This window comes from Solanum stenotomum, chromosome 8 (assembly GCF_019186545.1).
Source record: "Solanum stenotomum isolate F172 chromosome 8, ASM1918654v1, whole genome shotgun sequence".
Taxonomy (NCBI): domain Eukaryota; kingdom Viridiplantae; phylum Streptophyta; class Magnoliopsida; order Solanales; family Solanaceae; genus Solanum; species Solanum stenotomum.
In genome coordinates, this window is record NC_064289.1 from 2,218,057 (window position 1) to 2,359,425 (window position 141,369).

Here is a 141,369-nt window from a genome sequence, read left to right on the forward strand (position 1 = left end):
ATGCTTTAAATCAATATCTACGTACAATTATGATCATTGATCCTTGAGTAATCTATAAGGATTTATGAGAAAAATTATATCAAATAGGTATCTTTGAAAATCCAGTGATTGTTTTCTTGGAGTAGACATTTTGATTCCTTTTTCACCTTGTGTAACTAATTTATGTATTAATATTGAAGTCTAATTTGTTCTACTTCTTCATTCCACCTGAAATCTTGGTGGGTTTTTTTGTAACTTTATTAAGCGTCCGCCAAAGTAGATTTTCTTTTTTCATCGTCTCTTTTCAATAAGTTTGGTGAATTATTGTGTATAATTTAGTCTTTTTTGTCATCTTTCTCTTGTTATAGTTTTTGATTCCTTCATATACTTTGTTAAATTTCATTTCTTTTTATATTCTGTTATGTTTGGAGTAGAAAAATGATAGATTTTTTTGGTATGTGGACTTGGCTAAACTAATTTGTTCAATTTGATTTGATTTTTCTTGTTTAGTTTGGTTTGATCTTTTTCGATTCTTAGGCAAGGACCTATTAGTAATATAAGCAACACTTAATAAAGCTATATTATTGTTCGGACTCTTCAAAATATCAACAGACATATATTTGATACTTTGTGCATCGTGCATTGTACTAAGCTATACTTGTACTGAATTTTTGTTTTGTATTTGCATTTGCTTTGTTTCAGTTTGTTTAGTATCTAATCGTGATAATATATGAGGATTGTGGCGTGTGTAGTTTTCATAGAGTTGTACATATGCATTGTAGCACGGCCTAGCTGCGTTGTTTAAAAGTAATATATGTGTGTATCTACTGCATTGTGCTTATTGCCTATAGAAACTTCTAATTTATATGATTACAACCTCACATAACCATTCTATTTATACTATTTTTTGATAGGTGGATATGTAATTTATAAGAGGGATGAGCATGCATAAAGAAATAGTTACAAATTCTGCAACATTCTTTACATATTGTTATCTCTTCCTATGTAATCTCTTTATTGTTTTGTTGTCATATTTCATGCACTCTGACTAGAGTTAGTGTTTGGAGATGTGAGAGCAGGTTGGGTACGTATAGGGGCTAATGATCGATGATCATATGTACTGTATGGGAGTGATGGCTCTTACTACTGCTTACCTTCCTAGAGTTCATCATGACAAGTACGTATTTTTATTAGTTCCTATTTGTACTTTTAGCTTCTATGGTACTTGGTACATTTCTGTATTGTGTTTTCAGTAAACATTTCTACTTTTTATCTTATTTTATAGCTATGAAATTAAATAAGACTGATAAATGATATCTTCTAGTAACATCTTCTCATGGAAATTCACAAAAAAAAAATAGTTATCTTGAAATTGGATTAATTCTCCAATTATTTAGTTTTTTTTTTTTTTGGCTACTTCCGATTTTTGGACTCAATTTATATGTCATATTGATTAATTAACTTTTGCTTTCACTCTCTTTTTTTTTTTTGTTGCTCTGAATAAGCATCCCTTGCTACACAATTAATTGATAGTTTCTAAAATGATTTTAATTGATAGTTTCTACTTGTGAAAAAGAAGTCCTCGTTTCTTGAATGAAAGTTGTACATTCTTACTGATAATCATTAACAAGAGTTGTGTTATTCATTAAACTTGAGTTGAAGTTAGTTTTTGATGGATATTGCATGAATTAGTGGTGGTGTTTCAGGTAATAATAACCCTCTATCTTCTTCTTTTTGTTGAAATGATAAATGGTCAGTATAGATGTATTGTCCAGCTCTCTCTCTTTTATTCTTTGTAGTAGTGGTATAAGCTTGCATGTCAAAAGTAATTGATTGGATTAAATTGAGATCATCCTGCATATGATAGTTTTATCCAGGAAGAGATTTTTTTAATGCTATATCTTCTGGAATAAAATTTGTCACCAAAGAATACTCAACTTCTTTGTAATTAAAGGTATACCTAGATTTTTGAAGGCCATTTCTTCTAAGGAGAAATCCAATATATATACTTTGTTTCAGTGTAGGGAACACTCTACCAAAGAATACAAGTACTATGTATATGACCAAATGACCTTTCTGCTACAATTTTTGAACAACGTTACAATTCAACTAGTTCAAATGTAACCAATTATGCAAGTCTTACAAATGACAACTGGGTAAGTTTACTTCATAAATTAATTCACTTTTTATTAAAGTTCTCTACTAGGAGTAATTGTAAAATTTGATTTATATTTGTGTAATTTATAATTTACTTTATTAAATATTTATCTTTTATTTGCAGGATGATCATGCATAATTCAACAATGTTGTAGTACAAGGATTATTGGAAGAAGTTTTTTTTAAAAAAAATTACTAGTAGGATTAGAACATAATGACCATGCTTATATTATTTTTTCTACAAGGTATATGTTGATACGCTCAAATTACACCTCCCTAAAGAAGTATAAGCGATCGTTATGAAGTAAAGAACCCAATTTGGAGGTTGGGGTCGATTTCACGAGGATTATGGTTTAGACTTAACTTTAACCCACAATTATATTCATTTAGTCAACGTATTTTCGAAACAAGTAATTAAAGGGGGGGGGGGGGGGTTGTGAAACAAATTCTAGAAATTATGTGTATAATTAGTGAGCAAGATTTAAACTTTAGTTGTTATCAAGATGAGTGAGAAACTGGGGTGTACGTGTTCCCCATAAGCTCATAACGCGGTAATCCTAGTAATAGTAATTCTTTCCTTGTGTATTACATGCAAAGTGATAAGTTAGGTATCTCTAATTCCTTGGTTCAGCAACTAGAGAATTTCATCCCGCACCTTGGTCCGGCTACGTGTGTATAATTTACTAACCCTTATTTTTACCTCATATTAGACATCGCATCAATGTATGACATAGTTTTCACCCTCATACCAATTGACACTAGACTATTAAATAGTATCACACTAAATCTATGTTGATAATTCTTTTCTTATTAACTACCTCCTTGGTCCGGCAAGTAGCAACAATGTGAGTTTTAACGTTGGCCACCGTTAAAAAGACTTCTAAACGAAAGAATTATCAATGCATGCAACAACACTATTCGAGAATTACTCAGTTATTATTCATACGTTGTTAATTGCTCATGGTTCTCACAACCCTAGTTGTGGATTTAGTTACTCATAGTAGCAAGAACACAATTAATATTTTTAGATGAAGAAATCATGAACTTACGTAATGAGAAGAATAAACTCATAATCTCAACTTGAATTTCAAAGCCAAAATCTTCAAAACGAACTTAAGAAATCAAGAATTGCCAAAGTTGCAAGTTTCCTAGCCAAAAACTAGAACAAAAGTAATGAAGTCTAACCCCCAAAAATGAGGTTTACATGCCTTATATATAGAAAAACAAGTCTCAACTAAAAAGGAAATGAAATAAGGAAATAAAGTTTCTGGACGCAGTTGTAGTTGACGACACTGACCTACGGACCATGGACTTAAGGCAATTTTCCAACTCCAAAAATCAGCACTCTCAGCCAGAATCGACGGACCAGTAGGACGGACCGCGATTCAATCCACGGTCCGTGGTTTCATACTTAAGACTTTTGAAATCAAGTACTGGAACGCCTTTTTCTGATTGATTTGACGGACTTGCAGGACGACCCGTAGGTCAACCTACGGTCCGTAGTTTGAGGTCGTGATTCCACACTTGGTCAAGAATTTCCTGATTTTTTCTTCATGCTTTGCCTGTCAATCTACGATCACCATCTACGGAACGTGACTGGACCTACGGTCCGTGAGTCACTTCCGTAGATGCCCTTTTCTGCACAATTCTTCAGCTATGTCTCATGTCCGAACTTATTTCCTGCAAACATCATAAAAAAACACATTAATACCAATACAAAATGTCCCTAGACACACATAACTCTTAAGTGAAATGTATTAAAAATACCGTAAACTCACGGTATATCATAAGTAGAAGTATTTAGTTTTCTGATAGTAAATGTATAGTACATTAATATTATGTATTGACTTTTGCAAATTTTTATAATTTTAAATTAAAACATGTGTACATTTTTTAAAAAAAATAAAAAATTGTATTGTTTATGTAGCAATCACTCACAAATTGTTGCTAAAGATGTATTGAAAATATTTGATTTATTGCAATAAAATTATTGTTGCCAAATGTCTTCCTAACAGACTACTAACTATTATTTTGTCAAATGTTTGCAACAACTAATATTGTTGGTAAAAAGCTAATTAGTGGCAACATTAGATTTTGTTGCGGAAATATATATTAGCCACAACTCTACAAATGTAAGGCAACAATTTTTTTTGTTGCATTATTCAGTTTTTGGGAACAATATATTTTGTTGTTGCTAAAACTTTTCCCATCAGCGTATATTGCAACAATATGCAATAATTTTTTTTATTGTTACCGAAAGTACTTTTAGCAACAATATCCAATATATGGCAACCAAATTTTTTGTTGGAAAATGTCTTTTTTCTTGTAGTGATGGAGGCACTTCTGTCATAGAGATCTTAATATTTTTTGCCAGACAATTAAAAAGATTTCACCTACATAGCCGCAATTATTTATACATATATATTAATTATATTGACAGAGGCAGATCCACTTTTGAGATAGTGGGTGCACATGTATCTCTTAATTTTGATTTTATATATTCCTAAATAAAGATTATATAATTAAATCTGCACCTTAAAACACATAAACTAAGTTGGTGTAGTGGTTCAATACTGTTTATTGTGTTGCACAACTCGTACGTCTTGAAATTGATCCTGGGTATTGTATTTTCTTTTTGTCAATTTTTCTTTGCAAGAATCGAACTAGCATTCTCAAAGTGGAGTCAAGATCATCAAATAATAGACTGAATTATGTTACATTTTATTTCATTTATATTTATATATACATTTGCTTTTATACTTATTTGACAATATTTTTTGATGAAGTATCGATACTCCAACTAACCTGCATCAGCTTTAGGTAGTGCCCCTATCATTAATATATCCTTGGTTCGACTTTGATATATACCTATTACTATATAATAATTGTAATGATTAAAATTTACTGGGCACTTTGATAGGCTGTGGTATTGAAAGTGCTATCTATACTTTTAAAAGATGAAATTGACATTATTTTCTATTGAAGTATCGATACTCCAACTAACGTACATCAGCTTTAGGTAGTACCCCTATCGTTTACATATCCTTGGTTCGACTTTGATTATATACCTATTACTATATATAATTGTAGTGATTAAAATTTATTGGGCACTTTGATAGGCCGTTGTATTGAAAGTGCTATCTATACTTTTAAAATATGAAATTATATAAATAAGAGAGAATTTTTATGAAGAATATAATGATTTGTATTTTTCAGATAGCTTGCATAAGAAATTCAAATATCTCGCATAAAAAATTCGAAAGAGCAACCGTATTCAATTGTATTCATGTACGATTCATACCAAATCGGATAAATTGTCAAAGATGGTCATTGCATGCATATAATTTATTTATGAGGAAATTTTAGAAATAACAAACATAATAGACATACTAAGGCTCTATAGTTTTGATAATTGCATTTCATAGCTATAGTTATGTTTGTTATGGAGGCTGCAGTTTGTATATTTCTTCCCATTTGTATATCTGGCTTGCGACTATTCAAATAGGATAAGTATATACAATTATCGTATTTATACATTTAGGAATTTTTTCAGAATTCTATTTGTATATTTTGTTTGGCAATATACAAACATGGTAATTTATTATGATTTTTTCATGAATCGTATAAAAGTAGCTAGAGTAAGCATATACAAAATTCTGGATTTATACCATCAAGAACCAAATTATACAAATTCTGGATTTTTATACAAATTAGGCGAATAGCAAGAATTGGAAAAATTGTAGCCGCGAATTATAATTTTCTTAAACTGTAGCTATAGTACCTAATATGAGCTAAATATTTGTTATTCAGCATAATTTTCCCATTATTTATTTATTTATTTATTTATTCGCAACAATAATGGAAGACGATTATCGTATTTATACATTTAGGAATTTTTTCAGAATTCTATTTGTATATTTTGTTTGGCAATATACAAACATGGTAATTTATTATGATTTTTTCATGAATCGTATAAAAGTAGCTAGAGTAAGCATACACAAAATTCTGGATTTATACCATCAAGAACCAAATTATACAAATTTTGGATTTTTATACAAATTAGGCGAATAGCAAGAATTGGAAAAACTGTAGCCGCGAATTATAATTTTCTTAAACTGTAGCTATAGTACCTAATATGAGCTAAATATTTGTTATTCAGCATAATTTTCCCATTATTTATTTATTTATTCGCAACAATAATGGAAGACGATACTAATTTGAACTATGCAAATTATCTGTCTCGTTTGGGCCGGATGGCTACGTTCCTTTTCCGCCTTGTCATCATTTATGATATTTCTCATGCCAACCTTTTTATGTTCTTAAAAAAATTATATTGAAGTCAATATATAAGTATATACTTCAATTTAATTTGAATTGGCAAATAAATACTTTAATTTTGATAGTATATGTTTTGAGACCTCTTGAATTTGATTTTGGCTGATAATTAAACATTACAACTCATCTTTATTGTGTCTCTTTGACACCCGATGTTGATGTAACACATAAGTTTAGAAGGTATCTAGATAATCATTTTATGAGTTAAATGTGACGTACTTGCCAATTGAGATCAATTAGTTCGAGTGTCTATTTGATAAATAACATGTTTGTCTTGAATTTGTTGGAATTGGCAGTTCATCTATACGATGTTCTTAAAGCTAGTGACTCCAGTTGCAATTCGATTAAGCTTTTTGCTTGAGGAGATCTCTATAAATTTTATTTAGGTTACTCATATTAAAAACCTTTAACTGAAGTTTTACTCATTCGTTTTTGTGATGTTTTTTTCTTTTTAGTTAGTTTTTAAAAAAAATGTCACTTTATTATACTTAAAAACAATTTAACTTTTAAAATTTTCTTTTATTATTAATAAAATAATTTACAAGTATATATCTAAAAATTGTTTTATATTTTTTTTTCTCAAACAGTGTGTTAAATATAGTAATAAAAATGTCACATTAATGAGACGAAGAGAAGAAAGTAACATTCAACCACATTTCCCAAAGGAAACTTTTTATTATGTTTGATTAGAACAATGATATTTTTGTACAACAGAAAAGTGTACAACCTAAAAGCTCAGTTTGGATGGCTTTGCCGTACAATGATTTCTGACAATGTCTCATACTCCAATTACGTAAAATATATACAGTTTATTTATTTATTGAGAAAATGGTCTAAAACCCTTTCAATTTATACCCAAAATTTTAATTACACACTATAACTTTACGGGTGTTCTATTATCCCCCTGAACTTTATATTTTTCTATTTTCTACACACTTAAACGCTGACCTCAACACATAAACCAAATACATAGTGCAACGTGATTGCACGCGTCGGGTCCCCCGCCTCTTCAACTCCCAATTCCTGTTTTTTTCCCCCATTTACCTCCTAAAACATAGAAGACCCAAAAATCATCCTTTCAAGTTTTCATTTGCTATTTTTGATGAATTTCGAGAAAATTCAATATTCATATTAGAGACTTAAATAAGAAATTAGACCAGATTACAAACCCTAAATTCAAGAATTGAAGTAGAAATGAACATAAACAACTAAACCCTACCTATTTTTGAGAAAAAATCATGAATTTTTTATGCTAGGAACAAGGGTTAATGGTGGGGAAGAAGAAACAATGGTTTATTTAATGGTGGGGAAGATGACCATTGGAGAAAGAGAAAATTTTCGTCAAAATTTAAGGTGTACTCACCTTCTAACGCGCCTAGAGAAGGTGTTCTCACCTCCTATGACAGGTCAGCGTTTAAGTATGTAGAAAATAGAGAAATATGAAGTTCAGGGGCATAATAGGACACTCGTAGAGTTGGAGTATGTAGTTGAGATTTCGAGTATAGGTTGGAAGGGTTTTAGACCATTTTCTCTTATTTATTTGATGTCTGTATTTGCATTATCATTCGATTAAATATTTAGATTAACTTTTACCTATAACAAATTGTCTATAAAAGTTATATTACGTTTATGTTATATTAAAAAATAGAATTATTTAAATTATATTAAGATTTTCACAGAGTCGCTATAATAAGAAAATAATTAAAGATATAACTACAGATATATTCCACAAATTTGATTTTGTAATACTGACCTATCCCTTGTGATTTATGTTGTTATACTTACCTCTCTTATTTAAATAAATACTTTAGAATAAATTATCCTAAAGTTTGAACCAAAAAAATGAAACTTCACGATAGTGTTCTAAAGTTTGAATTGAAAAAATTGAACTTTAGGACGAAAAATCTTGAGGTTCCTGAAATTTGAGGAAGCGGGTTTTTAAGAAGAAGTGGATCTTTGCCGCTTAGAATGATGGTTTACTTTTAAATACTTCAAAAATGTGACTATATTTTAAACATCATCCCTAAGTGGCTACCTGATATCAGTTCTACCAATTGTAGAAATTCAGTGGGCTTCTTGCCTCCAATAGTAGCTAAAATGGGCCTTCTGAGCCCAATAACATGTTTCGGGAAAATTACGTGGTAAAGACAGTTTTTAAAATTTAACTACATAAATAATCTTTTTTTTTTAATATTACAGAAATAATTTAATTTAATTTATTTATTCTTAAGTATTTATCAGTTTTAAGAATAGAAGAGATAATTATCATACCTAATATTATTTAGCTTTCATCTCGCTTTTTTTTTTGTTATAAGCGTTGCCAACAATCACAAAATGTTCTTTAGTTTTTACAAATTTATAATTTAAATATTTTTCAGATATATATTTAAGAGTATAAAGTTTAAAGTTATTATTCATTTATTTTCATAAACTTTGTATCTAATCTAAGTGAGACCAACAAATTGAAACAAAAGGAGTAAAATTTAGCCAACTTGCTCCATTGAAATTTGAATGAATATAAAATTTAAGAAAGACGAGATTTGTTTATAACTTATGATAGTGTTAAAGAAGTGACATGTTCAAACGAGAAGTTTAAAGTTGAATAAGTATTAAATATTTTAAAATATTACTACTTCTTTAAAGCAAATTAAAAAGAAAAGAATATAATAGAGAGACATCGTAAAGAGAGTAAATCTACCACCTATCATTTCTTCATAATAGGGAAGGAATAAACTAGAAAAGAAATTGAATCAAAATTTAATTAGTACCTTGTACAAATTACAGTCAACTAAAGATACTGAGGGAACTGATTAATTTGTTTTAACCATTTTTTTTTAATTTTACTATCAAAATAAAGATACTTAACTAAATTTAAATTTTTGAAGACCAGTTTTGAGGCCTAGTGTTTTCAAATCATGTTGAACTTGTGCTCGAAAATCTGCGTAACTGAAGGGGTTGTACTTTGTGCTTTGAATGATAGTATCTTCAGCTGGGAACACAAAATAACCAATTGATATTCTCTCCTTGTGTTTATTCACCTTCACTCTATGCTTCACACTCATATATCTATCATCACTCATTGCCTGCAATTTCACCAAAACCCAAACACAACTTAATAAGAGTTCATGTTTTACACGCAAATAGCAGTAACATAGTCAGAATTTTTATTAAATGGTTCAAAATATAATGAAGAAGACACGTGAAAAAGTCAAGGAGATTCAACATCAATAACATATGGACAACCAAAAAGTAACGGAGGAAGTATAATTTTTTTTTAATGACCATGGAGAGTTCGGGCCAACTTTCGCACACCTTTGAGTTATAAGTTTTTTTTTGTGACCGTGGTGTCTGAATCAACTTTCCCGCATTTCGACTAATTTCACGGGATACTTATCACCTTCCACCAACAAAAAGTACTAGTTAACTCAAGAATCTCCTAATATTTTTTGTCTCTATTTAATTTTGAATTTGAAACCTCGGAATTTTGGGCAATAAGTTACATTTGCTATCAGCCAAAAAATGTACTAAATGGTCACTAGCTAATGTAAATTCTGACTCTTAAATCAATAAAAAATTGACAAGTTAGTGTGGTTGGTAAGACTCTCTTTTCTCAATAATTTTAAGAAAAATATTACTATATGATACAGAACACTCTACTATAGGTTAAATTGCCAGTTCACTAAATTGTACTATAATGAGAAAAGGATTTAATTAATGTTATCATAGTCCGTGAAACTCTCTTTGAAGGAAAATAATATGATAAAAAAAAAGATAAAGGTCTAAAAAATATTTCAACTTTGGTCGGATTTGCTGTTGCGATACTAAACTTTCATGAGGACCTATTACCTCCCTAGACTATTTAATACCGTATTTTAAACATATATATTTGCCCACATGGACATAAAAAACAATGCCAAATTATAAATAGTAATATGTCCATGTGGGCACATATATACCTTTAAATACACTATTAAATAGTTCAGGGGGTAAAAAATCCGACCAAATCAGACCCTTATCCAAAAAAAACTGTATAGTATATGTTAAATTGTCAGTCCACTAAATTAATCCATGATGAATACATTAATTAATGAGATCATGGTTTGTAATACTAAATCTCATCGTATTCTGACTTCCTTTTTAATTAATTTCCGGAATGTACTTTATGATTAAAAAAGACTATACAAGTTAAAACGCCAGTCTAATAAATTATACCCTATAAGATGAAAGTTTTCATTTTTTTATACAATATTTTATGATTAAAAAAAAAACTGCAACATAAAATTATAAAACCCAACCGCTCAACTATATAACCTAGTAATTAATGAGGTGAATCAAGAATTACGAAATCTCATATGTCTAAACCATGGTGGAAATAGAGAAATGGAACTATGATTTTTAAGTTATGGATTTATATATATCATAATTTTTTTTTGTTTACACTATTCTTAATATATTATTTATACATATCACATAATTTAAAAATAATAATAATACAAATACAGGTTAAAACCTAGACTATTAAGCTCTACCAAACCCCTCGCTAAGGTGGTGGCTCCATTCCGGTAGGTATTTATTCATACTTACGCTGGTGGGAGGTACCACATTAGTAGGTACCTCATGACTAAGTTTTTCAAACTCTCTAAAAATATTATAGCACTCATGTCGAATCTTTCAAAAATGTACTGATTTTGAAGAATCAAACACACACCTTATATATGACCTTTTTAAAGAATCCGAGCAATATAGACCTCAAACACTATACGTTTCTTAATAGAAAGACTAAAATGAAATGCATGAAAAATCTAGATTGTAATTAATTAACCAACTCTATTATAATATCTGCATAAACTTCAAATCCTAGATCAGCGATACGAAATGATGAAAGAAATTAGAAGGTACGTACCTGTAACATGTCACCAATATTGACAATAAGAGTATTAGGGAGAGGATTGACATCAATCCATTGATGATCTTTGTAAACTTGAAGTCCACCAACATCATCTTGGTGAATTATAGAAAGTACTGAGCTATCTGTGTGTGTGTCAATTCCCCACGTTCTTTCTGGCTCTAGGCATCTTGGGTAACGATATACCCTTAATAAACCAGTCTCTATGGACATATAATTAGACTCAAATGGTCCCAAAATCTTGAATATTTCTGTAGCCACCCTAGACAGCTCCTTCCCATATTCTTCTAGCAAGCATCTGTTAATGTAACAAATACTTTATTTTAATTAATAATTTATGTACTAATAAGTTTTATCAGGTCAAATTCATGATCTCTAACAATAGATAACTCAGTATATGGTATATTTTTCACTAATCTTGGTGGACATATATAGTTACCTAGTATCTATTGTTAATGGGAAATGGGAAGTGATAGGTATCCGTGAAATTAGTTGATGAGCTTGAAAATAAAACTACTCCTACTATTTTTTCCAATGAAATTTTCTACTGAAAAATGTTTAGTGGATATCCCTCAAATATTTTAATTGAACTAGTCAGAAAATAAAAATGTAGTGCTTAACACCCAAAAAATTGGAAGCAATCCAATATTTTGTGCAAATATATTTTTTAAAATGTGTTTTTTCATTAAATTGATTTGATGAAAAAATCATGTTTGTAGTACCCTCCCCTCCCCTACCTTTTAGTTGTCATGTTGCGTTTTTCAAAAGTCAATTTAATTAATTTACAAAATTAAATTAAATTATATTGATTTAATTTTTCAAACTAAAAAAATTACATATTTTAAAATTATATGAAAAGTACTATTAATATTCTTATCATTTAATTCAAAAAAAAAAAAATCATATCAAATAAAAAGGGACGAAGTAGCATATAGTTTCCGCCAAAGGTAATAAGAAGAGTAAAAAACAACCTTTTTGTTATTTTATTTTTACAAGATATAAATAAGACAGGGCACACGTTACCAAGCAATTACACGATATGTTTGTTGTTGCTTGTAACTTTTGAGTAATATATGGAGAGTGGCTCCGTGAAAAATGGCACTAAGGATAAGGTAAAGGTTTAAATATAACTCATTTTTAAATATAAAAAATTACTGTATTATTTTGTTACCAGAAATATTAGTGCGAGTATAACTTACAAGTAACTTTGAAAAGGGACAGGCCCACTAGGAAGACCATCTATATTCTATCATTGAAGAGAAAAATAAGGGAAAGTAGTTATAGTTTTAAAAATTATATAAAAATATTATAAGTTATAATACTTAATATTTTTAATATATTTTATAAAAATAATTTTAAAAAAAATAAAAATAAGTACGTACATCTTTTACCTATCCAAACGGTACACCCTCTTTGCGTTTGTGACTGCACACTCTATTTTAATTGGCTACCATCAAATATGTGACACAATGTAGGACAAACAAATCAAACAAGTTTAGAAGAATCATACGCTATTGTTATATACATGCATATATCACATCAAGTATGATGAAATCGGAGAGGAGAGAAAAGATCAGCTGTATATCAAAGATAAATCGAACAACAACAAGAATTATAATAAAGTGACATATACCTTTTTATTTTTAATTTGAATTTCTCTAAATACAAAACGATCTTATCTACCATTTTAATTCAGCATATGACAGTAAAAATAATTTCAGAACTTTGATGATAACTATATGATGGTAAAAATATCTATTTTTTAAGTAGAAAATGACAGGCAGAGCCTCATATAAAAAAATAAAGCACTAATTACGGAGTAGTCGGCCGAAAAAAAGATACGTCCAGAAAAAATGGACGTAACACTATAATTAATTAATTCATTCATTTTTGTCCACTATCAATATTTAAAATTTTGGTTGCGTCCATCACTGTCGTTATCTCAGTCTTTTTCTTCGAAAATTACTGATATCACTTTTTGCGATATTTTTATTGATGGCCCTTAAATTATATCAGAAAACACTTTAATAAAAACAAGGAAAAGGAGGTCGAATGTGAGGGAGGGTTACTCCCTCACATCACAAGCGGGGGCAAATATAACTTTTTTGCCTTTGAATTCATTTGAACTGTGTGCAAGAAAAAATAAAAAAATAAAAAAATTCATTTGAACCTATATAAATAAAAATATATATATATATAGAAAAATATTAAAATTTTAATAAATAAGAGTACTATATCAAAATTTATAATTTTATCATTATAATAAAAATTAACGTTATAATTTTTAAAAGTTGAACGCATTATGATATTTAAATGCTGAATCCACGTACGGTCACATGCACAACTTATTTGAGACCGAAAATGAAAATTTGGAGAGAAAAAAGGAGCTACTATAAGTTTCATAAACAAGGATAATACGTATAAAAAATCATTTTCAATATTTCAGCTTGTCTTTAGCTAAAATAGCTGCACCATTCTGTTGGCCGAATTCCGTAATTTTATCTTCAATTCTATAAGCAGCATATGTTTTTAAAAAAATCATACCATTGTCCATATGTGTAAATATTAAATCCAGTAATATGAATTATGATCCATAGTTTTAGTACCATCCCAAACTGGGACGGGCCGTCTATTATTAATTTCTTATATTAAATTTTTTATCAAATACTATATACAAATATTTGATTTTGAACTCGATTGTTTTTATATATTTTAAGTAAGAATCATAAACTTCAAATTCAGTTATACGGCCCATCATCATTGAAAAGTCTCACTGATTTAACTAACTGTCAACTAGATCAATAATGCAATATAGTACTCATGTAGGCTTTGATTTTTCTAGAAGTCAAATTTACCCAAAAAGAAAACAAGAAGCTGAAGATGAGAACCTGAAAGTTTCCAGCAATAAATCTTGATAGTGAATATTTGATAATTGAGCTAATGAAACATTGAATCCTTCCATCCATTGTAAGCTCTGATTATTATTTTCTTGTGCGCCTTTTTTTGGCGCTAGTGCGGCGCCAGAGGGTGATAGAGCAGGGGAGCCCCAAAAATAGGAAATGGGGCAAACAAAATTGCTGCTGCTGGTGCTATTAGCAAAAAAGGCCTTTTTAGTTTCATAGGGCAAAGAAAAGAGTTTTTTAGCATGTTCTTCAACTTGGTTCAATAAAGTAATTGGAATTCCATGGTTCACCAATCGAAATAATCCCCAATCTCTACAAGCTTCACTGATTAAATTTTGATCTTCGTTAACATCTTGATATTTTGTTGTCCTTATCGTTGGAGTTGTGCATTTGAAATAGTCAATAACGGGGATATGAGAGTCTAATAAAAGTGACTCTGTTTCATCAGAGTTGGATTCTTGAATTTGGGGGATGTTTGGTGGTGGTCGAAATAAAGGAGGGTAGGATTCAAAGTAATAAGATTGAGACATATTGTGTTTCTTGTTTAGCCAACTTAATTGCGTAGCATCAAACAGGTATTTATATCGGCGGATTTTGGAACTTAGGCCATGGTTTTATAGGCGGGGAGGAGTTACCGATACCCTTTGAATTTTAACAAATGGCGTCATATGAAACCGCTAATGAATACTAGCAATATTGACCGTATTAATAAAAAATCGAAAGAAAGTGTTTAAAATATCTCTTAACTAATTTTTAAAACACTTCTTTACCTGTTTCTTATCTAGATTTATTATTAAGAACTTTATGCTTTTACAGGAGATTTAAATAGTAATGTTGAGCGTGTATCATATATAAGAAAATATCTGCGTGAAAATTTAATAACATTTTTTATTTTAGGACAATGGATCAAAATGATCATCTTTTGCTGTACTTTAAGAACTATTTTAATAAGGTGATATACATGAAGATCAAAATACTTCAACCCCTATCCATCAAGGACCATTTTGGCCATTTTCTCGCCATTGCTAGGTAGACAAATAGGTAAATTCTCGACAAAAGTGGACAAGCCTGTCCCATTACATCTACACGTGGACATGGTCCCTAAAAAAAGAATTGTTGTCCTTTTATATAGGACAATTTCCATATAAAAATATCAGAGGTCGTAGAAACAGAATTATTAATTTTTTACAGTGTAGGGTTCTGTAACTTCCAACTTGGCGCTCTTAGGTAGCCGTTTAGAATTATACATATATTAATAATATCGGGATGAATTATGAATAAATTTATATATTATTTTATACATATCAGAATTAGTTATGAGTGAATTTTATGTATATACATATATTTAAGAGTTATTTCAATTCATTTTCTATCCTACATAAAATAAAATGTAGATTTCTCATAACTTATATATGTATTAGTTATGCAGGTTTCTAGATTGTCAATCAAACATCATATTAATTGTACACATGAATAACATATTTTCTATCTACACATCAAACATCGTATAAGTTATACAAAAACAAATATATGAATAACTTATTTCTGATCTAACTACCAAACAAACTCTTACTTCTCGAACTAGTATAAGTTCAAACCAAAGTTAAAGCTTCAAAAGTATTAAGATAAGTTCCTTCTCTTCTGAAGAAAGAGAATCCTTCAACTATTATTTTAAAAGCTCAAAATTTCAGTGAAAGTCACTTGACGATAAGAGGAGAAGCTCTGCCTCTACTTCAGTTAAAGGTTGCTCGTCGCTTCCCCTTTTCTCCCCCTAAAGCTCTTAACTCAAATCTCAATTTAAATGGCACAACTTCTTTTAGTTTGTGAGCTAAAACAAAATAGTACTTTTTTATAATTTAGAAACAATTTAATTAATTTTAAGATTAATTTCGAATTATATATATTTATAATTTATTTAAATTACAATTTTTTTAATTACTAGTAATTAAATTTATTATTAAATAAAAAGATATCATGTAAATTAAGACGATAGAAGTATCTGCCATTTTATCACAAGTGAATATGTATGTGAGGGAAATTGGAAGTAAGGTCTGTGTTTGTGTGTGTGTGTTTTTCGGTTTTAATAATTGAGAGTTTCTATGAGTTGTAATTATCAATCTACTCAGCTCTTCCTTTTTCAAGGACTCAGTATATAATGAAAGATTCTGATACGAACACTGAAGTCGACGTGTCCTCTAAATTTGTGCATTCATTTCATCCACATGGGTAAATCAAGTATATGTTCAATGGATTGAAGTAAAACTTTTTCACAGAACTTGTAGTGCTACTGCATCTTATGTGTAGTTCTTTTTTTTTTCATCTTTTGTTTGTACTTTTTGTGTACGTTCACTAGTGGATCTAGGATTTTTAGGTTGTGGGTGCTCTGAAATTAGCGAAATCAAAAATATAAATTTGTATGTGTCTCTAAGCTACGAGTAAATAGTAAAATTGAGACGGGCTCAAGTCATCACTCTACTATTTTTGTAAGAAGTGATTTTTAGCGATAGTGTATTATCGGTAATTAAGTTTTAGAGATAATTATTAATGAAAATTATATTTTAGCATTCTTTATTAATATCGTTAAAGCCTATAATGACATTAGATCTAATTATAATTAATTAATATTGATAAAGACTTTGACACTCTTAGTTAATATGCATATTTATTGTCGCTAAAAGTTGTTTTGTTATAGTTAGATCGTATAATATCGTCAAGGCGGAGCCAACAGTATGTCAGGGGTTTCATCCGAACCCTTTTCGACGGAAAATATTACTATTTATACATGGTTACAATTATCTTTTATGCATATACAGTAAATGTCGAACCCTCTTTGATTAGTTAGTATGTTTACTTTTTCAGATTTTAAACTCCCTTATTAAAAATTCTGACTCCGTCACTGAGTATCATCTATTTTAAATCACATTTGCACACTTTTCACCAAAAGATCTCACCTTTTTATGAATTTCTACAAGAACTTTATTAGCATATAGTATTACAAAAATAAGATTTTATGATTGATTTAAGAGTGTTAAAGTTCCTGCATTAGTTTGTCACCTACAGGGGCGGAGTCGACCTTAGAGCTACGAATTCAACAAATATGATTTCAAACGATGTATTTGTATTAATTTAAAAAAGCATATATGTATAAATAATTAATTTATAATCGAGTAGATAAATAACTCAAAACAAATAAAGTAAAAATTATAATTCCGACTAATCTAGTCCCCTATTCCAATCTCCAATGTGAAAAATGGAGATGAAGAGAACAAAAGGAGAGTAATTTTTTATGGGATAAGAACCGCAAATAGCTATATGATATAATTAAGTTCTAACTATTTGACTATAATTAGAATCTACTTTTAGCCTCTATTACCAAGAGGATCAATTTTTGGATAATTATTGGTCTGAATCATTTGATCGTCTAGTTTATAAAATAAATTATGTATTTTTTTTATTAAATATGCACTTATATACAATATATACACTAATGATGATATTTCATTCATATTGATAAACTAGTTGACTGAACGATTCTTTTATTTTTTTTCAAGCGAGTTGATGTAGTTGAATCCCAGATTCTTGGGGTACAATTGTCTAAGTGCAATTAACATGGATTCCAACTAGCTAGCTTAGTGGCCCAATGTTATACATATATGTGTGCTTGGGTTTACCCTACTTTTCATTGAACTTGTCAGAGAGAATCAACTTTTTGGACAATTTTCTCATCTTTAATGCTAAATGTCCTCCATTTATATAACAATTGGGACACAGTCCTATATATTATCAAATATATGTATGGATGCTCACAAGGGTTGCTTTAATTTGCTGGAAATAATAGCATTACAAGTCATCAAATTTATTCTTAATATAACAGATAAGGTTATCAAAACTCAGAAGATCAAAATCATTGCATTTCTTTCGACCTTACTTTGATTGTTATTTATTTTTTGAGTCGATAGTCTCTTGGAAACATCCTTTTCTCTCCAGAACTTATTTATAGAATTATACATATGTTACTATTATATTGTTTTGGTAACAAATTAGACCTGGCTTTGTCTAATTTGCTAACATTTGTATTAATCATATGCCCAAATGAATTAGAACTTTGAAGAAAAACAATGATTAAAGATTTTTATCATTTTGTCCATATTGAGTTGGTCTTGTATAGTTGGCCCACCAATGAATTATTCCTTGCGATATAGACAGGTTTTGTTGGGCTTGAGGTACGTTGTCGGTTTTGATGTTTAATGTTGTTAGAAAAAGTAATTTTGAAAAAAAAAATTGGAAATACTTTTTAAATGTTGGTCAAGTAAAAATTATAATTTTAATATTGGCAAAAGTAATACTATTCTCTAGAAATATCTTTCACATTATAAAAACTTTGTCAAACATACTATTAATTTCACTATTTAATTTTGCTTATGTTTGTACATCTCCTCCCACATAAAAGAAATTTATTCAATTACTTTGAAGGTTAAAATTAAGTTTAATCGATCAATAACAATAAATTTAAAAAATAACCTCCCAAAAATGAGCGATTTATTAGAATAATCTTATAAATTGATGGTCTTGCACAATTAACGTCCTTATTCCGCTTGTTGTATGAATTAAATTTCAAGTTTAATAAATTTTGATAATATTTTTCTATGAGATAAGTTGGGTTAAAAGTTTAAAATTACTTATTTCAAGGTTATTAAAGGTAAGCTGTTGATGATAAAGGGCCATAGGGTGCAAATAAATCCGACAAATGATATCCTTTTTAGAAAGGCCAAGTGGCCCAGCCCACTCAACTCACTTGGTGCGATTCAATTTTGGGTCGGCTAGTAATCCATCACTTTTATGGTCCCGTGTGCTGTAAGAAAAGAGAATTTTACCTAAATTCGATATTGTTAAGAGCTAATTATACTTATTTTTTAAAAAAAAAATTATGATTTTTTAAAAAATTTAATAGAATTTGAATACATCCCAAAACGTTCCCGATACATCACATCTGATTTTGAATACGTCGCGTCTCAATTTCGAATATATCACTCAATGTCGCGATACATCACGTAAAGCTAAGTATCTGAGAATAATAGAGAGTAGGATTTTTTGTGATTTTTTCAAATAGTTAGAAATTTTTAAAAATATGACAAAATAATTTGTGCATTAGAATATTTTTTTTAGCAAAGGCGAAGCTAAGTGAAATCCGATTTTTTTATATGAAGAAGTTAAAGATCAACTTTCAATCAGTGCATCGTTCAATTTTAAAATAAAATAAAATTATAAGTGTCTTCAAATAAAACTAAACACATTTTAAAATTCTATATATAGTACATATGTCTTTAGATAAAACTAAATATATTTTAAAAATTATTTATGGAATTTGTCGCAAGGCACTTGTCTATAGTCCAATTTGTATTTTAAATATGATTTATGAACTATCACATTATAATGGAAGCATACTTGAAGAATAGCAATGGCAAAAATTTTTATTACAAAAAAAAAAACATCAAATTAATGATCTTTTTTGTTAAGATATCTTTTCAAAAAATATTTCACTCATCAATCAAACATTACAAAACATTTTTTAAAAAAAATACACTTTGTAAAAATGACTCATAATTCCAAAAACAAGAGGAAAGACAATGTCCCATGAGACTTCTCTTTATGTTATTTGTTTTGAGATTTGAGAGTGTTATTTATTTTTATATGTTTAAGTCTTCACAAACGTATATATATATATATATATATATATAGTTATTTGATTTATATTTATATTGAAGAATAATAAATACCAAAGCACAAATTAGTTCAACTAATATAATCATAAAATAAGTTCATGGAAATGAGAGTCCTAAATACAATTACTAGCTACAACCTTAAATTAACTTTAGTAACATTAATTTGATCTAGTCTGTCTACTGTTGTGAAAACTTTTAATATGATGGTGCTCAATTAGTACTCTATTATTCTTATAGTAATATTTTGTATATTTTGCATGAACTACTTTTCCCATTTCTGACTTTTGATTATTATTTAGTTTGCACGTAATGCTCACATGTTCCAATAGCGACCAAAATTTAATTTTATTCATGGAGTATTAATCTATTTTCTTCCAGTCTGAATACATCAAAACAACTTTGAAGCTCTGTTTAATTTTTTTCCACTCTAAATTGAATAAAAAAAGTTTATGACTTAGTGTTGTAGTAGCTTGGAATTGAAGCAACGCCCATACTTATCACTTACAAAACAAAATTTATGCATGTTTTATCTCATTGTGTCTTGTACATTATATCGAATCTCACATCGATAAAACATGAAAGATATAAAGGATATATAGAAACACTAGTGGCATATTTTAAAATAATGCAGGCACAGGCTCAAAGCTGATATTATCATTAGTGGATTGGACGGTATATATGTATAATGAAAATCATATAGTTGATCCCAATTTATCTGAAATTGAATCGCAATAGTTGTTGTAGTATCATGATATCCCTAAACAATGCCTCTATATACATGCAAAATTTTAAGGAAAGAAAATTTTGTTATAAATATGTAGCTTTCTTTAAAATGAAGAGAAATTTAAATAGATGGTTTTATTTTGAGTAAAGGAAGCTACAACAAACTCGTTGACCCAAATTTGATGGATTAGATAATTAAAACACATTATGATTTCCAAACAAAGTCGTGGCCACGTAAAGCTCACCAGTTGCTAATTTATGTCAACTCTTCAACCTGACAGAGGCGGATGTAGCACATCTATATCAGATACTTCTGAACTCAGTATTTTTGATGTAACGCAAAAAATTATAAATATAAATAAACCAAAATTATATTAATAAATAGTATATATGAACTCCTAACTTTAAAGATACGATGGGTTCAATATTACTAAAAACCTTAAATAATAAACTCATAAAATTTAAATCATGAGTCCGTTCCTGTCTTCAACGGCCTTATAAATAAAGAAGGTTATTTGGGTTCTCATCATCTTGAGATGGCGGCTGGTTTTGGAATTCGACACTACTTGTGTATGATGTTTCTTCTTTCAATTATATTTTGTGTTTCAGCGCGAAATTTCATTTCAATCTCAGGTAATATATATATACACCCCTTCTTTAATTATGATATATTGAAAAAATAAACTTACTAGCTTCATTCCAAGCATATTGCATGTAATCGATTGTTAGAATCAATAGGTCTTGAAATAGTTAGTTGATTTTTTTAAAAAAATATATCATATCCATCTTATCAGACGGTCATGATTAAAAATTACTTGAACTTTTTCGCCTTAACTTTTTATTTCGGAGCATTTATTTGGGTCGTATTTTAAATGCCCGGCCCATGGCTAATCTATTGATGGTAGTTGGTACGATTATAAGAGTTTGTTATTTAGGTGTAGAAAAGAAATTGTTTAATATTAAATTATGATCTTAAACATGTCATAATTTTTGGACGCTTTCTTATATCATTTGCATGCAGATGATGAGATGACAATGTTACAAGTGCAGATGAAGAGGTCGCTGCTTTCAGTGCAGCTAGATGATTATGGTTCACCTTCTGCGAACCGCAATCACTATCCTGGCAAGCCCAGCAAGTCCAAAGGTGGCCGTGGCTAGTTCATGGCCTGAACTATAATATATAATATATATTTTATATTAGTTTATCTTAACTAGTACAAATATAATGCCCAAAATTTGTAATGCAAATGTTACTACTATATTATTTCATATTCTGTTACTCCTTATTTATAAATGTTATAATACGGATTTAACTATAATATTTTTAAGTGTTTATGGTACTTATGAGCCTATAAGATTAACAATAAAGTGTCCTATGAGTTATTGAATTGATATGTGAAGATATTTTTTATCACCATGGAAATATTTTCGATTATTAGAATTTAGGTGATAAGTCCATTTCAGGTGTCGGGCTTGGTATTTAATAATAGAATAGTAATCAAAAAACTAGTTTCTATCATGAAATTTTAAATTTTACTGGGGAAATTACATACAATATTTTCATAGAATTTTATTTATTGAATTTAAAATTCCAAGATAGTGATTATTTTCAAAAATATGACGGAACTGATGAGTGGGTGCAATTTTACGTATAATGGGCTTAAAGAAGCTTCATGTTTTGGGCCCACTTTAGAGGCCCAAATATGCCTGAAATAGACCCATGCCACTCGTATAATGGGCTCAAAGATTAGCTGGACATTAATCCAGCTGGCCTGTAATTTGTGGAGTAAAAATCAAAGCAGGTGTTCTAAAATTTATTTCCTTAATTAAATTACGAAATTAATGCAATTTCAGAAAATATTTTCCTTACTTTTTAACTCTTATGCGTAACTTCCTAGTTTGAAAGATGTATGAATAACAACAACACATTATGTGAAACTTCATAAATAGATATGACAAAATAGAGTGTACGCAGTCTTATTTCTACTTCGTGAGTGAAAAAGTTGTTTTTCGAAAAAATTATATACACCAAATAAACACGTTAATTTCCGAGTTCCATTTCAAATAATATGGGAGTTCTCACTTTAATTATGTTAGGGCTCAATTGGCTTAGTAGTCCTTAATGAATTTAGGGATTATTTTCATGTATACCCTATTATTTAGAGGAATACAATCTTGTTAAGTTAAAGGCACTTAAATATATTATGATACCACAGTAGTACAATATTGTTAAGTTAAGGCCAGAAAATCAAGTATCAGAGTAAATCTTATAGAATTAGGTCATTATCAAAGTCAATTCAAGATAAAAAAAAATTATACTCTTAATCAACTTAATCAAATATCGTATAAAGTTAACTTTTGAAATCTCATCTTATCCTATTAAATTTGCAATTACTTTTTCCATCTCTCAAATAAAATAAATTAGTTCGATATTGAGATAATTTAATCTGCGCACAAACACCCTTAGGGATCGTTTGATTGAGAATAAGTTATCGCAAAATTAGCTATCTCATCATGTATATAAGATCAATTTATTTCATCACAATAATATAAATAGTGAAATAAGTTATTCTAAACTTAACAACCAAACTAGACATCATAATTTTATTTCAAAACTATTTATCTGGTCCAAAGTCCATATTGCCGGCCATAATTTAGCAAGTAAACGTCAATCCATTATCCAATAGATAGGATCGGGCGGCTCTATTAAATTTCTATATCTTTTCCTACTTTTGACTTTTGAAGCCAATTGACTAATTACCAAATTGCAACTTGCTTTGAACTGTCTCCAAATATTGCATCACATATTCATTGCACCGCCTTTTCTTACCTTTTTCACAATCTCTGAATTGGCCTGCCCTATCTTTAGCATTTGGAATTTGGCATGATTTTGCACTACAAATTGTCACCTTTCTTCCTGTCCTTTTCTTATCTATTTATTCATCATTCAATATTGATTCAATTAATCCAAACTTATGTTATGTAGGTTTCATATAAAACGATTAATTCAAATTAGTATCGCGTATTGTGTATAAAACATTTCTTACTAGAAATTTGATTTTTTATTTCTGAGCCCTTGAAATAAGGAGATAAGCTAGTATATAAGTTATAGATTCGACTGAATAAGTACTTTCATCCAAAATTCATCGAATGTGTACAAATCATTAATTTAGAACTCAATAATATAAAATTACTATCCTGATTTGCCTCTGCTTGAAATGAGACCTTTGAGATTGATATTATTCGATGGTTCAATCTTATCTATAATAAATCATGGACGCTGACAATTATGCTTTCTGAATAATCAAATTTCATCTCATTGTACAACTCTTATTCAAACAAATTACAAACCATTCAACTATAAAAAAAAATGTAGGACAGTGTAATTTGATAACTTGGCTTTTGAATCAGAATAATTTCATTTGTATCATTATTCATTGCCATATTACGTAGTCTTTAGTGATGAGATTAAAGCAGACATTAATCAAAATTCTGAACTTAAAAATAAAAAATAAAAGATACAAATATTTGAAAGAGCAGAATTTTTCCACCCTGCCCAAAGAAAGACCTTTCTCTAGCCCCCTCTCTTTGCTTATCATTAAGGAAAATAATTCAAAAAATTGCAAAAGAACTTGTTAGATATTACTCCATGAAAGAATGCGCGCGAATCCAATCTTTTCAGTATCAATGCACAATCTGCTCCTGCTCCATGTATAGCTGGTCTATCCATGTTGGCATCGTCTCAGAACCTCGACTAGTATTCAGACGATACTGTTGATCTTCCATCATAGCCAATTGTCTCGAATCCGGGGACTGAACCCAAGAGACATCAGGCTCAATGGAATAGTCTGAAACTGAGGCTTCACTTGTAGTAGGAAACCTACTGCCACTACTCCGTAAACCAAAGGAAGCAGATTTTCTCAACTTATTGAGCTCTTCCTTCTGGATGCCCCAGTCCAATTTACCATCAGGTGACCCCCAACCTGAGAGGTTAGAAGGCACAGCGGATGCATTAGGAAGACGGCCTGCACCACTTCGATCAATGAAACTCTGGCTTCGCTTGGCAAATGCAGCTGCCCTTGAACTCAAAACTGCTGTTGCTGCAGCATTAGATGGATCAATTCCATATGAAGATGATGTCCTAAAAGACGGTGAAGATTGACCGGAAGAATAGCTTGTCATATGTTGCTGGCTCATATTCTGTCGCATCTGCATAGCTTTGGGAGATGGCAGCTGGGGTGATACAGCATCAAGTGATAGTCCTTGCAGCTGAGACAATATCTTGGCATCAAGGTTTGCTAAGATATCATCAAGATTAGAGGGGTTCAATCCACCATGCCTACTGAATTCACCGTTTCGATCATTTGAAGAAGCTGCAAAAGCAGCAGCTTTGGCTGAAGAACTATTCCACCTGGATGGCAAAGAAAGAGCAGATAACTCATCCATCAGCTGATCTTGCATCAGATAACCATTACCTATCTCCATGTCTCTGGCATTGATTGCGCTTTTTAACCGACTAATAGGCAGCTGCAGGGTTGGAGTTGCAGGGCTGGACTGGCAGGGCCACAAAGATCCACCCACAGAAGAAGCTCCTGCAGAAGGAGACATAGGTGGAGTTGAAGTAGGAGGTATCATAACTGATGGAGAGCCAAGGGCTAGTGGAGTAATTGATGTGATATCCAATGACGATGCGCCACTGGAATATGATCTAGGGGAAAGAACAGCAGACCCCGTGGAAGGATACAAGGGGCGAAGTTCTTCAGGTTTGTGGGCAAAGAAGCATACCCTCCTATTGCAATTTGTTTCATCCTTGCACATACGGGTCCGGTATTGTGCAGGGTGAAGCCAGCACTCAAAAATACCATGTGCATACTCACAAGAGTCTCCCCTTTGGCATGTCCCCCTGCGAAAGTCTGGACAAGGGACACAACTATAGTGGTATTTACTAGGGTCACGCCTTCTAGCGTTTTCACCAGGGTGAACAAAGGGGCACTCTGTCCAATCATGGGAGTATGCTCTTGAGCATGGTTTCACCTTAAATATGTACATTCTAAAGTCATCAGTCCCATATATCCCATTCTTTATGTCCGGAAGAGAGGGATCGACAGGATACTCTTTCTTCTCGATCCCAAATTTAGATACAGTTGGAGTCAACAACAGTTGTTCCTCTGCTTGTTCAGAAATGATCTGATCGATCACCTTGTCGCTGCTGCATCCTCCGAGCAAGTGCTCCAGTATCTTCCTCCTAGAGTTGAGGCAACAACTCTGACCAGAGATCAGGTCAACAGCTCGTTTCCCGTTTGCATCCACCAAATCCACATCAGCAGAAGCATCAAGCAAGAGCTTGACAACCTCAAGCAAAGCTGCAGAGCCACCAGAAATTGCACAGTGAAGCGCAGTAGCCCTATCCGAACCACAAGCTTGATTAACATCAACACAACCCTTCTCAAGCATATAATTCAGCACCTGTTTGCAGCCAAAAGTAGCAGCAACCATAAGAGGTGTCCTCTCCTCATATCCCATCCTCTTTACACCAACTCTCCTAACATACCATAATCCCACCTCATTGATGTCATGGCCTTCCTCTTCTACAGCCTTTTGGAAGTTTCTAATATCATCCGAGGCCGACAACTCGAGCAAAAGGGAGAAATCAGGGACAAGTTCTTTTTGCTTCTGAATTTTAGCTTCCATGGCTAATTCAGTAGAACAAACTTGACTCCTAGAACCACTACACATGAATAGGGTCTGTGCTTCTCTACAAAATTTAGTACAAGAGAAACATTTAGTACAAAATATTATCAAATTTCACCAATAAAAAGAAATCTGCAGCAAGCATAATCTTCCTACTTGACCAATGGAAATGAAATTTCAAAACCCCATATACTACTACTCAATAACTAATCAAAGCAATAAAAAATCCAAACAACCATAAATATGTTAATCTAACACATGAGCTGCTCTGAATACTAGTACAGAGGCATGCTTATCAGAAACCAGTTCCAATATTTGAGCAGTAAAGTCCAAATCATGCGAATTTACAGCTACTGCGATCAATAAAGTAAGCAATTTACAACCAAGAATCTCTCTTGAGATCCTAATCAGGGTATAATAAAAAAGAGATAATGGTAAAAAACACACAAAAACTGTCATTTTTTCGAGAGTTTCACATCTAACCATAAGTTGTTCTTTTTTCCTATCTGAATTATCAAGTTATAGGAATTAAAACGACTAGGCCAACTATCAAAAGTTCCCTTTTCCTTACCTGAACCTCACCATCTTCTCGACTAGGTGTATTTTAATACCATAGATAATGATAATTCAATTAGAAAAATGGACCAACTGATAACTGGAGCGTGAATACTAGTTGATCACAAACTCAATAAAAACGAAAAGAAGTCAAGTACTATTACAGACAGGGCCCAGGGGACGGACGAAAAATTAGTCTTCTAAACATGTATACATATTAATTTTTCTCAATTATTAACACTATCAGTCGAAATTTTGACTTTGCCACTACAAGGTTCCATAAGTAGTTAATACTAATATTTGTATACATAAGAAGAATGAAATAACGAGAAAACATACCTCAAGTCTTGCATAGAGAAATATATAAAGGAGGGTTTAGAACCCCAGATATTGTGGAGAGAAAAAGGAGCAACACACGAACAAGAAATGAGTTGCTCATGAGGCAACTAGAATTCCTCCTTTTAACTACAACAAAAACGTACGAACCGTCAAAGAGTGGGCCAGGTGGAGAGAGAGAGAACGCAAAAATTGAATGTAAAATTATTAAATAAAGAAATTTGGAAAAAAAATATTTTTTTGTTTTTAAGTGAATAAATAATTTTCAAAAATTGAAGTTGTGTTTGTCGATATATTAGAATTATTTTTTTGATTTTTTATAAGTAATTTGTGAAAACATTAAACACCTTTTTGTTATTTCTAAATTCTTTAAAATCAAGTTTAATTTTAGAATTTTTATGATCAAACTTATCTTGCGAAGTTCAGTGACCTCGTGATCTCACTTTTCCTTCAAATGAAATGAAAATGAAAATAGAGATGAAATGCAAATGCTAAATGAAATGCAAATTCAAAAAAGGTGGGCGTTGGGCTGATGGAAATTGGAAACTAGACTCCAACGTTGACTTCATTCTCACTTTTAAAAACTTTTACGGGTAGTTTGGTAGAGTGTATTAGCAAAAATAATGCATGTATTAACTTTATGTATTAGTTATATTTTGTTTGGTACACTTTTTCATACTATGTATAACTAATGCAAGCATTAGTTATACACTCTATTATGTATTATGGAATGTATTACTAATACCATGGATCTCTAAATATTAATAATACAAAAGAATTTTAACACTTGCATTAGATTAACTAATAACAAAACTACCTTCTAAGCCTTTATTGAAACATTTTTCAATACTTTTCCACGGTAAACTAATGCTATTCTCAAAACGTAAGCTTTGCAAATTGCAGTAAAAAGCATATAGATTATTGCATTTGTTAAGATTTTTGATACAGAGATTATCTTTTTTAATAAAATATTTTTGAAAAATTAAAAAATGTTGCAGCTCCCTGTGTATTTCAAAGTCAAAACACAATTGACAAAAGGGGTTATAAAGGGGCACAATACAATAGAGCAACTGCTTCTAATAATAACAATTATTATTATTATTAATATTATTATTATTATTGTTATTATTATTATTATTATTATTATTATTATTATTATTGCTCCTAGGGAACGAGTTGATCAAAAATGAATATTGAGAACTTGAAATAACTAGTTTGCTGGTGATTGACTTTGAGACAAGGTGAGGGTTAAACGATGAGGTATTCAAATGACTTAAATTATCAACGTTAAATGATTATCTTGAAGTGTAATTATGAGTTTCAATTTATTTTTATTACACTTTTGACATACTTCCAATCATAGAGTGTGATGAGTAAAATTATTACAAATAAGTTATTGGTTTTGTGACTCGAGTCCGTAATTTATAGATATCATAGAGAACTTTATCATTACTCAAGTGCTTCTCTGGATCCTTTCAATGTCAATATGTGGTGCACACACAAAAATAACAATAAAAGTTTGAGTTTTAAATAAACCTCTTTGCCAATTTTTCTCAAAAATATTTTAAAGTAGTACTAAAAACTATTTATTTTATTTTTTGGGGGAAAAGAAGAACTAATGACGTTTAGCAAAGAATTTTATTGTGATTGTTTTATTAAAGAACCATGTTGCAAAAGAAAGTGCACAAAATAAAAGAATGTGGGGGTATTTTTGTAAATAAATATTTTTTTAATAGACTTTATACAAGACTTGCTATTTCCAAAACATAAAATCAAACAATGTATAAGAAATAATGCAACCATAACACAAATATAAATATAATCGAACTCTAATATAGATAATGAACATGGAACAAAATTTGAAAAACTCAGTTCAATTTTCGATGACTCTAACCGGCCGGATAGGATTGTTAGTTTATTTAGGCGGTCCAGGAGGAAGACGTATGGAACCTTAGTTCCTTAAATAAGAGTATCTATTATCACAATTTAAAAAGAATAATTATCTTAATTTTATATAAGAAAGTCCGATGATATAGATGGGTGATGAAGCACTTTGGAAAAGTAGTACACAAGTCAATTTACGTGGAGGATATATATTGTGTTCGTTTGGCATGGTCCACACCTAGTCCCAATTTTGATATGCATGAACACAATTCCAAATTCGAAAGTTTAATCGAGAATTTTAATATGAAATTTTTAAGCTTTAAAAAATAATATTTACATATTTAAAATATTCATAAAAATATTAAAAATCATGATAATTATATTTAAAATATTTAAGAGTCCATTTAACTCTCTAAATTCAAAACCTAACATATTATTGAAACGGTGACAGGAGGGAGTATATATTCTGATGTACTCCCTCTGTTCACTTTTACTTATTTACTATTTTAAAAATATATTTTTATTTTTACTTATCATTTTTCATATAAAAAACAATTATTCTTAACATTCGCTTATTACTCAAATTATTTCACAAAATATCTAAGGCTTTTAAATTAATTAATATACTAAAATATTTATATTAATGATTACTTTTTAAAAATATATATAAAGTTGAAAGTGTACAAATAGTTGCCTCGAGTGGATCATTGTGACAAAGATGCGCACTGCGGAGACGTGGAAATTATCGACACAAACACACAATGACAAACAGATTGTCGACTTTGGAGCCTCCAATTATTTTTTCTTTCTCTAGAACCTCCCTTTATTTTTCAGTTTCGTACGACACTATTAGATTTTTTTTATTAAAAATTTATTTTCCTGAAATTTGGAGAGTAAAAGTTACATTATCATAAAAAAATCTTTATTAAAAATTGATGATAATGATAATAATAGTAAATAGGAAAAACTTGTCGTTTATGATACGAATTCGGTAGAATTATGTCGTTAACCTTGTATTTGTCTTAAAAAAATATTTTTATAATGTATAAATTACAAATTTAAAACCTAGTAATGTCCAGGGGTTAGAATAATCCATACACTTTTAATTTTGAATCCATCTATGTAATGTTAGCCAATAATATAGTTTCTTTTATGAATTTTTTGGCACGAAAAAATTGATAGTAAATTAATAATAGTGTTTGTTAGAGGTTTAGAGCACTAATCTACTTATAAAAGTTAAAGAGTTGAGACAATTGTAAATATATATAAACGACTTTAGCTCAAAAGTGAATGAAGTTATTATTATTTTTTGCTTTCGCCCGATGTCTAGAGTTCATATTGGAGCTCTAACTAAATTTGGATTGGGTATTATAGAGTTAACTCAAATTTGAAATCTCTTATTAAGGATGAAGCAGTTCCAGCACTGCACCATAGAAGTGAATGAAGTTATTTTTGTCCAATTTGAAAAGAAATGTTTTTTTCCTGAAGAATATTATATAGCGATCAAACATTAGAAAATGACTTATTTAGTGAAAAATTAGTTAAGCATTTCTTCCATTTTAATTGACGAGCACAATTAATTTGACTGTCTTGTCAATATCGCATTAATTAATCTAAAATATTAATCTCTGTATTCATCACTAATATTGTTTTAGATTTAAATGTTTGGAGAGAGTTTTTAGCTCAATCGTAAAGTTTGGTTCTACAGGTAATTAACTTTGCATCTTCCAATTAAGGAAAGTGACATTAGCACTAATTAAGCTCCTCCACAAAATCATAAGATATTTATGAACCTACTTTAAAAAGAAGGGCAATAATATTGTTCTCTATCTAAGTTTGGTCGATCTCTTTGTTCTATCGAGTACATATTCGATAAAAATCTAAGTTAAGTCCCTTTGATGCCTAACATATATAACGAGTAGCGAATATGCAAGATTTTTATCAACGGGTTCAACATATATTATATATAAAAAATTTCAATGAAGAAGCTTTTGATGAATTTGACTTTATCTTTATAAACCCTCATCATTATTTCCTTTAAAATAGAAGGGCTATTACATTATTATTTACTAAGATATTTCTTGAATATATATATATGTATCACCTGTATTTTTATTTCTTTTGGTGGAAAAAATCTAATTTTTTTTGTGGATTGTAGTTGAACAACTGAAGCTCAAACATTTTTTTTATAGGAAGAATCATTTTCTAACCTAACTGTGAGTATATCTTTAAATAAAAATTGACTTTGCTATTCTTTGTTTGCTATATTGGTGAACTACGAGGAACTGTAAGATCAGTGAGAGTTTTCTACATATAATAATATTTTTAGCACTATGATTGGACTATACTAAAATTCTAATATACAATTTGTGTGTATAGGAGATGGAAGTTGAACCCAATCAATAGAGTGCCTTGGAACTTTATTAGTATTACTGGGCTTTTCATGTTTAATCCAAACGAGTGGGAATACTTAGATTCAATTGGGCTTTTCTAATTTAACCGTTGGGCCATATTTTGTGAAAATTGAAAAACGTTGTTTTGATTTTCAAAGTGAAAAATAAAAATTGAAACTAGGATTGTGTCCGATCATGAATACAAATTGGATTTCAAGACAGAACTTGTTGCCAATTGAGAATGTTCACTGACTCTGCATTTAGTACCTTTTGGTCCATATGTTACAAGTGATTGATTGATGTTTTTAAAATCTAAAATTAGAGTATAGGGCCAACAATATTATCTATGAGCCACAATTCCATCTATAGTCTTTGCGTTTCCTTAACTATTTACACTAACTTTCAACTTAAACAGATTGGGATTAATTAATTAACGGAGTACTGAAGTCGAAACGCATGAGAAGTTTTACTGATCTGTAGACATCTCCTCTGCGATTATACAATGGAACACATCGAATCCCAGTCCTCAGCTCAGAAACAGGCAAACATGTTTGTCCTGCAAATTCATCTTCACCAGATGGATCATAATCTTTAACATCAATCCGAAGCAATGCTAGTTCTGGTACACGAATTGGAAATTCAAATTCTTCGTTCTCATTCCATATTGGTATCCATTGATCGTTCACTGTCTTTGTTTTGCGCATTTTATTAGTATCCGCAGGTACTCCTACCATTCCAACCTACATAAAAATTATCTCAATTTGTCAATGCAACTTTTGTTACCATGAAGACAAATGTTCTTTTGGACAAATTGTCAATGCAACTAGAAATGTTGTGCTATTGATTTATGCAAACAGTTTAACTTATATATACCGAGTTACTAACTATAAAAACTACTCAGAAAAATCAATCTATTTGATATACAACATACATGCTACATTATCACTACGTGTGGGTGAAAAAATTCTGCATACTGCTAGTGTAATCAGGAAAAATATCGCAATTGAAATAGCTTACCCTGACATAGAAGTCTGGAGGGGAGCAATAATCAAAGTGTCTAAAGTGGAAATCTGCACGCCAACCTTCTCCCATGTATATTTTTACCTGTTTATAATCAACATGGATATTACACATGAAATTAATTATAGTATATGTTATTCTTCAGCAGAAGTGCCAAAAAAGTGGTATTTGTGTGAATAAGTACTACAACAACATGAACACAATATAATCCCACAAGTGGAGTTGTCGGAGTCTGACAAGTAAAACTATATATTGAAGTTTATGAACCTTGAGAGTTTTTTTTATTGGTAAGGCCATGGAATTGAAAACTTCATCACATACTCCATCAGGACTTAGTAAAAAATCTGGTTTTTTCACATAGCCACAGCCTCCGTTGGCCCGAAAAAATCCTTGCATCATCCATAGAAACCTACCGTATCCCTGTTAGAATATAAGTCATATTTTATTAAGGTTCTTTTAACAATATAATCTTGACCCTACCAATTCAAAATTTCTTTATTTTTAATTTGGAGGAAATTGATATGGCAAGTGAGAGTACTTGACCTGCATGTTAAATGCAACCATCTGTGCTCCACGCAGCCATGCAATTAGAGGATCATAGTTTGATGAATCAACGCGTGCACCCTTTGGGTACACCCTTAGAATATTTCGTTGTGTAAATCTGAAGTATATATCAAAATATTATTCATGTATTATGCTTCAACGCAATGATCCCACATTTGTGCTCTGATGAAACAAGTAGTAGCAAAGAAAGAATAAATGGAGCTGAAGCTTTTATATTTACCGGATAAGTTGATGGCTATGTTCAGCTACAGCGTCTTCAAGGGCTAGTTCATTCATGCTACAACGTCCAACTTTATTAGAACTTCCATGGCTTCCAAAATTTTCCATACCACCTTTGTGCTTCGTGGCATGGATTGCAATCAAATCTCTATATTTGGGAACTTCGTCTTCATTTCCCTCCTCTAATTGTATTTGCTGCTGGTACTTTGTAGAATATAAGTATCATAAAGAGATTTCATTTACGTGTATATATTGGCAATGTAAATAATATTTATAATTTTATAACGGCAAGTGTACAGTAGTTAAGAACCAAAATTTGAACATGTTAAACTTTAAAATTCTGAATTCACCTGTAACTGTAATCATCTTTTGAAGAACTTGACAGCATAACTTATTTATACTGGTGATGTATAGAAGTTAAACTCGGAAAAAACTAACCTTGCAAAACAAGAGCAAGAAAATAATATAGGAAGATATTAAACCTGGATATGCTTGTTAAGTCCATTCTCTGAACGTCCTCTCTGAGTTGGTGAAATCTTAGAATTGTCTGATTCTTCAGGGCTATTTTTTGGTGGTGGTTTTGTCGAAATTAAGATTCTTTTCGTTAACTTGTTTGGTGAAGGGAACACGTCCATATCTGATTTTGGGATGAACAACATCGACCCAAATGTGCTCTTCACCATCTGCATTCTTAACAAGTGAGCAAAAATCTTAGTAGAAACTACTCCATCTGTCCCAATTTATGTGACAGTTAGAATTTCGAGAGTTAACCAAGTTTCTCTTAGACCTGAATCTTTTTATATCTTTTTAAATATGTTAAAGTTGTAAAGTAGTTTCAAAAGCTTCTATGTTTGAAGCTTAGAAGTTTGAATCCTGAAATTTTAACTGTCACATAATTAAATTGGGACAGAGGGAGTAATATATACGAACCTAATGTAGTAACTTAGGTAGATTGAAGGCATTTATAACATTGAACCAAGAAATGAAATTTTGCAAGTGAAATATATTTATAGAATTAAGTTAATTTTACCTGAGCTACTTTTTCTTGAAGGTATGGGTAAGGATGTAGGTGGTCTTCAAAAGTGAGTATAACAGGATATTCAGAAAATAAGAAGGCATCTTCCTTTATGGCTTTCAAACATTTGCCTAGTTTAACAGGTGTTGTTAGTGTCCTGCAGTTTTTAAATTCAAGAATAAAGTTACTCAATATATGTGTTGGTGGGAGATAACAGATATTCCGTGATTTTTTTTGATTAAATAGTTACCCTCCATGACAAACATCGATATCATCTTTTGTGATATTAGGCCAAAGGTCCAATTCAATCACTCTAACTCCTTTCTTTAGGGCCTTCTTAATTGGTTCAATACTGCAATCACTACTGAGCTGATTTCCAGTTAAATACGAGTTATGGCCTGTGTATATATAATAATGGGATAAGGGAGCATCCATATTTTGATGGACCTGAAGAATCCAATAAATAAATGGAGTTAAAGAGTTTCAAATCAAATGGATACTTAGTTATAACTAATGAAGCATTCCTCTGCTTTCAGCCAAAAGTGAAGACAAAAAATAAGAATCGATCATTCAAGTATTTCAAATTGAATGACAAAATAACAGGAAGCTAGATATATAGATTGGGCATATATCCATCTATATTGAATTGCTGATTCCGAAATGATTAAATCATTTTTGATTGGACAAAAGAAGAAACTGTATGGCGAGTTAACAAGGTTCGGTTCAATCCCAGTGTCATCCAGCAGAAACACAGAGTTTTCCATTATGAAATAGGAGAAAAAAGTACAGAAAAAATAAAATGCAGTAATCAATAGACTGATTTAAGATGTAGCAAAAGTTCAAATCTAATGAATATTTTTATTTACAAAAAAAATTTGAAATATTTAATTTTAATACCTTAGACTGATGAACAAAATTATTATCACCAAGAAGAAATTTAAAGAAAGCTTCAACAGTCAATCCCCTTCTATGAACATTGAGATGTTTGCTATTGAATATTTTTTGGGCTTTTTTTGTAACATTGATCACCTCATTCTGTTCTTTCTCCAGAAAACTAATTAAATTATTCATACTCATAATTTTATTCATTGAGTATGATTCAAATACTTCTTTAATATCTTCTGGAATTTCACCTCCCCTCACTTTGAATACTCTTGACCAGCAAAAGCAAACCTTGAAATGTTGCTTACCATTAGACATTATTATTTTTCTCAACTAGTGCAACAGCAATTCCAATTTTTTATCGTATCTAACTTTGTTTAATGTTCAATTTATATGTAGGAATATTAGAAAACGTTTGGTTTCCATATTCTGAGAATTGCTTAGGAATATAATGTCTCTGTTTCAGAAAGAATATATTATGCCTACACGAAAAGTGATGCTTGTAACTTTCAGGAACTTTAGTAAATTGAACAGGATGATCAAGTTACTTTTCTTGATTGGGATAGGTAAAGAAAATCCCAAGTGACGAAACCAGAGATTTTAACAATATTTTTTTAAAAAAAAAAGAAGTTCATTAGAATTCAAACTTATGACCTAAAACAAAACAAAACAAAAAAAAAATAATACTAATTAAAAAAAACTTTTGACCTAAAACAATTTTTAAGCTACCTTTACCGCTGCATTAAGATTGTAATTTATGTACAATAAAATTGAAAAAAAAAGCTATATACTTTGTTTTTACACTATTTCCACGATATAATCATTTGTCAAGGGTCAATAGAAGCATCCTTTCACCTTCACACAAGACAGGAATAAAGTTTGTATACCCCTATCATCCCCCACTAGGTGTGTTTTTGTTGTGGTTGTTGTAATCATTAGATGAAGGGAATTCGACAGAACTCCCATGGAAAATCTTACCCTGAAGACATTTCACCAAGCATTCCAATAGGTTGTAGTCACCTTATAACATGTGATTAACGTCCTGTACTGGACTGTAACTTATGGAGTTGGATGAATATAGATTGTAAACCTAAGTTTCCAAGTTAAATAAGTTAGTTTACTACTGCAATCACATGAACAATTCTTGATAACCTGATTCTGTTCGTGAATGTTAGCAATACTTTTTTCTTTCTTTCCAAGATCGTGAATCGTGATGCAAGTGACATTTCGAATTAACTCTCAAGTGACATGTCAACGATGAACATGGTGGTTGCCCCTTCCAGCATCTGTGTTACATTGTTGAATAACTTATTAAGTCATTCAGTAGTCTTCACAAAAAACAAAGGCCAAATATGTGTGTTACATTAAATTCACGTAGAAGTGAAGGTCTGAAATATATATTTCAATCAGATTAGATAACAAAATTCTTAAGGAGGAACACAAACATTGGTTCTTTGTTCCGTTCGATGACCTATGATATTATTAATCGTTTTATCCAGATAGTGCTTGGACTCTTGGTTTATTCATACCATAACAGATACCTTCATGCATCAACATTGGCTCTAGAAAAAGCTAAATATATCGAACTAGCACTAGTCTTTGTTTCATGAGAACTATAGATAACCAACCTGGAAATCCTATTGTTTCAATCTTGACTCCTTCTAGACAGTCTTTCACGTTGGGTTTTGTACTAGTTCTTACCTTTCTGTTTGCATCCTCTTGAAACTCGAGGCCTATGAGCCTATTCAACACACACTCTTCAGTGTTTGGAATCAGGTCAAATATGAAGGCTTTGTCTTCGGCTTTCAGAGTACTGAACTAACCTCTTCCTTGGATAGTTTCGGAATATAAAGCCCAACACTGGTTAAGTTGAAAACTAATTAAGCCTACTTGCATTGCCGTGCTAGTCTTTTCCTTTTGCTAGTACAATTTTATTTGGATGTCTCAAAGGGACAACATATGAAGGACAGGACACATATGGTTTATAGTACCCCTAGTATGTCCATGGAAGGACAGGACCAGTCCACTTTTCATGTCCCTTGCAAAATATAGCTCTTCAATTAAGAGAACCAGAATAGTAATCAAGGAGTCAGCAAGAAGTACGAGAGAACAGAACAATCCGTGCATGTCCAAAAGTCGAGGGTGAACATATAGCATATTTATTCAAGAAAATCCACAATTTTAAGGCTAAATGGCTCTCCTTGAGCATAGTTAGCTATGCTGCAAAGTCATTTTGAAACAAATTGAGTATTATGATGTAGCTTAAGGCCGGTCAACAACCTAGCCATGGATACAGCATAATCAGGATACACCAAATTCACAAACTGTGCGGACATTTTCACAGCAAAGAAACTTTTTTGGTGCAGAAATTGATTGTAGATCTGGTTAACAAGGCCGAACCCACTGCCAGAAATTGGCATAAACAAATACACTCGTACAAATATACTCGTATCCCTAGGTACATAAGCAATTTCTTTCACACAAATAGATCATCTAAAGCTAGTTATATATAAAACTGCCCCGACTCACTGAATCAAAATATAAACGCGGCATAAACCAACTTCTAATGGAATTTCCAAAGAAAGAAACAAGCTTTATCACGGCTATGATAATTGGAGTCGTCACGAGTTCACAACCTAGACTACCAATAGCAAACAATTTCCTCCTCTGGAGAATCAATTGCAAGAAGCTTTAATAAGTGAACAATGAAACAATACCAAGATGAACAGAACAAGGGTCCCTATAAAATTCACAGATAACTTTAACACACCAGGAATAGACCCAGGGTGCATTTGGAATCAGCACAGTGAATCTGCTTCTGCCAGTAGTAAATAATGAAAGGCAAGTCCCATCATATTGGTACAGACACTGCCTCAAAAAACTAAAATCAGGTGTATACCAACTATCAAATTAGTTGAAAGTTACACTATATGAACTTTCATCTCCTTACCAATCCATTTGACCCGATAACAAATTCATTGTAATACTGTAAACCACGAGGGAGGCCAGTGTGATAGAGCAAAATCTTGGGGTGGTGGGGGAAAATCAAACTTATATTATTAACATATGCATCCTCAGAAAATTCATGCATATACAAGCTAAACAGTAGAAAATTTTCTAGTGCTGAATATCCAAATGCATATAACTGAATCAATCTAATTATCCCATTCCAATAGTTCATAACAGCTGGCCAGAAAATCAAAACTAAAATATACGAACAAACATATCCCAGAGAGTATAACATACTCTCATCCAAGCACAAGATAAAGACTTTCTAAAACTTACAACCATCATCACTCGGAACGATTGGCATACCTCTCCACCTTTTCATCAAGATTAATTCCAACCATAGCCTCACCAAGCCCACAGCTAATTTCAGCCAGCAATTGTGGGTCGCTGTAATGAGTCACTGCTTGCACGATTGCGCGTCCCCTCTTTGCAGGGTCACCACTCTTGAAGATACCGGAACCCACGAACACGCCGTCACATCCCAACTGCATCATAAGCGCTGCGTCTGCTGGTGTCGCCACCCCACCTGCTGCAAAGTGAACCACAGGGAGCCTACCCAGTTGCTTTGTTTGCATCACCAGATCGTATGGTGCCTGAATCTTCTTAGCAAAAGTGAAAACCTCATCATCGTCCATGTTTCGCAGCACCCTGATATCACCCATAACGGAACGCACGTGACGAACAGCCTCGATGATGTTTCCGGTGCCGGCTTCCCCCTTGGTCCGAATCATGGCAGCACCCTCACGGATACGGCGAAGGGCCTCACCCAAATTACGGCAGCCACAGACAAAAGGGATACGGAAATTGTGCTTGTTGATGTGGTTCTCATCGTCAGCAAGGGTAAGCACCTCCGATTCATCAACGTAATCTACTCCGATAGCCTCAAGGATTTGAGCCTCCACAAAATGACCAATACGAGCCTTGGCCATAACAGGAATAGTCACAGCCTGTTTGATTTCTTTGATAAGCTGGGGATCCGACATACGTGCAACGCCGCCCTGAGCGCGTATATCAGCAGGGACACGCTCAAGAGCCATGACGGCACACGCGCCGGCCTCCTCGGCTATACGAGCCTGTTCAGCATTAACAACGTCCATGATAACACCGCCGCGCAGCATCTGAGCGAGACCCACTTTCACTGAAAAGGGGGATTGCTTGGTGGTCTCTGTGAGAGCACCATTTCCGTAAACTGTAACGACACCGCTTCCGGCCATAACTGAATTCTCTGTGTAGCAGAAAGACGAGAGAAAAGGAGAAATGAGAAGATAGGGAAGAAAAGGCGGTGGAGGAGAATTGGGATTTTGTTTCTAAGGATCTCTACTTTTTTATAGGAATATAATACTCCTCCGTCCTATTTTATGTAACACTTTTTATCATAAATTTTTCATAGAGTTTTTGAATATTTTTAATTATCAATTATTGTGACTTATAATACTTTTTATGTAATTTATAAATATATAAATTTCATTTTAAAAAAATTAAAAATTTCATGTGCAAATTCTCGATCAAACTTAAACTGTTTGATTCTCAAAAAATAAAAAATGACACATAAATTGAGACAAAGAAAGTAACTACTACTCTTATTAGTAAAAAATATATTTAATTCGTATAAAATCTGAATTATTTATACACCAAACAAAATCTTTGGAAAAGAAAAATGCACCAAAAAATCAATACATATTTCATTATCAGTCCACTTTATCCTTGTTTGTTTGTTTGTGATAAACATTTTTTATATGTAGGGCCAGTAGGAATTTATTTTACGTCATTAGGTCCCGTTACTTTTTTGTAATTAGTTAAGATTCATTGTGGGTGAACGAATATACATTATGAATATGTTAATGAATCGTTCAAATCCATAATTCTATTCAAATTTATTTATTTATTAATAATGAGTTATTTTTTTATTAATTTATCAATTAAAATTATAGTTCTTTTTAAAGAATTATTATCGGGTTATTAATTTTTAACGGTTTAATCGATAATTTAATAGTAAATTGATAAATTATATTTATATTATTCGATATATAAAGTTTGTGATGTTGTATCAAATTTTTGGTTATTTTACAATGTGTCAATGTTTCTTTTTAAGCAAGACACGATCTGTCAACGCATCTACATGCTTCAATTTTTTTTTGTGTGTGTATGTGTGTCAAATTTTAACGGTTAAATCGATAACAATTAATAAGCCAATATCTTAATATTTTATAACAGTTTAGTATGTATACAAATCAATAATCAATAAGTTAAATCGATAAAATTTAAAATCGAATCAATCAATATGCAGTCCTTGTGAAAACGATTAAAAAAACTTAAAATACTTGAAACAAATATAATAAAAGCGTAATACATCATCAACCAGAAAAACTTGTTAGCAAATGCAATTTTAACACTTGAAGAATGTGACTTGTTTCAATCAAGCATATCTAAATAGATTATAAAATATTCTTATTAAATATTTTAAATTAAATTTTGAAATTTTTTTCTACACATATTCTCAAATATCATAACATAGATATGAAGTTAATATTTCAAATGATCACTTAACTTTGAATTGTTCACTTAGAAAGTCACTTAACTTTAAGTTGATCACTTAGAAAGTCACCCAATCAATTTAAATAATTGAGGAAAGTGTGAATAATTAATGAAGATGATATATTTTGATTGGTTACTTTATATACATAAAAAACATTTGAGAACTGGTTTTAAAATAAAATTTTAAAATATTGAAAGTTTAAATATTTTTAAAAAAAAGTATAAATAAATTTTAAAATAATTGATGCATTAAGCCTAAAAAAATAAAACGTCAGAGAATCTGTACTTGAGCTACAAATCGTAGATCATCACGTAAAATAAATAAAATAATTTTAGGATTGTGGCGTTATCGTTCATTTGCTTTCAATAAACGAATAGAGAAAATGAGTAATTTAAATTAATTGGTTTCAGAAAAAATAAAATCTAAAAGGAAGTAGTCTGTGAAAAGGAAAATGGGGCTCACCAATTAAGGCGGCGAGAGGAAAGTGGTGGTGTTGAAGCTTGAAAGTGACTGATGCAGTAATTAGGCCAAACATATATACAACCCCCTCTAACTTATCCACATTTTTCATTTTGCCACTTTATCTTAGCTTTGTTCCATTTTAATTCTTAAACTTCATTTTTTATGTTCTATTTTAACACGAAATACTATTTTTATGATTTATTTATTTATATATATATTCTTCAACTTCTTATTTTAAATTGACACGTGTCATTTAATTTTAGTTAAAAAATTAAAAATTAACAAAAAATAATTCTTCTTAAAAAAATAATAATTTCTTTTTATGAGTGTTATGTATTTTTGTGTGAAAAATAACCGACGAAATTATGTTGGTTTTCTTTCTTTAAAATCACCGATAACCTAACAAAGTCAATCGAGTTTTAACATTGTTTAGTAGTGTTATTAGCAATGAACAAGAGTCTTTTTTTAGTAGTGTTATTAACGAAGTTAGTCGAGTCTTTTTGAAGATGAGTTTTTTTATTCGTATTGATTTATATTAAAAATTAAAAGTGAGTATATGCGTTAAATTTAGATAGCCTAGATGATAAGAAAAAATAAATAAGTAGTGTTATTCAATTTAATTGAATGTTTAAGAAATAAAATCAAAGAACTTTCGTCAATTTATTTTCACGCAAAAATACAGAGAAATATCAAAAAATAATATTATTGTTTGAAATTTTTTATGTTCGTGCGCGAATGTTTAATATTTTTAATTAACAGGCACACGTCTATTTTAAAAAAATAAGAAATTGCAATTGAAGAACATAAATAAAAACAAATCATAAAAATTAGTATAAGTGTTTAAATGGTACAGAAAAAATGAAGTTTAAGGGTTAAAATGGAACAAAGTTAAGTTGGAGTGCCAAAATGAAAAATGAGAACAAATTTGAAGGGTTGTATATATGTTTCGCCCATTAATTATTTAATACCATTAGAGAAATAATGGGGCCTCCTCACATCACTACTTTAGATTGCGTGAAGTTTTTGATTAAATTTAGATTCGCATGGAATATTTCACATAATTTTCTCTGTTTCAATTTATGTGACTTATTTTTTTTAGTCAATCTCAAAAAGAATGACACATTCTATATTAAGTAACAATTTAACTATAAAATATCAATTTTACCCTTAATGAAATAATTTACAGTCACACAAATTTCTATCATTAATTTTGAACCACAAGTTTTAAAAGTCTTCTTTTCTTTCTTAAACTCAATGTCAAATCAAACTACCTCATATAAAATAGGACAAAAGGAGTAATAAAAATGGTTTCATATTCAAATATATAAAGTGAAGGATTTTGAAATGTGTTGGATGATTCATGTAAGGATGTAAATTGCTTGAAATGCTTTATTTTGAATGAAAATTTATTAAAAACATTCTTTCTATTTTTACTAAGCATATATATAGATTTATGAAACTAAATTATATATATACACACACTCTATCTTCATAGATTTATGAAACTAAGAGGGAGTTTGAATTGACTTAAAAGTTAGTCAAACCTATTTTTAAGTCAGTTTTTTAACTTCTGAAAGTGTTTGACAAATATAAAAAATAACTTAAAATAAGTAAAAAATGACCTAAAATAAGTTGAGAAGTGTTTGACAAGGTCAAGAATGACTTAAAATAAGTCAAAAACCAAAACTACGTCTCCCCCTACTTTTTATTTTTTGACTTAAAAATTATTTCAATGACTTTTTATTTTTGACTTAAAGTTATTTTTTTTAAGTTAATTCAAACAGCTCTAAATTAGATATATTATTATTATTGTTATTGCATATCAAATGAACCACTTGAAAAAACAAAAGTTGGAAGACGTAAAAAACCGTGGGGTGACCATTTGCTTTCCTCGTGAGCCTGTGACATACTTTCTTCGGCGTAGATAATATACTTTAATATTCTTGGATTTTTGTTTGATATTTTTTTAGCATACTTTATAACCTTGGATTTTAGTTTGATATTTTTTTTAAATACTTTTACGAGTTAATATTTCTTCCCTTCGTTTAGTTTATTTTATTTTAATTCATGAAAAAACAGTGACAACTACTTATCTTTAAAAAAAATTCCCCAGTCCAATACCAACAGCAGGGAAACAAATAAAAAGAGCAGGAGTTCGTAACGTAAGCGGTGAGCGCAGAAGCTACTTTCCCGAAGTCTTCGCGGATTCCCAATAAAATCAATCCAATTTCTTTCTTCTTAAAAAAAATATTAAAAAATAAATAAAATTGTTATTAAATAAAAAAATATTTGTAATATTTATAGCTAATGATGGTAAAAATAATTTATAGTAGTGGATTATAATAATTCATATTAGTGTGGTGACAATTGTAAAATAGAAATGATTGTTGTAGCAGTGACTGATATGATGATAATGATTGATAGTGATGATTGAAGCGGTAAAATTGAAGATATGAATAATTGGCAATAATGATGATGTGTTAATGATAGTTGATGTTAGCGTGAGTTGTGATGGCTGAGTAGCTATTGACTGCAATGATGATAATAGCCAATAGTGGTAATGACTAATAGTACTTCTTGATAATAATGGTGGTTGTAAGTGATCGATAACAAAAGTAGTTGATGGTGCCGACAAGTGGTTGACGATAGTAATGGTTGTGATGTCAAAGATGATTAGTGACGGTGGTTGATGATTGTTGATAGAGTGGTGGTGAAAACTATTGACACAAAAATTATTCGTTTAAGAGTTAATAAAAGTATCCTTGTCATCTCCATCTTGTAAGTGCCTCTTCCACTAGTACTTTTTTTGTCTCATCTTTGATACACTTCACTTAACCTAGTCCCGAGCCTTCCTCTTTCTTGCTCTATAAAATTTGTACAACCTCTTATCTTCACCTTTGTCCCTTATTTTGACATAAAAAAGTTCGAAAAACTGTTGTTTTTCTTGTCATACTTGCTAACTTTGCCTTTTTTTCATTGTCTTATTCCTTTATGTATTAATTTACTTTTCCTCCACGTCTTTATTTTCCACTTGTCTTAAACTTCTCCATTTCACCACTAATCCTTTTAATGACTATTAAAGTTATTTTGCAAAACTCTTAGCACCCCACTAGTTGCTTTCCTAATGCAACTAACTAGTCCATCATGTTAGGACCGAAATAAGCAAGTGTAATGCGAAATCTAGTAAAACAAACCTTGAAAGACCACGAGTAAGAAGACAAACGAGAAACACACCAAAAGAGACAGATTTAACACGGTTCGGTCAATCGACCTACATCTACAAAGGAGATGAGCAATCTACTATAAATATGAGAGTACAAATATAGAGAGAAACAACCTCAATCAATACATTCGGAATACAAAGAGGTACACAAAATTCTCCTCCATAACCGCAGCTCTCAAAACCCTAGGACTACATTGTGAATGCTGATTAAGTTAGAAGAAACAAACCTATATTTATAGAGTCCTAAAACCTTTCCTACAAGAAAAGGACTACTCAAAATATTAAAACATATTTATGGTAAGAAATCAGGGCAAATAAACCCCCAACATATCTCCCCCTTGGCCTAAATTTCTGACAAAATAAATTTGTCCATCTTCTTCACATAATCTTTAGGATCTTGCATCTCTTCTCCATAATCTCCTCCATCAAATCTACGTCTCGACACAGAGAACCTCTCTGGAACAATTTCTCCAACAAAATCTTCATTACTGTAAAAAAGGTTGCTGCTAGAACTACACCTGGCAAGATGAACACCCATCTCTTTCTAATCTGGCTCATTGAACCATGACTCTGATACCACTTTTTAGGACAAAAAATAATTATGTGTAATGCAGAAGTTAGCAAAACAAACCTCGAAAGACCATGAGTAAGAAGACAAACAAGAAACACACCAAAAGAGACAGATTTAACATGGTTCGGTCAATCAACCTACGAGGAGATGAGCAATCCACTATAATTATGAGAGTACAAAATATAGAGAGAAATAATCTCAACCAATTCACTCGAAATACAAATAGGTTCACAAATTCTCCCCCATAACCGAAACTCTCAAAACCCTAAGCCTACATTGTGAATGCTGATTAAGTTAGAAGGAACATGTCTATATTTATAGAGTCCTAAAACCTTTCCTACAAGAAAAGGATTACTCAAAATATTAAAAACATTTTCCTAAAGAAAAACCTATTTATGATAAGAAATCAGGGTAAATAACTCCAATAAATCTCCCCCTTGACCTGAATTTCTGACAAAATAAATTTGTCCACCTTCTTCACATAATCTTTAGGATCTTGTGCATCCCACATGTTGTTCACATTTTCAATATTTCCTTAGCCCCACAGTCGTTAACCTTTCTCCCATTTCCCAAGCTCGAGAGTAACTATCATAATTTTGTAAGCAATGTTTTAAATGCTAAAAAATTTCCCCAGCAAATTAAACTGAATTAAAGATCTTTAGTTTATGAATTTTGAATCTAATTATTTTTTAAATTTGAATAAAATATTTATATGTCTAAATATAAATATTAAATTATTGAGTAAAAGTTTTCAGGTTCTACAAATTCATAAGTCGAAACTATTTTGTATGGATTGTGGTGGGTGGGTGGATTTCATTTTATTACTCATATAGTTCTAGTTTGTGTGACTATATTTTTTTAGTTTTATTTAAGAAAAGAAACTCCTTTTTCAAATTTAAATATAATTTAATGGTCAAAAGTCACATGAAATAAAATGGAGTGGAGTTGGTGGCTCTTTTTGGTGGTGGTGGGAGATGAAACGGCAATGCTAAATGGCCAGAAAATTTGGCCAGAAATTTAAAAAGTTTATAATATTTTTTTATTTTAAAATAAACTGATTTTTTTCCATTTTTAATTAAAATATATTAAAGTTAAAAAGGTAAAAATATTCAAAAAATATGTTATTTTATTTTTCTGATCAATTTTTTTGACCGAAAGGATTTTTCTGAGAGGAAATTGGTTAAGAACCTTGGGAAAAGGCCAATCATGAATTTGTCATGACTTGAAACTACCACAAACCTTTTTTCACCGCTTTTTAAATGTTTTTATTTCTCAATACTCATTTATTTATGACAATAGTGATAATTGGTTGTGACCCAACCTTCTCCATTTGCCACTAGTTTTCTGTATTATTACTTGGACAATTGGGAACGTCATTTTTTTCTCTCTCAAATTTGGCAAATATCGGTAACGCCTTGATGGCTAATTTCATGCCTTATTTTCTTTCCCATTTTCCTTATCCCACTATCATGAGTCTGCAATATTCCACGTTCATTCAATCTGTCACCTTAAAAAATCATTTTTTTATTCATTACAAATATTACTTTAATTATATAATTTTTATATAAGAATTCATAAATATATAACACATGAAATAAATATAAAACATAAAAAAACTTATAAGTCTAAATTTGTTTATTTAAATTATAACGGGTCAAACAATAATAACAAACTCAACAAATTTAATTTTGTTTATGTAAACTATAATGGGTCAATAACAAACTCAACATAATCAAATAAGTTTAATTTTGTTTATTCAAATAATGGTGGGTAAAAAACAAATAACAAACTCAGCGTACTCACAATAAATTTATTTTTTCAAAATTTAAGGGTCAATAACATTAATAACAAACTCAATGTACTCACAATAAATTTAATTTTGTTTATTTAAACTATAACGGGTCAACAAAAGCAAACAACAAACTCAACGTAATCACTATAAGTTTAATTTTGTTTATTTAAATTGTGACAAGTCAACAACGACAATAACAAACTCAACATAATCCAACAAATAAAATCTAAGATAAATTGTACACAAATTTTATCCCTATTTCTAAAAAGATAAAAAAATTATTTATGACATAACAAATTATACTATTAGATAATTTATCTCATCTCCTGAAATCTAAAAAAGGGAATAAATAGGAAAACACAAAATATGTTGAGAACATCACACTACTATGAGGGCATAAAAGTTTATCGGGTTTACATTAATCTAATAAATACAAAACATATGTTTCTATTTATATTTTTAGAGCTAAATCATAATTAATTAGACATATGTTAATCTTAATTTTTGACGTAACTATGATAGAATAATATGGTTTGATGTAAACAACAAATGCAATAGTGCAATTTTTTTTTTGTCACGAAACAACGTTTAATTTCGTCAGTGTACGAAGGTGAAGAAGAGCCCGCAATCGGCCTATATTCCGTGTTTAGATAATTTAATCACAGTTCACACTTGCCTTTTCTCTTGAATGATGATTTTTTTTTCCGAAACAGACCCCTTTTTATTATTGCATCAACGAAATACATAGTTTAAACATATCTTTTGCACCAACTTGAGAAAAACTTCTCCCAAAAAATTTCTTTCAACAAAGAGATAGAGTATCTAGCTAAGCCATCATCTATTTTGTTCACATTCAACATAATTGAACATGCTTGAAAGTTTCCAAATGTCTTCACACTTGCCTTTTCTCTTGAATGATGATTAATAAGCTTAAAACTTGCTATTTTTTCCTAATACAAATGCCTGATCTTTAAAATCCCCTAAATAAGCTTTGAGATCAAAGGGGAAGTATAATCTTCTAGTGATGTAAGTTCAGATATTCCTCGGCCCAGAAAATCGCAAACATCAACAATAATTACGCCTCAATCCCAAATGAGCATACAAAAATAAGATTATAGAAATTAGAATGTGTAATGAGGTAAAATCCCTTTCTTCTGCATTGGTTTATTCTCAAGTATGACAGAAAATTTCTTGTACAAACAGTGAAGGCAAACCAAATACTGTGTGTATTTCGTCTTCTACATTTTCTTGCTCGTTCCTATGCAACTCTGGTAGGCAGTTACGCTAATCTAGACTAAACACACACAACGGGTTCAACAGAGTCTAAATTCTGAATTCGTCACTGCTCATAGAATTTCTATCTGGGAAGTGAGCAAGGACTCTCATTTGAAGGGAACACAAGGGATTTTTTGAGGAATTGTTTTTGCTGGTCATCAGCAAAACAAAGAACAGAATCGATACATAGTTCAAGAGCGGAAGAGGGTGGAACAGGTACAAAATCCTGCAGCTTTGCATATTCTGAAATCAAGTGATACATGTAATCATAAATACGATCGATACTCAAACTCTCCATGAAGTCTTGTCCTGCTTTTCCAATCGCTTCAGCCTATTCAACAAAAATAATTCAAGTTAAAAAGTATAAAAACATTGCTAAATGAAAACAACAGTAAATTTAAGAGAGAATCTTAAATCAAACCTACTAGTATACACAACAACAACAACAACATAGCCAGTGAAATCCCACAAGTAGGGTCTAAGAAAGGTAGAATGTATGTAAACCTTATCCCTAGGCCCTATCTCGTGGAGGTAGAAAGACTATTTCTGAAGGACAAACTTACTAGTAAAACAACATAATGCTGGGGGTAAACATACCTCTAATGGATTTGCATTACCCCAATCAACTGCATCTTTTATAGAAGAGCATAAATCAAATGGAGGAAGTGGCCAGTAATTTTTCTTCGGAATCAGACCGCGACTAAAGAAATCCTGATACTGTGGGGTGATTATCAGGGGAAGAGAACCACATGCTAGAATATACTTCAAGCTCACTGACCATGCATATCCTTCTGCATAAATCTTGTACCTGCATTATTAAGAACACAATTTAACATAACGAGTGCAATTTTTTCTGTGTCAGAGAAAATTGGAACGATACAGAGAAAATTAATATGACCCCTACATAAGGATGGGAACTCAAGAGTGTTGCAAACCTCACCTATGATTACATTGTTTTGATAGTTTGGACTTCTCGAATCCGACCTTTGCTTCTTCTGTCCAATTCTATGTCCACAATTTTAAAGATAAAGGAACTCAAATTACCAAAAAGAAAGAACAAACAAAATTATGTACACAACTAGTAAACTAAAAAAAAGGAGATTCTGATCATTCAAATGAGTAAGTCATGAACCTGCCGCATAATTTGTGCTCTCCACATTTGAGTGTCGTTGCAATTAAGCAACTCTAAGCGAATAGGAGAAACTACGTCTGGGTTCCCTTTCCAGTAGGCTACCGGTATCTTGCTTGTCCAACTTCGAGAGTTTGAACCTTCTTTGATGCTTTTAAATTCTTCATTCCACGGTCTTATGTTTATTTCAGACCTGAAAATATAAACCAGCAAAGACGAAATGTGCATGATCAGCCAAAAAATGATACCCCAATCCTACACAATAAGATATATGTCTTACTTTCGAGGTAACTAATTCCACTTATTATGAACAATGGCTTCTAGTTCTACTGCAAATTTAGTGTATCAAACTTATACTCTTGGATGGATTTAAGTTCTATGACTATGAAAACATTTTTACGGAATAATATCACTTATAAGGTAATTGTAAGTAATGTCGATAAAAACATTACTAACATGCTATATACAGATTAACAAACTCAACCTGAACCAGTCAACCATATAACTTCTTATAACATTGTTACATTCTATACTCCTATCCTTCTATGACATTCTTCGCTTATTGAGAGTCAATTTGACTAATTTTTTAAGCAAAATTAGATTAGCTCAATATAAATATTCAAAATATATACAAAAAGTACTATAAGTTGTACTATTTCTTATCAGTGCCAATATGATGCAAGTTCACATAACTTGAATCTCGAGGAATACCAAATAGTAAACAACCTTAGTTTGCATTTGGATAAATTGAAGGAAAGTTCAGGTACTTACCAGCCCCAGAAAGACCAATCTGGAAAAGGTATATCGTAATGGTTCGGTGTGGTACAATATCGAAACAGAGGCAAAGGCATTGAAGAATACTCCGTTCGATTTATGATAGGCTTATCCATGCAATCAAACATTAAATCAACGTCTGGTACTTTTCCAGGATATTTCCTGAGTAGCTGCAATATTCCCCAAATTGTGAACATAGCTCTACTCTGCACACAAGCATAGTAAAAATCTACAAATAATTTTCCACCAACAATTACAACTCTAAATGCTGCATTCTTCTGAGCTTCCATTACATGGTTTATAGAAATCCTAGACTTGGCCCATGGCTCGAGATCATAACGTATGCTCTTGAAGAAATCAGGGCACTTGTTGGATTCAGATTGAGGTTTGGTGCTTCGAGGAATATTCGTGACATGACTATTGCTACTGCAAGTAAGATAAGAGCATTGTATGATCGTGGAAGCCTTTGAATAAGTGGATTCTTCATCGAAGGATTTAGCAGGAAATACATGCCACGGCGTTGGCTCTAAGTTGTGACCAACAATTGTTTTTGTCTGAGAAACTAAGTTGTCCACCTATCATCCAGAAAAATAACAAACCAAAATGAATCTAAGAATGTCATCTAAAGTAAAGAAACTATAGAATGTTCGGAACTAATTCAAAACACGAATAAAGTAAACATTCAGATAGTCAACCAAGCTACTAAATATTACTTGATCTTATTCTTTTAGCAGTGCCAATAACATAGAAAAATAAGATGAAGAAAAGATCTTTGGGGTTATAATAAACATGTTATTATTATAGTTATGTAAAAGAGAATATATTTGATAATGCCATGTGAATCTCTGAAAACATGCAAAAACATATCATATAGCTAATCCAATAAAGAAATTTTATATACATAAAAAAATATTAGAATCTCTTCAAAACAAATATGTATTTTAAATTAAAATAATGAGTTTGATATTACCTCGAAGAAGAGGAGAAGAGCAAGGAAGAGAAAAGCAAAGAAGACAACGTAACGAGGGAGAAAAGATGGCCGACGATTATGTCTTGAAAAAATTCCCATTGAATTGAATTAATTATGAATTGTGTTCCTCTCAAATCAATCTATTCGAGCCCTCGAAAGCAGTATAATTTCATGATCGTTGAATTGCATTGTCGATGATCATATTATTTTTTATAATCAGAAGATGAAATTTGACCTTTCGTGTATTACTTCTTGATCTGCTCTTTTCCCTTTCGTTCTCACTTCTCACACACCACAATTGTTTACTTATCCGCACTCCTCTCCTTTTCTCAATGGTTTGGATATATCAGGGTTGTTTCTACTTTAAAAAAAAAACAATATAAAAGAAGAAGAAGAAGTTACTCACTAACATATAATGAAACGAGATGTATTTGTGTACCTAATAGGATTTGAACTTCTAAATACAAATATAAAAGAGTTTTTCTTTTATTACTCCATTTAATAAATGGATAAATATGCCTTTAATATGGTTTTACTTGACATCTATACCCTCCAACTTTGGATATGCATAAATACACGGTTAAACTTGTATAAAAGTTGAATTAATAGATACACTCGTCTCACATGATATAACACACGTATGACATTAAGTAGGATACCGTGTAGGATGCAAACTGTCACATAAGGACAGGATGCCATGTAGAATACGAATTGCCATGTAGGATATAAGATGTCGAGTATAATGATTGTCTATGAATAAGTTTAAGTGCCTATTTGTGTATACCCCAATAGAAAGACATATATGTCAAATAAAGTAAAATTAAATGACATATTTATATAGTATGTCTTTTAACAAAACGACTGTCCACAAGCAATTCAAGATTTCTAACTTGATTTATTTGACTTTTTTTTTTTACGATGGATTCAAATATAATATTTGTTAACAGAATTTTGAATTTTTATTTAAAATAAAAAAAATGAAAGACCAATTCATATGAATGAAAAAATGTGCAATTTTATGGTTCCAAAATATATTAATCAACAGAAGTTCCAAAAAACTTGGAAAATAAATCCTTTATTGAAGTAGGTTTTCCACAGATGAGCTGGGCTTGACGCAGTATATATGTGGGCTTTATTTATCAAAACTTCCTCGTAATAAACTGGGCCCAGAATTATTCAAGAGCCCAATTGCATCATCTACAAACACGTCACCAGGTCAACGTGGCTTTCTTCCATTGGTTGCTGCCATAGATCTTCTGTTAACTCCGTACGTCCAATAAATTACTCTTCGACACTGAACATTTCATCGAGTCTTCAACTCTCTCACAACTTCGACAGCGATTCTCTCACCGGAGATACGAGCAAGTATGGCGGCGACGAGATTTCAACTGTACGTTTTTCTCCTCTGCAGTTTGGCCGTGATCGGAACCCTAGCTCTTGCTCAGGTAATCAATTTTGTGAATCATTTTCCTGTTGATAATCTTATCTCCAGCTTTACGCAGTTTAGGATTAGTTTTCCTTTTGTGATCCTCATCGTATGTACAAATTGAAAGATTATAAAGCACTGTTTCGGCTAGTTTAGGATCGATCTGCAATTAACTGATTAATTGAGTGTTATTCATGTTAGGAATAAGCAATTTCGGCGTGATCCAAACTGCTGTTGGATCGATTTGTATGAATCTTCATTTTGCGTTTAGATCGTAATCTTCTGTCGCTTGCTTGATAGACTGCAGTAACTGAAAGACAGCTGATTCAGTACGGAGACTGTTTCTGTATTGATTATTCTAGAGTCTATGGATCCTTTTTTGGAATATAATATGGTATAAATTAGTATAAGAAGTACTGGATCATACAGAGGAACAATAGATATCTTTGTTGCTAGTCTTCTACACATACACATGGCTGGGCTCCGGATGCAGTGCTGGATGCTTTTCCAAAAGTTTTACAACAGCTGTATTATGTTTTTGGACAATAAACATAGTATTATTTTACTTGCAGCTCTGTAAATGAGCTGACAGTATGAAACAAAGCTCGACTCCACTAGTTAAATTCTGATTGAACTCATTGATTTGGTGAACGAGCTGAGCACGAGCTCAATTACTAAATCAGCTGATCTCGCCCAGCTTGGTTCTGCTTGTGTACTGTTAAGAACAAACTTATTATGATTTTTAAATTTTGTTTTGTTTCTTTGCTTATAAGTTTTCTTGAAGCATGCTGCTCTGGCTCCACTATTGCTGATCTTTAGCCTCCATTATGTTTGATCTTTCCTCCGTTTGCTCCCATTATAGTAGACTTCTGTTGGCAGGAAGTCAGAAACACAACCTCAGTCCATTTCAGTAACTATCATTTCCCTCTTCTTTTCTGTTTACGTGGAGCAATTGGTGTTCAAGAGTTCAGAGAAAATGAACATTTCCTTTTTCTTCAGCTGAATCAATCTTCTTTTAAATTTTTTTGTTGGTTCTTTGAATAACTGGCAAACCTGTGAAACATGCACTAAGTGGAAGTTGTTGATTTCATCAGAATTTTTTTTCACTTGAATAAGCTCGTGTTTGAGAATTTGTAAAAATTCATGTTGTCAAGTCGAATGTAGCTTGAGCTATGCAAGAATTTTACAAGCCAAGTTCCGGCATACCTTCGAGCTCATGTGATAACAAGCTTAGCTTGAACATGCAAAGCTTGTTAACACCTTTACACGCAACTATTCGGTTAATGATTGCATCGGCTTAAACGTAGGTTGTAGATAGAGTACTAGATTAGATATAGGTTGCCAAACAGACTACTGATTTATAGGCTCCACAATGTCATAAGATATCAAGCTCTTCTCAAGTTTACTGCTGAAAACATTTTGTGACAATATTCATTTTCCTTTCAGTCTAAAATGCACTAATGACTTGAACATCTCAAAAGGTGATATACGTACTTTCTTTCCTGTATGTGGGGCCATCTATGTGTGTGCATCTTCATTTTACTTTTTATGTTTGTGATGGATAGAGTGAGAAGTTGTGCTACTATTAACTTGAAAGTATTCTCAGCAGGCCAAATCCCAGGAAAATCTGAAAGAAGTAACTCACAAAGTTTACTTTGATGTTGAGATAGATGGTAAACCTGCCGGTATGCTCCTTCCCTTCATTTCACTATATTTTTTTTCTTTATTTATATGGATGCTTGATTTAATGGAATGCTATTTTACCTGATAACAAATATTTGCAACTGAAGAAAGATGATTGCCAAACAATCTAAGATATGCAAATAAAATAAACCGTTATGTACTACAACACAGCTATGCAGATATTTATAGTTTCACTCTATCACTAGCAAATATCTATACATAAACAGTAAATTAAGTAAAATAAAAGAATAATATAGACATGTATTTTGGGTATGTTGTTGCAATATAAACAAGTATTCTTGATAAGTTGTTATTTGTTATTATATGAATATCATGTCCTCTTATATATGTCATTCACAACATTTAGGAATCCACCTTTTTCTCTTAAAAGTTGTAATCGTTGATAATTCTTCTGGGCAATGTTTTTGTGTAGATTCTCATTATCTACTTCGCTCCGTTGCATTATTTTCCTTGGATTAGTTTTCAAGTATTTACTTTCTTTCAGGTCGTGTTGTTATGGGTCTCTTTGGTAAAACAGTTCCTAAAACAGCAGGTATGGTTACATATATGAAGGAGAGCTTGTAGATTTTACCATTACTATTCTAGTTGTTCACTATCTTTCTATTCTCTTGCAGAGAACTTCAGAGCATTGTGCACAGGTGCTTCCACCAGACTTTCATATTTATTCTCATGCATTAGATGCTTTGGTCGATTCGCTGCTTAAGCTCACCTGTATTTATATTCTTTTCCTCCCTAGACTTGCTTAAGCAAGTAGTTTTTTTCTCTTAGCTGGCTGGTAATTCAAAAAGATTTTATTGGTCTATCTGAAGTATGGAGAATGGCTTAATAGTGACTGCATTTGCTTTGTTGCCTTCACATTCATGATCTTTTTTTTCTCTTTCTGTGGTAAATACATTGCAGGGGAAAAGGGAGTTGGAAAGAGTGGCAAGCCTCTTCATTTCAAGGGGAGCAAATTCCATCGAATAATCCCCAGCTTCATGATTCAAGGTGGTGATTTCACCCTTGGTGATGGGCGTGGAGGGGAATCTATTTATGGTGAAAAGTTTGCAGATGAAAATTTCAAGATCAAGCACACTGGACCTGGTAGGATTTTCTCCTTGTGTTGAAGTGACCCATTATTCTCCGTTTTCATGCATGCATGTAAACCTGTTTCTTACATAATTTCCAGGGCTATTGTCAATGGCAAATGCTGGTTCTGACACCAATGGTTCACAATTCTTCATCACAACTGTCACAACTACCTGGTAAGTCCAAGTCTCTTGAAAACCCATATTCACATAACTTTCACCATTCAAAAAAATATTCACTATTAAGAATCTGTAGCTTTATGTACCAGTGTTGTGTTATCTAATCTCGAATGTTTATTGATGTTTGTTTTGCATCATTTAACCCTAGCTGTTTGTGATTTACAACTTCTGATTAGATATAACCTTGTAGGCACTTCTGATTTTTGATTATTTGTAGGTTGGACGGTCGACATGTGGTCTTTGGAAAGGTGTTGTCTGGAATGGATGTCGTTTACAAGATGGAAGCTGAAGGAAGACAAAGTGGAACACCTAAAAGCACAGTTACCATTGCAGACAGCGGTGAACTTCCTCTGTAATAGGTTCTGATATGTGTTCTCCACAATAATCTAAGGTCGTTTTAGCTGCGAATTAAAGTGGACAGTGTTTCTAACTTTTTATCAACCCACGGTTTGTCGTGATATATTATTAGCACTGAAAGGGGAAATTGGGTGAAGGAATGAACAGGATACAGGCCGAGTGACAGTGGCTCACGTTCAATTTATGTCATCAATATGTAGTTAATGACTACTTTTCCTTATTAGTATCTATCAGCTCATGTTTTCTCATACCTTGCTTCCCCATTAGTAGAAATCAATGCACGTTCATTGTAGCCAAGGTTAAAAAACAGACCAGACATCGAAAGAATATTTGGATTGACATCCACAAGAGTATATTGATATCCCAAATTTCTGTCGTAAAATATTATATACTACTCTTTATGTTCTACGAGTCTAGCTACTCTGCTAATTTGTCACCCATAGTGTAATTACGCCTTTTTCACAGCAGCCATAAGCTAGCTTGTTCAATAGGTACTTGTTTTTCTTTTCTCAAAGAAAAGAAATGCTTCTAGTCATCTTATAACATTTTTATGCAAAATTTCTTTAATAATTACATCGTTTTAAAATATATTCATCCACAAAGTACTAGAAATGTAATATTTTGGGAAGAAATATCAACGGAAATAATATAGATTAGGGGCATTCGTCTTCCCAGTGGCGGGTGATATAACATTCATCTTCATTATTTTTCTTGGGGAAATTTTGATATTTGTACCATTTATTAGACCCACCTTCTTGGCTTGCCAGGCATTTTGAAATTACATCAACCATCCGAAAAGAATTTTATACTGCATTTAAAACCTTGTTTCTTTAAATTGAGCATATCATATGAAAATTGTATCTGTTACAAACACTTCTATCTCCAAACTCCAAACCGTCTCCCTCCTTGCGTTGTGCATAAATCACAAATAAAGTATCACAAGAAAAATACCAAGGACGAAAGCCGACAGAAGACAGAGGAGAAGATGAACAGAAACATAACATTAGATGATCAGAAATGCCTGAATACATCAAAGTCACTCAAATTTTTATTTTATTTATGAAACTACAATATTCAATCAAAACTACAACATGCAGTTCAAAGATACAATAATCAAACCAAAACAACGATATTCAAATAAAAACTACACTATTCAATTCAATACCACAATATATTTAAATAAAAAGCTAAAGTCCCACACCAGATACCATTCAAGAAACAAGATCCGAGTTGAAGCTATAATGAAGGAAGCATAGCTCCACACAAGACATTGTATATAACATACAGTTCATAATTGCGAAGAAGCCGCCGCTACATTAAGTGGTTTTCTCAGTTATCAGCCAGAGGTAATGGACAATCAATTATTGGTCCACTGATCATCTTAAACGCTGGATTACACTAAGGAACAACAATTCCACAGCCATCAGCACAAACAATTCAGTGAGATGAAACTGTCTATTTCAAATGCAGAAGCAACTCACAACAGTAATAGAATATACTGTGAGGACAAGATACAACATTTGAAGCACAAGATATGAGACAGTGTTTGTGGGGAAAACATAGATATGCCAGTGGATTCAAGTGAAGATCAAAATGCCACTCAAAAGCAAGATGCGAAGGACCTCTATCCTTACATTTAATGTCAACAATAAGTAAAATCACAAAAGGGCCTTGGCTGCGTTGTTCTTATCTGAAATATCCTAAAACTACTTTTCCAAACCAAATCCTTACCTCGAAAAGAGTGAGCATCATCACCTAAAATTTCCCAGGTGAAGTAAAGATGGTATATAATTTGCATGAATGAAACAAGCTTAAACATGCAGTAAATTAAAAAGCTTCAGCTTCACTGCAAACATATATTATAGATATATGAGAGATGTCTTCCTAACTTTATACGACTGATATAAGTACCAAATGGACTTGATAGTGAAAATCATAAATGGATGAAAGGAGCCACCTCCCTACTGAGGCACTACAGTGTAAAACAAGGCACGAGTTATACCATGTAATGAACTCTACAAGGTTGTACGCTCAGTGGAGCCAAGTACAACTATACCTACGACCAAAATACTGTACACAAGGCTTAATGAAGATCAAATTCACACCGTATCTCAATGATAATGAAGTAGCAAGGTTTCTGCTACGTTTTAAAGAAATATGTGTGTGTTTACTACTTTTATTTGGTATTTGCTTGGAAATATTGAAAATGTACAGCCTACACGCATACAAAAGCCTACACAAGTCCACTGTCTGGATGAATGAATAGTCACACTTAAATCATAAGTTGACAAAAAAAACTTTAGCAAAAATTAGAACCACTAAAGTGGCCAAAGCAAGAGATTCTTGGAAAAATTTGCATGACATATATTCCAAAAAAGTTGATTTGTATTTTTAATCATGAATGGATCCTCCAATGCAGCATGCAACACTGAGGAAATCTTATCACACAGGCACAATTGTCCTGTATACCAGTCATCTGTCAGACATGCCTAATGTAATTAGGATAACCTCATTGTACATAAATTCCTCAAAATGTTAAGTCCAGATGATCATCTTCAGAAGAAAATAGAGATAATGCAAAATCAATGGAATAATGAAGCAACTTTGACAATAATCAATGGCAGATAAAGGTTCATATTCAGAAGCAAATAAAGATCATAACTCAAAAGTAATTGAAACGTTAAGCACCTTTGACAATAACAACCGATGACAATAACAACTTTGACATAACTCAGCACAGTCATGCAAAACACAGAGAATAAACTGCTAGCACTCGCTCGAAGATCAAAATCCAAGAAGTACGAACTTTGATTAACTATTGCAGTTGAAATAAACATGTCAAGGCCTCTGATCAGCTAAGAGGATCATTTGACTGGAAGATAAAATTGAAAATGACACCAATGATGGGAGATTGAAGACGATAAAGCAGAGGAAATAACATGTTTAAACTGCATAAATACCTTAATCACCTTTCCATAAATAAGCTAAGAGGAACATTTGAAGCTTCAGGAGAATAAATCCCGAAAACAGAGGAAATACTATGCATAAATGACATAAATACCTCAAAACACAATCACGTTTGCGGGACATCACTCATCAGTGAATGCAGACAAAAGCAGCCTCGCAAATCAGCAATCAATCAACGAATCATTCCTTTACCAAACACAAAAAGATAGACAATAATCACATTCGTCAATTACCATCGATATCACAAGAATTCTTAATCTAAAACAGCACAGTATTTTATTCATCTTATTTCGTCCACAAACAACAAGCATCACAGTACTGATTCAACACAGAGAACTCTAATTTGTTGAGAATAAAGCATATGATGACTCGCATAAACTAGCTAGAGTATATACAGTAATAAAAACCTAAAGTTTATAATTAGGATAGAAGATGATATTACTAGATTTCGATTCACCAAACGAGTTGACTCAGGATTCGGCGGTGTCCACGTTATCATCGCGATTCTTAGATTCAAACAAAGCAAGTTCCCGTCGCCGATGAACGATGTTGCAGAAATCTACGGAGAGATCAGAGTACAGGCGAGAAACTTTGGAGATATTACTATTTATATCTCGAATAAGAGCGACGTTCTTCACCAGATTATCTCGAAGCTTCGATTGATGATTTTCGTTCACCTGTTGAATCAGAGCTCGGTTCTGATCCAGAACTGACTGTACCTCCCGGAAACACTTGGTAATCGTTTCCCAAGCCTCGGTGTCATACCCTTCCTCTTCTTCGCCGTCGACGTCATTTAAACCGTTGAATTCGCCGCCGTTCAACGGGTGGTGACTGAGATTAGAAAGCTCCTTTAGGGCTTGCAAGGTATCGTCCATGATCGGAACCACCCCGTTCAGGTATCGTCAACTAATAATTCCCCCGCTCTTTTTGTTTGTTTATTTGGGAGCGAAATGATATGTATCATCTTCGTAGTGTAATTCGAGTACCACGCTCGTGACTCGTGAGTGATTTATATCTTGACAAATGCACCTTTTGGTCCCACGATAATAAGAATTCCACACACCGTTTCGTCTTTTTATGATTGAGATACTCACTTTTTAGTCCGTGTAAAAAAGAATAACATATTTTTATATTAAGTAATAATTTAATTATAAAATATTTATTTTATTTTTAATAAAATGATTTATAGTCACACAAATTTCTATCATTTATTTTGGACAATAATTTTTTTTAAAAATTTCTTTCTTTTTTAAATTTCGTATCGAATCAAACTACCTCTTATCAAATTAGACGAAAGGGGTAAAAAAGAGGTGCGAGGATCTGTGAGGAGGTGGCTGAAGAAGAGTGAGACAAAAAAAGAGGTGCGAGGATGTGTCCGTGACGAGGTGGCTAAAGAGGAGAGACCAGTCAAGCGTTGTCATATTTCTAACGGAAAAAGCTCAAAAATACTCTTAAACTATCAGAAATAGCTTAGATTTACCCTTAAACTATATTCCGGCTCAAAACTACCCTTCTCGTCAAAGTATTGGATCACACTTACCCTTCTAGTTAACAAAAGTATGTTAAGTGCCACATGTACGCCACATAAGCACCAAACATTTTCCACTTCCATGTAAACTAATAAGATCCCTAATATCTAATTGTCCCCTCAATACGATTTCCCCCATTTCCCCTCATTTTCTCCTTAATTACACTGTTACTTAATGTAGTTAATATTAAAAAAATTATAGTGAAAGATGAATTTTTTCCTGCAGAAACTGCTGTGAAAGTACACAAATGATGCATATGATAAGTTGAAAGCCAGTTGAGTCTCTTTTGGAAAAGCAAGTGTTTCTCCTGGTGCTAAAGAAGCATCAGTTTCCAGAGTTGCCTTCGCAGTTTGGTACTCTTCAAGCTTACCAATTACATTATGAAATCGTTTCTTACCAATGAGGGGAAATGAGTGAAATCGTATTGAGGGAAAAATTAGATATTAGGGATCTTATTAGTCTACGTGGAAGTGGAAAATGTTTGGCGCTTATGTGGAGTCCATGTCGTCCATGTGGCACTTAACATACTTCTGTTAACTAGAAGTAGAGCTGTCAAAAGGGCCGGCCCAAGCCTCGAGGGCCAAGGAATTTGAAAGGCTAGGGCGGGCCGACCCTTCATTTGGAAGGGCCTGAAAATTCTCAACCCAACCCAACCCTAGAAGGGACGAGAGCTGGGGCGGGCTAGCCCTTCTTTTTTTCTTTTCAAACTTATAATTCTATAACATCAAGAAAATGAGAAATTTTTTAAATCAAATATGACAAACAATGATGTTGTTTCAATAACACTAGCAAAAAATCTAGTGTAATTAGCATGTATCTCGCATACCAGATACGCGAGCGAGATAAGAGAGTGACAAGCAAGATGTGAGTAAAGTGAGGGCGGGAGATTTGTTTATGTATCCTAAATACATGCAATTCTACTTGGATAGAGTGTATCTAGAACAAATTAACCTAATTTTGAATCCATATATTCTGAGATACATGTATCTGAACATACCAAATTCTGGTAAGATTCATAATATTATTACAACATAGTGTGTATTTAAGTAATTAGATTATATACTAGTGAGATTATTGTAAGTTACCCTTAAATAAAAAGTTTTGGCCATGGGCTGACCTTGGCCCAGCCCCAATCAAGTCTCAAGGGCCAAGGGCTTATAAGCCCTAGTTTTAAATGGACTTGAAAAATTCTATCCCAACCTTATCCCAATAACGGGTTGGGTTGGGTTGGCCCCATGGGCTAAGCCCATTTTGACGGCTCTAACTAGAAGGGTAAGTGTGACCCAATACTTTGATGGGAACGGATAGCTTGAGCTGAAATATAGTTTAAGGGTAAATTTGAGCTATTTCCGATAGTTTAGGAATATTTTTGAGCCTTTTCCGTACTTCTAATAATATAATTTAGGTATCATATAGTCATCTTTTCCTGGATATGTGTATATATATGTGTGTTTGCTATATTTGTTTTGTATATTTATTATTTATCGTCTCCTTTTCTTTCTTACCTTCTTGCATTTCATTCTTTCCGGACCCCATTATGTGAAAAGTTGAATTAAAGAGTTGTCCTAAAGAATGAGAATCATTTTTTACAAAAACAGACTAAAAACAAAGACAAACAAATTGAAAAGGAGGGAGTAATATTTGTTTTATCTTTCGCTTGAGCGTTATGGTTTCTTCATAGAGATCTTAGGAGTGTACTAATTCAGCAAATTCAAGTTCTTCCTCCATTTTTTGCTGAGAATCACAATTTATCTACTCTAAAAGAAAAACTAAATAATCTGCGCCTCATTTTGATAAAGCTAATTCTGCAATTACAAGAAAACTTAAAAACTAATGCCCAGTAGAGAGAATATCATGCTTGAACTCTCTTTATTCAGAACTACAACTCTAACCAAATATTCAAGAGCATGGAACAACCCCACACTCGTTATTCAAGGTTTACTAGCAACTGATTTAATCGGTTCTTCACAGACAGGGTTAAGTGGTAATCTCCGATGACCATTGCAGGCGGGCTGTTCCAATGCTCCGGGGGAACTATGCAAGTCCCATTTACATTCTTTGATAGGGTATGCTGGTACCACTTTGGCAGCACTGAGAGCTGCTAGGAATTCTTCATGATCTAATTGCTTCAATCTCTTTGGTTCGTCTTCATGTTTCTCATGGGACCCAAAATGTTGCAAACTTCTTTTTAGCACCTCATCCTTCACTTTCTGGAGAAAGATTAAGAACTAAATTAGCAAAAACTTGGCATTCAAAGAACAGGCGATATTCGCATAAGCATGAGAGCAACTCAAATAATAAAATCACAGTCAGTTGTGTTTACATGGTAATTGAACTTGCTTTGTGGAACTGCCTTTGTGAGAGGATCACCAACATGCTGATCTGTGGGGACTCTATCTATCTTTACATCATGACAATAGGTGTAAATTTCTAATTCTCTTCAACATACACATGTCATCACTATCATCATAAGAGGAGAAGAGGAAGCAGGCAAAGAAGAGAAGGTTCAATAAGACAAGCATCCCAATGTTTGTTACTCATTTCATTCTCTAGAAAGACTGCCATGTCAAGATGCTGATTTCTATGGACTTTAATAACTTAGTGATCCTATTTCATCTCTGGTAGACCCCATGTCAACATTAGAACTGCAGCTGTTTGCAAGTTTCTGCTTACTAGGCTCCGGACACAAAATCCCTATTAAAATAGCTTGATACAGAAAAAAGTATCTATGCATGATGGGGATAAGCTAACAGCATACCTGACTTATTATACTGCAGAATATAAATTCTATTTCTTTGACAGACTGTTATTAAGATAACATTAAGAGAACATCTTCTAATACTAGTGATAGGATAATGATTTTTCTCTTCAGAAGTTCATTCCAGTTCGACTTTTAACTCTCTGTGGTTTCTATGAACGAACTACTGAACTACAAATGGAGTGCAACAATATGTCTAAGAATTTGAGATCTATAGGTAGTCAATGACTAAGCAAATTGCGCTTCTGCTAACACCCACCAACAATACTGCATTTTCTTTCCCACTCTTATCTAAATTGATCCATGTAAGGACAACATCTAAAAATTCCATTAACTTTGTGTATAGAAATATCTTAAACTTCTCTTAAAAAGCAACAGAAGGCAAAGGAAATGGATATTAAGTTATCAACTAATAATTGGAACTCCTCTTTTTTAACAAAAGGCAAAAACTAAATGTAGTTACAATTATATATAACTATTAACAGTATAAGGAAGAAAACTTCATCAAAAATGGTATAAGGAAGAAAAGTATAAGATGGAAAAAAACATTAATAAAAGAAATTGCAACATTGAGTGACAGGTAAGAAGAAAAACATCATCTTCCTAATAACTTCCATCCCAAAGAGATCACGAAGTCTTATATGTTATTGACTCTCGTTCATTTTATTTATGAACAACAAAGAAGAGAAATGGAAGGTGTCTATCCAAATGGAAGATGTCCAATGGAGTCTGCTTTTAAATGTTACAGAGTCATAATATAGTAGTAGACTTCTCTGTGTTTAAAAGTAACTCAATTAATAACATCACTTGAACTATCTGCAAAATTCAAATTGCATATTCAGGCAGTGGGACAGAGATAGATTAACCACAATTTGACAGTTCAGTTACAAAACTCTCATTCTTCCTCACCCGGACTAAAAAAAAAATAGGCAAAAATCTTTAGCACAAACAACTATAAACTTTGATCATGATATTCCATAATAAACTTTTGCAGATTTGAAGTTACTTATTTGTATTTGAAGTTATGGCAGCACTTGAATATATTGTAGTAATCTGTGTTTTTTTATGAAATTCTTTGGTTGGTCTTTCAAAAAAAAAGAAGCTCATCTCTTCATATGCATTTTCTTCCAACAACTTATAGAATTAAAATTAGAAAGAAAACTAAACAATGCATGTATGTAATCTGCTAACTTACGTTTCACATAGTTCAACTAGTTTGATTGATCTGTCGTAAGAAGCTCATAAAAGCATTCAAGCATTACAAAATTAATAGTTCAGCACACTTAAAACATTGGCAAACAACAAATGACAATCATAATCAATGGGAGTATCTAAACAACCTGTACCATCCGCGAGTCGAACTTGGGAAGCCCAATTTGCCCTACAGTCAGTGATCCGAAAAAGTTTCCCAGCAATGCAGCATCTAGTACTGCCAATCCATCAACAAGCCCTGCAACTAAACCTCCAAGAAAGCTATCCCCAGCTCCTGTTGGATCAACTTGATAAGCTGGAAAAGGCGCAATGGACAATTCTTCATCTTTAGAATACACTGTACACCCATCTTTCCCTTTTGTCACTACCACACAACACCATTTCCTTGCTTCCTCCACATCCACAAATGGTGCCTCATCCGCGGATGCTTTCAAATACCCAATTCTATTCAACAAAGGCCAAAACCCGGTTTGATTCAAATGTACAAGATTCACTGTTCCATCAACCGGGTCAAATACCCGAATCAAAGCTTGGATATCAACAAACACCACCTTACACATCTCAATCATCCGCTCAAGGGTTTCAGGCAAAATCTCTCCACCAACACCTACAGCCAACCCAAAATCAAATTTTGAGTTCGGGAGATCCGAGGGAGTTACCGGGTCACATGCAGTGACCCGTTTTAAGATGCGATCTTGCCGTGTGCTTTCAGTTGAGAAATAGGCGTGGAAAACGGTGGTTTTGGAAGAGGACGAAGTGATCGGGCGGTGATTAACAGAGTACACAAAATCGGGACCCACTTTAGAAATGTAGTCGGAAGAAACAGACAAACCATCAAGCACGGCGGAGATGAACGACGCCGCTCCGCCCAGCGACTCCGCTATTACGACGTCGTCCTTGATCAGAACATCGTGACAGTAATTCCCCACAATTAAACACCGATGGGTTGTGGGTACTGATGAATCTTTCGCTTCCTTCACCATAATTTAAGCTTCTTTTATCAAAATCTTCTACTGAGCTCCGATAAAATCGAAAATGGTAGGGTTTCAACTGAATCAAATAATTTGAATACAGAGTTTTTGCATGGTTTCTCAGTTCTCACCAAAAGAGTGAAAAGGGTATTGAAGATTTGGCAAATACGGCGCAAAGACAAATGGCTGAAAGAGCTACGTGCATAAGCAATTCTGTGTATGCTTTACACATGTGTTTTTGTTGTTATATAAAAGGGAGATGGGAGTTAGGAGAAAGAGTTTTCGATGAAAAATGTAAATTAATTAAGCAAAATAGTGAAGGGGGAATATGTGCTTCTATTAAGTCATTGAAGTGCGGACCTTATTGGAAAAGGATTTGATTCTGTGTCGTGTTCAATTAAAAGTTTTGTCCAGATCAATTTACTGCAACTGGTAGATTCATCTTTAAATTCGACATTTGAATACATAATAAAGTATTTTACAACACATGTTTGGTTCAAATTTTAAAATTTTATTGTACGTATTTTCAAACGTATAGTAGGTAATAATTTAGTTACTTAAAATATAGGGAAAAGGGTCAAAAATACCCCTCAACTTTGATTTATTGTTTGACTATGTCCTCGCCGTTAAAATGAAGTTATTTTTACCCCTTCCGTTACTAATTTCACCAAATTTACCCCTCAATTGGATGGAAAACCCAAATCAATTAAAATTATCCAATTTCAATTAAATAACACAATTTTTTCTGTTTTTAATCTGAACCCGACCCATTTATACCAAATTAAAACCCCAAATCAAGCACCGGCAATCCCCATTTATTTTCTCCGTTTTCCGGCGAAACACCACCAAAAGAACCTCCAAACGACCACCTGAAACCACCACTCAAAACCCCCAAAAACCAAAAACGACATCAAGCAGAAAATTTAAGTAAAACATGCTAGAAAATTCCATTTTTCTTTTTCTCTATGAATGATTACAAATGATACATCGCATTAGCTAATTAATTCCTACAAGTTGAATGACCATTGAGTTATTAAAAAAAAAGGTGTCTATCTTTCACTCTGTATGTACTCTTTTCGTTCCAATATATATAAATAGATTTTTTTTAAAAAAATTAGCAGATTGTCAGAGTTAAGTAAACAATAGTTGTACTTGTACTATGAGGGGGAGAAAAAGAAGCATAGTGGAAGCTTTTGATGTGAATTAGTTTGTGGGGGAAAAAGGGGAAAAGAGTGTAATCAATAGTAGGGGAGGGGAGTGACTGAGTATGCTCTACCTCAGCCTTGATTCTCGCATGATTGTGTTGTTGGTTTGATTTGTTAGCTATGCTTCAGTTGTTTTCCGATGGGGTTTTGGTCGGGGTTTTGTTGGTTGGTTGTTTGGAGGTCAGAGAACTAGTGGTCTGGTGGTCATTTGCTGGTTGTTTTAGCTTGGGTGATGGAGGTCTGGGTTCTGGTGGGCTGAAGTGTGGTTTTACCACTGGATTTTGGCGTGGAGAGGGTGGTGTTTGAGAGCTGTTTCAGGTCGGTTTCAGGGCTGTTTGAATGATTCCAACGGTGGGTGGTTTTCTTAATGTTGCTCCAGCTTGGAACTGGCCGGAAATGGAGAAGAAAGATCTTGTTGTCGTCACTGGAAAGTAGAGGAAAATGGGTTTGTTGTTAATGTTTTCTGCTTGATGTCGTTTCTGGTTTTTGGGGGTTTTGAGTGGTGGTTTCAGGTGGTCGTTTGGAGGTTCTTTTGGTGGTGTTTCACTGGAAAACTGAGAAAATGAATGGGGATTGTCGGAGCTTGATTTGGGGTTTTAATTTGGTATAAATGGGTTGGGTTCGGATTAAAAAGAGAAAAAATTGGGTTATTTAATTGAAATTGAGTAATTTTAATTGATTTGGGTTTTCCATCCAATTGAGGGGTAAATTTAGTGAAATTAGTAACGGGAGGGGTAAAAATAACTTCATTTTAACGGCGAGGACATAGTCAAACAATAAACCAAAGTTGAGGGGTATTTTTGACCCTTTTCCCTAAAATATATCATATCATATGGTTATATGAAGAGATCTCAAGGCAAGTTCCAAATTGAGCCTAACACATAATTAAAACAAAGCAATGTTATTAATTGAAAAGGTTTAAATATACCCTTCAACTATTCGAAAAAATTTAAATATACCCTTCATTCATTTATAGGGCTAAAAATACCGCTCAATCCATTTTTTTGGCCTATTTTTACCCTTAAGCCTTAACAGATTTTTTAAAATTATTATTATTAGTATTGTTTATTATGTGGCGTATTCCTATTGGATAAAACAAAATCCCAACTCACCATATTTTTCCAACTTGTCCGACCCATTCTACATTCCCATGACCCAAATCCAACTAAACACAAATGACCCAAATTTAATACCCACCCTCTTTGTCTTTCTTTTTGGAGCAATTCTTTAAAGGAATCCATGAAGTAGAGGTAGACACATAACACCCAACTTTCCTCGTAGCCGTCGCCATTAATTTTTTATTTTTTAAATAAAGCAGGTATTTTTCGAAGAACAATTGAATTTTAGTATGATCATAACGAAATCAGAGAATTAAAGTTTAAATAGATTATGAATTAATTGAAGTATTCAACTAGATCGGATCAAATACGACAAATCAACTATGAATGAGACTGTATTGGGAGTAATATATTACTTAGAGGGATGATAATTATCCATATAAAGTTCAACAAGATGAAAAAAAAAACAAGGGAGAAATAATTTTTCAAAATTCTTCAATGAATTCGTTTTGGGAATGACGATGAATGATGAGGTAGCCTCTGCTTCATGGATGGTTTGAAAAATTGTTGCTCCAAGAGGAAGACGAAGAGGGTGAAAGATGCTGCTCCAAGAAGAAGATGAAGAGGGTGACCATATTAAATTTGGGATTACTTGTGTAATTGTGTTTAATGGAATTTGGGTCATGGAGTCGTGGATATGAATTGGGGCGGGTTGGAAAAAATTGGTGAATTGGGGATTTTATTTTATCCAATAGGAAGGCACCACGTAATAAGTAATACTAATAATAATAACTTTAAAAAGTCTGTTAAGTTTTAAGGGTAAAAATAGGCCAAAAAGGTGGATTGAGAGGTATTTTTAGCCTAATAGATAGATGGAGGGTATATTTAAACCTTTTCGAATAGTTAAGGGTATTTTTGACCCTTCTCCGTATTTTATATGACTGATTGTCTATGTAATGACACTTGAGAATAGAGAAACACATTATGTCCTAGTTTAATGGTCTAAACAAAATGTATTAATTGAATTATCTCTTCAACATTATGTGCTCAAATACTTAAATGAATTAAGTCATAGTTTAATGGTCTAAACAAAATTTTAAAATAAATTTGAGGAGTTATCAATGTATTAAGCTTAATATGTACCATCCAAGTGGACAACAGGATGACGTGCTCATTGTTTATTGACCCACGGATATAAAGATTAAAGTTCCCTCTCCTTCAGAAGAAATAAAAAAACCAATTGAATATTTTCATCTTCCTCATCTGATTTCGAAAACTATTTATACCAATTCAATAAATTCAAAATACTTGCCTGAACATACCTTGTTTTACTTAATCAAAATTAACATACATTATCAATTCACAAAAATAAATTAGTATAGCTCGGTAATGTAAATTGTTTCCTCTTATAACCTCCATTACTTTCAAATCTATTGTAGTTCACTTTAAAGAATATGATATCTTTATATTCTTCACTTTTTATTGAGTATAATTTTGATATCATTTTAAAATGTCGAATTTATAAAGAATCTTTGCCAGGAGAATCCCTAAGCACAACACATAAATGAAAGATGTCACATTCAATAGGGGAACAATCAGATATCGTGACAATTTTTATAACCTATAAGAACGACACACTATATGTAGAATAGAGATGTCGCATTAGCAATCATATTTAATCAACAACAAAGTGATTAATAAACCTTACCAGTAAACAAGATGGTTACCAAGAATTAATATTTCATAATACATTTAGGAATTCCAGTGGAGAGTTTATCATCTCATCATAACAATGCATATCTAGGTAGGTCCATAGTTACAATGGAACTTTCAAGATAATAGAACAATATCAAGTTGAACCAATTCCCCCCATGAAGGTCTTTGGATCAGGACAATTCCCAGAGAATTGTGCCTGTGAGAAATCAAAACCAGGATTCTGCAGAGACGAGATTCTTTGTTATCAAAAGGAAGTCGTCAAATAGTAATTTTTAAATCAGTTCTGGCCTCCAATTTGAAACAGTATGTAGAAGATGCAAAACAGCTCAAGGCAGATACAAGGGTAAATAGCAGTACTCCAAGATATTGACAAGACAAGTCTTTCCTTTAGGGACTGTCTACCCGAGTTCAAGCAATATGTCTGGAAGTATATCACTCATTTGCATCTACAAATTAGAAATGCAGAGAGAAATTAAAGGAAGCTAAGCTAGATATCAGGGACTTAGAGTCTCACTAAAGCTCCGTGCGGCACTTGACAACTTACTCACTAATCTTTCAAGATCTTGTAAGCCCTTTGAACTAGGATCGCTAAGAGAAGGCAAGAAAGACGTGGAAAGTTTTGGAAGAGGCTTTGTTATTGCTTGGGGAATGTCTTACAACTTGAGTGATGATTTACAAATGGGAGGCCCTCTATTTATACTACTTCCTAGGGCCTTTGTGAAAATAATATTTACAATACAAGTCCCTCTATATTTACACTTTAGTCCACATTCTAGAATTCTCTACACTTTCTAGGAAATTCTAAAGCCTTCTTGAAAATATCTAGGGGTTCTAGAGTTTTCTATAAGCCTCTCTACAACTCTAGATTCTTCTCGCCTATTCCGGTGCCGAATTTGAATAGTGAAGTGGCAGGACATGACATAGAGGTACTTAATTTAGTCCAAATAGATTATAGATAGATTGCTCATTAAGCTTGAAGCAATACAAATACAGATATACACATACAGAAAAGGCGGATGTGTGACACAACACGTCTTAAATAGTTAATGGAAACAAAACCAGACTGTTAGAGAGAGAATGACAAGAAGTAAACCTTAAAGCAATTGAACCTATGTGGGCTATGGCTTTTTGACACTAAAATTTCTGTAACAGCCAAAATTGATACGGAAATGCTAAAATTTAATCATGGAGTCTGGCTTATCAATACTCATACATACAATCCAAAGACCCAAAATATGAGAATGATGTCAATATGAACTGTGGAGTATCATTTTCCAAAAAATACAAAAAGTAACTCCACCTAAAAATGCAAAATAAGGGCCAAAACAACAAGACATTTAACAATTTAACAAAATAAAAAATGAAAAGGTACGTCTAATTCCTCAATTTCAATTACGGGGTGATATGTATACGACTAGAATCCAACTGTTAAATCTTAATGTTTAATTATTGCTAAATCCAAATCAAGCGGTTTAAGACACCAAGCTAATTTTCCAGTTCAAAACTTACAAAGGCTCCAGCAATTTCTCAATGACAATAAATTGAAAATGAAGCCAATTGACATTGGATTGAGTGCTATGCTAAAAAGTTCCAACTACTGGTAAAAATCTGAGAAGGTGAGTAGTGATGATATTTCTGAAGCTTAATGAGTGTATTCGTGCATTTAAGAAATCTAATTGGGAGGAGATTCATATAAAGCCTTCCAAATATTCAAAATCTCTCATACCCTGTTGTTTGACTGGCGACTAGGAGGTTTACTCCTAAGAAAAATGAAAGCAGCAATTGAACAAACAATCTGTCAATAGCCTGCAATCGTTGAGCTGGATCTGCTTTGGAATGCCAGTAAGAACTGCCACAGCAGTACAGCATATAGCAAACACGCCAGACTCACAGACTCCAATGTTTAGCGAGTCAGACTTTTAATTTTACACCGTATATGAAGAAGCAAGCATTTGTTGTTCATTAAAAACTTTCCTCTTATTACATCCATTAAAAAAGGTAATTTCATTGCTTTCAGGAATTTTAGAGCTCCTAGAAACTAATAACAATTTAACAACAGAAGATGAACACACGGGAAGTTATGAACCCAGTCCACATGGAAGCCACTTCGCGAAAAATCATCAGATATATTTAAGTCCAAGAAAACGGTCAATTAAAAAAGCAATCCACAAATTAAACATCAATGCATAGAAAGGGTCAACCAATTCATGAGTATGGCTAGCCAACCAAGAAGGGCACAATGAGTCAACCAACAAAAGAACAGTAAAAAAAGCAAGTAGCAATTTACTCTTCAATGATTCAACATGAATGAACAGCTTGGAAGTAGAAATCGGGTGAACACTTCAACAGAAGCAACCGCAGGTATTCCAAAATGATGGGAGAATGCAACATATGAAACATAGATTTTAGTAGAGCTTAATCATATTACCTCTTCTTGGAACCTTTGAAGCATGAGCCTTTTCTGTTCAAGATCACTGGCATATGGATCCAACTGCCCTTGGCCCACTATAGGAGAAGACCATGTCTGACCTTTATCCCTCTTCTGTAAGGTTACATGAAGTATATCATCCTCTGTCATTTACCATCTAAGTTAGAACAAATTTATCGGTATACTAGCTATTAGTAGCAATTTATCAATGATCGTTCAAACTAATCATATCTAAACCTCATAAGTTCCATAGAACTGAGAAACACTTCACAAAAATATACCCAACTGCAACTTACAACAGCTGATTCTTATAGCTAATAATTGAGCTGACTCGACTAGACTCCGTGTTCTGAACTAATAAAGTTCAAACCCTTTAACTTTGCTAAGAATTTCAGGGACATTTGACCACTAGTATTTTATATGCTCGAGACTACATGAGTTTCTTCACGCTGTTCCCTAAAAGAGAGACCACTGTACCAAGTGACAATCATCAAAAGCAGTGTGCCAGCAATTGATATCTGCTACCAACAACTACAAAGCAACAATCGCAAACTAGCAAGGTAAGCTATACAAATCCCGTGTATCCATTTTTCCAGTTCCATAGAGATTTTGTTACCAGAATTAAAGAAAATCTTACCCTTATTAACGAAAATAATAAATTACCTAGAGTCCAGAAGGAACAATCGGTCTTCACTGGGTTCATAAGATCATGCTGCAAAAAAAAGAAAAAAAAATTAAAGGTGAAAATACTAAATTATTAGCTTACATAAAACTAAAAGTTGAAGAACTTACATTAAGGTAAGGTGGGTTGCCTTTGATCCCAACTTCCAAATGCTTAGACTCAATCTTGCAATAAAAAAGCTTCTTCGGAACATTTTCTGGAAGAGTTATGTAAATGTTCAATTCTTCAAGCGTTTGGTCCCATTCGAACACCTTCTGGCCTGAAATTCAATTGTCAACTCCACAATCAACCTTATCATTTTTCATATGCACAAAATAGTTAGTAGTAGATGAGGAAAATGAAAAGGAATTAGAAATACCATTATGGACGAAGCTATGACGTTTCTCAGGGGCCAATTTTTCAGCCATTGATTTTAGGGTTCAGTTTCTGATTTGGGTAATTTTCTCTGATTTTTGTTCTTCCTTGGCGCGGAATTGTTCTTTGTTCCGGGTATCTGTCTTCCTTGCTGGTTCTCGTGGTCCCTGGTCTCGAATCTTCTCGACCCGGTCCAACCGGGTAAGGTATGTCTGGACTGTCTTAAGGTATGTTTGGTCAAACTTCTTGAAAGTAATTTTTCTTCAACTAGTATTTCAAGTACGGAAAGTTGCACATCTGATCGGTAGGTCCAAAATAATTATATTTTTTTTAGTTAAATATATATATATATATATATGAAAAAAATGTATATTAAAAAATAGGCATAATACATTATACATAAACATGTTATTTAATTTAGCCTATATTTATGTCTTCTAAATTTGATTGTGCACAAGCATATAGTCCAACTTTAAACAGTTTGGATGCTTCATTTATTGTGTCAATTATTCCTCATTGATTAAAAAGAGAAATATTATGTATTTATAGACTGACGGACTCTCCCACATACATAGTAGACCAATCCTTTGGGTTGTATTCTCCTAATCAATTTATAATAATTAGTATGAAGTAGGTCAATCAACTCGAATTTAAGTGTCACTAGAGATGTAGATAGAATTTTGAATTTAAGGGTTCTAAAGTTGCGAAACCCATAGACGAGGCAATAGCTCACGTCTGGATGTCGAGCATGGAAATGGCACGGATCAAAGAAGTTGCTTATTCAACTTACACCACTTTAGGATTGGAGTAGTAGTTACCTAAATATGACTATGTACAAAAGCGGATTTTAAAGTTTAAAGCAGTGAATCATTATCACTGCACTCGTATTAATTTAATTGTGACAATGAATATGAATTTAGTGTAAGGTTGATTAATGTATCAAGAAACATCTCACACAAAAAGATGGAAGGCAAAGGAGTTTATCCTATCCCCTGCAGAAATTCGAGTGACAATGAAAAGAAATTATCATTAACAAGTGAAGCATTGCATGTGTTTAATCCTGTCTAAGCAATACCCTGCACTAATCATGTGTAATATCCTGCACTAAGGCAAATAAAGTAAATTTTTCTCTACTACAAAGCAAAACCTCTTATCTAGATGAGTTCATAGTTTGAATACAAAGTGGAGCTTCATTCACCATGTAGGGCTTTTCAAGATCAGCAATCTACTCATGCCAAAAAAGAAATAACAATCTCATCATCTTTTTTGGAAGTTGAGAACTTTGACTGATAATGCAAAGACAGTGAAGAAGAGCAAGCAAAATCCAACAAGTATCAGAGCTGACCACCCAATCCATCCAGGTCCAAAACCTAGGCTGACCTCCAGATACTCTTTCACAGTGCCTTGAAATCCAGGTCCTGTCATTATTTCTTCTACATCGCCAAGTTGAGAGCTAATAATGCCCCGCAATGTCCATGCCACTGGGCTGATGTAGTAGAACCATATCCACCATCCAGGGATACTCTACATTGCATAAGATAGAGAAAGACAATGCAAATTATCATAAAAGGATCCAAAAAACTGATTATTTATCCTACTAGCTTTGCAGGAAACCATGCAATCTACTACACTTAAATACATTTGCAGAATCCGAAAAACATGCTCTTATGCAATAGTCCAGAATTTTAACTTAATGAGTCCAACTAATACTTTAGCACTGAACTCCTCGTGCTTCGGAAATTATGAGTTCAAAACTTAATATTTGTCGAAATTTTTGTGATTACTATGTTAAGTTGAACTCATACAAAAGGTCGCATCAGCTTATGCAATAAGCCACAGTTTAATTGACAAACAAAAACTGGTTCCAAGTTCTTTCCTGCTTTGATAATTACTGTATTTAACAGTTGAGCTAAACTTTCCTATTTCCATTCTTTTACAACAGTTCAAAAAAGGAAAGTATTACGTACTTCTCAAAATCATGATCACCTGTGCGTTAAAGATAATAAAACTAGGTGATTTTAGGACAGGAATTGTAAAATACGAGTAAATTGACCAAATAAACTTAGGTTGATTAAAATATATTATTTAAATTGGACCGTATATATAAAATTATTTGAAAGCTAATGTGGCTCTTCATCATCCAAAACCTCTCTTTTCTAAGAATGTACTCAAGAGAGTGAACCTAATATTATTTACATTTTTTGGTCTGCAAATGTGTGCATGTATATATCCAATAGTCCCCGACTTAATTCCTATAAGCAGACAAAAGAAATTGGAACAATAATTTTCTTAAGCACGCAAAACTGCTGTAATTTATGATGAGTGTATGCTGAGGAAAATAGTACTCACAGGTTTTGGAACAAGAAAGCCAGACATGAGGTTCCACAGCGAATAAAATGCAGATGAAATGACAGCAGCCAAATGTGGAGTTGGCGTAAGACCAACAGCCATCATACCGTAAAAGGTGAAATAGCTGAATGTCAGAAACATGAACACTAGATATAGGAGAAATTTTTCTGCAAAATACCAGCAAAACCACAAGTTAGATTATCTGACAACCAAGTATAAACAGCAAGGAGTTTAACTTAGTTGCTATGAGCACAGTTCATGAGGAAGAACATGGAATAATGTAATAACATATCGGAATTCAAAACGAGTAGCAACAGAAAGATGCATATTAAATACATGAATTGAAGTTAATGGTCCAAATGTCAGAGGAAAGATGTACATCTCAACTAATTTTCATTGATATAGAAAGGGCTGAGATTCCAATGGCTATTGGTTACATATGCATCTTTATTTCTTGGTTAACATGTTAATTAGTGTTACCAAGTTTCCTAGAGATAAACAGAATGTTCACTGGGTAAAACCAAACCTAAATTGCTTACCTCCATGCAAGAAGCACTACTGCATTTTCATGAATTATTTTAATAATTTCTCAACATAAACTGCAGTAATTACTAGAGAAGCAAATCCATGAATCAAAATAAACAGATATAAGCTGCAGACTGCAAAACGAAAAGGGAGATCACATTTTGCCCACTGCTTTTGGAACTCTAAATATTTAGGCATGCTTTGAATAGTGCAAAGCAGCATAGTGAATCAACTACTGCTTTACATAAAAAGAGAATATGAATGTATGGTAAGTTCCTATAAAACATCAGAAAATGATATATGCGATATTGGTCTTTGACATGTTACACAAATACACTTCCATAGAAAAGCAGATGTAATCCTTCAGGGTAATATTCAGCAGAACGGTTTCTAGAAAAAACAACCAGAATGGCAGATGAACCCATTACTTGAAGAACTAAGGATAGGCAAAAGCAAAGAAAATATGGAGTTGATCATGAAAATTAATTCCTTAGGTTCATACCAGCTGTCCTTTCAAAGTTGATCATCAAATATGAAATGATTCCAAATAGTAATGTCTGCATGAAGATGTATGGAATTTCGACTAACCCCTGTTTGCCAAAAAAGAAGAAGTTGGTATTAGTACACAATCTCATCATCTCTTCTAAAAGCAGTTCATATACCATCTTATTGAGTAGTTCAAGAAATACCAACATACTATTATTATATCTGTTGCAACTCGAAGCAATTAAGATGTACTTGATGTGAATGTACTAACCTGAGCTGCTGCATATGGTAGAGGAGAGTACATTCCAGCAGCCTTCTCCCTGTAGAAAACTGTTCTCTCAATGGCAACTATTGGCTGTACAGAAGAAGCATTATTGACCCCCAGGAACAAGCATGAAGAATAAAGTGCACCCATAACAACGAACAAATTTTGAGTGGAGTCCCTGTGGAATCATTTCAAGTGTACTGCCCCAGTTAATAATTTGAAAATTGATCATAAAATTGATACAATCAAGGCTCTAATATTTAATCCAAGTTTGGAAACTGAAACCTTAGAATGGTCCTTATTGCTAGTTTACTTGCTGGTTTTCTCTCACTATGTTATTTTGCATAGTTCTGCTCTTTCAATCTGGCAATCCAGCCATTTTGTCCATAGAAGTTACTTCTACATCATTAAATAAAAAAGAAAAAAGAGCAGCAATCTTGTACTGTTCTCATTTATCCTTCTTGAAGAATCCCCAGCAAAGAGTATGTAGGGGAAGTTGTTCTACAACTACATTGGAAATAACAAGCAACCAACTGTGCCTGCTTTATAAAGACTGAAAGAATTATCCAATAGTTTGCTCTAGATATTTCATAAGAGAAAAGTTACCTTTTTGAACCGACATCCCAAAATATAGAACCGAGAATCAGAGCACTCAACGTTGTAAAGAACAACCTAACAGCATTATAAGTCGGACTTCTCCAATACACAAGATTTTGCTTCCAGAGACAGATCCTAAACTGAGAAAATGCACCTTGACTGTATGTGCTGGTGAACTTTAGAGGTTCTGAGTTCTCAGGCGGGACGCTCAGTTGCTTAATTAAGGCCTCCACTCCCCTAATTTTAGAAAGAGATACAAGTTCTACAAATTGTCAATAAAGGAAAAATGAAGAGAGCAATAAATAGTATACTTCAGGTGATGAAGACATTTATTAAGATCACCTGAACTGCTCAGAATTTCTGTATATTACTGCAAAATCTTGTCCCATCCTTTCTTCAGCAGCTGGCGTACTTATCTCAAGCATCCAGGTTGCAGGATTGTAACCACTAGGAATTGGGGGTATCCCAGGAATACTCTACAAAATATATTCACAAGCACGTGCAGCATGAACAATAGCTTTTGAAAAGTGAGTAACCAAAATATAGGAACTATGCCTCATATAATTGAACTCTAATTGTGTTTTTTTTTTCAATAAGGAAAATGCAATCTTTTTCCTTATAAGTACAATCAGATTTCAACTGTATTAACAGATGAACAATCTATATACAGAGACCACAATGGAAATATCTTGTGTAATTAAATTAGTAGTAACTACTTCAAGATTAAAATCGACAGCGAAGCAGTGGAATGTGGAGAAATATTAGTGAGGCATCCCCACACCTCTGCACCAAGAAAAGGGCTAGAAGAATCTTCTTCTTAATTTTAAAGTTGTAACACACACTTTGTATCTCTTGAAAATCGAGCACAGTTGAATTAATTATACTAAGTGAATGGTGGAGGCACAAGCCCGTACCTGAAAGTAGTCAACCATAGTTTGTGACTTCTCCCCAAGCTTCCCCCCATATATCACTTGTCCTCCACGTTTCATAAGAAGAAGCTACATGTTGTAACATCACATGAGCGGATGCCCTGGCGGTCATGTAACTTATCTATTATAGAAATGCCTTGATAACATACCTCATCAAATGCTTCAAAAATTTCGATACTTGGCTGATGGATTGTGCAAACAACAGTTCTGCCAGTGTCTACAGTATTACGAACAGTTCGCATTACAATGGCTGCTGCTCGTGCATCAAGCCCAGATGTAGGCTCATCCATGAAAATTATCGAAGGATTTGCCACAAGTTCTACTGCAATTGTCAAGCGCTTTCTTTGTTCTGTTGATAAGCCAGAACTTCCAGGCAAGCCTACCAAAGCATTCTTTAGAGAGTCAAGTTCCACCAAATCCATTACCTCCTTAACAAACTCCTGCAGAATAAGGAAGTCAAATGAGTTTAGCATTTAATCCAAAAGATCAAACATATTGAAGTTCAGAAGATAAAAAAGTAAAACGGCAAGCCAGTTGCTACTACCTCTCTTTGTTCCTTATTCACTTCTTTGGGAAGACGCAGATAAGAAGAAAACCATAGGGATTCAAAAACTGTGACTTGAGGAGAATGTATGTCATTTTGTTCAACATATCCTGAAACTCTAGCAAAAGTTTCTTGTTGTTTCAGGTATCCTGATATCTTAATGTCACCCTCTATATATCCAGAAGTTTTCCTTCCAGCTAGGCAATCCATCAATGTGGTTTTTCCTGCTCCACTCGAACCAACCAATGCGGTAAGAACACCAGGAGAGAATACTCCACTAACACTCGACAGTAGTTGCAGCTTCTTTTCAGGTATTCCTTCTGAACTCATTTCCTGAAACAGTACATGTCTTCTGCTAGAAATGATACGATTCAACATGTACAGGTAAACAAATTTTCAGTATAGATACCTTTGGCATGTCAACAAAGTATTTGACATTATGGAAAGTCATTGCCAGTGGTTGGAATGGCAGTATCATCCCCTTTTTTTTAGTCATCCCCGGGTCAGGGTCCCCATTTGACTCAGAAGTCTTACTACCTCCTGCCAAACATATCATAAATGGGTAAGAAGTACACATTCCATTCATCCATGAGAAGAGGGGATAATTTACCATCTGTACCCACTGCTTCTGGTGAGACAACTGCCCCGGATTTTCTTATTGCTGAAAGAAAAAAAAGAGAAAAACAAAGTCTAGTAAATACTGGCAACTATGTGTTGGCAATTCTAAATCTATAATACAAGAGTTCAATATCACTTACGGTTGAGAATAGCCAAGGCTAGAGTCAGAATAGCGTTGAAAAACAAAATGTAGAGCAATAAAACACCTACTCCCAGCCAATACCAGCTATTGGTTGTTGGCAGGCTGTGCGATCGCAGAACGGCATTCCCAAGAGTTATGTTTCCAATGCTTATCTTCTACAAAATTTCAATTTAAATGATCCAACTGATTAAGCTTCTAGAATATATTATTGCTCATTCCATTTATTTGTTTTATCTATAACTAACACATCCAGCATTCCCACGGTATAGAGAGCACACCTCCGTCCATCGTGTGGCAGTAAATTCATTAACTGAAATAGCTCGTTGTCCATATGTCAATGGTGAAATCCAAAAGGCCCATTCCCACCATGGCTTGATCATTCCTGCAAGGATAGAGACTCCATTTCAATAAATGAATTCCTGCTACAAACTAAAGAAAAGTTCAACCTTACCTTTTGGCACGATAAAACCGCCCGATAAAAATGTGATCAGCAGTGCAGCTGATGCAAATGTATTTGAGACAACCAAAACTCGTGCAATAGAAGCTATTGATCGAAAGAGACCCATTCCCATCTGGTGTACTACAAAGAGTGTAAACATGTAGCGGAAAAACCTGGAACATTTAAAAGGGGATATAAGTAGAATAAACAATCTACTGTAGCCTTGTCTGTATGTTTGGTGAAAAAAAAAAACTCAACATGCCAATTATCCAAAAAAATATAAAAGAAGAAGAAGAAAACAGAAACCGAACATACCTCCCAGCACCAGGTGCGAAACCTACACTCCAGTACACAACAAAAGACCATACGACAGCTTCAATTACAGAGTAAGGTAAACGCAGGATCCAGCTACACAAGGACCATGACCATGCAGGATAAAACATATTATCTCTTTGCTTATAGAAGACTGGGAGGCGAAATATTAAGAGAGGCAGTTCTGAAAATCCGTTGAACATCATATGAATCAAGGCGAAAAACAAACAAGAAAGATACAAGTTGCCGTTCGTCAAATCCGTGGGATGTATCCGTGTTTTTAGAAACATTGTGCATGTTACAAATCCAACAAAAGCAACCTGTAAACACATGTATGAAAAGTCTGTGATACATCAAAATTAAAAGACTAACAACTCTATAGATATGCTGAATCTGAGAAGCTATGGATGGAGGGGCCGCTATGGAGTCTAAGAAATAACTTGATGAACTAATCAAAATCATTTGAAGAATTCGAAGTGGCACAAATGACATGTTCTTGGAAGCTTCCATTTATACATCCACTTCTATACTGGCCTGAAGGACCAAATGCATACTTGAATACGAGGTACAATTGAGACTTCAACTCTCTAACAGCTCAAATACACTGATAGTTTTCTCCCTCGCATTCTCAATCATAGAACTTCACGATGGACAGAGTTACAATATTAGCTACGGGTTTAGATGAAACCAATAGTTTTTGCTTAGAGAGTATACTCGTATCATAAAATCTATGAAATATGTATAAATATTAAATTGCAAAGCCAAAAATTAAAACAAGCTATTGGATAAACTTCAAATCTTGCTCCGCCTCTAATGCATTTGAATCTTCTTGAGAAATCCCTTGATCGAATTTAGATGGTCTTATTTGACCAGCTTGGAGATTTAAAAATAAAATTTAGATGTGTAAATGATGAGTAGGTGAAGCAGAAAGACCAATACTTTAAAAAAAAAAGGAACAAAAGTCTCAGTTTACATTATTTTTAATTTTGAAATTGAAGGCAGAAAATGAAAAAAATGTGAATCAGATTGGTATAAAGAATGTAAACTTACAGGCATACCTGAAACGTTCTGAAGATATAAAGAAAACTATGCCTAGTCATTAGAAGCCACTCTCTCTCGAAACAAGCTTTAAAGAGATCCCATCTGGGAATAGCAAACTTTGTTGTAGATAGAGCTGAGGGATGACCTTTGGATCTATCATATGGAGTAGAAAGGAAGGACTTTATATCCTGACCATATCTGGAGTTCCTAAACGCTTCGGCAATTGCATGAACAGGAACGAATTCATATGGTCTGGAATTATCAGCCCAGTATTGTGCCTGATCCTTTCTTGAGGTAACCTGCGAAGAGACCAGTTAAAGTACCAAATACACCTTGGGGCTAGAAAGCACCAAATGAAAAGTACCTCTTGAAGGAAATCTGCAACGCCCTTACGGGGTGGCAATCGAAAGCCTAATGATTCAAAGAATTCAATAACATCTGCTTGGGGACCATGGTACACGACATAACCTTCAGAGAGTAATACCAGATCATCAAACAATTCAAAAGTCTCAGGTGCAGGTTGAAGAAGAGCAATCATCAACGTTGCGTCCATTAAATGAACAAAATTTCTTAAGCACTTGACAATTTGGTACGTCGTGGAGCTATCAAGTCCAGTAGATATTTCATCCATGAAAAGTGTTTTCCTGGGTCCGACAATCATTTCTCCTGTGTATGGAAACCATTATTAGCAACTATTTATGTAGCCACATTTTTCTCCCTTCACTCGTCCAGAAAAAAGAGACTGGTGGGTGAATTCTGATATTTCAGGCTATCTCACTTAGTTCAAGCACCCCAACTATTATAAGGAAACATGCCAGCTCATAAACAAACAAAATTTATGCATAGGTTACTTTAATTTGCCTTACAATTAACACCAAAATTATGAATAATCTCTGGAGGTCAATATTTGCTCCATTACAACCAGAATTATTTAAGAGAGTGAGGATATACCTGTCGTAACTCGCTTCCTTTGTCCACCTGAAACTCCTCTTATCATGTCATTGCCAACAATTGTATCTGAACATACATCTAAACCAAGAACTTTCAAGACGTAATCTGTAGACACGCTGTGCTTCTTACCACCAACAGAAGATGCCTGACCAGTCATTGATTGCAACAAATACCAACATGATAATTACATAAAACATCATGAGATCCCATATAACATGGGTGAACTAGCCTGGCAGATAGAGAAACTCAAATCAAACCTTCATATATGCGTCTATTTCAGAGTTTGGACGTATACTTCTTTCCTTCTCTAAACGATCAAGGTCTTTCATATATTCTGCAAAAGAAATTAACAGGGCAGGTTTGGGAATGAAAGATGTTATGTCATAATAGATAAACCTTAATTGGTTCTGATTAAGCAGGCAAAATGGGATATATATCAATCACTAATTACATGAGAAGAAACATATTTGCCTTTGCTCTAAAATAGATTAGGAAGATAATATCTGGAAACTTAATGCTCTTAAGTCTTAACACACTGCTTATTTGTCCACAGAATACGCCCTGGGTGTGGCAAGGTATTAGCTAAGACTCCTACCTATAGTTCCCCACTAGACTAGGTTATGGAACTAGCCCAAAAACAGCAGAGGAATTCCAAAAGTACCTATATATTCAATTCCATTTTGCTTTGGTCTTATCTTATTTCTGTAAAACCTTCACAAAAAAAATGTTGCAGTAGTCCTTTTATTATTTTATCTATCTCATTGTCAAATGACAATGAAGAAAGGATAACATCTTGACTTCCAGAAATTAGGACATTTTGCTGTTCAGTTCTATATATTTCCTAAGCTTTTTGTTTAGGAAGTAATTTCCTGGGCATCTTTTCCCTTTGTGTTGTTTCTATTCAAGACATAAGGTTGTCAGATACAGTTCTCTCGATTTTGATTTCTTTTTTTTTAGTTGAGTTGGGGGAGCAGGGAAGGGCTTTGATTTTTTTGCTTATGCGAATGGGTTCTGCTTAGTTCATTTTTCTTCCTCAAAGCCAGCTAATAATAGTACATGTAAATGCAGAGAGAACATGATATAACATGGTTCAGCAAGCTTACTTGTGCAGCATAACACATCTGTTTACTAAGTGATACTCGCATTACAATTAAAATATGAAAGATTTCACGAAAGCTGTGACAGACATCTGCACAAGTAAAGAGGAAACCCATTCCTTGTAAAAGGAAAACTGGTCAACTACATGAAGTGGAAATGTTTAGACAAACCTCCAAATCCTTGACTTGCACCTTGGCATCTAGCAGCAAAATCTACAGTTTCTCTTACAGTTAACTCAGCAATATGATTATCTGTCTGACTTATGTAAGCTGAAGTTCTTTGCACACAAAATTCATCCAGCTTATGTCCATTATACGTGATAATCCCTCTTTTCTGTAACAAAGAGTTATGTAATTATATTTGGTATTGTTTTTTATTACTGTAGTTCAATGGAACACAATGTCTCCAGGAGATCCTCTTGAAAGAAGTAAACTGAAGTGAAGGTAATTAAATACATGGCGCATGTTAGAAAGGATAGGCAATGCAGTGAAATTATCAAAGAAAAGACATAACGTTAAATTAAGCTAACAAAATACTTAATATCTGATCATGATTCATATTTGCCTCTTTTTGCAATATTCCCAGAACTCCTACCTTTTAATGCCCTGGTTACACAGCATTTCAAGGACATATGTTATTAGGCTGATTAAACAAAAATTGGAGCCACTAATGTTCCCAAGATGATGATTTGAGATAATTATCTTGAATGTCAGATGTATAAATCAATAAAAGAGCTTATAGAATCATTGAATCTTTTTAGAAGAACTCCACGTCTATTAAGGAAGACAAGGATTATGAATCCAAAGGCAATACAAGAGAAAGGCTGGTACTCACCTTTAAGCTATTATCAAGCTTCCCTGAAAGAGCTAAAAGCAATGAAGTTTTACCAGAACCAGGAGGTCCAAGGAGCAGTGTCATCCTAGCAAGAGCAATAAAACAATGTTTCATTATATGCAACTGTTTGGCAATCTAATTACTACTAACTATAAGTTGCAGAGTATATTTGACTATGTTTAGGACTAAGCTGTTTTTACTTTCAGTAGGTGAAATATTTAATTTTTTTCTGTTAGATAGGTAGTATAAATTGTCAAAAGGTGCAGTATTGTACACATTAGTCTCCAACATTGATCAAGCCAGTAACCGCTTTCAAAGAAAACATGACCACTATTGATCCTATCCTAGTGAACTTGACACAGTGAGGGACCAGGTTTTGGCTAGTTCGATATTCCTACATTGGATGAATTATTTTCCCGCTTACTACATCTTACTGCTCCAAGCTAGTCATACACTGATCCCCTAACCAGCGGTCAATTCTTCTGTTCTAGCATCTTAAGATATTGATTCCATCAACCAGACACATAATATCCAGGCTGAATAACCTTCCAGACTTCCATTTTTAAAAAATGGGGGTAGGGGAAGGGGAAGGGGAAATGTGAAGCAACTAGGTGAATGTTTAGGTAGTCAACCAACTGAGTTACTACGATTCTCCCTTCCAGACTTCCGGCGCATATGTAGGTAATAGCAAATTTGAAATATGTTTGTTAAATATATAATTAAAAGCTACCAACATAACAGCAACACTTCTTTCATACACAAGTTAGTTATCAGAAGTAAGAAAAAAAAGAAACAAAGCTTACCTCCCAGGTTTTATAACACCACTCACGTTGTTCAAAATGGTAAGAGAGTTTCTCTTAGGACGGAATATCCTCAGTCCAGTCAATATACTCTGTAATTCATAAAAATACATTTAGAGAAACTATCATAAGCTATAGTCTAAGGTAGTAGAATAACATAGAGACTTGGTGTGGCCTAGTGGTCACTAAGGTGGTTGAAAACTCTGAGATCTCAGGTTCAAAATTCAGTAGCGATAAAACACACTAAGTGATTCTTCTTATCTGTCCTAGTCTTGGTGGACAAAATTACTAATACCTATTGGTCATGGAAGGTGGCAGGTATCCATGGAATTAGTCTGCAAAAGATGGCCCGGACACTACGGTTAAAAGAATAACATAAGAGAATTAGTTGCACGATTGAATGATTTACCTCGATGACATCACGGACTGAATTCACCAAAGTAGGCAAAGCTCTGGAGCCAACAGTCACATTTGCTGTGAGTGTTATATCCTCATATCGAACTTCAACTTTCGGAACCTCCAATCCCACACTTTTTCCAGAATGAAAATTTTAAGCCATTATTAATTAGATATAAATTTTAAAATTGCTAGTTATGAAAATTAGAAAAAAGAATAGTAAGAACGCTACTTTACATTTAATTCCTTAAGATTATGTCATCTACGAGTAGACTACAAGTTTATACTTTATAATCTACTACTTTACAATAATTTTGTGTCTACTGTATGAATCTCAATTCTCTATATAAATCTCAATTCGTGTCATTATTATTATATCAAATAAAAATGGAAAATCCATACAATGATGTTCCTCGCCATAAACAGAATATCTAATAACAACGGTGTAAATTAAATCTACTTTATTGGAAACATGCATAGTAATTAAAAAAATAATTTAAGGATTAGAATTGTTAATTAATCAAGACTAATCTAGAAAAAAGAAATTATTTTATTATTTATAATTTTATAGTTCTGCAGGTTCAATTTAATGTTCTAAATTTAATTCAAGTGCATTCAAGCAAAACTGTTATTTTACGTATATTTTGTTTCAAGTGATGATATAAATCTTCCTCTAAGTTAGATGCATAGACTATAAAATTGTACTAGTAATTTTCATGCTTTTTGTTTATGTGAATTGTGATCTAATAATTTTTAAGAGCATTGCAACTTCAAGACTAATAGTTACGTTAACTATCCTGATTTTATTGTCTATTTATTTATGAACAGTTTATAACTTTTATTTTGTACTATTATATATGTGATCAAACATTATTTGATTTTGTATTGGGTTAATTAGCCTAACTCAACTGTAAAATTAGGTCTTGGTAACAATTCACGCTCCAAAAACTAGCTCAAATAAAGGAGAATTGCATAAGTCAGAAATCACGCATTTCATTAATCGTGAGCCTTATAATTAGTTCTTTCATGCCCAATGTTGCATACCTGGTGCATGTGCATGTGCAATTTTTAGTTTAGAGCTCAACAATGGATGATATGAAACCTGAATTAAGTGTTGAATCTACCTCACATTTCAAAAAGTTAGCTCACCAAGTGGAAAATTATCAAAATCTTATAAAGACAACCCCCATCTCACATTTCGATTTTTAACAAACTCAGGTTGGCCCACGGCCTAATGCTCGATTCAACTTTGCCAACTAAAAGTGAGTTAGTTTCATAAAACTGGGACCTCACCAACACGAATCAAGCAGCAAAATTTGCAGAAATATTTCACTATCTATTTCAAAAAAAATCAAAGAAGAGAAATAAAGAATATGAAACACACATTGCGATTCCTGTATCTACAAAATTTCGGAAGAAAAATCCTTTTAAAATAATTGAACTCAAAATAAAAGAAATCTGAATTACATTAGATTCATGCAGAGATAAACTTAATTGTATACACATTCGCAACACCAATAGAGAGAGTGTATGGGTTGAAAATTACCTATCGAGGCGCTCTTTTACTCCGGCAAGCAACTTATAATTATCCTGTTCAGTAGTCGCCATTGCTCTATCGACGACAAGCTGTCGAGTGTTCCGATCAAGATTTCTCACATCGACGGTGTCATGACTCCTCCCTGCGCTAGATTCCTCCTCATTCCGCTTCACCAAAGCGAAATTCGTTCGCTTCCGCGTCGGCAATTTCTCTAACGCTGCCCACATCAACTCATGCTCGTCTTCCTCCACCGACTCCGCATTCGACCGGCGACCAAAACTCTCATTTTGTGCCTCCACATCTAAATCAAAAAACTCACTCCCGTTCGATGCCGCCATTTCAAACAAATTAATCAACTACAGTTTATAAACAATATCCTCCGATCACAGTCTCGATCGACCTCCGATCAAGCTGAATATGAGTGATCAAACCTATTCCTCTTACGACTAATTAAGTGTAATCGTATTGTTGTTATGCAGTTATGCATGTTCTCCCAGTGGGCAATGTGAAGCAGGAAGAGTTTTGGACGAATTTTGAAGTCCGATCCTTTTCCCTAGCATTTATTTCCTCTTTGTACTCTGACGAATACGAGTCTTTCTGTTAAAGCGGGACATTGTCACTCTTCACCTACATTTATGGGATTTCGAAGGAGTTCAGAATTACAAATATGTCCAATCGGCGAAGGAAGCATGACTTTCCTCCTGACGTCTGTATGGGTAGTTACCGGTTGTTTTAATTTTGACCTCTTCTTGCGATCACCAGTAGTATGACACGTGGCTATCTGCATTCGCGTTTTCTCAGTTACTACTTTTTAATTTTTTTCTAAAAAGTTAGGAGGCATGATAACCGATTCAGTTTTGCAGCATACTCCCTCCCTTTCTTTTCCCCCCATTTATGTGATATACTGTCTAATCATTTCATATAAAATTTGAAAAATAAGATTTCTAAAATACATACTGAACATTCGTATGGTTATGAATTAAAAAAATGTAGCATTTTTGGAGAAGGTACAAAAAAAATATCACATTAACTTAAATTTATATATTGGATGAGTAAAAAAAAAATATAATGTATAAGAAACAACAAAAATCAATGGTTTATGTTAAAGAATGACAAAAGTCCCATACGTATCGGTGGTTAATGAGATGGATAGACTCCTTATAAGGTTTGGGCAATCCTCCTCCCTTTGAGCTACCTTTTGGGGTGTGAGTTAGGCCCAAGACCTAATTTAATAGTTTACTATCAAAGAATGTGGCGTGGATGAGACTGTTTCTTCCTTAATCAGAGGTAGCACTTTCACTCGAATGGAGTCCTAGCTCCTGCAGTGTCTGTCTATCCAGTGTGAATCCGGAATAGTCGAGCTTCTATGTGNATTAACTTAAATTTATATATTGGATGAGTAAAAAAAAAATATAATGTATAAGAAACAACAAAAATCAATGGTTTATGTTAAAGAATGACAAAAGTCCCACATCGGTGGTTAATGAAATGGGTAGACTCCTTATAAGGTTTGGGCAATCCTTCTCTCTTTGAGCTAGCTTTTGGAGTGTGAGTTGGACAATCCTTCTCTCCTGCAGTGTCTGTCTATCCAGTGTGAATCCGGAATAGTCAAGCTTCTATGTGGATACAGGACACAAATTGGAAAATAAAAAGGTTTCAATGATTTTACTCAAATTAGATATACCTACATATGTATAACTACCTACCGAGTGAGGGTATATTTTTCAAAATGTAAATAGATTTTAGTCAAAATTCACACATGCAATTTTTGTATACATGTTTTTCAAGTTTTGATTATGTGAACGTGCATTGTATGTTAGTATTGTGGTAATTATTGGAAATTTTCATCCAGAAAGGAAGAATGGTTATAGAAAGGTAACTAATAATGTTACAATATTAATGATAGGTACGTGTATTGAATCGTGACGTGTTGTAAAAATATCAAAGGCAATAATAACAACTAAAAGAAATTTGCATATTAACCAACTTAATTACAATAAGTTTTGGTCCTTTAAATTAATTATGCATTACAGTGTTTGAATTTCACTGATTTCAATTTAATACTACATCAAATACAATATGCTCAGGCAGAAATTACATGATTCATAGAATCACTACATTTGAGATCAATCTTTGCATAAATTGTAATAATAATAACAATAGATTAATTAATGATTTAAGAATATAAAAAGAAAAGGTGCGTGTACCATGCATCACAAATGCGGTGTTTATTTAGAACTCTAATTCTAGACAAGAAATTAGTATACTACCAAAATAAAAAAGAGTAAATCACCAAATTAAATTTAAGGGAATTATTATACATTTAAGATCACTTCTCACAATCCATCTACACCCTAAGAGGTCGTTTGGTAGAGTGTATAAGAATAATGCTAAATAGAGTGTATTAGTAATGCTTGCATTAGTAATGCATGTATTAGTTATGCTTGCATAATTATACATAGATTATTTTAATCCATTGTCTGGTTTGATGCATTAAAAAAATTATTTACAAAGATACCCTCCACTTTCATGGTGGAAAAGATGTAAAAACAGTTTTGAGGGACAATTGAGTCTTTTATCATTTTAATGCACACATTAAAACTATTGCATTGCTAATACCTAGAAATCCATGGTATTAGCAATGCACCTTATACATAGGTTGAAAAAGAGTACCAAGCAAGGTACTAGTAATAAACAAGGCTAATACATGCATTATTTTTCCTGATACGCTCTACCAAACGACCCCTAAAGGTGTAGATTAAATGGAGGCATTGATGAAGATCGTGACAATATATTATTTGATGATAAGTCCTCCAAATTGCTACTCTCTTGCTAGATGGTCTACTTTATCCACCATCTTTACTAAACATAGATGGTCCAAAATAATTATTATTTTAAAAAATTTAGATATAAGTAATATATCTCTATTCATTTTTACTTGTTCATTATACTAAAAATATATATCTATTTTATTTGTCTAGTTTTTTTTCTCCAAATTTTTGGCTTTATTTGTCTAGGTTGAAAAAATCAAGAGACAATTTACCATTCTATACCTATATTTTATCCTTATTATTAAATACACCTCTAGTTCATAGTAAGTGAATTGCTGTGACTTTTTCATAGTTCAAAAGAAGGGGACTATTTAAAGTTCAAGAAAATTGTTGAAACAGTTTTGTTATTATTATTATATATATATGCCTTCATTTAACAAGGTTTTAACTACGTTACATTTTCTAAGAGACTTGTTTGGAAATAATCAAAATGATGATAGTAAACATAGCCTTTGATTTATATCCTTAAATATTTTCTTAAAGAGTGTGTCATACCCCCCAACAATTCATAACCCATAAGTTATGCCTACTTGGTTCCTGTAGAGCTTATGCGGATAAAAGCATAAGTTCAATTTCAAAATATTATGCATGAAGTTTATAATCTACAAGTTATATCCTTACAAGACATAGCTAATATGGAAGTGGCATAAGTTTAATTTCAAAACCTACGTATAACTTATTTCTACAAAAAAAAAAATTATCTGAAAAAAAAAAAAAAAAATGAAACTTATGACATGCAAATCACAATTAAGTATACTTTGACTCAAAAAATTTCATTAAATAAACAATACAAACAAAAATTAAAGATCACCCCAAATAAGGCAATTGTGCAAAAACTTGAAGTGATATTGGAGATGAATTCGAATTGGCCCAGCTGGCCTCCATTAACTCCAAAGTCTGGAGCCCAACTCTAAAACAGCCCCCGTCCAAGGATCCCTAATAAAAAAAAACTATTTCTATTTTATTATTATGTTGTGATGCATATGTATTTACATTTGGACCTTCTAGAATAAGCTTAAGATATTCATTTTTTTTCTTTTTCTTCACGAACACGAAATATCGACCCATTTTTTCTAGACTAAAAATTTGGAAAATAGAGACCTACTCCCTCTATTTCAAAAAGAATGACATACTTTTCTTTTTAATTTGTTTAAAAAAGAATGATCTCTTTTTTTTTTGGTAATATTTTAATTTCAGTTTTCCACGTGACATGTTTAAGACCACAAGATTAAAGGACAATTTAATACAATTAATATAACTTTAATTTAGGACCACAAGATTCAAAAGTCTTCTTTATTATCTTAAACTCCGTGTCAAGTCAAANATAGCTAATATGGAAGTGGCATAAGTTTAATTTCAAAACCTACGTATAACTTATTTCTACAAAAAAAAAAATTATCTGAAAAAAAAAAAAAAAAATGAAACTTATGACATGCAAATCACAATTAAGTATACTTTGACTCAAAAAATTTCATTAAATAAACAATACAAACAAAAATTAAAGATCACCCCAAATAAGGCAATTGTGCAAAAACTTGAAGTGATATTGGAGATGAATTCGAATTGGCCCAGCTGGCCTCCATTAACTCCAAAGTCTGGAGCCCAACTCTAAAACAGCCCCCGTCCAAGGATCCCTAATAAAAAAAATATATTTCTATTTTATTATTATGTCGTGATGCATATGTATTTACATTTGGACCTTCTAGAATAAGCTTAAGATATTCATTGTTTTTCTTTTTCTTCACGAACACGAAATATCGACCCATTTTTTCTATACTAAAAATTTGGAAAATAGAGACTTACTCCCTCTATTTAAAAAAGAATGACATATTTTTCTTTTTAATTTATTTAAAAAAGAATGACCTCTTTTTTTTTGTAATATTTTAATTTCAGTTTTCCACGTGACATGTTTAAGGCCACAAGATTAAATGACAATTTAATACAATTGACATAACTTTAATTTAGGACCACAAGATTCAAAAGTCTTCCTTATTATCTTAAACTCCGTGTCAAGTCAAACTAGATCACTCTTTCAGAAACGGAAGGGATATTTGATGTCGAGGATTTTTTATTTATTTTTTCATTTTCTCTTGATCTCCGGTTATATTTCTCATGCTTTTAATCGAACTAAGCCCCAAATCTTGTTTGCGGAAATCAGGATCTTATGAATTCTTATAATAATCTCAAGTGAATATACAATATATAATTAACTGAGTGCATGGTCAAATTATATAGAGACTTTAGGTAATTAATATGGAAAATTGTACATTATAACAAACTAGTAATTTAAAATAAATGTTATAGCTATAATTTCATTTAATTCCAATTCGCATTAAACTTCTTGTCATTGCCTCTCTTCCCTCTCTGGAATCTCGCTCGCTACTCTTAGTCATCTCTCTCTCGCCTCTCTCACTTTATACAAACACAAATGTATAATTTGTGTTTGTATAAAGCGAGAGAGACTACATATACAAATACAAATACAAATACATATCTCTCCGTCCTATACACCTATAATTATACAGATACAAATCTTACCCTGCTCAATTCTCTTTTGCCTTTCTCTCTCTTTTTCGCTTTATACAAACACACATTATACATTTATAATGTATAATTTGTGTTTGTATAAAGCGAGAGAGATTTGATATACAAATACAATATTTTAACTCGATTCAATTGTATACGAATTCAAATTTTATGCAGATATACAAACATAATCATTGATACATATACATAATAATTACATATATACAATTATCTAACCAATATACATATACAATTCACCTCTCTCCACTCAGACCCTCTCTCGCTTGCCTCTCTCTTCTCTCTTAATCTCGCTCGCCACTCTAGCCTAACACAAAGAACATATACATATACAAACACAATTTTCATAAACACAGACGCTTGATTTATAGAAATTGTCGCGATTTATATAAATCAAATGCTCCATAGCAAACATAGTTTGGCTATGGAGCGCAAATAGAAAAATTGTAGCTATAGAGCGTTAATATGATTTTTATATTTGCTATTCCTAAAATATACTCATATATATATATATAACTAGAAAATCTTTTTTTATATAACTAAAAAAAAAATATTGAATTCACGTGAACTCAAAAACAATAGTTCCACCTCTGTTGAAGAAGATGATGAATTTGGCTCATCCTGCTTCCCCAACTATTCAGTTAACTGGTGATGTGTGTTTATCCCTTGGAACATTTTTTATATTATCCCTTAATTAGAAGAGAACATTAAAAATCCCTTTCCAGCTCCTTTTTAAATATATATATAAAAAAAGTTGTTTTCCATAAATAAACATCAGATGCCCCTTTCATAAACAAGCACCAAAACATTTTAATTCCCTCCTGTTTCTCCCTATTCTAGTTATTGGCTTTTTCATTCTTTCTTTAATTAGTTCTCTTATTTGGTATATACCAATAATTGAGAGCCCATAATCCTATCGGATCCGACTTCTTTTCATTTGCTTCAAGTTTTTGCTTTAATGTGGAGTTAATATCTTTGAAGGTCATTGAACTATGAAAAATTATCTAATAAAATCATTGAATTTTATTTTATATTAATAAAACCAATCAACTTAAAATACTGCAGAGGTATAACTTAAAGGGTTTATAATACCTCTGCGGGGTGCATATGTTTACATTTTCTACTGAAAATTCAATTCGCCCTAAAGTATGTCATTGTTATGGATCAACCAGCCCAAGTATATGAGGCCCAAGTCAGTAGGGGAATTGAGAGTGGATCTAGCAGAATTAGGAAAAGCCATCGAATTAAACAGCCCAATAAAAAACTGCAAGACTATGTCTTAGGCTAAAGGCGAAAACAATCACGTGAGAAGCATAGAAGCGACAAAAAGTCTGTTATATGCTTTTTGTTGTGTTCTCGGATGATTATTTTCTTTCAATTTGCTTACATTGCAACATGTAAAGCATATAATAAGAAAATAAAAATACCTTCTATCTAATAATTAGTAACTAACTTATTATGCTTTCACATACTTCAATATAATATTAATATTAGAGCTATAATGAAATAATCACCCAGTGTCATGTGCCTAGGCAGAATATCTGGGTCAATGCTCTAGATCAGCACGACAAAGAAACGGAAATATCAGGTAAGCGAAAGTGTACACGTTACATTATGAATTTATGATTGAAAATTCACGAGCTTCATGCAAGCTTAATTTTTAAATCTATAATGCGCGCATCTAGGAATTTAACTACTACTTATATCTATTAAGAGGTGTGCTTGGTAAGATGCCTAGAATGCATTTTGAAATAGAGAAAAACGTATAACAAGCATGTTATCGCTGCGAGTCTCACTTTCCCCTAATTCCAATATTACACTTACCAACAGATCAAACCAATATAATTTTCGTACCAAGGTTCTTGCAACTACTACTAATAGTAGTTCAAACAGTTATAATGCTGCAGCTATGGAGCTTGGCCGAGGGCCGGCAGTGGCACTGCCGGAGGGCCTCAAGCTAGAATTAATGCCGAAGCACGTGGCGGTGATTATGGATGGTCACAGAAGGTGGGCAAGACAAAAAGGTTTGAGCGTAGAGCAAGGTCACCGCGCTGGTGGAGAGAAAATGCAAGTCCTCACTCGCCTTTGTAACCAGTGGGGAATCAAAGTTCTCACTCTCTTTGCCTTTTCTACTGAAAACTGGACTCGCCCTAAAGTAAGTCATTCTTTTACATTGTTACCCCCTTCTATTGTATTATTGTATAATTAGTTTAAATACAATATTTGTTTTGATTATTATTTAAATTTTATTGTAACATATCACTCAAATTCCTGATGTATGACATTAATATGTAATGATAATGAATGATACAGTCTATCCAAATATTCTATTCACTAAAACGATACTATACAATACATTTAACAACCATCCAAACAAAGGTGTAAAGTTTTACGATGAAAATCATCACCTTTTTTTATTTATCATGTAAAATCATTAAAAAGAAAAAACTACAAATGTGAGATAAGGCGTAGTTGAAGCATGAATTTCAGATAAACAAACTAAGTAGTATATCGTTATCTTTTTCAACAACGAATAATAATATTTCCATAATATTTTCTGATTTGTTGACCAATCTTATACATAAAATATTACACATAATTTATTTATTTCTAATACATTGATATATGTTATTATCAAAATACAAAATATTATAGCTGAAAATAAAATGACAAAAATAAATAAGCAAATCTTTAGGTTGAGGCGCAGATATCTCGCTCTCTTTAAGGAGATTCAAGCTCACTGCGGCATAATCTACATCGATCCAGCAGTATCACTCTTGACTTGTCCCCTCCAGGATACAACAATCCAACGTCGTACAACTCAAGCAACTCCGGATTAGTTGAAGGGTCCAAAGCTCCACAAAAAGAACACTTTCCTTCAACATATAATACTCTCTTTTGTATAGTAAATATAGTTGAAGACTTAAAATATTTTCTTTGTCTCAACTCTCTCTTTCACTACACTAACCTCAATATAAACTTCTCATCTTTTCTAACATTATTCTCTTCATCTCATCTTGAGATACTTCACAAAGGAAGAAATACCACTATTTATAGGTGAAGAAGACTTCCGTATAATCAATAGGAAAAATGAGGGGTAGTAATGTGGGTAGATAAATGTGATATATGTTACATGAGTTAGAAGAACCAATGGTCATATAAGTTACAAGAACCAATAGTCATATTCTACCACAATTTATACCCACTAACTTGTGCACTTAATGTTTTATTTTAATAATAAAATGCAGAGAAAATGACATAAATAGTCCTTAACTATAGTAGTAGATCTAAAATGGTTCCTTAACTATACACTTAACGGATTTAGTCCTTTAACTATTCAAAAACTTATCAGTTTTGGTCCTTAACTATACACTTACCGGTTTTAGTCCCTTAACTATAAACTTACCGATTTTAGTCCTTTAAGTATTCAAAAACTTATCAGGTTTGGTCTTTGTCCATTTTTGTAATACAAAAAACTTAGGTTTATATTGACGAAATCCATGCCTCGAGAAATTAAATCCTTTAGCAACTTTTTTGTTGTTTTTCTCTCTCTGCTTCTTTTTCTTCAAATTAACCTTATGTGAAGAACCTTAACCGCAACGATTTAAAATAAAATTCACGAGTAAAGAAAATATAAGTCATAATTTTATTCAACAGAGGATAAAAGAGGATAAATTGAAGCATATTATTGGTACTAATGACTTGAATATGCTAAACTTTATTATAGAAAGAAAAAAATTATCACCCGTTAAATCCAAAGTTTGTACTCCAACGACTTCCTTGAACAAAATTTATTTAATTTTTTAGAAATTGAAATTTATAAAATGGTATATTTTCAATTTTTTTCAATTTTTTTTAAATAGATCAATTTTATTATTCTATTCATTTTATTTTACGTAAAGAAATTTGAGTAAATTAAATAAAATCCGCATTGATTAGCATATTCAAGTCATTAACAACAATTATATGCTTAATTTTATTCTCCATTGAATAAAATTAAGACTTATATCTTCTTTTCTCGTTAATTTTATTTTGGATAGTTGACGTTATTGTTCTTTTCATAAGAGTAGTTTGAAGAAAAAAGGTCAGGGGATAGAGAAACAACTTTAAAAATGGGTTAAAGATTTAATTTCACGAAGATTTCGGTTAATATATTTCTCAGTTATTTGTATTAAAAAATGGACAAAGACCAAACCTGATAAGTTTTTGAATACTTAAAGGACTAAAATCGGTAAGTTTATAGTTAAAGGAATAAAATTGATAAGTGTATAGTTAAGGGACTAAAGCTGATAAGCTTTTGAATAGTTAAAAGACTAAATTTATTAATTATATAATTAAGGGACCATTTTAGACCTACTCTAATAATTAAGAGACTATTTATGTCATTTCTCATAAAATGCAACATACACCAACAATATATATACACCATAATCTCATGATAAAAACCATCAAGGTGAAAAAAGAAAAATGAGTTCTCTATTTTATCTGTTAACGAATCTAAATAATTGGGCGATGCAGGAGGAGGTTGACTTTCTCATGGAGTTGTGTTTAGATCTGGCAAGCTCACAAGAAAACTTGGATGAGTGTACAAGGTAAGCAAGCTCTTTTCAAAAATGTTTGCCTATATAATCATTAGTGTTTTCCCGTTACTATCCATCACCAGTACTCATTCTTGATTATTTACAATATATATAATCATGTGTGTGATAGGGAAAATATACGATTTTCATTTATTGGAGATAAATCAATCCTTTCCAAGTCTCTACGGGAAGCTCTTATTCTGAGGGAGGAGACGACGAAATCTAATTCGGGACTGCATGTTATGGTAGCGCTCAATTACAGTGGACGACAAGATATATTACAAGCAACCAAAAGCATTGCCAGTAAAGTAAATAATGGACATTTAACTGTAAAAGACATTGACAACAACATCTTTGAACAAGAACTGGAAACTCATCGCGCCGAATTTCCTGAACCAGATTTGTTAATTCGAACAAGTGGAGAGCAAAGAATTAGCAACTTCATGTTATGGCAATTAGCTTATACTGAACTCTATTTTGCAAAGAAATTATTCCCTGACATGGAAGAAGAAGATTTTATCGACGCTTTAAAGTCGTTTCAGCCAAGAGAAAGACGTTATGGTGGATCACAAAAAATCTAATATTCAATAGTTGAGAACTAATAATAGGTGAATTTCCTATTGTTAGGATTAATAATAAGTACTGGTTACAGTAGTAAGAAATTTGTATGACTCATCCTTGGGAAGTTATGTGGATTGATTTATGTACTTTTCAGGCATAATTAATATGTGTTACTAACATGACTTTGTCATCTTTGTCTCTTATTATGCCCTTTATTTTTTTGTAACAAACTATTTTTCTCTTGGTACTGTTTGCGATATCTCACTCTTGTTTCTGATACATCAAACAGCAAATACTAGTAATTAATATCATCGATAAATCAACATGATTTCTTTGATTCATTTTATTTGTTAAATTGAAATTTATACATTTCTAAATTGTAGTTTTCAAGAATAATTACTATCAAGGAGAAAACGAAAAAATATAATTAATTTTATTTGAACTTATAAAATAATAACAAATAATTTAAGATAGTTATTATTTTAAAATTGCAAAAATAAATTGAGGTAAGGGAGTATAGAATGGACCCCGCTTAGGGTGCAATATTTAGCCTCAAGGAAAAAAAATAGATAGAGCTGCACTAAGATTGAAATTTCATGAGATTCAAGTAAATTATTCCTTTCCTACCTCTCAATTTATGTGATACGTTTCGAGCAAACTATTTATTCTATTCACGAGATAGGTGCGCTATGATTGAAAATGGGTGAGCTACTTACATTTAATATATGAGTAAGGAATTTAACTTCTATATGAATAGTGGGGTGGTAGAAGCTTAAAATAAACTACGAATTTGGAAGAATTTAATTAATAAGTATATATCAGTAATTTTGATTAAATCATAAAAATCTAATTTAATTTGATAACTCAATATCCCATTTCAAATTTGAAACTTTAGAGTACTTTTCAATAGAGGAAATGACTTAAAACATTTTCTTTTAAAAATTAATTTTGTACGATAAAAATGAAATATGATTAGAGAATACTAAATCGCCAGTAAAATGTACGTGAATAATTTTTTCGTGCAACTAATTAGGGTAACTTATGNGAGAACATGTAGAAAGAGAGTTTTATTTTTGTTAAAAAACCTTTTTTTGATGGGAGAGAATATATAACTGATTTGAGTAAATCGTGGAAGGTAAAAGAATTGGAGGAAATCAGAAAATCTTCTTAAATCGTGGCTGACTTTTTCTGCTATTTTTTTTTAATATTAAATCCTATTTTTGAAAAAAAAACTATTGTCATATAAACGAAAAAAAAAATTATTGCTATATAGTAGTAATTAAGGTACTTAATTTGTATACTTAAGTTTTTTACCCTTAAATTTTTTCGTGCAACTACTTAGGGTAACTTATGACTTTTTCCATATATATTTGGGAAACTTACATAAACCCCACTATACAGTTTAGGAGCTAATTTCTTAGATACACTCTAGTTTGTAATATTAGATATCTTACCATATTTTTGTTTGTTCAGATACATTTAGATACATGTATTTCAGGATACATGAGGTCAAAGTTGTTCTAGATACATTGTATCCAAGTGAATTCGCATGTATCTGAGATACATAACAATTTCGCTCAGTCGCCAGATACATACATATGCATGTATCTAGTATGTATTTAGTGTGATTCACATATAGCTGGGATACATATGAATCTCGCTCTCCTACCTCCCATCTCCCTCGCCTCTCTTCCTATTTTAGTGTATCTGATAGCAAAAACAATTAGTGGTAAGATACATAATATTTTAAAAATATAGATAGTAATAGTAAATATATATGATGCTAGTAAAGTATGTGTTATTACGTAGTTTTTCCAAATATTTATACGCACATGTCCATTACCATCTAGTAGTAGTATAGGATTCCCCCACTAATTGCTGTACAATGCAATTAGCCACAAAAGGAAAAAATAGAGATTGCAAATTTGATCCATCCCTAAATTTATATTCTTTCTTTCTCTCTTTATAAACTTTGTGTGAAGTTAATTAAATTTGGGCGAACGAGAGAGTACTAATTCAAATCGGCGAGATTTGAAACCAGAACGCACACTACAACATGCTATCCCTGGGATTCTCACTTCCTCATCCTTCCAATAATAAACTAATTATTACCAACAAAAACCAATATAATTTTCGTACCAATTTAGCCAAGGTTTGTTCTAATAATGTTAATGCAGCTGGGGATCAATTAGTGACACTGCCTGAGCGCCTCAAACATGTTGCAGTGATCATGGATGGTCATAGAAGGTGGGCAAAAAACAAAGGCTTGACCGTAAAGCAAGGTCACCGCGCTGGCGGAGAGAAAATTCAAGTCCTCACCCGCCTTTGTAGCCAGTGGGGAGTCAAAGTTCTCACCATTTTTGCATTCTCTACAGAAAATTGGGTTCGCCTCAAAGTAAGTCATTGTATTCCTTCCGTCCCAATTTACATGACACAGTTTGAATTTCGAGAGTAAAATAGTATAATTTTGATTGTGATTCCGGGGAATCTCTAACTTTTGAAATAAAATTTACATATTTGAAAACTAGGTTAAAACTACTATAAGTCACCATAATTCATAATTCAAGATGTTTACATGAAAAAATCCGGTCAAATAAAGATTTATTTGAATTTCAAAATTTGAAATTAGGTGCACCATAAATTGGGGAATGAGGGAATAACTTTTATGACGATCTATCAAGCATGTTAAAATAAATCATCAAGAAAATAAATTAAATAAAGAACAACAATAACATATTCAGTGTAATTTTATAGGTGAGGATCTGAAAATGATATATTGTACGATGAACTTACCCCCACCTCAAAAAGATAATAAAAGTTATTTTTAAAGATCATCGATCCAAGTAACCTGTACAAAATCAACAACTATATATATATATATCAGAGAAAGTGACTTTCTTTTCTAACAATGAAATTAATTATACAAGAAATGAATCATATGTCTGATTATATTTAACTATATATAATTATAATTACATATGATTTATTAATTTAATTTCTAATACACCAATGTTTTGTTTTATTTGTTAACAACGCAACTGTAAACTTGAGTGCCGCAGGAGGAAGTTGACTTTCTTATGAAGTTGTTTTTAGAGCTGATAGGCTCACAAGAAAACTTGGATGAGTGGACAAGGTATTCTATGTATTATCTATATGTGATAAATAAAAATATCTTGTGTGATCAGCTATCCGACTATCTATATAAGAAGATCGTTAATTCCACCATTTTAATGCAAAATGGTTCCCGAAATTAACACCCCATGGTTTAGTAAAAAAAAAATGGTATTTGATATTCATTTTGAAATTCAACTTATTCGAATTAAATTATATTATGTGATAGGGATGGTAGACGAGTATCATTTATTGGGGATAAATCAATCCTTTCCAAGTCTTTACAGAAAGCTCTTGCGGTAATGGAGGAGAGAACAAAATGTAATTCTGGACTACATGTTATTATAGCAATCAATTACAGTGGACGACATGATATATTACAAGCAACCAAAAGCATTGCCAGTAAAGTGAAAAATGGACATTTAACTGTAAAAGACATTGATCAGAGCCTATTTGAACAAGAACTGGAAACTTATTGCGCTGAATTTCCTGAACCAGATTTGTTAATTAGAACAAGTGGAGAGAAAAGAGTTAGCAATTTCATGTTATGGCAATTAGCTTATACTGAATTCTATTTCGCGAATAAGTTATTTCCTGACATGGAAGAAGCTGATTTTATGGAGGCTTTAATGTCGTTTAAGTCGAGACAGAGACGTTATGGTGGACAAAAAATCTAGTAATATTTTCAACAACTTCCATTACTGAGAATTAAACCTAGCTCGACATATGAAGAATTATTGATTAGATCTCTTGAATTTCCTCTTGCTATTAGTACTAATAAATAGTTTTATGGTGGTCGATTGTATCTATACCAGCACTATATAAGCATGAAATATCGTCATGCTAGTTATGTGGTTTGTGCTGAGTTTTTTTTTTCTTTTCCCACCCGTCCCATTAAATTTGAATCGCGTACGGAAGGACAGGTGGCACTCCCAACAGGACTTCAAAGTCATATGCTTCCAAGATGTAAATCACATCACCATCATTCATCTTTTACATCACATTTGATTTTTGCTAGACTATAACATAGTAAATTAAATTATAAAATTGAGGCGAAAAATATAGTATATTAATTAACTATCAATAATAATATCATATATTAATTGAATTAGTATTAAATCGTAACTTGTCTTTTTAGCAAATCCTTAAATTGATTTTAGATGAGGGTCGTAAGTCAAATGTCAACTCATTAGTCATTACTCAACTCATTATTCAAAGATCCTTGGAAAATAAAAAGATTTGACAAACAAATAAGAAACTCTTTGGTCTTCTCCATTCTCTTAAAGGGAGAGCCGTTTACCTATTATATTTGTCGAACACTTAAAGTCATTGGCCATACTTTTACTCAAGGGATGGTATCCTGTTTGATTGGTAAATCTAGGACCTTTTTATTATTATTATTATAGTTGTGGTATTCAGATCAACTTATAAGCATTAATTTCACAAGATATGCTACCTTCCATCAACACAAGTATCGAGTAAGATTTGCTAAGAAAGTGTCCTTTCCCTTCACATGATCTTCTTTTTTAGTACAAGTTATATGCACTAATTGAGTCAAAATAACTACACAACCATGTCACTTGTAAAATAATTCATGTAAATATCACAATATATATATATATATTTTGATAACCCGATAAAAATAATATCTAATCTGATATAATAGGTTAAATTACACTGAAAATGGTTGTAAAAAATTTGTACACTACCATTGTGTATAACTTTAAGCCCTTTTTCTCAAACACTTTGGTACCCCACATAAGGAATAATGAACTCATTATAATTAGCAGAATCAAATGTCACTCAGTATTATCCCCTTCTCCACAAATCACCTAACCTTCTCAATCCCCAAATGGAGCTTCAAACTACTTTTGTTCATTCAAGCTCTCTTTTTTTTCTGTCATTCCATGCTATTCTCTTCATGTTCCTATACTTATCTTTTCCAGAGTGTGCTTCAGCAGGCATACTTGGGAATCAAACAGACAAACTTGCATTACTTGATCTTAAGTCTCAAATAACTGAAGATCCACAAGGACTCATGGATTCTTGGAATGCCACTCTCAATGTCTGCCAATGGCCTGGTGTTACATGTGGCCATAAACATCAAAGGGTCATTTCTTTAGATCTCAAAGACCATAGATTGGCTGGCACTATCACCTAGCATTGGCAATCTTTCATTTCTTCGAATTCTTGACATCTCGGATAACTCCTTTCACGGTGTAATCCCTCCAGAGCTTGGCCAATTGATCAGACTTCAAACCATGAACTTAAGCTTCAACTTCTTGAGAGGTGAAATCCCGTTTACCCTGTCTCGTTGCGTTAACGTTGTTAACCTTATTCTAGACCATAATATCCTTGAAGGACACATTCCTACTGAACTTGGTTCATTGACAAAGCTGGAAATGTTGTACCTCAAGAACAACAATCTCACAGGAAATGTTCCGAATTCTGTTGGAAATCTTACATCTCTAAGAGAGCTTTACATTTCCTACAATGACTTGGAAGGTGAATTACCGGAAACAATGGCCAATATGAGAAGCTTGATTGAGTTAGGTGTTTCAGTGAACTCTCTGTCCGGAGAATTTCCCCCTGCACTCTACAATCTTTCATCTCTTACACTTTTAAGCTTGTCATTTAACAAGTTCAGAGGCAGACTTAGACCAGATATTGGCCTTGCCTTCCCAAATCTTCAGAGACTGTATTTGGCCAACAATTACTTCACTGGTTCAATACCAGCTTCATTGTCCAATTGTTCAGATCTTCTTCGGCTTGATATTCCTCTAAACAATTTCACAGGAAATATACCGTTGAGTTTTGGAAACCTCAAGAATCTCTTATGGCTAAATGTTCTCGATAACCAGCTTGGAATTGGTGCACCTGATGATCTAAATTTCATAAATTCTTTAACCAATTGCAAAATGCTTGAGTTCCTGGACATTGCAAACAACAAATTTGGAGGTATGTTGCCTTACTCTATAACTAATCTCTCAACAACTTTGACAAAGCTACTGATTGGATACAACAGGATAAGTGGAACCATACCTAGAGAGATCTCCAACCTTGTCAACTTGGATATGCTTAGCATCCAAGGAACTCTTATCAATGGTAGCATTCCTGATTCTATTGGAATGTTATCAAACTTGAAAAATCTGCACATGGAATCGAATCAGTTGACAGGAAATATCCCCTCTTCCTTAGGAAACATTAGAGGATTGCTGTACATTTATTTGCAAGATAATAACTTGGAGGGAACCATACCTTCAAGTTTAGGAAATTGTACATCTCTCCAAACCTTAGACATCGCTCAGAATAAACTCAGCGGTAGTATACCCAAACAAGTCATTGCACTCTCCTCCCTTTCGGTACTCCTTAATATGTCTTACAACTCTTTGAGTGGTCCCTTGCCTGTTGAAATAGGTAACCTGACCAATCTTGCTGCACTTGACATATCGAACAACAAACTGTCTGGTGAAATTCCACACTCACTGGAGAGTTGTTCATCCCTTGAAATACTCTACCTGCAAGGAAACATCTTTGAAGGAACGATTCCTCCTCTGGATGATCTGAAAAACATTCAGTATCTTGATCTTTCACGTAATAACTTGTCAGGCAACATTCCTAGGAGTATCACCAAGCATGTTTCATTACAGAACCTCAATTTGTCGTTTAACCACCTTGACGGAGAGGTGCCAGTTCAAGGTGTTTTTTCTGATGCAAGTAGAATTCAAGTGATGGGAAATATGAATCTTTGTGGGGGAATTGAAGAGCTGCATTTGCATCCATGTCTCAAGCATGCAAATAAAAGACCCCAGAAGCACATTGCCCTCATTTTGGTGCTGGCACTGGGTACTAGTGCTGCATGTTTAACTTTGTTGCTGCTAGTTTCGTATTGCTGCGTGAAAAAGAGGAAGCATAGGCCTAGCACAGCATCTTCATTCAGGAAAGGATACACTCAAGTTTCCTATGAAGATCTCTTAAATGCAACTGGTGGGTTCTCTTCAAATAACTTGATAGGATCAGGAAGTTTTGGCTCCGTTTACAGAGGAAATCTTTCTCCAGAAGGAACAATTGCAATAAAGGTACTAAAACTTGAAAAAAAGGGTGCTTCGAAAAGCTTTTTAGCTGAATGTGAAGCCTTGAGGAACATAAGGCACCAGAACCTGGTGAAGATCTCAACTGTTTGCTCAAGTGTTGATTTTGATGGCAATGATTTCAAAGCTCTCATTTATCCATTTATGGAAAATGGGAGCTTAGACGAGTGGTTGCACCCAAAGGAGGGACAGATGCTGCAGAAGAGATTGAGTATCTTACACAGATTAAACATCACAATAGATGTGGCTTCAGCATTGCACTATCTTCACAGTCAATGCCATACATCTATAGTTCACTGTGATCTTAAGCCAAGCAATGTTCTACTGGACAATGATCTGACTGCTCTTGTTAGCGACTTTGGTTTGGCAAAGTTCCTGTCTGACTCAGGTCAAAATGCCGATGTAAATCAATTCAGCACAACTGGGATTAAAGGCACAGTAGGTTATGCTGCTCCAGGTAAATATTATAGTGGGGATCTTAGTCTAAATATTGTCTGAACTCTGAAATCCATTTTTTTCTCCATAAGACCATAACATATTAACAATTTAAGCAATTACATACTTCCTTGAGAGACTCCGGATGCTCCTTGTCCTAAGCCCCAGGCTTCCGTTACCTTTGCAGATCACTACCTCATGATTTTGCGCTATTGATTCTTATAACCAGAGGCAGAGGCAGCTTTAGTTTAATGGATTCAACCAAATCTAGTATTTTCGACACTGAATATGGATATATAAGTTAAAAAAACTACTTAAATTTCAATAAATATCATATTTTGAACCCATAATTTCAGAAGTACAATGAGTTCAGTTCTAAGAATCTTAGACGTTGAACCCATCAAATTTAAATCCTGGATGCCTCTACTCTCAGATATAATTCCTGACTAGTCAGTTTTTATAAGGACCTTAATAAGAGGTTTCAGCTTTCTGGGGCATTTTACATAACATTCTCTATTGGAAAATCGATACAAGTGATCTGTGTTGCTTAGGCATTTTTGACAAATGTTTAGGATCCCTAATATTACTATGAAACACCTTCTCTGATACATCAAATTTTTCAGAATATGGCATGGGTGGTCAGGTATCATGTCAAGGAGATGTCTATAGCTTTGGGATTCTTCTATTAGAGATTTTCACTGGACGAAGACCAACCAGTGAACTATTTGAGGACAATGAAACTCTTCACAGTTTTGTTAAGCAGGCATTGCCCGGTCAAGTGATGGATGTTGTGGATCAATCTGCTTTGTACGAGACAGAACCAGGGGATCTTATGGATATACTCAGCTGCAGAAGTGACTTCTCGGATGAATTTGTTGAATGCTTAGTTTCTATTCTTACTGCTGGAGTTTCTTGTTCAGAGGAAACTCCACAAGCCAGAATAAGCATGGGTCAAGTTATTTTAGATCTCATTTCCATCAGAAACAAATTGAGCAGAATTTTAGTTCATTCAGAGAAAGTGATCTCAAGAAAAGGTGAATCATAATGTAGTTAGGGTTTGTAACTGGACTTATCTGACCACATCTTCCACATGAATAGAGATCTGTCCAGGGTAAAGACACAATTCACCTATGCTAATAAGCTTTGCCTTCATTGGTACTTTTCTTTTCTTGTTTCTCTTTGCGTCAACATGAATGTCATGTTACTCAGAAAAGTTAACAATTGCCCATGCTAACGTTTCTTTTGTAATAAGTGAAATAAATAAATAAGTTTGATGGCTTACTATTACAGTTCCTATCTTGGTGTCTCTAGTCTACATCATGTTTCATCTACATGCTAATTAACAACATGTCTGCAATCATCAGCACATCCTACCTGATTTATTAGTTCCATAGGGAGGCAAAATATAAAAAGTAACATCCTCTCTCTATAGCACTATGAAATGAATTTTAACACTCACCAGTAGTCCTTACATGAGCAATTCCCCTCTTTAAAATGATGGAAGCGGTAACGATCCCTCAATATTATTTCTCGATTATACAACTTAGATAGAAGCTTAGCAACAGCGTGGCAGTCTGCACAAACACGTAAATTCTTCACAATACGAATTGGTTGAGATGGAGCCACACTGATAAGTCCAAATGCCATGGCTAGCTTTTCACTGTGAAGATTTAGCGCCTGCTCCTGCATATCTTCTTCTTCAACAAGTTGCAGTATCTGGGACTTGTTGGAAACATAGCCTACATGCTTCAGTCTAGCTGCAATCTCATCCAATTTTGCATAGATTTTCTGCGACTGAGGGTGAGAATTATCTCCCACTAGAAACTCATGAACAATACTGTGGACTTCAATTGAGCTACAACCTGGTTCTTTCTTCAATCCACATTCTCTCATACGCTTCCTTAACAGGGAAACCTCGTCCCATTTCCCTGATTTCGCATAAATATTGGATAAAAGCACATACGCACCATGATTTTCAGGTTCCAACTCAACTAAACGGTTACAAGCTTGTTCAGCTAGTTCAAGATTGCCGTGTAATTTACATGCCCCAAGCAGAGCACCCCAAACTGATGGACCAGGGGTTACTGGCATATTATTTATCAGTTCTTCAGCTTCTTCCAGTTCACCTGCACGGCCAAGTATATCAACTAAGCAAGCGTAATGTTTTACCCCTGGCACAATCCCATAAATGTTCTCCATTTGGTTAAAGATTGCCCGCCCCTCCTCCACCAACCCTGAGTGGCTGCAAGCACATAATACGTTTATGAGTGTAACGGAATTAGGCTTGACCTTGTGTTTTTGCATTTTCAAGAACAAACTTATTGCTTCCTTGCCACGCCCATGCATTGCTAAGCCAGCAACCATAGCACTCCATACAAACACATCTCTAATGTTGACAGAATCGAACATCTCAAGTGCTTTTTCCACATCCCCACACTTGGAATACATGTCGATCAATGCAGTAGTGAGGTGACAATTCAACTTTATTCCTTGCTTCTTTATATACACATGGATCCACCCACCTAAATCAATTGCACCCAACTGAGCACACGCAGATAGCGCACATACAAGTGTCACCTCATCAGGTTCTGCCTTCTTGATGAGCTGCAACTCATTGAAAACAGACAAAGCCTCCTTCGGCTTACCACTTTGCTCATAAGCTGAGATAAGAGCATTCCATGCAGCAATATCTTGGCTAGGCATAGTATTCAGAATACTTCTTGCTGCATTAAAATTTCCTGCCCTTGCATACCCAACAAGCATAGTTGTCCAAGAAACAATATCCTTCTCCCCCATCTTGTGAAACAATCTCTCAGCATCCTCAATGCTCCCACATTTCATATACATATCAAGAATCGCATTATCTAAAATTAAGCTCTCCCTAATCCCATTCCTCTTGATAAACGCGTGCACCCATCTACCAAACTCCAAATCCAACTTCTTACCACAAGCAGACAAAACTGCCATCATTGTCACATCGTTAGGCCTCACATTCTCCTCCCCCATCCTATGAAACATCTTCAACGCCTCATCTGCATAACCCCCTTCAGCAAAACCCAATATCATTGTATTCCAAGAAACAACATCCCTTGTCTGCATATTCTCAAAAACCAAGTATGCCTCGTCCAAACATCCACAATCAGCATAAAAATGAATCAAAGAATTAAGAACAAAGACATCAAGACCAACTTCCCTCCCTTTAACTACCATCCCATGAAGTCCTCTCCCGAATCGTAAAGCTTTCATCTTGGCAGATGTTTTGAACACAAATGGGTAAGTAAATTTACTGGGAAACTCACGACCCTCACAAAGCATATTAACAAACATCAAGATACTTTGAATTGGGTCCTGGCTAGAAGAATAGGCACGAATAAGCGCATTCCAAGAGAAAAGATTTGGTTGAGGAATTTCATCAAACACTTTGTGGGCATAATCAAGACTTGAGAAATGCGATAGAGAAGAAGCTTCTATGAGTTTGCTAGCTGAAAATGGGTCGGAAAAAAGGCCAATACGGAGCATGTAAGCATGAATTTGTTTGAGCTGCTTGACGCTCTGGCATTTATCGATGAGTAAAACTAGCGGGTGATTTTCGAAATACCGGTCGTTGATGACAGTTTTGGAAATCGGGTTCGGTTTTGGAAAGTGTTGGTGACGTGGAAGGGGAAGAACCTGGGTGTATGGAGTAGCCATAATCTCCTTGTCAATGCTGAAATCTAATACAGTAAAGAGTATATACTCTCCTTTAAATTTGTTTGAGTTATCACTGATATAAAGTTTAATTGTCGTATCAAATTAAAAATATTCTTTAATTTTGTAGATATATTATATGAAAAGTTAAAATTAAAGAATAGTCGATTAAGAAAAATATACTTATTTTTTAAAATTGATTAAAAGGAAAAATAGCATAAACAAATTGAAACGAAAAGGTACATAAAAATAAAGATATTAACGCAAAGCCACTTTTATTTTCTTCACTTGCAAATAATTCTCTAATATTTATAAGTGTTTTTATGCCACTTTTATTTTCTTCACTTGCAAATAATTCTCTAATATTTATAAGTGTTTTTATTAAAACTTCATCGGTTTACTTTTATTTATCACATGTTCTTCTCAAGAATCAAATTGTATAAATTTTGATCAAGATGTTTTATTACATTATAGTATTAATATGAAAAAAATTGCAACTTATAGTATTTTTCGTATAATTTTTAAAAAATTGTCAAATTAACTCTTATTCCATAAAACGAAATGTGACAAGTAAAAGAAAAGGAAACAAACCAATAATTGGGAGCGCTTCCCTCCAAATGGAAACCTACACAGCGTAAATCCGAAATAGCATCGGCTCGCACCCCGGATGAAACTAAAAAAAAAAAAAACAACTGGGAGGCTGCTTTGAAGTTCGAATTTGTCACTTGCATAGCCTAATTAATCCTTTTTACACACTCTTTCAAAATTGTTTGGAAAAAAATAAGGGAGAGGTACATATTCTAATTCTACTTTCATCTAAAAATCATCGACGTCGACAATTTGAAGATATTATTTTACAAAGCTCCTGCTTTAGTGTTGTGGTTGCGGAAAACTTGTTTGTGGAGAAGTTCTTATTTTCTTTTGTCTTTAACATATGTATTTATCCATTTATCAAATTCTCTCTAAAATCGCTGTGTTCTTTTATGTAACTCATTTGCCATAGAGAAAACTCTCTGAAAGACGGAAGTTAAATTGAAAATTCTAGAAAAAAATAAAAGGAATGGAAAAAAATAGCAACTATGTACTATGTCATCAATCAAAATGAAAGACAAGCCTGGAAAAATTGAAAGAAATGAATAAAACACACGGAAAAAAAGAAGAGGACGAAGTAGAAGAAGGGAGAGGGATAACTACAACCAATTTGGCCGTGTACTGTCTCCCTCCGTTGTTAATCAATCAACGAACTGACATGCAAATACACAGAAGGAAATAATCTCGGAGGGTGAATACTGAATACCTACTGATGTTTTAAACCTCGTCAACTTGGTTGTTTAAGACAGGTAAGAATTCCCTGACCGGGCAGCAGCATTTCAAAGGCTCTTAAAGCTACCAAGTGTTTATATCGAAATCAAGAATTCACAGGGGGGATACCATTTTCAGATAGCAACTTCTGCTTGAGCTAGCTGGTAATTGACCCAAATCTTGTAGATGTACCAGACTGCAGTTGAAGCCCTGGACTGCTCAAATACTAACAAGGCCAGAAGCAAAATGCTGAAGAGTTGATGTACATTTTCTACCTATGGCTCTCACTTTGGTTATCTTTTGCTGCATTGAGCTAGGAAGGTGAAGAATAAAAAAACACATCACACCTATAGGCAATATATTAACCAGTGATCAGTTCAGGTCATTTTGAATTCATATACTAAGGTATTACACTCAGTCAAGATGAAGCATTTGTTTGAAAGTTGAGGTACAAACACTGGCACTACGGAGGTTTCCAAAGTATCTTGGCTGATTGCCAGGCTGTAAAGACTGTCTCAAACTGCTATCTTCTCAAGGTATGAACTGCTTGCTCAACTACAAAATTTGAGAGCAAGGATTTCATGCCAACAGCTAGGACAGTTGGTTGCACCTAAACGAGGGTCAAATCAATCAATCTTTGTGCCACAATCCCAAACTTGTTGAGATCGGCAACATGAATCCTGTATACATCTTCTATATCCTCCTCTTAAAGAAAGTAAACAACTAGAATCACATTACCATGTAGACTTTGCTTTTCAGTGGATGATCATAGAACACTTGGGCACTCATTTAGATAAAAAAAAAATGGAAGAAAATCAAGTGCCAACTTGAAGAGTACTACTAGCACAAGTCAGCAGCCGACATAGGCAGTGGCCTGCTACTCATTCCCAATCGAGTTTTCTATAGTCATTAGTTAGCTCCTTTTTTATTTTTGTACGATGGTTAGGAATAAGTGTGGGGTCATTCCGACCCTCTTTGGTTGAAGAATTGTGCACTAAGTAATAAATGCTTTATGTGGTCTAGGTAATAGGTTGATCAAAAGGAAACAATGTTGCCTCCTCTTCCGCTGGCCCCTTTTGCCAAGTCAAAGAATGAGGGAAGAGTTGGTACAAGAAATTCAAATTAACGAGGTTCTTGCATGAAAGGGATGTTGATGAGGCCGCTCTCCAAAGAAACTCCCCCCTCATCCACCAAACAATACATTCTATGTGGTGGTCTCAGGTGGTTCCAGCAAATATTGATCTTGTCTTGGAATTGTATGCCAACTCACAGTCCAGGGTATTACCATCATGGTGACAGTGAGGGACACTTCTCTTGGGGTGAACAAGACATCCTTGTGTTCACTCCTTGGTTGCTACGTAAGTGACTTCGTTTTGCAAGAACCCCTCAGGATCAGAATCAGACAAAGATTTGAGTCAGTTCAGCTCTACTGATATTAAGGGAACCACAAGACAAGCAGAGTCAGTTCAGCTCTACTGATATTTAGGGAACCAAAGGACATGCAGCTCCAGGTACACAACTTCTCAAGGAAAAAATAATGTAAGAAAAAGAGCTCAATGGTTTCTCCTTCGTTTAGATCTTACCCTCCAAATTCAATAATTCATTCTATTGCATGAAATCAAACTGATAATTTTCCAAATCTCCGGAGTATGAATAGGTCTGAGGCACCGAAACAATGGGATGTTTAAGGCACATATCATTTTACTGGGTTTGTTTATAGGAAAGAGACCAGCTGTTGAACCATTTCAAGACGGTCTGATACTCGAGATGGCATTACATGATCAGTTGATGCAGATCTGGGATGCATACAAGCTACTTGACTAAATCTAGGGACAGAATTTTCTGGTCCAAATGGAATAGACTTCATTAGAACTGAAAGTCTATCCCGTTTGGACCAGAAAATTCCGTCCCTGAAAGTTGTGCCATACATGGAAGACTTTCCCTAGTAGCTTTTGGGCGGGTTAATTGACCCACCCATTTGACACCTCTACTAAAAGCCTTCCATGTATGGTACAACTTTCAGGTATAAAATGAATATTCCAATTTCCATACATAAAGTTAGGAATACTGACTATATGAGAAAGTTTCTTGGAACTACAAGAAGTTATAACGGTTTTCCCTACTGGTGAAGATTGAAGAGAGAACAGAGCCTGAAATAAATTATTTAGAACTTCTGCTTCAAGAAAAAGTAACTGACATATCTCTTTGCTCGCGCTTTCTTATCATCTTTTTCTTCCTTTTAAGTGCAGTGGTCTATAAATTGCCCTTCTCCAGTGACAGATATAGTTTATGTAGACCACCTTTATACACTTCAAAAGGATAACTTAGAAATAGAAGCCAGCCAATAGACATGAAGGTCCTATTCATTTACAAGTGCAATTAGCTCCCTAACAGATAAATCAAAGGGTCACACTCACAAAGTAAATAGAGTACTATTCAAACTCTTATCTCTGCCAAAAGGAAAAGTTAGACTCATCAATTCTGCACAGTTAACACACCGGAGCACTTCATCTCATAGGTTCTCCCTACAAATGAAATGAAAATGTTTCCCAAAAGCACTTGATCGAATTGCGCACAAGGAACCCTATGAATCAAAATCAATCAACTACACCTCAATCTCAAACATTGTTGTGATCGGCTCTATAAATCCTCTATGTCTATTACAGCTCTATTCAAATTCATTATATCCAAATTACAATTGAGAATAAATATCTATTAAGTTAAATATCAAGTGATTAAACCAAACTTTTTCATTGAACATACACTCATACAACTATATGAAAGCTTCATATGAACCAGAAGTTACAACAGAGTTTGCAGAATACAACATGAAAAGAGAAACAGAACAAGAGTACAAATAGTTATAGGACATGCACCTCACATATAACTACGGCCTGCTATCATAATCAACAACTTCAGAATCGGTAACAGACCGCGAGTGCTGAACAATGGATCGGCCAATTGAATTAATCCATTCCTCTTTCTCCTTCTCAGTATCGGCGATGAAAAACATAGTATCACGCCTTGTGGAGAGCTCAAAGGCGAAAGGCTTATTGATTACATCCTCAGCTCCTTTAACAGTGAGGCATTCAGCAACGGAGACAACTCCACGCGGAACGGCGGCGGATGTGACGGACGAAGGGTCTTTGAACCAGAGAAGCTTGCCTTGTTTAAGAATGAACCATCGACGGCGCCAGGTCTTGATATACTCTCCTTGCTTCGTCAGCCATCCGTCTCGCTCAGGGTTTAACCAAAATTCGATTTCCTCGTAGTCTGAGGGGTTAGGGTTTGCGCCGGTCACTGATCGGAATAGACTCTCCATTTTAGATGGCTCTTCGGCTTCGAATTGGGCGGAATTCTGTGATTTGTATCTTTATTTATCGCAGGCCAAGAGACGGATTAGAGATCGTAGTGCTTCGCTGTCACTGCTAATGGATTTTTTTCCTCATTTATATGTCGAATCTTTTTCCTTTTTTTTTGTTTCGGAGCCCATATTGGAGCTCCAATTAAATTTGAATCGCGCACTGCAGGATCCATTCGGGATGGCACTCCCAACAGAATTTTCTCCATATCCAGGGCTATTGTAATGCAATTAGTTCGAATTTATGTAAGGCATTTCAAATTCAAACGTAATTAATATTTTAAAATATATTTTAATCATATTGATATAAGATACATTACACTTACATAAATATTTTTATATGGTTTTTAGAGGTATAAATTTTAGTTTTAAAATATTAAATTTATTTTAATTTAACTTAATATTTATAAATTAATTAAATTGACTCAAAAATAAAAAAAAAATGTCATATAATTTAAGATGAAGAGACAGAGTACTTATTATTTTGATATATATATATACTAGACATCGGAGCCCGTGCTAGCACGGGCCCAATATGTATCATTTTTTGTTTCAATTTATGTGACAAAGATAAAATTAAAGAGTTAATCAAATTTTAATATTAATTTAAAATAGTGTAAATTTTTAATTATTGTTAACTATGGTAAAAAAAAAAATTTATGTCTTTTAACATTCTAAATTGCTAATTATTGTTATATGATTTGTAATATCTTTTACACAATTTTGAAATAATAAAGGCTATTTCTTCTTTCTCAATTTATGTGGTACTAATAAAATTTTGAGATTCAATCAATTTTTTTTGTCTTTAAAATATTCTATTGTTAATTACTGTAAATTATTGTACTTTCTAAGTAATTTTCAAATAATATATATTATTTCATTTGTCCAATTTATGTGTCACCGATAAAATTTGAAGAGTTAATCAGATCTTTTACATATTTTTATATCTTTTGAATATTTAAGTAAATAATTATTGTGATTTATAATATTTTATACAATTATTTTAAAAAAATTAAACAACAAACAAAACGAATTCATCATAGGAAAATTACCAAAGCATCCTTGAATACATCAATAATGGGTCCCACTTTTTGTTTAAAAAAATATGCATATTGGGAGGATATTTTTGTCCAAAGTGGAAATAGAATAAGTATAAAGCATTAAAGTCTTTTAAAATTTTAAATTGTTAATTCTTATTGTATGATTTGTAATACTTTTACGCCATTTTCAAATAATAGAGGTCATTTCTTCTTTCTCAATTTATGTAGTACTAAAAAAAATTTGAGATTCAATCAATTTTTTTTGTCTTTGAAATATTTCTAGCTGTTAATTACTGTAATTTATAGTACTTTCTAAGAAATTTTCAAATAATATATATTATTTCATTTGTCCCAATTTATGTGTCACCGGTAAAATTTGAAGAGTCAATCAGATCTTTTATATATTTTTATATCTTTTAAATATTTAAGTAATTAATTATCGTGATTCATAATATTTTATACAATTATTTAGTATAGTAAAATAAATTTAAAAGAAACAAACAAAACGAATTCATCATAGGAAATTACCAAAGCATCCTTCAATACATCAATAATGGGTCCGACTTTTTGTTTTTAAGAAATTGCACATTCGAAGGATATTTTTGTCCAAAGTGGAAATATTGTGTAAAAAATGTGTATTTATTGTGATTTTGAATGTTTTGTGGGGTAATAAAATACACGCAAAATTAAGGTGTCTTTTTGAAAATCTAGGACAACTTCAAGTATCACTTAATGTTTTTTCTCAAAATCTAATTTACTTTTGTAAACTATGTGTCAGATCAAAATCAGATTAACAAATTCAAAAGGAATGAGTAATAAATAGCTCATACAATGACATATTTATTATTTAACTAAATAATAAATATGTAACTAAAAATCTTGTTAGCTTTTGGTTGAAAGCTAACAAGATAGTTACAATATATATGTTATAAATATAGTGAATTAATATCTTTCCAAAATTGCTAGCATTAGTTCCATTTTGTCGGGGTCTCAAAATGATCAATACTTTTCTTTTTAATTTTTTTCAAAAAACATTACAGTATAATATTAAATGGTTGATATGATCTTTGTGATGATCTCACTATAAAATACCTAACACTTTTGTATTTTAGATAAATTAAACTTATTACTCCTTTGATGTGTCCTCTTTATTATTTAGAGAGTTCAATAATATTTTTGTATTATATAATTTTTTAACACTTTCAAAATATTTTGAATCAATAAAATTATAATCATTATATATAAAAGAGAACTTTAGGCCCGGTCTACATGACGTCATCACAAATCAGGATTCTCTTTTTAATCTATTTATTTTTAAAATTAGTCTTCTCCTTTTATGAAAAGTTGTGACTTTATGTAAAGTTGTGACTTTTATTAAAAGTTGCGGTTTTTATGAAAAATTGTGACTTTTATGAACAGTTGCGACTTTTATTAAAAATTGCGACTTTTATGAAAAGTTGTGACTTAAATGAAAGGTTGTGACCTTTTCAAAAGGTTACAACTTTTCCAAATAGTTGTGACCTTTTCGATAAGGCACAATAAACATTTGTTCACGCTACTCTTTGTTGTCTATAAATAGTGGGATTTTTTCTCATTTTAAAACAACAAAAATTTTGAACTTCTTCTTCTTCTTCTGCACAATTAAATATTCGTGTACTTTGCTCCTGTTGAGTGGTTCTCTAACACAACTGTTTTTGTATCAATAGACTGGTGAATAAAATCGTTCTATCCTGAGAGAATCTATTCCTTTAAACATCGGGTACTAGAGGGGAGTAATTTCCATAAAGGGACATTGTGCATTCAGTGGACTCTATTTTTTCCTTTCTGTTTCATTCTATTGTTACAGATACTGGTATATTTTTTTACAGTCATTAATTTATGCTTATGTTATTAAGGATAAATGATAAAATGTNNTGACCTTTTCAAAAGGTTACAACTTTTCCAAATAGTTGTGACCTTTTCGATAAGGCACAATAAACATTTGTTCACACTACTCTTTGTTGTCTATAAATAGTGGGATTTCCTCTCATTTTAAAACAACAAAAATTTTGAACTTCTTCTTCTTCTTCTGCACAATTAAATATTCGTGTACTTTGCTCCTGTTGAGTGGCTCGCTAACACAACTGTTTTTGTATCAATACACTGGTGAATAAAATCGTTCTATCCTGAGATAATCTATTCCTTTAAACATCGGGTACTAGAGGGGAGTAATTTCCATAAAGGGACATTGTGCATTCAGTGGGCTCGATTTTTTCCTTTCTGTTTCATTCTATTGTTACAGATACTGGTATATTTTTTTTACAGTCATTAATTTATGCTTATGTTATTAAGGATAAATGATAAAATGTTATAATTTTCATTTTTCTTTACATTATTAATGTTCGTTACTACGTAATCTTGTACTCCCTCTGTCCCTAATTACTTGTCCACTTTTAAATTGACACACCTATTAAGAAAGCAATTATTGACATAGTGAGTTTACCATTTTACCCCTATTAATTATGAAGTGGATGAATTAAAAACTTAAGATTTTCAAGAAGTTCTACCTTTTTCAAAGTAGTTAATTGAGGGTTTAATAGGTAAAAATATTTTGTCTTTTCTTGATTTGTCAAAATGTACAAGTAATTAGGGACAACTAAAAAAGGAAAAGTGGATAAGGAATTAAGGACAGAGGGAGTATGTAAGATGATATAGTGTTTTAGTTTTAATGATTGGTGGGTTTTAAGTATTGTTTTATAAATTCCGTGAATCTGCAAATTTAATATCACGGAATTTATAAAACAATACTAATTTATAATATTTTATGAACTTGTAAATCTGCAAATTTTATTTTAAGCAAATAAAAATCTCTACATCCAAATATTAATAATTAGATCCTCGTGTTTTAAATTCAGCCACATAAATTAATGCCACATTTTTAGAAGAATTGATAATGGAAATATAATTATCAAGTATTATTTTTTTTCTCTTAGAACATATTGGGTTCTATTTTCACTTCTTAAATTTTTATATAATATGATAGAAAAAGGAACCATTAGGCCGCATAGGCTTATTGGAGAAAGCATATGGGCAGGTAATCAAATTTTAAATAGAGGATCAATTTACATTTCAGTTAACAAATTAACAGGTAGAAGATCAATTACTTTCTGGTGCGCACAGGTAAAACCCGCTTTAGTATAATAGCCAACAAATCATAGGAGAGGTAAATCGCACTAGGCAAATCTTGTGCGACGAGCTAAATAGAGAAAACATGTGAAGGGTTTCAAACCTGAGATCCCTTGCTCAACCAACTCAGCTACTCTCGTGGGTTAGAGTAGAGCATCAATTAACGCGAACAGAATATAAGCATAGGAAGACAACCAAGTGGTACATTTTTTTATTTTCTTTACAGAGTAAAAAGGCTTATACAATTGATGTACATTTGTAGACAGAGTCTACCTTACTGGACTTCCCATTTCAGTGATAGATTGCTCAAATATGTCCCGATTGTATTTTAACTTTCTCTTTTTGCTCTTTTGTTCTGTGATCAATTACTTGAGTTTCTTTGTAATTTCAGCAGTATATTTACCCTGATGGAAGGCTTGTTGAAGTTCCAGTTCTGTGGGCTGACGAGAACCGTCTGCAGCATAAGTTCCAGCTCCATAGGAAGATCCACCTTTTACCTCATCCATCTCAAACATTCCTTTACCAAAAGTATATCCAAGAGGAACAAATATCATGCCATGATGTGCCAATTGAGTTACAGCTGTTAGTCTGCAATCAACAAGACTTCGTGTCAATGAAAGAACCGTAACAAAAAACACTTGATAAAAAGAGAGGATATGAATATACGAAACAATAGTGACAACAAATAGTATTCTTCAAATGATATAACAATCCATGAGAAACTTCATGTATCTGTTTACGTTGCGTTCGGGTTTATCAGCCCAAATGCTGGATTTGGACCTTGAGTCTTACAATGATAGAAGGATATTTGCATAATTCATCCCAAAATAAGAAAAGAGTAAAAGGAAAGAAAACTATTGCATGTTCTTTTCAGGAGCGTTGATCAATCTGGAAATATACATTTGAATCAAAAATCACTCTCGAGACTATAATAACAAGATCTTAAACGCGACTTATTCAGTTTCATGAAGTATGTCTCCTGCTCGGGAAACGTGAGAAATTGATTTCTTATGTTCTTATATGTGGCCTTGGTTTTTATGCAATATCAAGATCAAAATGAATAAGGGGATGGTAATGCAAACTGTGTTTTTGGGAGTAGAAGGATAGTTGACAGTACAACTATATTTCTTGTAAGATCAAAAAGTTTTTGATGTGTCAAAGCGAGCCCTTTAAGTATTGTAAGAACTTCGGAAATTGGAAATTATTTGATGAAATAAAAGCAAAGCCATGAACTTCCCCCACTATGGCTGGTTAACACAATTCTAGGCTTCAAATCCACTTGCCACTAGAAAAAAAATTCAAATTACTTCTATGGATCTCGTCAAGCGCTAATCCTCATACTGTTTGTACAGTTACTGATGAAAGATCTCTAACTTCATACGTATACCGAGTTGAAGCACTTAGGTAACTAGAAATTCTTCAGTCCCTTATACTACAGTCTACAGTCCAAGTCTTGCAGGATAGTTAGTCCTAAAAACTCAATACAATACAAGTCAAGAACTCTATATTGATGGTCAATTTATACAGGTGAAAGCAACAACAGCACAGAGTAAACAAAGCAGAGAACGGATAATGAAGTACTCACGCACTAAGCTCTTGGCCACCTCCATGAAAACCAGTACTCCAAAAGATTCCAGCAGGTTTACCAGCTAACGCTTGAGTTGCCCACATCTCATCGGAGGCATCAAAAAAGGCTTTGAATTGGGCAGCCATCACACCAAAACGAGAAGGGAAACCAAAGATGAAACCATCAGCTTCCAAGAGCTGCTCAGGTGTGATCTCAGGCACATCATCAGGCTTTTTAGGAGCCTTCATCTTCTCCAATATCTTCTCAGGAAGTGTCTCCGGAACCTACATGTCTACGGATCAAATTCATGGAACTAGTAATAAATAGAATTTAACCTTTATCAACTTGATTAAAAGCCGATTATAGCATGCCGCAGAGCCAAGAATTCTAACAAAGAAATTCCATAAAATGCAAGACCTTGGCACACCTATAATTCAAACTCGCCACCTTAAGTAATTTTTGAACCACCTGTTAAACTCTACTAAAACCTCATCCTCCCTAAATGAAATTCAAGACTTCCTATATAAACACAAAAAAAAAAAAAAAAAAAAATGTTTTTGTCCTGCTTGCACATATTAAAATTGAACCGCCTACATCAACAATGAATTATTATTTTTTACACCATCAGTATATATAACTTAAATTCAAGTAAAAATTGAAACCCATAAAGCTAAAGCAGAAACTTCTATGCTCATAAGGTCCGCCCCTCCCGCCTCGGCAGGGAGCGCTATCCCCCAAAAAAAAGGTGATGTGCAGCGTGAATTTAAATTAATCGGACTTCAATACGGAAATCGAAGCCCGGAGCGATTACCTGCCAAAGTGTTGCTTCGACGCCCTTAACTGAATTGACTCCGCGTTGTATTTCTCGTGCCATAGTCTCCACATGGCCATAAAGTGAGTAATACCTACCATTCAAATTATGAAAAACAAAAGATTGATTAACACAGAGAAGACAGATGCTATTGCAAATTCATTCAGTTGAATAAGGAGGCGATCACTTACACTACGTAGACCTTAGTTGTTGCCATAGTTTGATGATCAAATTAAACCCTCAATTGGAAATTTCCCCAAAAATAATTGGCTTAGAAATTAACAACAGCTTCTTCCGATCTCCCAAATTACTCATACACTTCAACACGCAAGTGATTTAGTTCACTAGTATATGAACTTCTATTAAAGGAGGTATTCGAAAGTTTCCGCCACGTGGCAAGACGTTATCATTTTGTTTGGTTGTTGCTAGGTGACCGTGACCCTAGTTGTGTCCGTATTTAATTAGAATTGAAAATTTTATTTTTTCTGCTCGCGCTTTCAAAGATACAAATTTATATATTCTAGCATACGTGTTTTAAAACATGATCATATGTGTATTCTAACATAAACTTATACGTTATCTATTATTCATTTAAATATTACGTCTCTGATATGCAATAAGGTTTTTACGTAATTTGTAAGTTATCAAGAAGGTAAGCTGTATCCATCTTTAGTTTTGGTTTTGCCCGCAATGACCTGGCAATTTGTCTTTTTGCAAATTGCATAGGACTTATAAATATGGAGGTATTATTTTATTAAAAAATTAATATTAATTATGCGAGTAAATATTAATATACGTGTTAAATGATAAAAACAAAAACTAACACTATAAATAATGCACTTATTCATGATGCAATGCATATACAAGTATGAATTATAAATAATGCACTTATTCATGATGCAATGCATATACAAGCATGAACTAATGTATCTTTTCTTACGTACAAAACTTATACACGTTGGTGCACAAATTATTAATAAGCTATCTGATTTGAAACAGAGGAAGGGTAGTACTTCAAATTAAAATAGGAAGTGTAATTTCTAATATATAGAAGAGACAATTTTTCGACTTTCAACATGGCTATTTTTTGTCATATTTAGGAAAATCTAAGGGCAATTTGGTTCAACTTTTAATACTTTTCTAATGAATAGTATTGTACTTCACTTTTTTGTAGTTATACTTTTAAAATTTGGGACATAAAAACCCTTTCACATTTTACTTTTCAGCCGCAAAAAAATTTGCCTACTTTCCATGCATGTGGGCCATTCTTTTTCTCCACTTTCTTCAATTAATTAATGCATATAATATAGGTCCCAAGTCTTATTTCCCTTCCTTTATTTATACCTCATAACTTCTTTCATTTTATTTTTTATGGTAAAATCATTTTTAAAAATAATAATTACTTTATTTATTTATCAAATACAGAAAAATTATGTCTTTTTTTTAGTTTGTTATATATCGAAAAATTGTATAAATATAAATAATACTATAAATCATAATAATTAACAACTTAAATATTTAAAAGTTATATAAAAAAATTTAATTGACTCTCGAAATTCTATTGGTATCAATTTATAAATCACAATAATTAACAATTTAAAAATTATAAAATGCATATAAAAAATCACTTGACTCTAAAAAAATCTTATCAGTGCTACATAAATTGGGACAGGAGAAGTAACATATATAATCTGAAAATTACGTTAAATATTTAAAAGACATATAAAAAATGATTAATTTTTGAAATTCTATATATGCCACATAAATTGAAACAAAGAGAATAATATATATTATTTTTAAAATTATATAAAAAGTACTAACAACTTAAAATCATATAAAAATTTGGCTAACTTTTCAAGTTCTATGGCACTCCCTTCGTCCCATATTAATTGACTATTATTCTAAAAATAGTTGTCTCATATTAGTTGATCATCTTACTAAATCAACAAAACATTATTTAAAATTTTCCTATATCACCCTTGCCGTTAATTCCTTTTGAAAGTATCACATTTTGTTTGTAAAATTCTCACAAAGTTTTTTAAGGGTTGAATTAGTAAAGCTATTTTTTTATTTATAATTTCTTCAGTACAGTGCAAAATGAAAAGTAATTAATTAATATGAGACGAACGGATATTGGGCCCCATGCTGGCACGAAATAGTATATCTAGTACTTTAAAGGTACGAAAGAGGTTGTTCGTCGAAAAATTACATTATGTAAATATAATAAAATATGTTTTAATTATATGTAAATCAAAAAATATAATTTTAATAAAAGAGAAATAAATGTAGTAGTAGTCATAAAAGGAGTTCAAAAGGTTACTTTAAAATACAAGTTTGAATCCTAATTATATATCGCATTTTATTATATTAGAAGGCAGAAGCCATAATTCTCTAATGTATAAGTCAAACAAATTATGATTATTGAATACTGACTTATATATTATACAAATTGAAATCGAACTTAAAACTATTGAACCATATCTGGCCAATTCAATATGATTAGAATAAGCAAAGCATTTCGAAAAATCGAAAACTAAAATTATTGAATGGAAATTTTCAAAAATTGTATTATATCATAGCATAAAAGAACACCCTAATTATAATAAGAAAATATGAAACTAGTCAAAATTAGTAACTTGTTAATGAAAAACAATTATAGTTTAAAAATATTATAAAAAAGATCAATATGTTATGTTCCTAACAAATTAAAGGTACCCTAAAATACATTCTAGTTTTGCTCCCCTCAAACTCACTTTCTTAATTAAATGAAAAAACAAAAGAATAACTCCACTTTCTTTCTCTACTAGATTTTGTTGCACGTGCTATGCACGAGCCCAATAACATAAATGGTATGTTTTGGGGCTAATAACGAAGTTTTTGAAGCGATTGTTTGCGTGGATAAAGAAATAAGTTTTTTTTATCACAAACTTGTACTTTCTTTGACGTTATTCAAGGCACAATAAGACTACCCACATACAACATTTTAAAACAATTTTATGTTGTCAATTATCACGATTTAATTTCAAGAATCAGTCAATTTTTTTTCTGTTTTTTTAATAAATATTTTAAGTTGTCAATTATCATAATTTATTGTATTTTATACATAATTTTTAACGATAGATTAATTTCAAGAATCAATCGAATTTTTTTAAATGTATTTATTTTTGAAATATTTTATGTTGTCAATTATCATGATTTATAGTATTTTTACGATAGATAGATTAACTTCAAGAATCAATGGAATTTTTTGTATCTTTTTCAAAACATATTNTTATCAGTGCTACATAAATTGGGACAGGAGAAGTAACATATATAATCTGAAAATTACGTTAAATATTTAAAAGACATATAAAAAATGATTAATTTTTGAAATTCTATATATGCCACATAAATTGAAACAAAGAGAATAATATATATTATTTTTAAAATTATATAAAAAGTACTAACAACTTAAAATCATATAAAAATTTGGCTAACTTTTCAAGTTCTATGGCACTCCCTTCGTCCCATATTAATTGACTATTATTCTAAAAATAGTTGTCTCATATTAGTTGATCATCTTACTAAATCAACAAAACATTATTTAAAATTTTCCTATATCACCCTTGCCGTTAATTCCTTTTGAAAGTATCACATTTTGTTTGTAAAATTCTCACAAAGTTTTTTAAGGGTTGAATTAGTAAAGCTATTTTTTTATTTATAATTTCTTCAGTACAGTGCAAAATGAAAAGTAATTAATTAATATGAGACGAACGGATATTGGGCCCCATGCTGGCACGAAATAGTATATCTAGTACTTTAAAGGTACGAAAGAGGTTGTTCGTCGAAAAATTACATTATGTAAATATAATAAAATGTTTTTTAATTATATGTAAATCAAAAAATATAATTTTAATAAAAGAGAAATAAATGTAGTAGTAGTCATAAAAGGAGTTCAAAAAGTTACTTTAAAATACAAGTTTGAATCCTAATTATATATCGCATTTTATTATATCAGAAGGCAGAAGCCATAATTCTCTAATGTATGTATAAGTCAAACAAATTATGATTATTGAATACTGACTTATATATTGTACAAATTGAAATCGAACTTAAAACTATTGAACCATATCTGGCTAATTCAATATGATTAGAATAAGCTAAGTATTTCGAAAAATCAAAAACTAAAATTATTGAATGGAAATTTTAAAAAATTGTATTATATCATAGCATAAAAGAACACCCTAATTATAATAAGAAAAAATATGAAACTACTCAAAATTAGCAACTTGTTAATGAAAAACAGTTATAGTTTAAAAATATTATAAAAAAATCAATATGTTATGTTCCTAATAAATTAAAGGTACCCTAAAATCAGGGGCGGACCCACATAGAGAGGTTCGGGTGCTTGAGCATCCATTCATCCCGACGAAAACTTTATATATGCATATAGAAAATACTGGATAATTGATATAAAAAACTTGTTAGCACCCATTATACAAAAGGCCTCACTGTTGCGTTGGTTCTGGAGGTGAATTTAAAGATCACTGACCCCCTCCACCGAGGGTTCGAGTCCTGGTAACGTCTATATTTTGGTTGAAAAAAGCAAACTGGAATTTCTTCTTTCATAGTTTTTTTGTTGTTCTTTTTATATATACTTTTACGGTTGACTTTTTGCTTATATTCTTTTAAATTGTTTTTCAACTTTTTTTATTTTTTGTATTTCATCTACTAACTAAACTAAAAACATTAGTAAGCTTCTGAAAAGATTTTTTTTTTTGGCTTGAGCACCCACAACCATTAAATCCTGGATCCGCCACTGCCTAAAATACATTCTAGTTTTGCTCCCCTCAAACTCACTTTCTTAATTAAAAGAAAAAACAAAAGAATAACTCCACTTTCTTTCTCTATTCATTCCTTTTCTTTTAGCAAATTTTGGCGAGTTCGGAGCTAAAAAATAACTTTTTTTCCTTCAAAAACATAAATGGTATATCAAATTTTTTTTAACCTAAACGACAAAATCACTACTGAGGGAGTGATATCTTTTAATTCCATTCATGCGGTTAAATACTTCAATTGAAGATTTTTAGAAGATAAATGATTTAGAAGATTTTTATTTTAATTGAAGTTTTTAACGGCGTGAACAGAGTTAAAAAATATCACTTCCTCAGTAGCGATTTTGTTGTTTTGATTTAAAAAAATTGATATACCACTTATGTTTTTTGAAGAAAATAAATTGTCCTTTTAACTCCGGACTCAAATTTTGGCATACTCATTCGAGTGAGAAAGTGGATTTGAGGGGAGCAAAAATAAGATGTATAGTAGAGTATCTTTAATTTACTATGAACATAACATTTAGATTTTTTTTCCTAAAAAGAATTATGTTGCCATTAGTACTAGAATTAAATAGATATAGATAATACAACAATTACGAGAATAACAAATAAACAGATAAGTAACTTTGAATCTTTTTCGGTGAGAAACAACAGCCAGCTGAAAATGCACATGAATAGGACAAACTAGTACTGGTAACTTTTATTTACGACTGCACAAGAAATTCACTATATAAACTCAAAATTAAATTAATAAACCACAAAGAAAATCTCTTCTTTTTTTTCAGTGGCTTTTGGTTGCATGTTCCACGAAATTCAATATTTTAATATAAAATATAAATTAATTAAATTTTAATAAATATTAAATTTTCAATTTATAATTTCTGACCTTTTGAACAAAATAATTCAAATGAATAAAATGTAAGTCCCATTTCAAATAAAAGAAACTGGAAACAAATTAGCTAGAGTGAAGGAAAACCCATTTGATATAAGTCATAGAAGGCTTCACGTCACCTGAAATTTTTCCTGATCCTTGTCTTTCTCGCTATTCGTCCATGAATGACGATCAAAAGTTGTTAGAAATTAATTTTCACCCAACATTATTTTTACAATATCGATATATTTTGACCTATTATATTAGATAAAATATCTAAACAATACTTTGTTAGGTGTACTTAATTAAAGGTTCTAAAGATCCTGAATTCAAGCCATACAAATAGAATCACTTTTAATTGTGAAAATTTTACTTCCACAGTACGTCCTAACCGGAAATTTGGATTGGTTAATGAAAGAGTGAAAACAAATAAAATAATGGCTTGTCATGAACTAATTACTCGTGATAAAAAATAATTTTTTAGGTGACTTGAAATTGCCTAATCTAATAAAGAAATTATACTAATTACTGAAATCAAAATATAAATTTTAAGACTTTTAGTTCCCCATTTAGGAATTTTTCTAATTGTTTCTGTGAACGTATATCCATTTACGTACAAGCACCAGTCTCCCTGCACCTGCGAAGCTGACGTCCTTTTTCCATATATATTGAGCTTTAGGGTTCCCATTTTTCACTCTTCTCTCACCATTTTTCTTAGCTCTCATTTTCTTCGCAAAAACCAAAAGCAATGGCGGTGAAGGTAACAAAAGCTGAGAAGAAGGTTAGCTATGACAAGAAGCTATGCAAGCTTCTCGATACGTATCAACAGATCCTGATTGTGGGAGCAGATAATGTGGGTTCAAATCAGCTACAGATGATTCGAAAGGGATTACGTGGTGACTCCATCGTTTTGATGGGAAAAAACACGATGATGAAGAGATCTATCAGGATCCATGCAGAGAAGACCGGAAATAATGCGTTTCTCGCTCTCATTGAATGCCTTGTGGTTTGTTTTTACATTTCTTCTTCATTATACTATTATATTGCTGCTCATATTTCTTCATTTTTTATCATATTACTATATCATAGCATTACTGATTTGTTAGGTTATATTTCTGCGTCTTCGCTGTTTTGTTTTTGTTTCGTATAATATGTATTCTAACTTTTTCATCTTCAAAAAAAATCGGAAATGTATGTTCAAAATCACACTAGAAGCTTTCATTATTTCCTCATTGTTTTTGAGCTCCACTATTTTTTTTTTCCGGATAAAGGAGGAGTTCTTATTTTTTGAGGTCTTTATATTTTGTTTTGTTGAATGATTGGAACAAAAGGAATCGGAAGTTTTAGCTATTTTTTGTTAAATAATGTTCTTATATGTAGTTATGTACTGTAATCTTATTAAACAAAAATATTACTGGAAAATGGAAATGGATGTTCAAAGTCACGATAGAAATTTATTAAAATGTACTATTTCTTTCCTTCTTCTTTTGTTTGAGTTTTGAGATTCAGATCTGGTTAATGATTCTGGGATATCCTTATATGTCAGAATGGTGATCCATTTTTTCTCCCATTCCTTTTTCAATCACTGTTACTGTATTTTGGTTGCTTGGGACGAAAGAAATAGGTACTATTTTTTTCCGTAAGAGGGAAGGGGTGAAGGACTGTAGCTGGAATTTGGCAAGTTTAATTTATTGTTGGTGTACTATTAACAGCATTGTCTGTGACTTGTTATATTTGAACAAAAAATGAGTCTAAACAGATAGAGAATTTATATTATTAATTCAACTAGCTTATTTGGGATTGATGTGTAGTTGATTTAATTAGTCAACAATGGCATTTGCCTTAACCCCATTTGTAATATTGTAACAGGGTAATGTGGGACTAATCTTCACCAAAGGAGATTTGAAAGAAGTCAGTGATGAAGTTTCCAAGTACAAGGTAAAATATGTTCATGTCTTACTTTTTTGTTCTCCGTTTTTCTTCCTTTACGTATCTATATGATTATATTCGTGGTTTGCTGGTAAAAAACTCTGTGTATCATCAGTGGATGTGTAAAAGAGATTAATACTAAATCAACTTGTCCCTGAAATGAACTTCTGGAACAAGAACCTATTATTTGCATTCAAGGACTAGCTAGCCTTTTGCTTTGTTTACCATTTAATAATGTGCAGATCAATCATCTGATCTGAGTGTACCAATCCTCACCTGTTGTTTTTGAGTTTATGATGTGAAGTATGAGAATATTAACTTTAACATTTAATGAAAAAGGTTGGAGCACCTGCTCGCGTTGGCCTAGTTGCTCCAATTGATGTGGTTGTTCCTCCTGGAAACACTGGACTTGATCCTTCCCAGACCAGTTTCTTTCAGGTTCAGTTCTTTCAAGATATGCTTCTTAAGCTGCTAATGCTTTTGTTTATTATATATGATCTTACTTCCCGGTGTATTTTAGGTACTAAATATCCCAACAAAAATCAACAAAGGCACAGTTGAGATCATCACCCCTGTGGAGATTATTAAGAAGGGAGAGAAAGTGGGTTCATCTGAGTCTGCCCTTCTGTCTAAGTTGCTCATTAAGCCATTCTCTTATGGCCTGATAGTCCAGTCTGTCTACGACAATGGCTCAGTTTTCAGTCCTGAGGTTCTTGAACTCACAGATAATGATCTTGTCGCTAGGTTTGCTGCTGGACTGACAAATGTTGTTGGTCTCTCCATGACTCTCGATTATCCTACTCTTGCTGCTATTCCACACATGTTCATCAACTCGTACAAGAATGTTCTGTCATTTGCCATTGCAACAGAGTACTCATTCCCACAGGCTGAAAAAGTGAAAGAGTACTTGAAGGTTTGCACAAACTATGAATTCGGAAAGACCTTTAATTAATATAAACCTGCTCTTCTTGACATTATCTTAACAAAATTCTTAAACTTGCAGAACCCAAGCAAGTTTGCTGTTGCTGCTCCAGTTGCAGCTGCTCCTTCTGCTAAAGCTAAAGCAGCTCCTGCTAAGGAGGAAAAGAAAGAAGAACCGGAAGAGGATGAGGATGACTTTGTTGGTGGATTGTTTGATTGAATTGTTTAATCATCAACCTGTTTGCTTGTTACCTATCAGGTCCTAAGATTTGGTACTAGTTATGATGAATGCTATTTTTGGTGTCTCTTTTAGGATACTTTTGAACAATTTCCATTTGGTTTGCTTTCGTTCAGATGTTTTGTGCACTGAAGATATTAGTTCATTTTGTTTCAGTGGAGTTCTAACTTTAAATTTGAGCTATCCTTTAAGTATTTTGCTCCTCTTACTAGCTTTGATTATTGTATTTGCATATCTCTATGATTATTTGCATTGCTTTATAAGTGGAGAATCAGTGTGAAATATTGCTTTTCAGGTTCATAGGAATCATAACGAGAATCAATTTTTTCTGATATGCAATATTTTCATCATGCAGAAGGACCAATGAATACTTTATATTTGCTTGGGTGATAGCAATGTTCAGTTAATTTTTTATAGTGATTTGTTTAGATACTTAAGGCTCTATAAATCTCCTTTTCCCTTCTTTTGTGACAACTCAGAAGATGAACCACTTCCTTCACAAAATATCACCGCAGCTCCCCTATTTACAGGCGGCACGTTCATAAGCAGAGTTTAGTATGGAACCTAGGGTACAAAGGGTATTGAGACTTCTAAAGATAAAAGAAACTAGGGATAAAGTTATTCACTTTTCACCTTATTTGATTTCTTTCACTAAAGAACAGAAAAATAATGTAATATGTTGAAGTTTTTTTTATTTCCATTGATTCTTGAAGATGAGAATCAGCATCTGATAATAATACGATAAAGTTTACAGGTCAAAATTTGTTTCCAGAAATTCTTGAAATTGAAAGACATTCAATGTTGTATTACCGTATACATCCACAACCCTCTTAGTTGATAGTCTCTTCCTATAATGTACTGTATTTTTCTCTTTGAGAACTAAAAGTATGACAAGGGAGCCACATGGAAATTCCAACATTTAATGGAGAACCCATATGTTCCTGTTCCATTCATCCGTAAGTCATATATAGCCACTTTGACCAAGTTTGATTTCTGTTTTCACACACAACAAACGAGTTAACATATATCCCGTTCCAACAGCATCAATCGAAATACAAGGGAAAAAGCGTACCTTCATGTTTGGACCATAAACTGGCAATTTATTTGAGCAACGGAATAAATAATAGAGAAACACAATATTGTTTAAGTCAATCATCAAGATTGTTGAAGACAATTTCGAAAGAAGCGTATTCCCTGATCCAAAATCAGTGTCAAATATTAGTACAATCACTACATGATCCTTGAAAATTATACAACTATGATTAGCAGGTGTCTCCAAGAAACCAGATAAGAAAAAAGAGCAAAGACATAAATTTGTACCTGCAATGCAAAGGTGATGTCTGCTTCATCTACCTTTAGAGTTACCCTACTTAATTTTTCTTCCCTAGCCTTCCCCAGTTTTAGGATCCCCTGCATTTTTATGTACACCTTGAGTTATGCTTCTTCTCAGTCTTTAATAAAGCACTCATGATTGAAAAAGAGAAAAGTAGACCGAAATGGAGCAACATGTAAGTTTATTTAACACTTTACCTGGTCTCCTAGCACTCTACACATGCTTGATAGCTCCATGATTCCTGCTGGTGGTATTAAAGTTGATTTACAGATATCAAGGTAAGAGATGTTCAGCTGCAATGGATTACAAATTGTTTCAAATCTCGTTTCTCCTTATGCGTACTTAGATCTCACCATTATAGTTACAAATAGAAATTACCTCGCCTATAGTGGCATCCTTCTTCTTCCCCCTGAATAGCTTGACAGCAGAGCAAAGAATAATCTGCAGTGCAGTATACTAAGCATTACTCACCACCACCATGATATTTTTAAATGCCATACAACATTAATGTAGAAGAACATCATAAAGAAGTGGCACCACCATTGAGCGCATTCAATTCTACTTTTGATTCTAGCTCTTGCATTCAATTCTGCCATCACAAATATTTGGATACTTAAAGGTGTTTCAATTCTTTCATCAATGTCTGGATACTTCAACTATAATCCAATAGCTTCCCTTTTTCGTTAATTGGTTTTTATATTCTCCTTTTCTTTCTTCTTTGGTGGAGGGTCAAGAATTCTCTTATAACTAGAAACTTACTAGGAAATGAAACCAAATGAACAGTAGATATCTTCTTATGTCAAGTAACTTGGGAACATTTACCTGTTGATGTTGTGGAAGTGATTGTATAGTATCCACCACTGGCGATCTATATGCCTTTGATAAAGCAATAGCCACATGATCAACCCTAACCTGTTAAGGGGTTCCAACTTTTGAGAAAACACAACATGCTATGTAAAGCGAAAAAGCAAATGAGGATACACAATTCATGAAATTACAGCTAAGACCTTACTGGAGATTAAGGGACCAAGAAAATATAAAAGATACAGATTGCTGAACAAGGTGTTCATTGAAAAGGAAAAATTTAGTAATTGGTGACAGCCTCTTTATCTCTACAAGGTTGGGGTAAGGTCTGTGTTCCACCATCCCCAAACCCCACCTGTATGTTGGTGAAAAATTCAGTAATAAGCAGCTGAGACTAGTACTGACCCTTACTAGGAGATTCATAAGGGAGAATATAAAACGGTAGGTTTGCAAGCTGGAATAATGCTGGTATGTTTTTATCATATACGAACAATGAGGTCGAGTATTATAGTTGTTTATAATTCTCAAATACTTATACACCATATTTTACTTCGGCTCCATTAGTGTAGAATTTGATATCTCAAGGGAGCAAACAAGCACAAATGTGAAGCAACAGAAGTTCAACACTAACTTTATTCTGCTGTTCTGTTACCCTTTTCAATCCATACTTTCAAATTCTAGATTTGATTAATATCTACAGAATTTAATAATATGGAATCAGAGGAAAAGAAGCAATGAGAAGAAACCTATGCAGATGCTGAAGTTGGGATCACACTATGACTTGGCCATAGAAATCAGAGGTACCCTCTCAACTGTAGATCCTCCAGAATGACTAGTTTACAAACTCAAAAACATTAACGAGTGAAAATGACATCAATACTCACAACATTGCTCTCGTGTATAAGTGCTTTATCACAAGCACAATCCCTCTGTTGATCAGAAACTCCTCCATGTAATGATGGTAAATCAAGGCTGTTGATAGAATCTCTTATGTCAGATTCTAACATCTCAATTGCACTCCTGAAACAATGATGAAGGAAAAAATTTACTTATAATCAAGGGAAAGCTATACAACTAGCTCTTGAAAAATCCATGATCTAGGATTAATACTCTCAAGTGCTCAATGGAGAACTTAAGCATCACTTCTGCTAAAAATACTTCAGCGAATTAGCAAGAAAAATTAATCTCCTTATGCCTTTCTTTTTTTCACCAGTAACTCACACTACCAGTCATAAACTCCATGACTAAATGCCAGCCCCTCAAATTAAATTAAAAAGCTGTTAGGCCATTACAAAGTTGCAGGAATATTCACAAACCTGCATATCCATAGAGCCTTCCTCATATCTCCAGATGCAGAAGCAACTTTCTGCCATTTTAGAAGCACTTATATTAGGAAACAGTGGATTGTGAAATAAATAAATCTTGGATCAGAAGTCTGAAGTAGCAATGGGCAAATGTGTAGTCTTACTGCATATATAGAAAGGGCAGAAATAAAACCAAGAAAAATGCAGATGTTAATGTACCTACCCGTGCACATAGTTCCAATGCTTGAGGCTGGAAGACTGTGTAAGGAAATGCCTGTTCAGCAGTAAAATTATTAGTCACTCTATTAACCATAAGAAATGATTTGCACCGGGTTTAGGGTTTAGGGTTTAGGGTCATGCTTTATGCAGATAACATAAAAGAGGCTGCAAATATCATCAGCAGTCTTCACATTTTCAATTAAACTTATAGACAAAAAGGAAGCAGATAAGTTACTGTAGTAGTATGCAAGTTAAGTGGAGCAATTTCTGATGGCTTCTAGGTTCTGACATTAGAATCAATTGATTCGACAACAAAGCGTCAGTAACATATCATTGGAAGCACTTGAGTTCAAACTTTAGATACGTATGAGTTATGACACCAGTCATTGAACTTGTCCTCATATCCTGAGCCCATACCCACTCACGATACAGAGATAACTTGCATTAAATTAATATATCCATTTGGTAGAACTATCACATTTTTCTCACAGGAAGAAGAAGAGAGTATTAGCCATGGAGTTACCTTTAATCTTTGCTGAAGAATGGAGATGATCTGGTCCTTAGAATAGGCACGAAATGTTACCACTGCTGGCTTGCCTGAAAAGCAATGTATAAGTCAGATCAAATACTATTCTACATACAATAAGTAATCTAGCATAAGCAGCATTAAGAGGTGAATTGGCAAATAGGTGCTTTGTACCAAATAACCTTGTTTTATGAAACTACAGAAAATCAAAGAACTCATAACCAAAGCTAGTTGACATTCTCTGTCCAATTGCTTGTGTTGCCACATATTTGGACAACTCTTTGGTGCAGTCATTAAGCAGGGTTCAACAATTTTAAAAATATCTTTTGTGGTAACATTATGAAGCTTGGTGCGAAAAAATTATTAACAGCTTAAATACTTAGATCCACAAGCTAAGACCTGTTTAACCTCTCTGCCTAAACTAGATGAAGTCAAAGAAGATAGAATATGATTTAGATAGAAACAATCTTACAGAAAGGGAAATACTCACAATTCAAGGATTGTAGTTTTGGAAGAAATTTATCTGCTAGGTCTATTGCATTAGCAACTCCTGTCAAAGCGGAGTCCCAATTAGGAGCAATCATTAGCAGAATAATAGCTTCTTTTGACAATATCAAAACTAGTCATATTAGAAAAACATAAAATGATTAGACCAAGAAAGTTTGACGTTTGCAGTCCAAGAGCTCCAGTACCTATCAGAATCAATCTGGAGAACGGGAGCGTTGTTAGCATGAACAGCTCATGAAGCACAGCTCTGTCTTTTGTGATCAAGTAATCCAACTCATCAGCAACTATTAACCTGTTCAACGCATTACATTATTAAGCAGAGAAATAGTTTGATTAAAAAACCTAACAGGCACTATCAATGCTTCTTCGAGTTACCATTTTAGGCATCAAGGGTTTCACTTGAAATACCATGGAATCTTGAAAGGAAAAAAGGGAGGCCCAATTGTAAAAATTATTAAAACATCTAGAAGAAAACTCACAACATCTTTGTGACTGCTGACTGCTGCTTCTCAGAAAACATTTTCTGAAGATACTGCAATGGTGATGTGCAACTATTTATCTTTCTCCGTAGTTTAATTTTGTCAAGTATCTGCGATTGTTACCAAAGCATAAGCATGCAGAAATTACTTATTTAGTAGCTGAATCAGTATAATAGCAATGTACCTTGCCAAAAATGTCAGATGTGTTTGACAGAGAACTGCAGTTGAGTGATAATGTGTCTGGAGCCTGAAAACCAGACTGCAATGGACCAAAAAAAAGGGATGATTAAAATTTTTAGAGTAGTTGGATATACATCTTTGGAAGATTTTTGATGAAGAAAATCTTTTGAAAACCCTTTAACCACTTGCAGAACTCTCATATGAAGATGCTCTCTATGAAGCTATTTAATATCACTATATCAGTAAGTAAATACTAAAACAATTCTTGCACTTGATGAAGAATCAAACTCAAATTGAAGCATTGATATAGCTCTTAAACTTCCCCTGAGCCCTTTATCATGAGGACTTTAATAGCATGACCAAAAGAAACAGGATTGAGTCTGGACAACTCCAGTCATGTCTCTTTGCATGTTACAGCATGAAAATTTATCCTTGAAGAACCTCAGATAATCAAACAAGTAGAAGATACAGAAAAAGTAAAAATTTCACCAACAAATATATCGCTAATCTGACAGATGAACTCCTATAATTCAACAACAACCTACCCCGTGTAGTTCGACAAAGTGGGGCCTAGAGTATACGCAGACCTTACCCCAACCTCAAAAGTAGAGAGGTAGTTTCCAATAGACCCTTGGCTCAAGGAAAAGCAGACCAAAAACAGAAGTAACGGAAGTACAAGAACTAGTATAATTCATTCAAAAATATTTAAGATAACATTATCACAATAAAGAACATACTAAGAGTCTCAAAAATGCATTACTTGCATATTATATGGTCAAATGAAATCCATTCCAAGCTTAAATCTCAGGAATTAGAATAAATTACCTCTTCCTTGTAAAATTATTTCAAGTGTTCTGTAGCGACTACAATAGCAAACTTTTATTTGAAGCCCCAATTCCTTTCATTTAACATATCTCAATCCTAGTGAAGCACGGTAATTTGTTAAAGTTAGTAGTAAGTAATTCACTACAACATAAAGTGTTAGTTAGTAATTTGACAGCATCTTTTACATGGTTTAGGCCAATAGCACTACAAACTTTAGAATACTGCAAATGGAAATATAGTTCATGAAGTGGATGGATGAACTTGTTTGACTAAGGAAATACAGTTCATTAAAGTATTCACATCATTCCTTAAAAAGCATTAATCTCAAACTAACAAATCAAGTTTCGAAACACACCAAGCAACAAGCTATACCTCTTCTGCCCAATTAACCAGGACCTTGTTAACCTTCTCCATTGATAGAGACTTTCCAGTCCCTGGGCAGCCGCAGATATACAAACTTCCAGCCTTCTCTTGTTCCACTGCTTGCTTACAGAACTCCAGAATTCTATTGTTCTCAACTTCTCGACACACCAGATTTGATGGAGCCCTAGACACATGCAATGCCTCTTTCACTCCATTTAACTGCTCCATATCTACAGATAGAGACGGCATAGAGCACATCTTGAAATTAAAAAATGGCATGACACTAGATATAATGTGAAGATCCTATCAGTTTAACAAAATTAAAACAGATTATAACGAAATAAGAACAACTATAACAACTAAATCCCAGAGTAGTCGAGATATGCTATATGAATAAATATGTCCATTCTGCTCCAATTGGACTATGATAGTTTATTCAAACAACACATTTGTCAATTTCAATGCTAGAGATTCTCGACATTATCAAACGAATACACAGATCTCTAGAGACAAATTAATAGAACTCCGGGCAAACACTGACCTATTTAGTAAACAGACTCGAGTTGAGGAATTAATTAAACCAAATAATCAAACTAACCTCTTGGATTCCACATAGGCTTCTCTAGAAAACTTTCCGATAATCTCCTTTTCACAGGTGATTTGCTCAGATTTACTGCTTTAGCTCCTCGATTTGCCTGAATTCCACAAAAAACAGAAGATCAAATAACACGAATCAGCTAAACATATAATGAAATCATAACATAGTCGGAGAAGTTGAATTACATTTGGAGTACTCATAGGGCTGTCATTGACACATCGGCGCGGCGATTTCCATTTGCTCGGAGAGCTTTTCAAGGGCGACGGAGTTAAATCCGAAGTTACTCTACTGTCTTCAGTAGTGGAACTGGATCTGAGTTTGCGTTTTTGAGGAGTGGAGTCAATCTCACCGTTGATGGCGATTGGATCGGCGACTTTACTCCCACCGGAGACACGTGTTGAACGACGGTCGACGATTGTCGGCATTTTGAACTTCCGATGAGATGAATAGTGCTTGCAGTGTTCGACTGAAGTGAACGTCTCTGTAGATTAAAAATAATTATTTGCTATTTATATAGGATATATATTGTGTGCTCGGATTCAATTCGTTTCGCGCGAAAGAGGAAACTGCACTAGTGCATTTCCCGCCGTTTCGTAGTGGTTTTTGAAGTGATGAGTTTCTATTGGTGGCCTTTGCAATTGCAATCAATCGGCCCATTAAATAAATCACGGCCCAAATATAAGAAACTAAACAAACCTATATGATGGGCTTTTGCATGGATTTCTCCTATTTCGCTGTGATCTTTAATTTTTATCTTCAAATATTATAGTCTTTAATTTTGTTTTTGTTACCCATTTAATGAAATTTTGTGAATCAAAGTATCTTTATTTATGACCTAATTCGTTCAGTAAAGGTTTAGAGAACTTTTGTCTTAATCGGAATAAGTTTGGTAGGAATTAATTTATGTGGCATAAGTTGCATACTGATTCTATGACCAAATTCGCTAGGCATAAGTTTAGAGAGTTTTTGCCTCTTACGACATTTGCTTTGTATGAATTAAGTTATACCTCTAATGACACAATGTGTGAGTTTTGAAACTAAACTTTTACCTCTAACGACATAAGCTTTGTATGCATTAAGCTATACCTCTGGAGGCATAAGGTGTTAGTATTGAAACTAAATTTTTGCCTCTTCCGATACAAGTTCTGTAAGAATTAAGTTATGTGATATAACTTGCGTGGTTTTGAAACTGAACTTTTGCCTCTTACAACATGAATTTTGTAAGAATTGAGTTATGCAATATGGCGTAACTAATTATACTGAAAGCGAAACTTATTTGTTGTTGACCCAATATCCTGTCATAACGTCAATCGCGCGCCTAACTATGTGGAATCCACCTTCTCTGATGTTCGGCTAAGGCCCAAGGGTAATTCAATTACTTTTCAAACTTTGGACCAAAAAAAAGTCTATACTTTTCTAACTAAATTTATGTTTAGTCTTCAACATATAAATATCTTAGAGTGTGTTTCAACTAACATCGTGGTTTAGTAAAATTATCAAATTAAAAGAATATTATTCAAAATACAGCAAATATTGTTATAAACGTCCTTTCAACAGCCAAAGAGACCACGTGACATATCCTCCCAAGAAAATTCAATGTATAGGACCAAAATCCAAAACAGTCTTAGTTAATACTTGCATAATATTTGCATTATTCTTTTTCACTTAGATAAATGATGTATGCAATTTCTGGCGAAATATGTAAATACGTTTTATATCTAACTTCAATTAATAGCCAAAGTCCATACTACTTGCAACTTGCAAGTATATTCTTTCTTCTCTTATATATACATCATACATGCATACAGTTAAAAGATGGACAAGATTTAGACATTTTCTAATTAAACTTATATGGTTTCATGGTGGGCTCTATTAGAATGAAAGATTTAAGGTGTGTTTGGTACATATTTGGATTAATTTCTTGTTTTCAATAAATGACATTTTATATTAATCGTCTCCCCCCCACCCCCCGCACCCCAAATGTCCTCATCATCATCCCTCCACCCCCACTCCAAACCTCACGCCGACCACTCATTCCATCTAGTGGCGTACGTAGCAACATAGCTCACGGTCGAACACCCTTCATAAAAAAAATATATTATGTATATAGAAAATTGTACGAAATATATAGGTCAAAAAATTGAACACCCTCAATGATTTTTTTAGTTTCGCCACTGCCATCCACTCACACCCCCTTGACCACAAACTCACCCCACCACGGCACCACCTAACCCCCCNCCCCCCCCCCCCAACCATCTCCATTTTTACTTTAAAAATTATATAAATTTATTTATTAGATACTAGAAAATAAATAAGAAAATTACTTATTTTACCAGAGAATATTTTCTTTCATATCAAACATGGACTAAATACCCGACTAGGAGAGGTGTGAAATGATCATAAAGAGGGATGGGGTATGATATTTTCACATGCATGCATGGAATTTAAAGAAAATATTAGAGTTGGGATTTATATGTTTGTATGGACATGAATGGATCTTTAGAGATGATCAAAACAACTCATATGGGATTGCGTAAAATCCATGCAAATTACTTTCACCAATAATCAAATTGTAGAATTGACGTTCACCGCCCTCATAACGACTACTTCGTCCATTATATATCAATGTGACTTGTTTCATTTTTTGAAAACTGACTTTTCAAAGTTCCTTAAGATATTTTCATTTCTTACCCTTAACCAATCAAATGTCTAGAAAAGTTGAAACCTACTTCATGGTCTTAATTATATGGAGTATTAAACAAGGATTGGTTCTAAAGAATCGAAAGTGAAAACAAATTGTCTGCTTGTAGCTAAGCTTATCGCCGATGAAGACTTGTAACTTCATCCTTTGAGATGTATTATTGAAGATTTCAGATATCTGTTGGAGGTTAACCAAACCATTATTGCACATATAGCTTAATATAAAAAAAAATCTCCTAATGAATTCGAGTTATATAGCTTATGAAAAGTTTTAGATGCTCGCTTATTTTATCTAATTTCCACTATACTAAAAAGGGAAAAGAGTCGTAATATAGGTAAAAACTTACATATTATATTATATATATATATATATATATATATATATATCAAAACATATATATGGATTTATTCATCGATAAACATTCAAAAGAACTTATCCATTATTTTGGCAAAACTTCCAATTAACTTTGTTAATTACGTGCAGTTACATGCCATTGCACCCTGACTTTCGACAGTGAGAGTAACCAAACTATGTACAACTCTTTTTTTAGAAGGTAATATTTGTCGTGGACTTGACCGATTCATTAACTTTGATTCAAATTTTATATTTATTTTTTAAAATTTCATAAGAATTAGAATCTTAAACCCCTAAACTTCAAATCATGATTCCAATTCTACCAACATATTGCATAAAGTTTATATAGTTTTTTGTTTAAAATGAAAAAAAATATATTCTGCTTTGGTAGAAAATATAAATGAATTGAATCCATCAACAATTACTCTTAATACTTAAGTTAGTTAAATCAACATTAGGAAAAACAAAAGATAATCTATATTTGATATTAATAATTTATTGTTTAAAAAGGTATTTATCTCGGAAAACTATCTTATTATAGGCATATGTACATCTATATCATATTTACTAATTTTATTTATACAAATAATTACGTATCTTACCACTAATTAAGAGTTTCCTATCATATATTGAGGAAGATGGGAGGGAGATAGTCGTGTATCTCAGATACATGCGAATTAGATTAGATACAAGTAGATACATGCATTACATGTATCTGATGTGATTTACATGTATCTGGGTTACCAAATAGATAGGAGACTGGTGAGTGAAATGGAAGGGAGACAAGCGAGATTTGTCTATATATCTCATATACGCGTGAATTTACTTGAATATATCTAGAACAAATTACACATAATTTTAACCTTATATATCTTGAAATACATGTATCAAGACATGTCTGAATAAAAAATAATAATCTGATTTGTGATGAATTAACTTGGGCGTAACTCAAATTCATGAAAATCAATTTTGCCCAAATTCATTAAACTTTCGACAGATGGGATGGATCATGTGTTTGGGTCAATTTTGTCACCCCTGACACAAACCAAACTAGGGATAACTTTTTTCTACTATATATATGCGCACATGCTCTGTGTACATTCATTATAGCATATGTCAGTTAATATTGTTTGTTGGGCAAATTAAGAAGTAGCTAGTATACAAGAGCTTAAATCTTATAGCATAAGTTCAAAAAAAGAAATCTGGCAATAATAAGAAGCTAGTGAATTGAGATTCCATTATAATATTCTAAGGGGTACCTCTTCATATGGAGGTGAGAGAATGTTAAATTAGTGCGTGAACTTTTTTTATTTGGTTTTTCATTCGGCCTATTAATTAAGAGCAACTTTCACATATAGCAAACACAAAGTTCATATTTGTATGCTATAGCAAAATTTACATAATTGCGCTCCATAGCAAACATAAATATGTATATTTCGTTATACATATACAAAAGAAAGTAGTTGTATAATCTGCTTTGGTATACATATACAAAAAGATCAATTGTATAAAGTGAGAGAGGCGAGTGAGCGAGCGAAATCTGGAAGAGTGGTGAGCGAGATCTGGGAGAGGAGAGAGAGGGGAACAAAAATATATGTATATATACAATTTTCACGCATTTTATACATTTACGTTTCTGTATAAAGTGAGAGAGGCGAATGAGAGAGCGGGATCTGGGAGAGTGGCGAGCGAGATCTAGGAGAGGGGAGCGAGGGGAACGAAAATATATGTATATATACAATTTTCTCTCGCTTTATACAAACACAAACGCATTTTATACAATTTATGTTTTTTGTATAAAGTGAGAGAGGTGAGTGAGAGAGCGAAATCTGGGAGAGGGGAGAGAGGGGAACAAAAATATATGTATATATACAATTTTCTCTCGCTTTATACAAACTCAAACGCACTTTATACACTTGCGTTTGTATAAAAAACGAGAGAGGCGAGGAGAGAATGAGAGTGGCGAGCGAGATTCACCAAGAGAGAAGTGAAATAACAACAGTTTGCTATGAGGTACAATTAAATCAAACTATATTTATAGCATTTAATTTGAATTAATAGTTTGCTATTATATACAATTTTCCCATTAATTAATTGTATTAGGGTTTAATTTAATTTGAATTCACGCATCGTAAAGCTTATTTTTTAGTCGCCTATCTGAATAATAATTTTTTTCATTTTCATGAACTCAAACTCAAAATCTCTAATTAAAAATGAAGAAATCTTAACCAATTCACCACAACATAATCCACAACAGTACACATGTTGATCACTTTGGAGTACTTATATATTATCACTAAATCATTGATCACATGTTATTAAAACTTAAGCGATTAGAGAAACTACACTTTCAATGACGTATTTATTATGCTCTTAACATATCCCTTCATGTATTATAATTAATTTTAATTTTTTCACTAGCCAAATACGTAGAGAGTGAAACTCAAAACACTTATTAATTGCTTTGATATTAAGATAAAGTGTGTCTGTGTGACCATAATATATCAAGATTCAAGGACGTTATACACATATCAATTTTTTGTTTACTCAAATATTATTTAGCCTCCATACTATATTGTCCCCATTTCATGCTAGTTGACTAGTCTGGACGGACGTGTGGAGGGTGTCTTATAAATATCGCACAATATTAGTGGTACATGTGTCGATTTGACTTCCTCACCTCATAAGTTGAATTTTACGATTGATAAATTAGGTCTAATTTTTTTTTTAATATTACTACAGTATTTGTTTATTAGTATTGTTTGTTTGGCAAATTAATATACAATTCTGGTTTATATATATATATAATAATAA

General features: G+C 32.8%; 19 protein-coding genes and 1 non-coding gene across 22 annotated transcripts; 7 read left to right on the forward strand and 13 right to left on the reverse strand.

The window, feature by feature from the left end:
• Positions 1–9,237: 9,237 nt before the first annotated feature.
• LOC125873356 (gibberellin 2-beta-dioxygenase 8) lies at positions 9,238–14,946 on the reverse strand. The gene is made up of 3 exons (XM_049554268.1): positions 14,266–14,946; positions 11,375–11,675; positions 9,238–9,554 (listed from the first exon to the last, which is right to left on the reverse strand). Exons 1-3 carry the CDS (start codon positions 14,808–14,810, stop codon positions 9,333–9,335), a joined length of 1,068 nt encoding a protein of 355 aa, XP_049410225.1. The 5' UTR covers positions 14,811–14,946; the 3' UTR covers positions 9,238–9,332.
• Positions 14,947–21,262: 6,316 nt separating this feature from the next.
• Positions 21,263–21,955, forward strand: LOC125874873 (protein PSY1). Its single transcript, XM_049555913.1, has 2 exons — positions 21,263–21,359; positions 21,748–21,955. The coding sequence occupies exons 1-2, from the start codon at positions 21,263–21,265 to the stop codon at positions 21,882–21,884; spliced, it is 234 nt and encodes a 77-aa protein (XP_049411870.1). The 3' UTR covers positions 21,885–21,955.
• Positions 21,956–24,013: 2,058 nt separating this feature from the next.
• Positions 24,014–27,456, reverse strand: LOC125872203 (zinc finger CCCH domain-containing protein 66). Its single transcript, XM_049552907.1, has 2 exons — positions 27,312–27,456; positions 24,014–26,481 (listed from the first exon to the last, which is right to left on the reverse strand). The coding sequence occupies exons 1-2, from the start codon at positions 27,323–27,325 to the stop codon at positions 24,411–24,413; spliced, it is 2,085 nt and encodes a 694-aa protein (XP_049408864.1). The 5' UTR covers positions 27,326–27,456; the 3' UTR covers positions 24,014–24,410.
• Positions 27,457–31,820: 4,364 nt separating this feature from the next.
• On the reverse strand, positions 31,821–35,676 carry LOC125873159 (phosphoinositide phospholipase C 2-like). Of its 3 annotated transcripts, none has more exons than XM_049554043.1 (9): positions 35,301–35,676; positions 34,654–34,850; positions 34,419–34,560; positions 33,871–34,071; positions 33,390–33,583; positions 33,149–33,266; positions 32,873–33,025; positions 32,603–32,689; positions 31,821–32,325 (listed from the first exon to the last, which is right to left on the reverse strand). In XM_049554043.1, exons 1-9 carry the CDS (start codon positions 35,601–35,603, stop codon positions 32,008–32,010), a joined length of 1,713 nt encoding a protein of 570 aa, XP_049410000.1. In that variant the 5' UTR covers positions 35,604–35,676; the 3' UTR covers positions 31,821–32,007. The 3 variants fall into 3 exon arrangements, with proteins under 3 accessions (XP_049410000.1, XP_049409999.1, XP_049409997.1); XM_049554042.1 differs by having other exon boundaries at positions 33,390–33,586; XM_049554040.1 differs by having other exon boundaries at positions 33,390–33,592.
• A 2,708-nt stretch (positions 35,677–38,384) lies between these two features.
• On the reverse strand, positions 38,385–39,631 carry LOC125872376 (probable pyridoxal 5'-phosphate synthase subunit PDX1). The gene has a single exon (XM_049553089.1). It carries the CDS (start codon positions 39,506–39,508, stop codon positions 38,579–38,581), a length of 930 nt encoding a protein of 309 aa, XP_049409046.1. The 5' UTR covers positions 39,509–39,631; the 3' UTR covers positions 38,385–38,578.
• Positions 39,632–47,999: 8,368 nt separating this feature from the next.
• On the reverse strand, positions 48,000–51,380 carry LOC125873395 (uncharacterized). Its single transcript, XM_049554330.1, has 6 exons — positions 51,027–51,380; positions 50,054–50,631; positions 49,286–49,475; positions 49,094–49,158; positions 48,751–48,961; positions 48,000–48,484 (listed from the first exon to the last, which is right to left on the reverse strand). Exons 1-6 carry the CDS (start codon positions 51,123–51,125, stop codon positions 48,236–48,238), a joined length of 1,392 nt encoding a protein of 463 aa, XP_049410287.1. The 5' UTR covers positions 51,126–51,380; the 3' UTR covers positions 48,000–48,235.
• LOC125875347 (U6 spliceosomal RNA) lies at positions 48,997–49,097 on the forward strand. Its single transcript, XR_007447410.1, has one exon. It is a non-coding gene; the product is annotated as a U6 spliceosomal RNA (small nuclear RNA).
• Positions 51,381–52,304: 924 nt separating the features above from the next.
• LOC125872696 (peptidyl-prolyl cis-trans isomerase CYP19-4) lies at positions 52,305–55,962 on the forward strand. Its single transcript, XM_049553456.1, has 7 exons — positions 52,305–52,471; positions 54,062–54,137; positions 54,641–54,688; positions 54,771–54,794; positions 55,057–55,239; positions 55,325–55,400; positions 55,621–55,962. The coding sequence occupies exons 1-7, from the start codon at positions 52,394–52,396 to the stop codon at positions 55,757–55,759; spliced, it is 624 nt and encodes a 207-aa protein (XP_049409413.1). The 5' UTR covers positions 52,305–52,393; the 3' UTR covers positions 55,760–55,962.
• Positions 55,963–58,980: 3,018 nt separating this feature from the next.
• On the reverse strand, positions 58,981–59,704 carry LOC125874903 (protein EARLY FLOWERING 4-like). The gene has a single exon (XM_049555953.1). It carries the CDS (start codon positions 59,600–59,602, stop codon positions 59,198–59,200), a length of 405 nt encoding a protein of 134 aa, XP_049411910.1. The 5' UTR covers positions 59,603–59,704; the 3' UTR covers positions 58,981–59,197.
• Positions 59,705–62,017: 2,313 nt separating this feature from the next.
• LOC125874487 (inositol 3-kinase) lies at positions 62,018–65,491 on the reverse strand. Its single transcript, XM_049555381.1, has 2 exons — positions 64,355–65,491; positions 62,018–62,466 (listed from the first exon to the last, which is right to left on the reverse strand). Exons 1-2 carry the CDS (start codon positions 65,207–65,209, stop codon positions 62,188–62,190), a joined length of 1,134 nt encoding a protein of 377 aa, XP_049411338.1. The 5' UTR covers positions 65,210–65,491; the 3' UTR covers positions 62,018–62,187.
• A 3,630-nt stretch (positions 65,492–69,121) lies between these two features.
• On the reverse strand, positions 69,122–72,847 carry LOC125874907 (uncharacterized). The gene is made up of 5 exons (XM_049555958.1): positions 72,645–72,847; positions 72,397–72,545; positions 72,268–72,316; positions 71,605–71,747; positions 69,122–69,396 (listed from the first exon to the last, which is right to left on the reverse strand). The coding sequence occupies exons 1-5, from the start codon at positions 72,691–72,693 to the stop codon at positions 69,310–69,312; spliced, it is 477 nt and encodes a 158-aa protein (XP_049411915.1). The 5' UTR covers positions 72,694–72,847; the 3' UTR covers positions 69,122–69,309.
• A 1,001-nt stretch (positions 72,848–73,848) lies between these two features.
• LOC125874489 (ABC transporter G family member 31-like) lies at positions 73,849–86,848 on the reverse strand. The gene is made up of 24 exons (XM_049555383.1): positions 86,513–86,848; positions 84,980–85,100; positions 84,574–84,662; positions 83,771–83,855; positions 83,107–83,269; positions 82,096–82,172; positions 81,839–81,983; positions 81,252–81,553; positions 80,905–81,186; positions 79,850–80,166; positions 79,547–79,707; positions 79,374–79,477; positions 79,094–79,250; positions 78,946–78,996; positions 78,745–78,875; positions 78,336–78,668; positions 77,941–78,231; positions 77,777–77,860; positions 77,205–77,338; positions 76,872–77,099; positions 76,272–76,443; positions 76,017–76,104; positions 74,990–75,156; positions 73,849–74,164 (listed from the first exon to the last, which is right to left on the reverse strand). Exons 1-24 carry the CDS (start codon positions 86,839–86,841, stop codon positions 73,898–73,900), a joined length of 4,278 nt encoding a protein of 1,425 aa, XP_049411340.1. The 5' UTR covers positions 86,842–86,848; the 3' UTR covers positions 73,849–73,897.
• A 6,804-nt stretch (positions 86,849–93,652) lies between these two features.
• On the forward strand, positions 93,653–97,039 carry LOC125872299 (cis-prenyltransferase 7, chloroplastic-like). The gene is made up of 3 exons (XM_049553010.1): positions 93,653–94,033; positions 96,397–96,470; positions 96,589–97,039. Exons 1-3 carry the CDS (start codon positions 93,653–93,655, stop codon positions 97,037–97,039), a joined length of 906 nt encoding a protein of 301 aa, XP_049408967.1.
• A 1,924-nt stretch (positions 97,040–98,963) lies between these two features.
• On the forward strand, positions 98,964–100,830 carry LOC125874025 (cis-prenyltransferase 7, chloroplastic). The gene is made up of 3 exons (XM_049554832.1): positions 98,964–99,414; positions 100,079–100,152; positions 100,360–100,830. Exons 1-3 carry the CDS (start codon positions 99,076–99,078, stop codon positions 100,805–100,807), a joined length of 861 nt encoding a protein of 286 aa, XP_049410789.1. The 5' UTR covers positions 98,964–99,075; the 3' UTR covers positions 100,808–100,830.
• A 1,152-nt stretch (positions 100,831–101,982) lies between these two features.
• LOC125872300 (putative receptor-like protein kinase At3g47110) lies at positions 101,983–105,746 on the forward strand. Its single transcript, XM_049553011.1, has 3 exons — positions 101,983–102,195; positions 102,254–104,678; positions 105,280–105,746. Exons 1-3 carry the CDS (start codon positions 101,983–101,985, stop codon positions 105,699–105,701), a joined length of 3,060 nt encoding a protein of 1,019 aa, XP_049408968.1. The 3' UTR covers positions 105,702–105,746.
• Positions 105,747–105,915: 169 nt separating this feature from the next.
• LOC125874096 (pentatricopeptide repeat-containing protein At2g29760, chloroplastic) lies at positions 105,916–108,375 on the reverse strand. Its single transcript, XM_049554909.1, has one exon. The coding sequence runs from the start codon at positions 108,344–108,346 to the stop codon at positions 106,112–106,114; it is 2,235 nt and encodes a 744-aa protein (XP_049410866.1). The 5' UTR covers positions 108,347–108,375; the 3' UTR covers positions 105,916–106,111.
• Positions 108,376–112,372: 3,997 nt separating this feature from the next.
• LOC125874637 (pleckstrin homology domain-containing protein 1-like) lies at positions 112,373–113,065 on the reverse strand. Its single transcript, XM_049555609.1, has one exon. The coding sequence runs from the start codon at positions 112,965–112,967 to the stop codon at positions 112,533–112,535; it is 435 nt and encodes a 144-aa protein (XP_049411566.1). The 5' UTR covers positions 112,968–113,065; the 3' UTR covers positions 112,373–112,532.
• A 4,323-nt stretch (positions 113,066–117,388) lies between these two features.
• Positions 117,389–119,987, reverse strand: LOC125874993 (probable NAD(P)H dehydrogenase (quinone) FQR1-like 3). The gene is made up of 4 exons (XM_049556042.1): positions 119,781–119,987; positions 119,590–119,683; positions 118,797–119,062; positions 117,389–117,799 (listed from the first exon to the last, which is right to left on the reverse strand). The coding sequence occupies exons 1-4, from the start codon at positions 119,804–119,806 to the stop codon at positions 117,577–117,579; spliced, it is 609 nt and encodes a 202-aa protein (XP_049411999.1). The 5' UTR covers positions 119,807–119,987; the 3' UTR covers positions 117,389–117,576.
• Positions 119,988–125,997: 6,010 nt separating this feature from the next.
• On the forward strand, positions 125,998–128,497 carry LOC125873224 (60S acidic ribosomal protein P0-like). The gene is made up of 5 exons (XM_049554124.1): positions 125,998–126,280; positions 127,144–127,212; positions 127,543–127,641; positions 127,724–128,116; positions 128,207–128,497. Exons 1-5 carry the CDS (start codon positions 126,023–126,025, stop codon positions 128,342–128,344), a joined length of 957 nt encoding a protein of 318 aa, XP_049410081.1. The 5' UTR covers positions 125,998–126,022; the 3' UTR covers positions 128,345–128,497.
• Positions 128,498–129,116: 619 nt separating this feature from the next.
• LOC125872980 (cell division control protein 6 homolog B-like) lies at positions 129,117–135,989 on the reverse strand. The gene is made up of 17 exons (XM_049553806.1): positions 135,686–135,989; positions 135,501–135,597; positions 134,912–135,132; positions 133,719–133,793; positions 133,535–133,644; positions 133,241–133,347; positions 133,039–133,098; positions 132,546–132,619; positions 132,027–132,077; positions 131,816–131,865; positions 131,384–131,519; positions 130,518–130,607; positions 130,074–130,136; positions 129,893–129,988; positions 129,683–129,772; positions 129,435–129,556; positions 129,117–129,355 (listed from the first exon to the last, which is right to left on the reverse strand). The coding sequence occupies exons 1-16, from the start codon at positions 135,923–135,925 to the stop codon at positions 129,518–129,520; spliced, it is 1,599 nt and encodes a 532-aa protein (XP_049409763.1). The 5' UTR covers positions 135,926–135,989; the 3' UTR covers positions 129,117–129,355; positions 129,435–129,517.
• Positions 135,990–141,369: the final 5,380 nt, after the last annotated feature.

Excerpts from the sequence above, each read along its gene's own strand:
- LOC125874025 (XM_049554832.1), top strand. The coding sequence starts at position 99,076 with ATGCTATCCCTGGGATTCTCACTTCCTCATCCTTCCAATAATAAACTA. Across the intron at positions 99,415-100,078 it reads AAAATTGGGTTCGCCTCAAA|GAGGAAGTTGACTTTCTTAT; the intron begins GTAAGTCATTGT and ends TGAGTGCCGCAG. Across the intron at positions 100,153-100,359 it reads AACTTGGATGAGTGGACAAG|GGATGGTAGACGAGTATCAT; the intron begins GTATTCTATGTA and ends ATTATGTGATAG.
- LOC125873395 (XM_049554330.1), bottom strand. The coding sequence starts at position 51,125 with ATGGGAATTTTTTCAAGACATAATCGTCGGCCATCTTTTCTCCCTCGT. Across the intron at positions 49,476-50,053 it reads GATTGGTCTTTCTGGGGCTG|GTCTGAAATAAACATAAGAC; the intron begins GTAAGTACCTGA and ends TTATATTTTCAG. Across the intron at positions 48,962-49,093 it reads TCAAAACAATGTAATCATAG|GTACAAGATTTATGCAGAAG; the intron begins GTGAGGTTTGCA and ends TTAATAATGCAG.
- LOC125872696 (XM_049553456.1), top strand. The coding sequence starts at position 52,394 with ATGGCGGCGACGAGATTTCAACTGTACGTTTTTCTCCTCTGCAGTTTG. Across the intron at positions 54,689-54,770 it reads AACAGTTCCTAAAACAGCAG|AGAACTTCAGAGCATTGTGC; the intron begins GTATGGTTACAT and ends ATTCTCTTGCAG. Across the intron at positions 55,401-55,620 it reads ACAACTGTCACAACTACCTG|GTTGGACGGTCGACATGTGG; the intron begins GTAAGTCCAAGT and ends GATTATTTGTAG.
- LOC125874873 (XM_049555913.1), top strand. The coding sequence starts at position 21,263 with ATGGCGGCTGGTTTTGGAATTCGACACTACTTGTGTATGATGTTTCTT. Across the intron at positions 21,360-21,747 it reads AAATTTCATTTCAATCTCAG|ATGATGAGATGACAATGTTA; the intron begins GTAATATATATA and ends ATTTGCATGCAG.
- LOC125874487 (XM_049555381.1), bottom strand. The coding sequence starts at position 65,209 with ATGGTGAAGGAAGCGAAAGATTCATCAGTACCCACAACCCATCGGTGT. Across the intron at positions 62,467-64,354 it reads TCGACTCGCGGATGGTACAG|AAAGTGAAGGATGAGGTGCT; the intron begins GTTGTTTAGATA and ends ATCTTTCTCCAG.
- LOC125874907 (XM_049555958.1), bottom strand. The coding sequence starts at position 72,693 with ATGGCTGAAAAATTGGCCCCTGAGAAACGTCATAGCTTCGTCCATAAT. Across the intron at positions 72,546-72,644 it reads TCATAGCTTCGTCCATAATG|GCCAGAAGGTGTTCGAATGG; the intron begins GTATTTCTAATT and ends ATTGAATTTCAG. Across the intron at positions 72,317-72,396 it reads GCAACCCACCTTACCTTAAT|CATGATCTTATGAACCCAGT; the intron begins GTAAGTTCTTCA and ends TTTTTTTTGCAG.
- LOC125874489 (XM_049555383.1), bottom strand. The coding sequence starts at position 86,841 with ATGGCGGCATCGAACGGGAGTGAGTTTTTTGATTTAGATGTGGAGGCA. Across the intron at positions 85,101-86,512 it reads GTAAAAGAGCGCCTCGATAG|TGTGGGATTGGAGGTTCCGA; the intron begins GTAATTTTCAAC and ends TTCTGGAAAAAG. Across the intron at positions 79,251-79,373 it reads CTGCCACACGATGGACGGAG|AAGATAAGCATTGGAAACAT; the intron begins GTGTGCTCTCTA and ends GAAATTTTGTAG.
- LOC125873356 (XM_049554268.1), bottom strand. The coding sequence starts at position 14,810 with ATGTCTCAATCTTATTACTTTGAATCCTACCCTCCTTTATTTCGACCA. Across the intron at positions 11,676-14,265 it reads TTATTGCTGGAAACTTTCAG|ATGCTTGCTAGAAGAATATG; the intron begins GTTCTCATCTTC and ends TTACATTAACAG. Across the intron at positions 9,555-11,374 it reads ATATTGGTGACATGTTACAG|GCAATGAGTGATGATAGATA; the intron begins GTACGTACCTTC and ends GTGAAATTGCAG.
- LOC125874096 (XM_049554909.1), bottom strand. The coding sequence starts at position 108,346 with ATGGCTACTCCATACACCCAGGTTCTTCCCCTTCCACGTCACCAACAC.
- LOC125873159 (XM_049554040.1), bottom strand. The coding sequence starts at position 35,603 with ATGTCTAATGGTAAGCAACATTTCAAGGTTTGCTTTTGCTGGTCAAGA. Across the intron at positions 33,593-33,870 it reads GACTTAACAAGCATATCCAG|TACCAGCAGCAAATACAATT; the intron begins GTTTAATATCTT and ends TATTCTACAAAG. Across the intron at positions 32,690-32,872 it reads CAATAAAAAAAACTCTCAAG|GTAAAAATATACATGGGAGA; the intron begins GTTCATAAACTT and ends GATTATAAACAG.
- LOC125873224 (XM_049554124.1), top strand. The coding sequence starts at position 126,023 with ATGGCGGTGAAGGTAACAAAAGCTGAGAAGAAGGTTAGCTATGACAAG. Across the intron at positions 127,642-127,723 it reads CCCAGACCAGTTTCTTTCAG|GTACTAAATATCCCAACAAA; the intron begins GTTCAGTTCTTT and ends GGTGTATTTTAG. Across the intron at positions 128,117-128,206 it reads AAGTGAAAGAGTACTTGAAG|AACCCAAGCAAGTTTGCTGT; the intron begins GTTTGCACAAAC and ends TTAAACTTGCAG.
- LOC125872300 (XM_049553011.1), top strand. The coding sequence starts at position 101,983 with ATGGAGCTTCAAACTACTTTTGTTCATTCAAGCTCTCTTTTTTTTCTG. Across the intron at positions 102,196-102,253 it reads CTTGGAATGCCACTCTCAAT|ATCTCAAAGACCATAGATTG; the intron begins GTCTGCCAATGG and ends TCATTTCTTTAG. Across the intron at positions 104,679-105,279 it reads AGTAGGTTATGCTGCTCCAG|AATATGGCATGGGTGGTCAG; the intron begins GTAAATATTATA and ends CAAATTTTTCAG.
- LOC125872376 (XM_049553089.1), bottom strand. The coding sequence starts at position 39,508 with ATGGCCGGAAGCGGTGTCGTTACAGTTTACGGAAATGGTGCTCTCACA.
- LOC125874903 (XM_049555953.1), bottom strand. The coding sequence starts at position 59,602 with ATGGACGATACCTTGCAAGCCCTAAAGGAGCTTTCTAATCTCAGTCAC.
- LOC125874637 (XM_049555609.1), bottom strand. The coding sequence starts at position 112,967 with ATGGAGAGTCTATTCCGATCAGTGACCGGCGCAAACCCTAACCCCTCA.
- LOC125874993 (XM_049556042.1), bottom strand. The coding sequence starts at position 119,806 with ATGGCAACAACTAAGGTCTACGTAGT. Across the intron at positions 119,684-119,780 it reads ACAACTAAGGTCTACGTAGT|GTATTACTCACTTTATGGCC; the intron begins GTAAGTGATCGC and ends TTTGAATGGTAG. Across the intron at positions 119,063-119,589 it reads TCGAAGCAACACTTTGGCAG|GTTCCGGAGACACTTCCTGA; the intron begins GTAATCGCTCCG and ends GTAGACATGTAG.
- LOC125872299 (XM_049553010.1), top strand. The coding sequence starts at position 93,653 with ATGTTATCGCTGCGAGTCTCACTTTCCCCTAATTCCAATATTACACTT. Across the intron at positions 94,034-96,396 it reads AAAACTGGACTCGCCCTAAA|GAGGAGGTTGACTTTCTCAT; the intron begins GTAAGTCATTCT and ends TGGGCGATGCAG. Across the intron at positions 96,471-96,588 it reads AACTTGGATGAGTGTACAAG|GGAAAATATACGATTTTCAT; the intron begins GTAAGCAAGCTC and ends TGTGTGTGATAG.
- LOC125872980 (XM_049553806.1), bottom strand. The coding sequence starts at position 135,925 with ATGCCGACAATCGTCGACCGTCGTTCAACACGTGTCTCCGGTGGGAGT. Across the intron at positions 133,099-133,240 it reads CTCCAGATTGATTCTGATAG|GAGTTGCTAATGCAATAGAC; the intron begins GTACTGGAGCTC and ends CCGCTTTGACAG. Across the intron at positions 132,620-133,038 it reads AAAACTACAATCCTTGAATT|GCAAGCCAGCAGTGGTAACA; the intron begins GTGAGTATTTCC and ends ATTGCTTTTCAG.